The sequence below is a fragment of the Camellia sinensis genome, chromosome 5 (genome assembly GCF_055761805.1).
Source record: "Camellia sinensis isolate YWXY chromosome 5, ASM5576180v1, whole genome shotgun sequence".
NCBI lineage: Eukaryota > Viridiplantae > Streptophyta > Magnoliopsida > Ericales > Theaceae > Camellia > Camellia sinensis.
In genome coordinates, this window is record NC_138965.1 from 202370366 (window position 1) to 202514544 (window position 144179).

Below are 144179 nucleotides of genomic sequence, written 5' to 3' on the forward strand. Positions count from 1 at the left end.
GAAGCCTTCGTGACAAGGTTCCGAATAAACACTAAAACCCCGGTGAAGATCGACCAACTACTCTCCATCGACATGGGCGATAAAGAGACCCTCAGATCGTACAATAGTCGCTTCTAGGAGACATTCAATCAGATTGGGGAGTGCCCCACCAATCTCACCATTGCACAGTATAAAAGAGGCCTTCCAGTCGGGAACAGACTAAGGGACTCAATCACCATGACGCCACCCCTTACCATGGAAGCCCTGATGGAAAGAGTGCACCAGCACATCAGGGTAGAAGAGGATGGCGCACGTGCCAAAGCAAAATCTGGTGCGACCGCAGTACCAGAAAAGAAAACCTCAGCCAAGGTGAACACGGTAGATCGAAGTAACAAAAACGGACGTGGCAGACGAGATAACAGAGAAGACCCCGATAAAAGATGGTTGAGAATCCGCACTGCCATAACCACGGTGTTCAAAAAACCGATATATCGGATTCTGAGTGACATAAGAGATGAGCCTTTCGTCAAGTGGCCAGCCAAGCTAGGAGAAGCTCAGAAGGACTATGACGAAAGATCGCGGTGCACCTTCCACAAAGAAAAGGGGCACCGAACTGAGAATTGCACACCATTGAGACAGCACCTGGAAGAATTGGTGGCGGCAGGTCACTTGGACAAATACATTGAAGGAGGGACGTAGCCAGCCCCCGAGGATCACAATAACCTCAACGGAATGCCAATCGATGCCCCACCTCAAGGCAATATCAATGTGATACATGGAGTCTTTAAACCTGAGCGTGTATACGAGCTCAGGGGATCAATCAAAAAGGCTGAGCACTTTAGAGAGGTGCTTAGTGCCCAACCTGCCATCAAGAAGGGGAAAACAGAGGCAACAAACGTCATGTCTTTTTCGGATAAAGACTTGGATCGAATATACTGTCCTCACAATGATGCCTTAGTCGTCACTCTCCGAGTCAAGGATTTTGACGTCAAGCGGATTCTGATTGACCAGGGTAGTTCATGTGAAATCATGTACTACGAGACATTTAAACAATTAAAGCTATAAGACAGAGACTTGGCACCTGTCGTATCTCCCCTAATTGGATTCAACTCCATGCCAGAATGGCCCGTCGGTAAGATAATTCTTCCAGTTAGAGCAGGAAGCGTGACGAAACAAGTGGAGTTCTGGGTATTGAAGGTTCCCTCCACTTACAACATCATCTTGGGCAGAACATGGCTGCATGCCATGCGATCGGTGGCATCATCCTACCACCAAGTAATGCGGTTCCCCAACGACACCGGAATAATTGAAGAAGTCTATGGAGATCAGATCATGTCAAAGCAATGTTTCGCCACGGTGAATGGCAGTCGCGCAGCCAAAGGATACGTTCATTCGGTGGAAGAACCTGAAAGTAATGAACTATTCGCAGATGTCGGCAAAGAGGCTGATCAGAAAGCGGTGGAGGACTTTGTGGAGGTAAAAATAGATGAAAAGAACCCGGATAAGTTCTTTTTGCTCGGCTCGACGTTGTCCAGCACTGAGAGATCAGAGGTCTTGGAATTCTTGACCTCAAACATCGAAGTGTTCGCCTGGACACCCTACGACATGCCAGGCATTGATCCAAACTTCATCAGTCACCAACTCAATGTCCACCCATCCGCCAGGTCGGTCATTCAACGCACTCGCCGATCAGCATTTTACCATGCTGAAATAGTGGCGGAAGAAGTAGGTAACCTGCTGGAGGCAGGAGCAATTAGAGAAGTGCACTACCCAAGATGGATCTCCAACACGGTCGTAGTGCCAAAGAAGAATGGCAAATGGCGTGTCTGTGTCGACTACAAAACAGTCAATAAGGCATGCCCAAAAGATAGCTTTCCTCTACCAAGGATAGATCAACTGGTAGACCTGACGGCGGGGCACAACCGACTTAGCTTCCTGGATGCATACAGAGGCTACCACCAAATCGCCATGCATGAGCCAGACTAGGAGGTCACATCTTTTACAACTCCAAGAGGACTATACTGTTACAAGGTCATGCCCTTTGGCCTAAAGAACGCAGGGGCAACATTCCAGCAAATGGTCACCAAGATGTTTGAACCATTGTTAGGCAGAGCAATGGAGGCATACATCGACGACATGGTGGTCAAAAGCAAGGATAAGAATGACCATCTCAAGGACTTAGGGGAGATGTTTGAAATCTTGAAGAAACACAAGTTGCGCCTCAACGCTTCCAAGTGCGCATTCGGAGTAGGATCTGGCAAATTCTTGGGCTTCCTGGTGACCAACCGAGGTATAGAAGCAGACCCCTCCCAGATCAAAGAAATCCAAGATTTAGAGAGACCCAACTCTGAGAAAGAAGTACAGCATCTCACCGGCATGGCAGCCGCACTCAACCGATTTATCAGCCGGTCGCCAGACAGACTACGGCCATTTTTTCATGCCTTAAAGGCCAAGTTTGAGTGGGATGAAGAATGCGACCAAGCTCTGGAAAGCTTGAAGGAATATATGTCTTCCCCACCACTGCTTGTTACCCCTGTACCTGGAGAAGAACTCTTCTTGTACCTGGCAGTCTCTCAACACGCAGTCAGCGCAGTGTTGGTTCGAGCAGAGGGAATCCAACACTTACCCATCTATTATGTTAGCAAGACATTGCTGGGAGCCGAAACAAGATATTTGCCACTAGAAAAACTGGCATTAGCCTTGATGATGGCCTCCAGAAAATTGGCACACTACTTTCACGCCCACACCATAGTCGTCCTCACAGCTTTCCCACTAAAAGCTTTGTTTGAGAGGGCGAACTTTTCTGGGCGAATTTTGAAGTGGGCAGTAGAATTGGGACAATTCAACATCAAGTTCCAACCCAGGACCGCAATAAAAGCCCAATCTTTGGCAGACTTCGTCGCAGAGCTTACTACTGGAAGTCATCACATCTGCCCAGTCGACCTAACTGACGCAACCGAACTAGGGACGGAAGTTGACGCCGGAATAGCACAACCCCTAGTAGAGGATACTCAGTCAGACCCCAAGGCAGACCAGACTAAAGATAACAAGGAAGAAACAAACCAATGTTCACCAACAGTACAATCAAATGGCGAGGGGCAGACAGCAAGCATGAACCTTGAAGAAAACACCATTCTTGACCCCACGACATCATCTGACCCCTCCACTTGCTGGAAGTTATTCGTTGGTGAGATGTGGAAGCTCTTTGTGGATGGAGCATCCAACCGGCATGGTGCAGGACTCGGCATAGTCCTCATCTCACCAGACGGCCTGGTTGTAGAGCAAGCAATCAACCTTGGCTTCCCCGCATCAAACAATGAAGCGGAGTACGAAGCGCTTCTCGCAGGACTCAAATCAGCATATTACATGAAGGCCACCGAACTAATAGTCAACAGCGACTCACAGCTGGTGGTAAATCAAATTTCTGGCGACTATGAAGCGAAGGATGATATGATGGCCAAGTACCAAGAGTTGGTCAGAACAGAAATCAAGAAATTTGAAGTAGTAAGGATAGAGCAAATCGGCAAGGAGGAAAACAGCAGAGCAGACGAACTAGCGGGCTTCGCCTCAATGGCAGATTCCTCCATACCTCATCCACTACTAATCGACTATCTACCTAGACCAAGCATAGATGACCCCGAAGCAGAAGAGGTATGTTGCACAGAACTAGGCCCCTCTTGGATGGATCCCATCATCCTATTCTTAAAAGACGGTATCCTACCAAAAGAGAAAAAAGAAGCCAACAGAATAAGAGCGAAGTCGCAGCGATTTTGGCTCTCCCCATCCTTGGCTTTATACAAGAAGTCATTCTCAGGACCTTACCTAAAGTGTGTTCACCCCAGCAAAGTGGAAACATTCTTGTTTGAAATACACGAAGAGGTGTGCGGAAGCCATCAAGGAGGAAGATCGCTAGCTTACAGGGCCATTTCACAAGGATACTGGTGGCCATACATGCAGGCAGACTTAGAGAAATATGTGAAGAAGTGTGAGAAATGCCAAAAATTCGCACACCAAATACATCAACCAGCCAAAGAACTCCTACCATTGACTAGCCCATGGCCTTTCATAATGTGGGGCTTGGACATAGTAGGACCGCTTCCAACAGCACCCGGCAACAGGAAGTTCTTTCTCGCAGCAACTGACTACTTCACAAAGTGGGTGGAAGCAAAAGCATTGGCATCAATCAAAGAAAAAGATGTGAAGAAGTTCGTTTGGCAGAATATCATCACTCGTTTTGGCATACCAAAAGCCTTAATTTCAGACAATGGCACTCAGTTCGACGGCAGAATCTTTAGAGGCTTTTGTGAAGAATACAAGATAGAGTTCTACAATTCTACACCGGCATATCCTCAAGCAAATGGCCAAGCAGAAGCATCAAATAAAGTTGTCTTGGATGGACTAAAGAAAAGGTTAGAAAAGGCAAAAGGCAAGTGGGCGGACGAACTTCCTCATGTTTTATGGGCTTACCGCACCACACCTCGACGATCAATCGGAGAGACACCATTCTCCTTAGCTTACGGAATGGAAGCAGTAATCCCACTGGAAGTTGGCCTCCCCATAATTCGAAGCGAAAATTTTGATCCAGACTTAAATGGAGAAGCCATAACACTGAAACTCGACCTTGCTGAAGAAAGAAGAGAAAGAGCACTGGTTCACATTGCTTCATACCAACGAGAGTTAATTAGAAAATACAACAAAAAGGTGCATCCAAGACAATTCAAGATCGGTGATTGGGTACTGCGCAAAGTAATGGGAAACACCTTGGTACCAGGAGATGGCAAGTTAAGGCCAAACTGGGAAGGTCCTTACAAAGTGATCGGGTTAGCAGGCAAAGGGGCATACCACCTAGAAGACAAGGACGGCAAAGCAATCCCAAGGCCATGGAACGAGGCCAATCTCAAGTTGTTTTATTTTTAGCTTTTTTCTCTTTCAAACATATGTGATTTTCTCTTTCCTCAATAAGACAATCAATTCTTTTCAGCATGCATTGTTCTTTGTAAAAGTTAGCTTTAGTAAAGTTAGGAATATTGCAAACATTATTATTCTAAGTTGGCTGAAAAAACTAACTTAGAGGTTGGCTGGAATAAACCAACACCCTTCCTAAGCCCAGGATAAGGATCTAGGCTGCAGGACGTTTGGTCGGAATAACCAAACATTATTCTAAGTTGGCTGGAAAAACTAATTTAGAGGTTGGCTGGATTAAACCAACACCCTTCCTAAGCCCAGGATAAGGATCCAGGCTGCAGGACGTTTGGTCGGAATAACCAAACATTATTCTAAGTTGGCTGGATTAAACCAACTCTTTGTACTTTTCAGCCGAAGTATGGGTATGGCTGAAGAGTGGTTGGCTGGATTAAACCAACTCTTTGAACTCTTCAGCCGAAGTATGGGTATGGCTGAAGAGTGGTTGGCTGGATTAAACCAACTCTTTGGACTCTTCAGCCGAAGTATGGGCATGGCTGAAGAGTGGTTGGCTGGATTAAACCAACTCTTTGTACTTTTCAGCCGAAGTATGGGTATGGCTGAAGAGTGGTTGGCTGGATTAAACCAACTCTTTGAACTCTTCAGCCGAAGTATGGGTATGGCTGAAGAGTGGTTGGCTGGATTAAACAAACTCTTTGTACTCTTCGGCCGAAGTATGGGTATGGCTGAAGAGTGGTTGGCTGGATTAAACCAACTCTTTGTACTCTTCAGCCGAAGTATCGGTATGGCTGAAGAGTGGTTGGCTGGATTAAACCAACTCTTTGTACTCTTCAGCCGAAGTATGGGTACGGCTGATGAGTGGTTGGCTGGATTAAACCAACTCTGAGTACTCCTCAGCCGAAGTAATTATTTCGGCTAAAGAGTGGTTGGCTGGTAAGCATAGTTAGTTTAACAATCAAAACCGGAATAGCAGTTAGAATAATAGAAGACATTACAAGTGCAAGCATACACAATCAAAACCGGAATAAGAGTTCAAGCAAAATTTTCATTCATTGAAAAGCAATTACAGAGGGGCATAGCCCGGTTACAAAGATAAAAGGTAAACAAAAAAGAGAAACAGTACAAAATCAGGAGAAAAGTTCTTCAATTTCGGCATCAAAAGCTGCATCGGCATCAACATGAAGACTGGCATCAGGCGGGAGCTCATTCTCGGTCGCATGGGTGGTTTCGGTCGGAACCACGGTTTCACCTGGTTGTTCAACAGTCAGGTCTTCCACCATGGGTTCCAGCCGAACTGATTGGTCTACATTGACAACCAGAGTATCCTCAGAAGCAGAGTCTTCATCAGAGTCTGAGCCTTCAAGAAACTGCTGTTGCATGACATTAGCATACTCCATAAGGGAGTTCGGTATGAAGTAGGCTGGAGGGTTAAAAACCTCGGTCTGTGGATCATGACCGAGCTTCTCAACGGCTCCCCTCCAGCCGCACTTAAAGAACAGTTCCTTGGCGGCTTCACACTGCTTGACATATACATCATCTGCCTTCTTGAAGCCTTTCTTTTTGGCTCCTGTGGCGCTCTCTTTCAGCTGGGATATTTCGGCATCTTTCTTCCTTTCGAGCTTCACCAGCTCGCGCAGGTACTTGTCCTTCAGAGCAATGGCAGCCTTTTGCTTTTCTGCTTCGGCCGAGCTAACCAGTCCGGCCAATCGGCCGTTCTCAGCTTGTAGCTCGGCCATTTGCTTTCTGGCCTCCTCTAGCTCGGCCGTCTTCGCTTCGGCCTCTGCCACGGCTTGCCTCGTAGTTTTCCTAAGCTCTAACACTTTTCTGTGAGTGATGTGGTTTTTTTGAATGGCCTGACAAAGCAATAGATTTCTCCTTAGCCAAAGTAAAAGTTGAAAAAAGAAAGTAGACTGAAAGACGGCCGAAGTTACTTACCAGAATCATGGATTTTGTCGAAGACTGGATGGCCTTCAGTTCGGTGTTTAGTTGTTTTTGGTGGTGCTCCATGTCTTTGGGGAGGCACACACTCTTGGCCAGGTTGAAGGCCAATTGGTGGTCTTTCTCAGCAACAACCGAATCTGAGTCTTGGATGTCTCGATTGTTGAAAGTAAGTTTTGGTACCCAGCTACCGGTAGTTCGGTCAGAAGGCTCCGGTTGGGGGCTCGGTGGTAAGCTTGGTGGAAGAGCAGGTTCTTCTTCATCAACCAAACTTCGTTCGGTTTCGGTAGTCCGGGCGCGCTTGGTTTAGCGGGAAGAGGACGGCTGTTGAGAAGGGAGGGCCACAACAGCAGGCTGCGATTGGCTTGGTGGTGTTACTTCGGGCCTGGTTGTCTCGGTTAAAAGCGCCCTGACTCTGTTCTTTTTTGCCATCTCCTCTTCAGCTGTTAGTGGGATCAGTCTAATCTCAGGCAAGGATGGGTCCGGTTCTGGGGCCTCTTCAAGAAGAAAGTCAGTTACTCTGGCTTTCCGGCGACCATTGTATCGGTAGGTCGGCTCGAATTTCAGCAATTTCGCCCAACTACGTTCAGGATATCGTAGTGCGGCTCGCAAAGTTGCAAGGTTTGGATAGCTGTATAAGGAATGAAGGTGGGCAGAATTTGCGAGAGAAGAACTGTTAGTTTGGTTGATAGACTAACAAACCGAAATAAAAAAAAAAAATGCAAGGAAGAAGACCGAAGTTAAATTATCGGGCTCTCCTTTTTTCCAATTTATAGGTCGGCCAAGAATTTGGGCTTGAAAATCCTCAAAGTTCCCAGAGACCCAGAAAAAATCATCGTCGTTTAAGTCTTTGTCCGGTGTATATTTTATTATCTTCTCTCGACGGCGACGTATTCTAAGATAATAAACCCACCCATCTTCTTTTGAGCCAATGGAATATTGGTGGAAGATTTCAGCCAGGCCAAGGTTTAGTCCGGCTTGGCGGTTAAGTTCGGCTATTCCCATGATGATGCGGTATGAATTGGTGGATAGTTGGGTAGGGCATAATCTAGTTTGCCTAAGAAATTCACAGATCAATGGTTGGACTGGAAACCGTAGTCCGGTTTCTATAATGGATAAAAGGGTGAAGGGGACGAAGCCTTCATTATCCCAGGGAATGACATCCTTTTCGGCTAAAGACAGGTGGACGTCATCAGGTATATTATAGTCCTTTCGGAATTCGGCTAGGCCGCCTGGAGTGTCTACGAGATACCTATACTTACCCATTTGTTGTATAATTTACGAATAAGTTATATCGGTGCAAAAATTGTGCTTAGTAGCTCGGTTGAGTGCACGGAGGAGTGCCTGGGCAACCTAAGTCTGCAAAGTAGAAAACAAAGAGGTTAAGCACAGATCGTTGGACCGTGCTACAAATTAAAAGCAAGGTAAAAGAGCCCTACTTTGGCTTTATGGACAGGTTCTATCTCGGTTCAGTGAAATTCTTCTTAGCTCGGTTTGAGCAGGGTTCTTATTTGCCAGATTTTGGCAAGCATCTCGGCATACTGGCTTTGGAAACAATTTTGCTAGACCGGCTCATCGCCTAGGGGCAGCTTTCTGAGTTCGGTCTAAAAAACTAAGAAAGCTGGTTTAGCCCCAAGGCCTAAATCGGTTGAACTAGGAGTTTTTGTTACTTCGGTTGAGCCTATAGGGGCAGCTTTCTGAGTTTAGTTCAGAAACTAGGAAGGCTGGCTTAGCCCCAAAGGCTTAGCTCGGTTGAAGACCGGGGTTCCTAGTTTAATGAGTTCAAACGTCGTTCGATGAGCTTATCTCGGCCAGAGTAATTCGGGAGTTGGTAACCTACTGAAACTGCTGTTATTTCTACAAGTTCTAGTTCGGTTATTGTCTAAAGTAATCTACCTATATAGGACAAACAGTTTCCTAGTTCGGTTGGGACATGATTCTGGATCAAAATCGAGTTGTCTACAGGATATATAGCATATACTCATAGGTTCTACTGATTTTCCCATAAAAATACAGAAGCAAAAACAAAAATGTACAAATATGTTTCGCGAAAACATAGAAAGTAAGCTACGAAAGCAAAACAGAGAAAGAAAATGGGTTTACTTACCAGATTGAAGAAGAGGGAACTGGAGATGGAGCAGTGGCAGCAATAAAAAGCACGGGCTTAGAAGTGAAGAAATGGAGGCACAGAGAGAGAATATAGGGTAGATGAATGATTCATGGACAAAGGGGTTGTTTTGTGAAAAGGACGAAAGGCAAAAAGGGCGGGACTGTTCAAAATTTTCGTAGTACGAGGGTGGCGTGACAGCTACCCACAGCCTATCAGAACCTGCCACGTGTCATTGGAAAGTGAAACGTTACATTCATTGTGATTGAAGAGACATTTTGACCGAACGAGTAGAGCCGGAGTGAAATACGCTCGGCTGGAGAGGCTAAACGGTTTTTTAGTTTGGCTGGAAAGGCTTAAAAAACTTCAGCTCGGCTGGTAGACAGGTAATCCCAAATCATGCTGTGCAGATGGAATTAAGGGGCAATTGAGAGGGTAATTTTTGGTGAGAATTGGGCCGAGTTATGAGTTGGACTTTATGGCCCAAAGTACAAAGGATTGGGTAAAAAGGGCCGAAAAATTACTCCGGCCCAAGAGAGATGAAGTTATTCCGGCCCAGAATAGATGTTGAGTTACTTCGGTCCGGACAACTTGAAGTAAGACCAGTCTCAGAGTTAGTCCGGTCATGACGTATTCTGGATAGATCGGTCAGAACCTTGCTACTCGGTAGCTCGGTCCAAACATACCATGGGTTGAACAGGAGAAAGCCGAGATAGGAAAGAGTAAACGGAAGAACCGAACTAGGGATAGTTCGGCCTACTCTGTGGCTCAGCATAGCCAGGTTTATCTCGGTCGTATGGTAGTTCGGCCATGGTGAAAACCATCCCACTTGGTTTAAGCAGTGGGGGGTGTTAAAGGATAAGCATTATCCTATAGGAGTATGAATCCTAGGAGGACTCTGCATGGAGGAATAAAAGTCCTACTAGGATTGTGCCACTCGAAACCTATAAAAGCTCACAAACATCACCTTGGAGGAGGTAACAAAAAACACAACATACAATTTTACTTTCTGAATACATTGAGCTTTGTCTATTTGTCAAGTTTGCTGACTTAGGCATTGGAGAGGTTTCCGACATACACCCGCCGGCAAGCTCACGTTTGTGTTTTCAGGTGACAAAGCGACGTCGTACGGAGGAGCGTGGACTTAGTCAACAGGATTATACGAGGAGAATTATTTCTTTCCCGTACAGTTAACTATTGAAAAAAAACTAATCTGATCATATAGGTATCGATATCCGATCAACGTGATTTTTTACAGACATATAATACTCGACGAGATGTACATATGGAATGGTTCAGGTTACTAAAATGAGACCCGTAGTGGCCCCCACAGACCGACCATCAACGTCCAAACACTTTGCTGCGTATGACATTCGGCTCCAGCAGGGCAGCCGTACAACCTAGTCAACTTTCTTCCCTTATACACTTTATTTATACAATTTTTTATTATACATTTTTTCGTAAAAAGACAAAAAGTTAACCCAAACATTCATATTTTTTTCTCAACTTTTTAGTCTAAAAAGACAAAAAAATACACTTATTTAAGACACCCCAAACAATCCCTACTGTGTGTGTCAGTAGCTCTTTGCCTTCACTAACCTTTGCCTGTTGTACAACAAATCATGTAAAATGAACACCAGATATTAACTAGAATGCCAAGTAAACGGATTTTTTTTTTCCCTTCTAATTCTATCTTGTTCTTCTTCATGTATGAAGTAGGAATATGTTACATAAAAAAATGTTCAAAATTTGCACTTAAATTTAAACTTGGTGTCATGTGAGCAATGAGCTATACATCCACACAGAATAAATTTGATTCATATATTTTAAATTCTAAATTTTTTTTATTTATTTTTTATTTTTTATGATACGTGGCATTAGTATGGAAGAAAACTTACATGTACAGTTGCAGCCTTCCTCAATGACTCTGAGCTTCCTTGGCAGTATAAAAAGAGGAACCTTGAAATTTTGAGCTGCACAAAATATGTCATGAGTTCATGAGAACAAGGGGGAGAGAGAGAACCTTGGTCATGGGACGATTGCACTTGAATTTGTTGAGAGGCATAAGGTGTCAGCAAAACTGAAAAACTTATAATTAATTTTTTTTTTTTTATTTCTCTTAACTATCAAATCAACTAATAAAAAAATTATCTATCTTCCCACATAGAACTTTTTAGCTAAACTAAAATACTCAAAAATTTAAAAAATCAATTAAAATAGTCAACTTGCTTAACCAACTTATAGTGTGGTGATGACTATTATCAGCTCCGTTATTAGCTCAAAATACTTTGCATGAGAGGTTTTCACTTGTGAGTATGGGTTGGAATTTATAACAATCAAGTGAAGTGGCCTAAATCACAACAGGAGGGGTGATTATTTGGTAGTTTAGGAATATGGTTACATATGCTGTTTTATAATAGTATAATTGATGGAGAAAGTGAGGTATTAATTATTTGTATTAGGTGATTAAAAAATATGAAAGACATAATAAATGGTAATTGATGAGAAAATATGACCATGTACTACTATGAGATTATTCTAAAAATTTTCCACAGGGGGAGAGTTGCATAAACAAAGCACAGAGCACAAAATGGAGATAGTAGTAGGGCCAATAGTTTTCTTGTTTAATAACAATATCTGTACATGCATATTTTCATATCTATCCACACTCTTCTTGTGAGCCTAAATTCGGACACACACTAATAATTCAAACCTTTACTTTGTAGGTCCCGTAATGAAGGTTATTCGTGTGAAAAATCAATTTCATCGAACATCTATAAATACAAAAACAAATCATATTTTGTTTTTTAAAATGAATAGCAAACATGATTGTAAACTTAATCCATTCATTTTGTAAAATAAAACGTGATTTGTTTCTGTATTATAATTTTCCGATAAATCTAATTTTTTGTATGAATAACTTTTACTGTGAAACTTACAGCATAGACTATTTGGATCATTAAAATTAATCTAAATTTAGACCTGGATAAATATAAAAAGATGGGATATGGATAGGAACTTGCCGAAAATGAAAATACTTGTTAGAGGAACAAGTATCAACACAGCTCAAAATGTTGATACTTGTTAGAGGAACAATAACAGCTCAATCCTTCTTTACCCAATTGGAGAGAGAAAGTTTAATGTCCTGTTTTAACTTAGAGGGGTTTTTTTTTTTTTTTTTTTGCTTTTTTTTTTTTTTTTGGGTGCTCGCGTGGTAAATTACACTTTTACTTTTGTAATTAGATTTAAATTTTTTCTTTGATGCTTATTATTTTAATTTCAATAATTTGATCCTTACATTTTATGTCCAATTTCAATTTGCTTATTTCATTCAAAATTTTGTTAATTTTTTCTACATGTACATATCAGATTGACAAGTGTTTCAAAATCATTAATTTTAACCACTAACTTAAACAAAAGAACTAAATTAAAACTACACTTAAATTGTAGAAATCAAATTGTTCAATTTAAAATTATAAGAACTAAAGTGAATTTTAAATTAAATTACGGGGATTAAAAGTGTAATTTACTCCTTTAAAAAAAAATTAAGTCTATGTAGTAATTTTTACTTATAACTTATTAAATAAAAATAATTTTAAAAAGTTAATTATTAAGAAGTAAGAGATAATTTTTTTTAACTTTATTTTTTTATTATCAATTTTGAACTTGTAAAAAAAACTTGTACCAACATGCTCAATATTTGATAAGCTTATTCGGATACAACTTCCATCATACTTGGTGAAGCTCACTTACATAGACCAACAATGATTTAGACCATTAAAAAATATATCATTAATAGCATTATTGTATTGAAAATGACAAAAAAAAAAAAAAAACAAGGCATAAAAAGTGGGCGGAGCCCACTACCACATCATTAGTGCTCTCCCTAATACTCTTTTTTTAATGCTCCCAAGCATTTTTCTACCTAGACTGGCTCAATGGTACCATCGTGTACATCATTCTACTTTTAATTAGTGCTTTCTGTTTTGCATAAAAGTCTCTGATGATTGACATCCAAAGAGCAATGATAAAATACTAGAACTTTGACAATCTTGTTGCAGTATTGCAAATGTCAACATTTCTTTTATAAAATGTAAAGTGAAAATGTTATTTATGAGCTATATCATAAGAAATAGAGAAAAATAACTTAGTTAAATTTTGACCAATTGTTTTATAAAATTTGACTCAAAATTTAACAATTTTGACATGAGCTTCGGCCTTTGAAGTAGAGATTTTGTAAGCTTATGCTATTACTAGGTTTTAACTACTATTATAGCATACCCCGCTAGAATAACTCTACTGGGAGTAAAATGAAATTCGGCATAACCCAATCTCGTATTTTGATCACATTTTAAATACCTGCAAAAAATATATATAATATCCTTGTTATCGTATACTCTTAAAATTAGAATACATGTTAATAGAGTTTAAAAAGATTTTACACTTTTTGTCACACATGTTTCAGTTTTAAGTTTCAAACAATACACTGGTTTAGTAGTTTCTCTGAATTCCATCTTCTTTTTTAAGATAGGGTCTGAATTCCATCTTTACAAAATAAATAAACAAATTCATCTAAAAGAAATACAAATATTTGGTCATTCGATGGACCTGGTTTTGAGTATGGCCCATTTGGGCCTATGAAGGATTAGCTTAACCCAAAATGTGAAGGCCCAAAAGATGAAACACGATTTAAAAAATGGGTACAAGTAGTTAATGGGAATCCAATTTTACAAGCGCCCACCTACCAAACCAGGGCTTTACTACCATCAGAGAGGCTCCTAAAAAATCTGACACCAATGGCAGTAGGGCTAGGCCCATATTAGAAGGCCCAGTTATTGATTTGTGCAGTATATTTATCTACCACCCAGTGCCGTTACTCCTTGCTATTCCATTGAAAAAACTTCAGGCCTCCTCCTAATGTAAAACTTGTTTGGATGACAAGAATTTTAAGTGAGAACAAGGATTGTAATGCTGAATTTCTAATCATTTAGAACAAAATTGAAAGATCAATTCTTGATTACCTAATCAAATTAGAAACATTTTCCTCATACAAAACAAGAATACTCTCCATTATGTCTAAAGAAATGTAAATCTTTTAAACTGGGTTTAGATTATAGATTTTAATACGAATTTAAAAAGAGAATTCACCTACTTTTTCTCTTTTTTTTTTTTAAAAAAAAATTTCTAGTCAATTTTATGATCTCACTGCTTTGAGAGTATAAAAATAATAATTATATCATCAAATGCTTGAATAAAAATGAGGGTCCTAATAATGAGATTCTCATTACTTTTATAAAAATATGTATTAAAATTACAAAAGAGATTATATATAAACAGAAAATATTTGATTTTTTATAGTAATATATATATATATATATATATATTTAAATTACAAGAATCTTTGTTGTATAAAATTCATTAATGTCACAATTGACAAAAATAAATTAATAGATTACAAATTTTGATTTCAGAGGAACACAATTTTTTAATACTTCCTCCAAGTAATTTGATGGAATGCACGAGTTTTAATTTTGAAAGGAATTCAAATTTTCAGCTCTATTTCCAATAGAATAGAAACAATTTATCTTCTAAACAGTTCAAACTCCTATTGAGAATTCTCAAAAGAGGAGTCACTAAAGAGGAAGGCTTTTTAGTTAAAATGCTGATATAAAAGATGAGAAAGAAAGAAAAGAGAGAATAATAAAATAGATAATTTTTTTAAATATTAATTGCCTCTTATGATTCTGGTAATTATATTTTGTCTATTCAAATTTTTAATCACATAATAATGTCACTATTTTATTAATAAATTATTAAGTTAATTAATAATTTTTAATAATATTAGAAATATATTTCAACTAGCAAACTAAATTGTTTTATTAATAAAATCACTAAATTGTTTTATTTATTTTTTAATAACATATTTTTTTATAAAGTTGTTTTATAAAGGGAGACTGACCCAAAGGTCCAAGCCCAACATATCATACCCCATTTAGACCCAAAACAAATTTAATACTCCATTAAGTCCTCAAATTAACAATAAGACGAAAATACCCACAATATATCATCCAATTTACACGCGCGCAACCATCTCCCACGTCCCCATCATCTCAGTCCGATCACTACACTGTCACGTCTCCGCCGCTCGAAATCGACTCCTCAGTCCTCCACCTCTTTTCCGTTCAACTCCATCCCCTCTGAAACCCTAACTCTAACCAGAAAACGTAACCGTTCATCTTCATCACCCACAATCATCTCAGTCTGATCAGTACACTGTTACATCTCCGCCGCTCGAAATCGCATTCTCAATCCTCCATCTCTCCTCCGTTCGACTCCATTCTCTCTGAAATCCTACCCTAACCACAAAACCAAACCGTTCAACTTCAACACAACACCAAGCCGTTCATATTCTCCAATCGGCGACTCTCAACAACACGAAGAACCATCACCACTCTGAAGAGATTTCATAGTTCCTGACTTCCGATTCACAAAAATGGGGAAAAAAAGTAACATCTCTCTTCACCTATTCATTATTTTTCACATTTGTACATCATTCTTTAATATTTCTTATATACACATTTTACATACTTCCAAATGTATAAACCCTCTTTTAATATATATATAGTCCCCTGTTTTTCAACATTCTAAACACTGTTTTTGCACATAAATCCCTGTTTTTACACATTCAACACCTTATTCTTATTCTTGTTGTTCAATATTGGCTTCTCTTATTCTTATTTTTGAATTTTTAATCTTCTTGTTGTTATTGTTGCTTTTTACAAAATACAATGGGCTGTTCCTATTGTTCATACTGTTTCCTTATAAAAACTGCAACATCATAGTGTTTCATTTCATCACTATACAAGCAACATATCTAAATTTATTCAAAATGCAAATGAAACTGCAAAATTACACAGTTTAACCACTACTCAAAACAAATAGCTAACTTATTATAAAGTGCAAATCAAACTGTCAAATTATACAGTTTCGTAACTCTTACCAACAAAATGCATATAACTTCATATTAAACTGCATATAAAACTTCAAAATTATACAGTTTTGTCACTATATTACTCATACCCTGTTGTCACTTTCATTTTTTCAGAAATAGCTGTTGGAAGATATTGGAAGAAACAAACCCGTATGCCCACAAATCCAATCAGGGATTTAACCATCTCCCCTTTTGAAAGTCCCTCTCCTGTATCCACTCAAATGCCACCACCACACCCAAAAACAACCAAATCCAACAGACCCCACCAAAAAACCCACAAAACAACCACACCACCTACAAGAAAAAGCCCAAGAACTACACCACAGACCCCACCCACCCAACAAACACCAACCACACCTCCAACCACAACAAAAACAAACAAAAGAAAGCCAACAAAAAACCAAGAAGCTCCTCCAACCAAAAAAAGAAAGCTCCAAGAAAGCCAATCAACTCCCAAAACAACAACCAAGGCATCAAAAGAAAAAAAACCAGCAGTCCCTGCAAAGAGAGTCCAACAATTTAATTATCGTTCCAACATCGGAACGGTAATCAAACTGTTGAAGGGGGTCAAATTCACAAAAGCCCAACAGACAGAGCTGCAAAAAACCCCTTTTTGGCCCCTTATAAATGCTCTCTCCTCAACACAACTGAAGGCCTCTTGGTGCAGATGCTACAATTCCATTGTAGCAGAAATGACAACACTCTACAACAAAAGAAAAAGATCATTTGTACTTGGCAAAAAGGAAATGAAACTCAGAACCAGTGATGTCAAGCTCATTTTTGGTATCGACTGTGGAGAAGACAGCATCACCACCAAATCCTATGCAAGACCAAAGGATTTTGAGCTTCCATTTTACAAACGAAGATGCAAATCAGTCAAGAGATTGGATGGCAAGTCTTTGACCAAAATGTTTCAACAAACAAAAAAAGGAAAATCAACCAATGATTGTCAAGATCTTGCAAGGGTAATCACCCTTTACTTGTGCTTGAAACTTCTCATGCCCACAACAGGCCATACACTCAGTTGGAGTTTCCTCAACTATGTTGACAATCTCAACAACATCAAGAAGTACAATTGGGTTGAGGCAATAAAAGACACACTGATGAATTCAATGGCAAATGCAAACAACAACCCAAGGCATGTCACTGGATGCGTCATGTTACTCTTGGTAAACACATTACTCAACTACTTCCCACAAAAATATCAGACATTCACCTATTTCTAACTATCTAACATATTTCAACTTTTTTTTTTTTTTTTTTTACAGTACTGGTACTGTGAGCACAGTAAACTCCTCCAACCATCCAACAAAGAAGGCTTCCCAAGGTTTATGAAATGGAACCTTGGCAAAATGTACTCCAAGTGGAAACACATCAGCCTCGCTCACTTTGAAAAGGTATTCAAACTCTTCTATACTATCCTAGCACAAATCTATTCAACACTCCTTTCATATTCATTGTCGTACAAATCATATTATGAAACTGTGAAAATTTTCAATTTCAAAGCACACACTTCTTTAACATCACTCATGTTATGAAACTGTAACATTTTTCAGTTTCAAAAAACATATTTCGACACTTAACCCACATTACTCACAGTACAACTCATCTTATGAAACTGACCAAATTTACAGTATTACTGATATATGCCACATTGTTCCAATGCAGGTTAACCAAAGTTCTTTAACCCCAACTGAACAAGAAATACAGTTATTGCATATCAATCAAAGCACATCAACAGACTATTCAGCAAAGAAACAAGACCACAAAAAGGACAATAAGCAAAAAAAGAAAACAAAAGCAACAAAAAAAAGAACACTTCTAGACAGTGATGAGGATGACTTTCTCGAAGAAGAACATCATTCAGAATCAGAATCACAATCAGAAAAAGAAGCACAACAAAAAAAAAAAAAAAAGAAAGCAAAAACCACAACAAGAACCACAAAGTGATGAACAAGAAGAAAAGAGTGATGATGAAAAAAATCAAGTGACTGATGAAGAAAAAACTGATGAAGAAGAAACTGAAGAAGAAGAAGAAACTGAAACTGAAGAAGAAGAAGAAGAAGAAGAAGAAGAAGAAGAACACCTTGATCAAGAAGAAGACCAACAACAAGAACAAGAAGAACAACAAACAAACCAACACGAAGAAGTCAATGAACAAGAACTAACAAACCAACAAGAAGAACTGCAAGAGAAATCTGACATACTTCATGCACAAGGTAAACTATTGTCTAATACTAAAGCATACTGCAAAATTTCATTAAACTAACCAAAACACAATCCAACATTTTTATAGGTCATGACCAACCACAAACACCAACCAAAGAGGACGACAAGGACAAGCTCATATCAGCCCTGAGAGCACAAATGCAAGAAATGGAACAAAAATTCATGGCTGAATTGCATAAAAAAGAAGATCAATTGAAGGAAATGTCCACCAAAAAAACTGGCAGTCCCCAACAAAGATCCATGGTCAAGAGAATCAAACAAAAATCAAGAAAACAAGCACATCACCCAGATTTTGAATACCAACCAATGACCAAACCCAAAGAAGATGCAACAAACAAGACACAAACTGCTGCTGATGTACCCAAACCAACACAGGGTACCAATGAAGAAAAACAGAAGAAGAATGACAACAAAAAAGAGGGTGCTCATGAAGCAAAACAACAGCAGAAAGAAAAGATGCAAGAACATATTGGCCAAGAGAAACCAGTTGCTGCTGAAACAAACCCAAAAGAGCATGCCAATCAAAAGAAGACAAATCTTCAAGTATTGGAAAGTGATGATGATTTCCAGGAAGAATCAATCCCAAACAAGCCACTCACCATTTCATGCCGCAAAACAAACAAGGTTTGGCATAGCCTATCCAAAAAAGACCAAGACCAAATTCAACTCATCAACAACACACAATCAACTGCTTGTGTCTGGTCTGGCAGCGAAGATGAAAACTGCGTATACTTTTCAGATATATGCAGATTGACCAACAGGGAACCCTTATATGGGAATGTAGGTCTCCAACTGCACAATTTTACAGTTTCTGTACATATTCAATAACCTATTCCACAAACCTAACACATTCTCATATATAACATGTTTCAGGTCATTGATGCCTTCTCAGAAAAGCAATTGGCACTCCAACCAACCATTGAAGAATTTGAGAAAAACGATCTAGTCTTTGCAAGCAATCCATACGCAGGAAGATCTTACGTTTTCTCAACACTCATCAATGTAAGCAAAACTTAACATACCTTACAACTGCAAATTTTCTACTTTATCAACATGTATTACTACATAGTTTTATGACATATTTCAAACATATATATGACTTACAGACTCCACTACAAAACCAAGATCAAGCACTGAGAGAAAAACTGATGGACAGCCATTTTCCAGAAGCAATGAAAAACAGATATATCCATTTCCCAATCAACCACGACAACCATTGGACAATTGTGGTCTTTGACAATGCTGATGGAATATGGAGACACTATGACTCTTTGAGACCAGCAAAACATTGCCATAACAAGCACTTTGAAATTGCAAAGCAAATTGTAAGTTAAAATAAAATTTCATACTTAGTTCCATCCCTTTACAAACATCTCAACTCATCACTATAACTAACAAAAACACCCACTAACTATTTTGTAGCAACAACATCAACTGAGATGGAATAAAGCATTACTCAGCAAACAGGGAAACATGTTTTCATCTCAAGAGTGCGAGACAGAAATTGCATCAATTGAGGAATGCCCACAACAAACCCCACACTCGTAAGATACAAAATCCATAAACTAATCTTCTAATATGCTAATTTTTGCAGTTTCACCTAACTAATTAACTTCATCTCAAACATTGCAGGAATGATTGTGCAATTGTCGTCTGCAATGTTATCAACCAATATCTCAACTGGCAACCTGTGCAGAAAAAACTTCGTCCAACTGAGTGGGTCAGATTTCGAGCACAAATCATCAATCAATTCCTCAATGATGAGAACCGATCTTGGAAACTCGAGCACTACCAAATGTTGACAAAACATACCAAACCATAGAAACAATGAACAAATTTCTTAACAATACAAATATTCAAGGGAACATATCTTTGAACCTTTTTTTATTTTTTTTTATTTTTCTTTTTTAACATGTGACAAGTACTTTATATACTTTTGAGAATGATCTTTTTCTGGTTATCATGGTTATGGTGAAAATGATTGATGTTGTTGTTGCTCTTCTTATTATTATTATTATTATTATTGTGGTTCTTCTTTTGATTGTTTGTCTACCTGTTTGTGGTTGCATATATTTTCATACAGTAAAGGTTGATTCTAATAATTCTTCAAACTGCAAAATTTTTCAGTTTCATCAGCTTGTTTCTAATAATTTTTAAAACTGCAAAATTATGCGGTTTCATCAGGTTGTTTCTAATAATTCTTAAAACTGCAAAATTATACAGTTTTATCGCTATGAAATATGAACTGCGTTTCCATATTATACTGTTTCAATAAGAAATTTTCAACAACCTTCTCTGCATTCCATAAAAATAAAAAACAAAACCAGACTATTAGAAAACAACTTCAATAAGTAAAAAACACATCAACAAACAAAAAACAATTCAACCAACTTTATTCATTACTTTCATAATACCAAGTATCACATTTTTTATTATCATAATTCCTCAAATTCAAATACAAATCCAAAAGAATAGATTGCGGCCTCAAATAGCAGCCTTGCACGTCTTCTTATTGTGATTCCCATATTTCAAGCACCTCCCACACTTGATTTGCTTCACATTCTCACCCCTTGAAGGTATCCTCTTCTTCTTGTTCCGCCCGGGCTGCTTCTTCGTTATAGGAGGTTTGATAACCGAACTACTGGCACCATCAAAGTCAAATCTCTCACTTGAAGGCACTGGATAAACAGATTCCTTGTATGACTCTCTAAAACAATCTACATGAAAAAAAGGATCAATGAAACCATACACATCTCTACCACTACTACGCAAAGCATGCACAGCATGACAACAAGGAAAACCATTCAATTGCCATTCATGGCAAGAACAAGTTTGTCTACCAATATCAACATAAAAAGAAATAGAAGAATGAACCTCAAGCACAGTATCACTCGCAACAATCACATCCCAAGACTTAGCTAGCTCCAAAGAGTCCACCAACTTCTTTTCCATAACTGGACACAATTTCGTAGTCCATCTTCTAGATTCAGCTCTTCTATCCGACAATTGAGTCATGATTTGAACCCTAATCATATCAACCATACAAGTAATAGGCAACTCACGGGCCCCACCAATCCAATTATTATAAGACTCGGCAGCATTAGATGACATCTCACCATATCGTTTCCCTCTAAAAAATGCATTGGCCCACTTATCATTTTACAAACCATCCAACATACTATCAACTCTACCATTCCCAGCAATACGCCTCAATTTCTCCATATAATGTTAGAAAGAAGCAACCGTTGGCGCATAAGCACATTTAACTAATATTTTCATCAAACACAGCTTATAGTTAGTACGAAGTCCCACCAATTTGTCAATCAAATTTCTCTTCAAATGATTCAAGCAATAAGCATGATGTGCATTGGGGAAAACCACTGAAAGAGCGTCTAGCAATCCATGTTGACGGTCCGACACAAAAGTCAATCTCCGGCCTGAACCAACAGCCTTCAACAACTGACTTAAGAACCACATCCAATTATCTTGATTTTCAGCGTCAACAATCGCAAAAGCCAAAGGAAACAAACCTGCAAACAAACCCACATGAAACTGCAAAAATTAGCAGACTCACAATACAATAACACACTGACAAACTAAACCAATACTAACTGCAAATAAATACATACCTTGATTACCATCCTTTGATGTTGCTGCAAGCAAATGCCCCTTGTAACGCCCCTTCAAAAATGTACCATCAACAAACAACAACGGACGACAAAATTGAAAGCCATACAAACATCCATGAAATGCCACAAACAACCTCCGAAAACACCCACTACTTTCATCCACATCTAATTCAAACACACTTCCCGGATTCGTTCTCATAGCCGTCTCAAGGTACCATCGAAGCTGGTCAAAAGAAGTTGCAAAATCACCAAACAACCCACCTCTTGCCTTATCAACTCCTAACCATGCAACCCGATAAGAAACATCTATACCATATTGCTTCTTCAACTTTTTTTTAACTTCAATAGGACGAGTCAACGGATTATCACTAATATCATTTTGCACAATATCAGACACAAGTCTAGAACCAACCATTTTGCTACAAGATCTACGAGCAACAACCCCACAAGTATGCACATTATCCAACTTCATTATAAAAAAAACACCAGAATTCATCAACACCCTTCCATGCACAAACCATTTACAACCCGTAGACGACTTCATCATACATTCAGCGGTTACTCTTGTTGCATCATTCTTCAAATAATTCACTGCAAAACCACACTGAACCGCATACTTAGCCAATGCAATGCGGAACCCCGACACTCCGCCTTCAAATTCTTGACCAACACTATGTATAATCCCCTTCCAACTAGCAGACAACAAAACTCTCTCTGGTTCTGGATAAAAACTACGCAACAAACCACCAACATCATCACAATCATTCACAAAAGAACTCTCACAAGTTACAGAATCAATCCTACAAGAATTACCATCATCAACCTCCACAACTCTCTTATCCCCCACAATAACATCAACAACATGACAACCACTACCACCTACCACTGACAGCATATTCCCCAAATCATCATCACATTCAACAATACAATTAGAATATCCAGGAACAGAGAAAAACAAACAAAAGTTACCAACACTCAACTCCTTGAACTTCGCACATATTTTCTCAACAACTTCATCATAACTACATCCGTCACTAATCTTAATAGCAGCACAACAATTACTGTATTTGCACATTAACATGAAACACCGCTCCATACTACAAAATCAGAAACCAACAAACAATTGTTCACAGATTCCAAACTGCAAAATTATGCAGTTACAACATATCAATAACAACAGTACACAATTTACAATTCCAAAACTGCAAAATTATACACTTACGACATATCAATATCAAAACACCAGAATTCACAATTCCAAAATACAACTTCAAAACACATTACACTATACGACAAACAAAATCAACAAAATCAAAATCAAACAAACAAAATTCGCCAAACACAAACCACATATCACGCAAATTTGCTTATATATATACATACATATATGTCGACAAAATACAAACCACATACACACACAGACATATATATATATATATACATATATATGTATATCTATGTATCGACAGATACATACATACACATACATATATCTATCACCAGAGAGAGAGAGAGAGAGACAACGTACGAAGATATCGCCTGTACACAGAGATTCAAATCGCACAACCAGATCCACCTCACAGCACAATGAGATCGACCACACAGCACAATGAGATCGCCACAACGAAGAGAAATCGAGATCGCGGAGACGAAGATTTGATTTCCTTTTTTTCAACGAAGCAAAAATTTGATTTCTCACGTACATATAGATCTCAAAACAAAGGGTAACACAGTCATTTAAAAATACGAAAATAAAAAACGGGACCTCTGGGTATAAAACTAAAAAAACTGTGGACCTATTAAACTATTAAAAATAAATTGGGATTAGAAGGGAAATAGATCTCCTACATAGGACTACATGGTAATTTTTCCTTTTATAAATTCACAATTTAAAAGGCTTGGCATCGTTCAGGCCTATTTGGGCCCGACTTGTGGACCCAAGGTTATTAGTTCAAGTCAGGCCCGAGTTCTGCCCAATGTACTTACTTAAAGTTAAGCCCAGCTTGTAAGCCCAAAGTATTTAGTTAAAGTTCAAAAATAGTCTATTTTAACAATTTTTTTGACTTTTTACAAAAAAAAAATATGTAGAAAAATAAAAAGAATGATATGATAACTTATAATAACTTTTTAATTAAAATACATAATTGACAAACGAAACCTTAATTTAGGTTAATTTAATTTTAACCTCAGCTATTAAACATGTTTAATTTAAATTTAGATCTTTGTGACCCGACTCGTGACCCAAGGTAATTTGGTCAAAGAGTTGATTTTTTTTCAAGTTCAAATTTGAACTTGAGAGACTAATAGTATTTGCTTGAAGTGGTATTTGATTATAATTTAATATTTTTTTTAATTATGATTTAAAAAATGTTTTAAATAAAATATTTCTAATATTAACATCCAAAAAAACATGTATATTGTAAAAATGACCGTACTTTATTCTTTTTCTTTTCTCTAGTGAAGGAAAAACTTGCAGAATCCGACTCCCAGCAGGGTAGGATTCAACTTTCCTCTTCTTCTTTTTTTTTTGTCCTTTTGCTTTTTAGGGATGGAATTAGTAATGCTAGGTTAAAAAAATTAATAAAAAATAAATTATATTAACCTCTCACGAGATTTGCAAAAAATACAATCAATTTTACAATTTCAGCATAATTACACTAGTCTCATAAGATTTTAATTCATTTAACATTTTACTTTTTTATTTTTTTATTTTGAGAACAAAAGATATATATATATATATATATATACATATTAAGTAGTACTAATGTTAAGTACAGACTTTGCAACTTGATGAGCTGGTTTAACAAGAGTCATAGGAACTTTAGCGATAGAAAGAAAATTTTAAAACCTACTAATATCCTTAATGACCTGAACAATAGTTTTCATAGGGATTGGCTTCTTATCAGTCCTAAATCAAACTGAAGACAGATTGTTAGGTTCATGAGATTCATTTTTAGGTATCGTTTCGATACTCCAAACCATTCACATTTTAGACTTTGTTAAGCACATCATCCCTGCAAAAAATTTAGTCAATCAGATAAAGACAACCATGTGTTCAAATCAATTTTATATAAAAAAAATTAAACGGTGAAAATATAAACGATTCACATAAAATTAAACCAAACGTGTTGTTTCCGTGATCCGATCGACTTGATTTTTTAAGAATGATCTACAATGAATCTTAAAATGTAAACAATTTAGATCATCAAAGCAAAACTCAAAAACCGACCCAATGGGCCCGACTGAATCATCCAATCCAGTCCCATTTTCATTTTCCAATCTGGATCACGCTTTGTCATTCAAAATGCCCACCAAAATTATTTATTATCAATAACTCAAACCTTATATAGATGATATATAATATTATTTTTATTAAAAAAATATTTTTTTTTCTTTATTTCTCATTGTAATTTCACACTACTTAAATTAGTTTTTACTATAACAAAGGTCAAAGTAAATAAGCCAAAGCTATGGTACTGTCTCTATACTTCAGGAAACATTAGTATAATTTACTCAACAAAAAAGAAAATGTATGGTTGAGATCAAACTTGTTAATACCGTATCGGACTAAGTATTATTTTTTCCATTGGAATAGTACGTATTGATACTGGTATGTTAAAAGATACCATTTCGGATTTATTGCAAATATATTATATGTTTTAAAATTATTATTTACTAACAAATAATTTAACAATACATATCATGAATCATAAATTTATATGTAAAAGAGACTTAAAAGCACACTGTGTCTACTAAATAACATAAATTAAGGTATTTCAAAGAGAGTATGGGGCACAAATTCCTACCATTTTAATATTACTATTGATTTTTTGGCTTTCGAAGGTTATTATTGTAAATTTGAGCGTGCTAGTAAGGATCAATCAGTCCTTACAGAATATTAATTGCTAACCAATTATCAGACGATTGTGTTTTAGTTCTTTCAGCCTCAATGAAGAGGACTTTTACTCGTGGCTTTGTTTTAGGAGAATTAAGCAAACAATGATTAAATGAAAAACAATTATCGCATTTCATTAAGAAAATGGAAGACTTACAATGATCCAAATCAGCCACGTAGAGGTTTACAGCAACAAACTATTTGAAACTACTCCTATGAATGAAGTGAAGTACAAGAATTTAAAGTACAGGAATGTAAAGAACAAGAAATATAAAAACTGGAAGGAAAATAAAGTAGATAAAACTGGTTTTTTTGATCTGAGTCTGGGGCTTCTTTCTGGGGCCTTCTCTACTATTTATACTTCTCAATGGTAACCGTTGAAATGAGTTTCTAACTGTCGAATTATCCCTCCATAATTGCTGATCATGTTTCCTCACAATTAGCTCCACTACGCCATGTTTGCAGTTAGGCTTCCGTCTTGATATTTGAATTTAAATATGAGTAACCGTTAAGGCCATGTCATCTTGCACCTCTCTGCTGATTCCATACTATATAGATCCACAATAACCAATACTAATTGCCACATGTATGATTATGATTGAAGACTTAAATTGTTTTCCCCTATTGCCATCATCCTGCCACGTGTTGAACTGTGATTGGCTTGTACAAAATGTGTAGCCAACATTACTCCCCGCACTAATATATCCAATACTTGGTGATATTAGTGGATCAAGGCTTTTTACCCACGTCTTAGAATGTGTATGGGTTTTGCACTTTTCAGAAATGCAACCGTCATTCATCAATGAAACATTTGCATTAAATTCTCTTCTATCTCTTGATCATCCCTACACTATCTCAGTATTCAAAAGGACTGGTACATCTTTCGTGGCCAATCAAGTCTTTTCTTACATTGATCAAGCATGCAAAAAATTATTTGATAATGTTGTTCGTCCTCGAAAGAACCTTCATACATTGATTAGTCACCTTTATCAGCCCCCATTATACAAGTTATGGAAGCTTTCGCAAATCATCGACCTTGGAACCTATTGCTTACGATTCTTTGGAACACAAATTTAAGACCATGGATATCGGAAGCTCTTCCTCTACAACAAAGTCGTCCGCGTGAGACGAAGCTGCTGCTTCTTCTTGTTCTACGACCTCTGGCTGGGGAACTTGGCCTACCCCTACTCAACCTCAGACGAGGGAACGCATTCACCGTCGTTTCCCTGAATTCGATGACCCTCTTGAAATTCCCCCTTCCAAACGCAGTTCTGTAGTATATCCATATATTCCTATTAATCGTAGACGCAGTCTTGAAGACAATCTGCTTACAGCATAGTATACTTCTACTTTGCCATCTCGAATGGTTCGAAGTGTCCCACGTCTTGATGAAGCTCAAGGGATCAGTCATGCACTTTTAGCCAAAAAAGAAAAACTTTACCCCTCTAATTGGCTAGAATATGTGACCAGGACTAAATTTCTGGACTCGCCCAGGGAACCTCCGACTACTCCTCCTTTGCCTTCTAATCCAAATTGGATTAATGAGTTGAGGCTCACTCTCTCTAAGGGCCGATCCTTCCCCCCTTACAGGGTCCTGGCGCCTTCAACTCATTATCAGCAATTCAGGGCTAAGATATTGCTTGCTGCATTTTCTCATTTATCCTTTGAAGTCCTTCGAAATAATATTCCTTACCAAAACTTTCTATGGGCTTCTGACATTATGTCTCAAAGCCATCTCCTTAACCCTGTGGCCCAAATGGAGCTCTATACCTTTTTAGACCAACTTCCTCTCCTGCTCAACTGGCACTTCCATGCTTCTATTACTAGTGAAGTTCTGGATGAAACCATTTCTGCTCGAATCCAGGTTCAGTATGAGGCAGAGAACCTCCTTGATGAATATGAAGCCTTCAAGAGCTAGGATTCTGAGTATGGGGAGGATATTACTGTGAATGAAGCGCATAAAGAAAAGGACATGGACGCCACAGATAAAGCACTAAAAGAGATAAAATTCAAAGTGAAGGCCTAACAACTCTCTTCTCAATTGAGGGCTTACCAATTAGATAAACCAAACCTAGACAAGATAGGGGATAGAGTAAGGAAAGAGTATCCATGTATTGAATTTTGTTGGACTAAATTACATGACCTTTCGACTTTCTCCATTCCATATTTCTACGAAATCGAGAATGTAATCAAATGAATCCTAGAGTAAACAACACATATCAATACAACTGGGCTTTTCGAATTTCATTTATCAGATTTTGATTTACCACTCCAATTGTAAACTGCATGATTGATGTGCTTTGACTCCATTCCAACTCAAACTCTTCCAAATAATGAAATCTTTTCTTTTGAGAAAACAAGTATTGCCTTTCATACTAATTCTAGGACTAACATAATTCTTCAGCTATCAACTTCGAATCACCCAACTTTGTCCTTCGAAACTTGATTTGATCATATTCAATTCCCCAACATATGGTTAATACGATCAAACAAAAATCAACTAATTTTTGTTTCAAACAAACAGTCTATATTTTCCAAAATATGGAAACCTCTTTTAAGGACTGCACTGTTTTATTCTAAAAAAGTGATTTCTTCTGTATATTATCAAACCAACTATTGGTTTGAAACTTAGAACAAACAATTCCTAACCTTGAGGTATTTGAAGTTTTGCTTCAAAGGATTTTACTCTCACTAAGGAACCCTAAAACATGTTTTTAATCCTTTTAAAGTAAACAAATGCTTGAGCATTCTTGCATTCTTAGGTGTGGAATGTGCTTCGAAGTCGACTTCCTGCCTTCGAAGCTGTTTGTTATTTGACTTTAGCGCCAAAATTTGGCTTCGAAGCCAAATATTTTATTTTGAAGCTGACATCAATATTTGAGATGGTTTCCCTCCATAACTACCAATATTGAAGGAAACTTTTCGCATCTGTACCTTTAGTACTTCTTTATGAATTCCACGATTGGGTATATTTTCAGACACAAAGGTTTAAAACCCTTTTATTTCGTGCTCTCAATCCACTTGATCGTCTAATACACAAATCCTTTATCTTCTGCTTGCTTGCTTTTTCCCTTTACCCTCATCTTCTAAGAAAACTCTTTATGAATGGCTTCTTCTTCCTTGAAAATACCGGTTGTGAAGCGTGCGAGTCCATCCGTAGCCTTGAAAAGGATCATTGATGAAAAGTGTGAGAAGTACAAGGCTGGTGAGAAAGTGCCATTGGCGGACGCATCTTCATTCCTTGTCGTCATGAGCAACAAGAGTATGTGCTTGGGCCCATCTTCAAGGAGATTCCTTTTGAGATTTCAGCTCTGTATCCATGTTTAGAAGATCATTGTCTCATTTACGAAGGTGGTCTTGACTGGAGAAGCTGGAGGATGAACCGCCCCCATCACTGCTAGCCCACAGTGAGACCAGAATGAAAGGAATGATATGATCGGGTCGTCCCTGATAGGACTCTGGATCTTCAGGAGCTCTGCCTCTTCGACATCCTCCAATTATCCAGGTTCACCATTTTGAAGGACACTTTTTTAATTCATGCTGCCCTTTGCTTTTGGAATTCTACTTTTAATTTCTTTCAATTTAGATGTGGGATGATGGCTTCTACTGTTCTTGACATCTGCCATCTATTAGGATTGTCCCTTACTGGTACCCCCGTTGGTCTAGATTATCCTGACCTCAAAACCCCTTTTTCCCTTCCCTCTCTTAACTCATCATATAGTGACTTTATCAAGGCTGAGAATAAAAGAGAGGACCCTGTGACTGATAGGGAATTCTTCTCTTTTCTGTTATATTGGCTTTGCAAGTTTCTCTTCTGCACCTCTTCTCAGAGGATCATGCCTGAATTTGCCCCTCTGGCCAAAGCCCTTATTTTACAAAGAAATGTGGCCTTAGCTCCATATGTTCTAGGTCATGTCTATAGAGCTTGTTTCCTTTTTTTGTGAGAAACCCTTAGATGCCAATCAGGAAGGTCCATTTTGAATACTTCAACTTTGGCTTTTTGCATATTTCACCGAGTTACAATCTAAATGACTAAAGTTTTTAGAGCCAAACCCTACTACCCATGGCATGAAGTTAGCCAATGTTTCACTCTATCCTTCCACCTTTGCTTTTTACTTTTCTTTCTTCCACCAACTCCCAGCTTCCTCATCTTCTCACAGCTTCCGTCCCTTCGAACCTGCCAACATTGGCCCATCTTGGTTGAGGACCTTTTTGAGTAATAAGTCCTGCTCTACACCCCAACACAAAAACATGTGAGCCTCTATCCTGATTCCCAGAGAATTATTCATTCGGACTATGAATCCCAGAGCTTACAAATGCATTGCTGAGCCTTATTGTCCTACTCAATTCGCTAGGCAATTTGGCTTCTCACAAGGGGTTCCAATACCTCTCTGTAGCCAGACCAATTTAAGCCTTACCAACAGGGATTTGAAGGTTCAAAGATCTAGATTGGAAAAAGCAACTTCCAAATTCATCCAGGATCTCATTGACTTTGAGTACTTCCCCTTCATACCTCAAGGCAACATATTAAAAAGGTGTCAGAACTGGTGGATGGCCAATATAAAGGTACATTTGGCCATTCCTCCTCAAGATCTGCTAATGGTGCTGAATGTACCTCAAGCCAAGTCCAAAGGGGCTGGAATTGTTACCTCTTCCACTGCTTCTGCCACTTCAGTTCTTGCGCCTGTCACCACAAAGTCTGTTCCTGCAGTCTCAACTCCTTCTATAATTACCCGAGCTGCCTCGAAGAAAAGTATATACTCTTGTTTCTTTTCTTTTCTCCTCCCTTATGATGCTCTTGTCCTTACTTATAACTCTTCCTTTGGTGTAGGTGGTGCGGGTGCCTCTCAGGGAGATTCTTTCCAAAAGATTCAAGCTTTAAATCTTCTAAAAAGGAAATAGCAACAAAAGAAGAAGAGAAAGCTCTTATTCGACCTTGAAGAAGAAATACCTGAGGTTTGTATAGGAGAAACAGAAGCAGAACAAGAAGAGACAGAAAAAAAGCAAGAGACATCTCTGAAGAGAAGGAAGAAAATGACTGTCTCTCTGTCTAATTTCACTGGAGATCCCATTCACGAAGCATCTGCTAAAGCAGTGAAGCAGAGCATTCCAAAGAGCTTATTGTATTTCAAAGGGCTGAGAAGAGGAGGCAACAGCAAATGCTTAGAGATGAGGCTGCTGCCGCTGATGCACTCCAAAGAGAAGTTGCAAGACAACAACAAACTGCTAGACATTATACTCTTTGCAACTCTCCGATCATAGCCATTACTTCTGAAACCAGTAATTTCCTTCGTGCTTCTATTCTCTTTTCTCAAATTATTGATACTGAGACTTGACATTACTTTGTATTTCTTCTTTTACAGCAACAACTACTCTGCCTTCTTCTTCAACAAGGACTCCGTCAATCTCATTTGAAGTTGAAAGACCTCAAATTGTACAGCCAATTCAAGTAATACTTCCACATCTTGGTCCCATATTTTTCATACATTTCTTGAGACCAAGTATTCCTGCATCTCTTTCTCTTGGCTTAACTCCATACTTCCCTCATTTATCTTTCAATTCTACTCAATTTGCTTTCCTTTTAAGCCTTACTGTTTCTTTCCCTCCTAAGGAAATTCCAGCTGTTACTTCATCTTTAATGATAGCCGATTGCTATAGAGAAGGCACTAGTAGCTCTCCAATTCCTTGTTCATTATCTCTGTCTAGCTCCAGTCCCTCTTCTCTCGACCTACTGGTAGCCAAAACTATAGAGACTGCTAAGAATACTCCACCTTCTTCTCCTATTCCAATGCAGTCATTTATTCCTTCTACCAGAGCTCTTTCTGCACCTTCCATGTCAATGGATGAGGTGGGCATTCGAAACTAGGCTAGCTAGTCGCTTTGACATACCTTTCACCTCTCCAACAGCTAGCAATGAGACTGAGCCATTTGTTTTAGCTGATTCGCTACTAAAAATTTTTGAGAGCTCTTCCTCTCATAGTAAGACTCCCTTGCCTTCAATAGACTTGGATAACTGTCTGGAGCTGCTGACATCCTTCTCGAGGATTTCTTTTGAAGCCTTACAAAGGCCTATAATCAAAAAATGGCTTCCTCCAGTGCTACAAGATTGTTGAGCAATCTGGTATGCTTGTTTCAAGTCATTTATCTCAGGTGGCAGCCACCATTGATTTTTATATCAACATCTGTCATGCTGCCAAGGCTGCAGAGGAGAAATTACTGATAGACTAGAGTTTTGTTTCCAAAATACATGCTGAAGTGTTAGAGCTAAAGGAACAGCATTCCTCTGTTTCCCAATTTTGAGCTCAATTATTGGAGAAGAAAACTCAACTTGAAGAGGAGTTATCAGCAGTCAACCAAGCTTTAAATCGAACTGACACCAAGTTGCAGATCACTAATCAAGGACTGGCTGATCGAAAGCAGGAGATGGCTACAGCCATTTAGTTATTCCTATCTCTTAAGAATAGAGCATCTATTGTAAAAGAACAACTGAAACATTGTACTGACTTTTGGGCCAATCTATGGCTTCATATACTCAACTCTTTATGAAATAAAATTCTTATTCATCATTTGAGTGTTTTCATGTTCTTTTCATTTAGCACTTATTTTATTCCTTGTGTTTCCCACACGGTTGGATAATAATGCTTTAAATATCTGCCATTAATCTTATTAGGATGTACATATCCATTCAAATTTTTCAAATGATATGCTCCCAAAGGCAAGACTCTATGAACTTGATATGGTCCTTCCCAGTTAGGTGACCATTTGCCAAACTTGTGGCGTTTAATCCTTATTGAGAGTATTGTCTTCCATACCAAATCACCTTCATCAAAGCTAATATGCTTGACTTTCTTATTATAGTTTTTGGCCGCTTTCTTCTTTTGGAAAAGAATGTTATTTAATGCCAAAATTCTAGCTTCATATATAATTTCTAATTCTAAGCACATACTCTGATGATACTGCTCAAGATCTAACTGACCCTGGCATCTCACCCTCAAGGACTTAACATTAATTTCCACAAGTAGTACTGCATCATGCCTATATACTAAAGCATAAGGAGTGATTCATATACTTGACCTTAGAGAAGTCCTATAAGCCCACAATACATACAACAGCAAGTTATGCCAATTCCTGGGATTGTCTTCCACAACTTTCTGTATTCCTATCTTCAAAGACTTATTGGATGATTTAGTCTGACTATTGGCTTATGCATAATAGGGGGTAGAATTAACAAGGCTAATTCCAAACTCTGCCACAAAAGACTTTACCATTTTCCCATCAAATACAGTCTCATTATCAACAGTTATAGTCAGTGGGATGTCAAATCTGTGGATCAGATCTTTAATGAATCTAATAACTTCGATCTGGTCTACAGCTTTATATGGCTTAGCTTCGACCCACTTAGTGAAGTAATTTGTGGCCACTAAAATGAAAAAATGATGCTTCGAAAAGGGTGGGTGTATTTTCCCTATCATATCCATAGCCCATCCTCTAAATGGCTAAGGCTTTACAACCTCATGCAGATCAGTTATAGATACATGCCTTATTGTGCCATGCTTTTGGCATGCCTAGCAACCTCTAGCATATTCTATGTAGTCCTTAAGGATGGTTGGCCAATAGTAGGAATGTTTTCAAAGTAGCCATCTTATCTTCACACCAGGTTGATGAGCACCACAGATGCCTTCATGAACCTCAGCCATGGCGGTCAATGCTTCCCTTGGACCTAAACATTCCAATAATAAACCATCTGCCCCCCTTTTGTAGAGAGCATTACCGTACATTATGTATTGCATGGATTGCAATTTGATTTTTCTGATGGCTTTCGAAGATGGGCCAGTTAGATACTACATTATTGGATGCCTCCAATCTTGTTCTTGTAAGTCATTATGATTGACCTCTAAGACCATATTCCTTCTATTCAAAGGTGGTATTACCTTTTGATATGTTGTTTGACTTATGTTCCTTTGAGTGTTACCCCTTCTCTTGAAATTCGAAACTTTCTGAACCACATCATTAGTTTTATTATTCAAGAATCTTGGGACATGAGTTACATTTGCTATCTGAAACTGAGAAAGCATATGTAACGCAACAGCATAGTATGGCAACATGCTTATACTTTGACATTTGAAAATTCCTTTCACCTGGTTAACTACCAATTGGGAATCTCCAAATATATCAACTGCATGAGTTTGTAATCCAATAAGTATTTCAAGTCCCACTATTAAAGCTTCATATTCAACTTGATTATTGGAATAAGTAATTTCATCTACTCTGAAACCATGTGTGGTTTCTATCCCTAGTGGTGACTGAATCACCACACCAATTCCAGTTAGACCATTGGCTTTTGATCCATCAAACCACATTTGCCATGGTTCAACACTAACCATACCAAGTTCCATTATCTCTTGGCTTACTGTTTGACATGGATGGTCTGCCAAGAAGTTAGCTAAAACTTGTCCTTGTACTACATTTTGGGGGACATATTCTAGATGAAATTCTGATAAAGCTAGTATCCATTTGTCAATTTTTCCTCTCAACATAGGTCTAGATAACATATATTTAACCAAATCTGTGGTTGCAATTACTAAGACAGTTGTAGGCAAAAGATAGTATCTTAATTTCATTATAGCAAAATACAATGCAAGGCACAACTTTTTCATAGCTAAATATTTACATTCACAAGAATTTAGAAACCTACTAAGGTAATAAACTGTTTGCTCTTTGCCTTCTTCATTGTCTTGGATTAGGAAAACTCCCAGTGAATCTTCTGCTGCAGTTATATACAACTTCAAGGGCTTATCACCCTTTGGTGGCATCAGCACTAGAGGGTTGGCCAAGTAGGCTTTGGTTCCTTCGAAAGCAGTTTGATGCTCTGCTGTCCACACAAACTTCTTTTCATCTTTCAGCCTTAATAAGGAAGAAAATACTTTAGTTTTCCCTACAATATTAGAAATGAATCTTCAAAGAGAATTAACCTATCCAAGGAATTTTTGTAATTCTTTCTTACTTGATGGAGGTCTGGCTTCAATGATAGCTTTGGCTTTATTCTGATCAATCTGTATTCCCTTCTTGTGTACTATATAGCCTAAGAAGTTTCTAGCTGATACGCTAAAAGCATATTTGAGAGGATTAAGTTTCAACTTGAACCTTCTCATTCTTTCAAAACCTGCTTCCAAGTGAAACAAATGTTCCTCCATGGATTGGGGCTTTACCACAACATCATCAATGTAACACTCTAAATATCCTCTAATGAGGTCATGAAAAATAGTATTCATAGCCCGTTGATATGTAGCCCCAGTATTCTTCAGACCAAATGGCATTTTAACCCATTCGAATGTGCCAATATTCCCAAGACATCTAAAAGCTGTCTTGTGGATATCTTCTTCTGCAATGCAGATTTGGTTATAACCAGAGTGTCCATCCATCATTGATAAAATCTTGTGCCCTGCTGAACTATCCACTAATAAATCTACTATAGGCATGGGGTACTCATCTTTTGGAGTTGCTAAATTCAAGTTTCTGAAATCGATACATACCCTCATTTTACTATTCTTCTTAACTACAGGCACAATATTGGAAGTCATTCAACATACCTGGTTGTCCTAATAAAGCCTGCCTTGAGGAGCCTGAGAATTTCCTCCTTGACCTTCTGAATCGCTTCAGGACTCATCATTCGCAGTTTTTGCTTGTATGGCTTGAAATTAGGCCTCATAGGGAGCCTATGTTCTACTAATGACCTATCAAACCCTGATAGTTCATTATAAGACCATGCAAAACAATCTTTATATCTCTTCAAAACCACCAACAACTGGTCCCTGTCAAGAGCATTTAACCAAGCACTAATGTAGGTGGGCTGCTGTATAGGACCTTCCCCTAAGTTCACTTCTTCCAAAGGGTCTTGTATCTAGAAACTCACTGATGCTTCTTTTTTGATTTCTTCTGTCTTCGAAGCAAACTCCTTGCTTTGTCCTGCTCCGAGTTTCTTTGATTCAACATCTTTGCCCTCCTCCTCATAGACAAAGTCTGTCCATAAGGCTTCTTCTTCCTGTATCTCCTGGACTTTTGTTTCAATGTCCAATGCACAGTATTTATCCAAAGCCAAAAATCTGACCTGTTGCTGCTCCTTCTTGCAGCCAATTATTATGACTTTTTCCTCTTGCTCTTGCACCTTCTGGACTATTGATTTTACATCCAATAATGAGAACTGAATTAAAGCCAAAGATCTGGCCTCCTGGGTTTCATCTCTTTGCCTACAACCAGGCATCATTGTCATCTTTAACGACAACCTCCTGATCAGCACTTTCTTGGACTAAGCGCTTTAGGTGTGCTAATTCCTTATCAGCCGTCACTTTGGCTGATCCATCAGGCTTTCTCAGTATACTAAGTGGTGTCACTCCTTCAGTATACAATTTGGCCTCTGCAAAATCTGCATAAGCTATGAAGGGTTGAGGGCCTGCATTGATCTCCTCTGTCTCTCTATTGCACAAGGCCATCATGATCTTCTGATGTAAAGAGAACGGCACACATTTGTTGGTGTGAATCCAATCTCTTCCAAGTAAAGCATTATAATTAGCATTGTTGTCGATAACGAAGAATGTCGTCATGCAGTCCATGGTTCCCACACTCAGGTTGATGGGCAAAATGCCTTGAGCCATCTATTTGTCTCCAGCAAAACTAGCAATGGTTGTACTGGTTGGGATTAGTTTGGGGTTTCTCTTTCCTAGTTTCTTCAAAGAAGATTTCGAAAGCAGGTTTACTGCTACCCCATTATTTACCAATACTCGGTTCATCTGTATCCCATCGAAGAAGGCATTGATATACAAGGGTTTGACATGTTGTGTCATGGATGTTGTGGGATACTCAAAAAGGTATGAGAGGTTAATACTCACATCTTCCTCACTCTCATCTCCAGTTTCCATTAGGATGGCCACTTCGGATTCATCTTGCACCACACTCACTTGTGAGTCTTCACTAGAAACTGGAATTGGGTCAATTTCCTAACCTTAGCTTTCATCTTCAACTTGAGACTCCTGTGGTAGTATATGCACCATATTCATTGACACGGGAGGAAATGAGCCAAATTGGACAACTAACTGTATTTGTTTCTCTTCTTGGCCAACTTGTTCAATTACTTCAGAAGCATCTTCCATGCTGCATTCTGGCACTTCAGTACTAGTAACTTTCTTCAAATGGTCTGTTTCTGCTGATTTTTCGACCAAAAATGTATGTTCAGCCAGGAAGGCTTCAACATCTCTTCCTCAACCATCTCTTTCCTTTGGCCTAGGCCAACTTCTCCATCTGTCTCACTATCACTTTCCATCAAAGCTTTTTTCAATCCTGTCAAACCGAATCTTTCCTTGGCTTTCATTCGGAATGAACTTTGACCAATTTCTCTCTGTTGCAACTCTTTTTGTCTTGAGAAGTCGATTTTGGATTATAATCTAACTTCGAACTTTTTTCTCCATCTGTCTGGCCCTTTAGCTGGACCAATGAAGAACTTTCTCCGTTTTCTTTCAGATCCCTCTGGTACTGAGTGTACCTTCGCTGGATCTTCTTCCTTTGGGACCTAGAGATCACTGGGACCATATTTGGTTCCTTTGTTTTTGGATGCTTAAGTAACACCCAATTATTTGGAGCCACCAAAGGAGGTTTAACCATCCTACCTTGGTCTCCAACAACATTTCTTTGGGTAGATATTTCCCTAGGTTTGTTTTGCATGACAAACCAATCTGGGACTCCAAGCACCCATGAACCTACTAGCCCAGTTGTTGAACTGTCTCTTTCTTCCTTCGAAGCCATCTTCGATGCTGGCTGTAAAGGCCACTGTTTGGCCCTGACTCCCTGTTTTGGGCCCAATTCAGGCCTTCTATGAAGGTGGCCACTTTCCATCCTGTGTGAGGTTGGTCTAGGAAGCCAATCCCTGGCTTTGACCCCATAACTTGAACCCCTTTCAAGTCTCCTTTTAGGATGTTTGCCCTCCATTCTGTAATAGTTAGGTGGTCTGGATTCATGTAGAGGTCTCTTGCCTTTGGAGTGCACTCTAGCGGCTGTTGGCTCAACCATTAATGGTTGCTGCCTAATACCAATTGGATATGGCCTTTTGTTATAAACACTAGTTGATTTAGGACGCCTCTGCACATCTTTGTAATATTGCTTCCCATCAATCGGAAGCCCTTGTCAACCACTTGTAGCTCAACCTGCATCTGGGACACATTCTTTGCATGACAGCTGCCTCTAAAGAATCATCATCCAGTGCCTCTTTATCAGAGTCTTCCCTCTGGTCTGGAAAACCTTGTCTAATAACTAGTAAACTTCTAGCATCTTTCTTGACAGTAGTCTGGCTGGCAACATGCATTTGCACATTGACCTCTTCCAATTCTTTCAAGGACAAGTTCTAGAAGTCTGGCACAGTAACATTGGCTGTCATTTCTCCAATTTCTGGGAATAGATTAGTGTCAATCCCCATGGCATTTTGGGGCGAGGCATTGAACTATGCTCGTCATCTTGTTAACCGACTACCTACTGCAGCACTAGATGGCAAGACTCCCATGGAGGTATGGTCAGGAGTGCCAGTTACTGATTATGATCAGCTACGTATCTTCGGATGTCCAACCTATTTTTATGTTACAGAATCTAAGTTGGATCCTACAGCCAAGAAAGTTGTCTTCTTAGGCTTTAGTGACGGACGGTGTCAAGGGATACAGACTCTGGTGCCCTGAATCAAAGAAAGTTGTCACTAGAAGAGACGTTACCTTTGATGAGTCTACAATGCTGAAGCAACCAAATCCTTAAGAAAATGATGAAGCATTAAAGAAGTTAGTGCAGATGGAGGTTGAAACTCCAACAAAGACTAATCAACCAATCAACCATCCTGAAGAAGTCTCAGTGGATAGCTCTAAAGAGAGTTCAGATGAAAATGAAGGTCCAGAGGCTCCACAACAATCAGAACCCATTGCAATCAAGAAAGGAAAAAGGGTTACTAAGCAACCCAGTTGGATGACCGATATGGTAGCTTATGCACTTCCAATCATTGAAGACAATGTTCCTTGCACTTTCAAAGAAGCCGTACAGAATGCAGAAAGTGTTAATTGGATGGAGGCTATGGATGAAGAGATCGGGTCACTTCAAAAGAACCAGACTTGGGAGTTGGTGCAACTTCCAAAAGGCAAGAAAGCAATTGGGTGTAAGTGGGTTTACACCAAGAAAGAAGGCATCCCAAGCAAAGACAACATCAGATTCAAAGCTAGATTGGTAGCTAAAGGCTATACTCAGAAGGAACGAATAGACTACAATGAGGTATTCTCACCTGTTGTGAAGCACACGTCTATTCGTATCTTGTTAGCTTTGGTTGCACAGTTTGATCTCGAGCTCGCCCAACTCGATGTCAAAACTGCCTTTTTACATGAAGATCTTGAAGAGGAGATATACATGTCCCAGCCAGATTGTTTCAAAGTTGCTGGAAAAGAGAATTGGGCCTGCAAGCTGAACAAATCATTGTACGGATTGAAGCAATCCCCGAGATAGTGGTACAAAAGATTTGATCGGTTCATGATAGAGAAAGAATACACAAGAAGTCAATTTGATCATTGTGTATATTTCCATAAGCTTCCAGATAGGTCCTTCATCTATTTGCTCTTATATGTGGATGATATGTTAATTGCATCAAAGAGCAATGAGGAGATTGACAAACTCAAGGCACAGTTAGCAAGAGAGTTTGAAATGAAGGATTTGGGAGAAGCAAAGAAAATTCTTGGCATAGAGATCAAGAGAGACAGGAAGAACGGCACGGTTCATCTGACACAAACTCAATACTTGAAAAAGGTGTTAGACAGATTTGGCATAAATGGGAAAACAAAAGCTGTGAGTACACCACTGGCCCCTCATTTCAAGCTTAGTGCTTCGATGTCTCCACGCACAGAAGAAGAACGGAAGCATATGGCACAAGTTCCATATGCAAATGCAGTTGGTGCATTAATGTATGCTATGGTTTGTACAAGGCCTGACATCTCACATGCTGTGAGTATAGTAAGCAGGTATATGCATGATCCAAGGAAAAAATCACTGACAGGCAGTGAAACGGATCCTAAGGTACATATATGGCACAGTTAATCTGGGATTGAAGTTTGAGAGAGATAACCGACTCGGACAGAATTTGGTTGGATATGTGAACTCAGATTATGCTAGTGACTTGGACAAACGTCGATCAACAACAGGGTATTTATTTACGCTTGCTAAAGGGCCGATGAGTTGGAGGTCAACCCTTCAGTCAACGGTGGCTTTGTCTACTACAGAGGCAGAGTACATGGCAGTGACAGAAGCCTTTAAGGAAGCTATTTGGCTACATGGGTTGATTGAGGACTTGGGTATTGTTCAGAAGCACGTTGAGGTGTACTGTGACAGTCAAAGTGCCATTTGTTTAGCAAAGAACCAGGTTCGTCATTCCCACACCAAGCACATTGATGTCCGTTTCCATTTCATCCGAGAAATTGTGAATGAAGGGGATATTCTGCTTCAAAAGATTAGTACTGCAGATAATCTGGCCGATATGCTCACAAAAGTGGTTTCTGGGATCAAGTTCCAACATTGTTTGGACTTGATCAACATCTCTCGGGACTGAGCACCTTCAGGTGCAAGGCAGTGTTAATCGATCACTATGTTGGATAAGAGAATCCTCGCCAAGGTGGAGATTTGTTGAAGATTGGCTAAAGATTTAGCTTGCCAACTAGCCATGCAAGGCTGGCTATGTGAAGCCAACACATTGCCAGCTAGCAATACAGCTTGCCAACCCTTGCTAACCGACAAGTCACAAAGGTGGACGACCACTTTTGTGAAGGAACAGGCTGGCCATATGCAAGGTCAGCCAACCTCTTTGCCTACTGTTGAGTGTATAAATAGAGAGGCCAAGGGAAGAGTTGAATAGAGAAAAATACAGTGTGTGAGTGAACAACTATCAGAGAGTGTATTATTTGTAATTCTTCCATTTCTCTCTATATAGAGATAATTCGTTGCGCGTGGACGTAGGCAACTTGCCGAACCACATTAAAACTCTGTGTTATTGCTTGTTTATGTTTCCTGGTGTGCCCCCGATCCACAACATTTGTAACAGTTCACAAATTGCTAATTTAGTTTTTTACATTGGTGGTTGAATTAATAGAAATTGCTTCATCATATATAGGGTTGGCAAATTGGTGTTTACAAGACCTTTATATTGGATTTGAATCAGATCTATTAACAAAAGTTCTCTCTAATAATAAAAATTACAAAACAATTTGGGTAGGCATGGCCTTGGAATTGCACTAATAATTTAACGAAATACATAATTTGATGCTTAGCTAAGAAAATGAAGATTCGGACTAACAGTCATATGGGACTAATGATAAGCTTGTAAACCTAAATTTACTTGTAAAAAGATTGAAGTTAACCAACATTTTTTCTGAGTTAAGTTTCAATTTTTTAAGGACTTACATTTTTTTTACTTCAGTGTCAAGAAATCCCACGGATTTGTCTTCTAGTTCGTACAAATTATCGGTTTGACCTTACATTTTTATTTAGACATTATCGAAAAAAGATATTGACACCTAAATTCTAATAGTTTACACCATAAACTAGTTGGACACAACCATGATTTGGCATATGAAATACACATAAAAACAGAGTTCTTGATTGGTGATTTGCAATCCCAACCAAAGACATGCGTGTCATATATAGCTTCTTGTTCAATAAATTTTTGGAAGAATTAAATTTGATACAGTTTCAGTTTTAATTATATTAATATATAATGATTGAATGCTTGTATCCAGGAATGGCTGATGAAGAGGTTGTAGGTTCAGAGCAAACGGAAATTTTGGGACATGAAGTCTCCGTGACTATACTAACTAGCAGTGACCACCTCGTCAATGAAAAGATGAAGTAAGAAGATAGAGGTTCTTCTAATTGGTCTGATCTTCCACAAGAGATTTTAAGCTTGATATTCTCAAACCTTGTTTTGGGAGATTCAAGTAATGTTAGAGCGACTTGTAAATCATGGCAATTGAACACTACCACATTCCCACCTCCAACTAATTCCACGCTTTCTAAGTTGCCATATTTGATGATATTAAATAGGTGTGGTGGGTGCAAATTCTTTCAGCCACTAAACGAGGAGACATATCATTATCAAATAATCAATGATATTAATATTTCAGATGATCGAGAAATTCAAGACTACAAGTATGGTTGGTTGCTCATGTCACAAGGTGAAAAGATGTTTTTTCTCAAGCTTTTTATGGATGTGATAATCAATCTTCCTGATCCATTTTTTAAGTTATATCACGAGCGTGTCTTTTTCATCTCCACCGGCTTCATCAGATTGTTTGGTTATTGGAGTTGGTTTGAGCTATGTAAGCATTAGAATTTTCCATTATCAGACGTGGAGAATATCAATGGACAACCCACAAATTTCAAAATAATCGACATTTTGTGGTATACGATGCCAGTCCTCCTGTTTTACATAATGAGAAGCTCTATTGTTTGGGACATGAGGGAGAAGTGGGCATACTTGATTTTAGTAACTACAATAATAATAGTAGTAGTTTGAGTTTGAGTTGGAGAATAATATGTGGTGCTAAGTCCCTCTTGGGGTGGCCGCAGTTCAAATATCAACATAAATCAAGTTTTCTAGTGAAGTGTGATGGAGGAATGTTAGTGGTTTTTGTGACTCATGAGGACCACCGTGTTCGTCTGTTGAACCTTAATTTTCTGGAGATAGAATGGCAACAAGTGCAAAGTTTGGGCAACAAAATGTTGTACCTTAGTCATGCGGGATCTTTTTTAATAGATCCCATCACAGAAGGAATGGCTAATTAGATTTACTTTCCTAAATTTCATGGTCAAAATGGAGCTTTCTATTGTGTCGATACCCGCAAGTATCACTCTATTGCTGTCAACTTTTCAAGTGTAACTCCTTACAATTTTACTGAACAATTGCCCTCCACATGCACTTGGATTGAAGCCACCTATGATAACTGCGATTATGCATGATAACTAGCTTTTTTCAGGAATTCAGATGGTGATTAGTAATGATAAGAATAGAAATCAAGCTTCAATGCTTTATTTCGTTAGCAATGATGTTCTTTGTTACACATTTGTTTAATTTTTTATGAAGTTTTTTTTTTAAAAAAAATTTCTTAATTGATGTGTGGATGTTGTTCTTTGATTTTTTTTTAGTAATTACTAGGGTTATTCATGTGCATCTAATTAATTTTTGTAACCAGACAAATGAGTTTGGCAATGGCATGTTTAGATTGCCACATTCCATATATTTGGTTAATGGGAATCATTCCATATAATTTTTCTTCCACTGATGTTGTACAATTTAGATGCATTTGATCAACTTCTTTAAGAATCGATCATCCAATGGTTCTTATGCACAGCTGAGGACTTTGAAGTGTTTTTCTGCTTAGATGGGCGACTAGATATGCCTTTATAGGTTTTAAAATCTTTGCCTAACGTGTTCCCAAATGCCGGTGCTTTAGGCTTGCAACAAGGTGCTACGTAGTCTTTTAGTATTCATTCAAAAGACTAACCGGTGGACATAGCAGTCGATAGTTCTGAAGCTCTAAAATTTGTGCCCAAAAACCTCCAACACATGACCAGTGAAGAACAAAACATGGAGGCGGCTGATTTCTGTTCTCAGCATTTTTGTGGAGACAGTGTGCCAACTGAACCAACATGTGATGCAAAAACCAGCAGTAGCACAGAAAGAATGCAGGCATTATTGGTGTTCTCATTACTAACAAAGATGCCGCATTAGAGCTCCATGTTGCAATGTGATTTTTGATTGTCCGAGGCAAAGAACGATATCAATGCTGATCAAAAGCATAGACATGATATTCCATGCCATTGAGTCAAACAGGTCATATGTTCTCTTTATGACACTGAACAAAAGATTCAGCAATTTTGTATCGACTGTGGTGTGTGTATGGGAAGTTATTTCTGTGAGACTTGCAAGCTGTTTGACGATGACACGTCTAAGAAACAATATCATTGCAATGGTTGTAGAAGGAGCAATGTGTTGGAACAATCTTCTATGTAAATAAAATAACTTGAAATAAATTCAAACAAAATAAATAAATAACATACCAGATTTATTTATCGAACCGAATTAAAATTAAGACTAAGTCGAGTGTGTGACACTCTGTCCTTAAGACAGATTCGCCCCGCTACAGTGCTTACGGTTGAGTGGCGTCTATCTCCCAGGATACAATAATCTTCACAAATCTGTAGAAGCACTTCAAACAAATTTGTTTGGCGAATCAAACCTGTGATCTATACTCTCTTTAATTTATTCTAAAACTAAATATGAAGAATAAATGCACTAGAGAAAAATTGGACAGCAATGAGACAAAATAACAGACTGAATTTTTCGACTATTTTTTCCCGACTCAAAGACTGCTGGAAATAGGTATGTATATATAGCCCACTTGGTAACCTTTAAAACTTACCCGAACAGGTATTGTTTGAAAAGAATAAGTGTACCACTTATTCAAACATTGATTTTGACCGTTGCAACTTTTGAACATATTTTTCAAATAATAAAAAGTGATCCGTTGGTCAAACACAATAACTATTTGGAACTTCATTTAATAACTATTTCAAATATATATATATATATATATTAAACTAATTGAATAGTATAATAAACAAAGGAAGAGGTACAAACTTTAGGAAATCACTTAGGAGTCCAAAAATTTGAATTTAGAATTAAATTAAATTCCCACAATAATTTTTATTGAAAAAATTCAAATGAATTTTATCTAAAAAATTAATGTTAGACTCGAAAAACGACGTTAACTTCCCATTCACTCATAAATGGTTTTGACGTTTTGTCTTCACCTCTTTGGACCCACCCCAAACAACATTTGGGGCCCACTCAAATTTGGGTTCAAAATCGGCCCAAAATAAACCTATATATAAACCATTTTTTTCTAACAATTCCCCACATGAATGGAATTTGACGGAGAGAAGATGCAACAACATGATCTAAATACAGAGAGTACATAAATTGAAAATATTCTGCAAAGGATAGGTAGCTTTTAGCTTTGAACCTTCCCTTGTGAGACACTATCGGATTTACTAGCTAACCAGTGAACATGATGTCTTGAACTATTCAGCCGTTTGTGTAAACCGAGACAACAGAACTCACACAGTATATCCCCAGACACAGTTTAGTTCTCACTATTGTGTTCATTTTGGCCCTGAACAACTTGGTCTTCCATGAGTGCTCTAAAAACTTGTAGCCCTTCACAAATCTTATAGAACCGGCCCAGTTCACACTCACGTAGGTGATTCTCATGAAGAGTATCCTGCCATACTCCACTAGGTTTACCTAGATATAAGAATCATTAAAATTTTACTTAATCTCAAACGTTGCAAACATCACTATTTCATCAAAGAAATGGATAAGAGTTAGACTCCCCAGTGATCCTTCTGAGTCAATCACAACTCGGTTGTCCCTTTGAACCTAGATCTTGGGATCTCCAGTCAACTAGGTTGGGTTGCCGTTGTGGTAACCCTTATTTAATAGGTTGAAGTCCCATTCCCCTCGATGAATTCTCAACTAACTCTTTTGTTAACCCTTTGGTTAGTAGATCCGCTATGTCGTCTTTAGACTTAACATATTCTATGGAAATAATTCCATTAGAGAGTAGTTGTCTCACGGTGTTATGTCGACGACGAATGTGTCGTGACTTACCGTTATACATATGACTCTGTGCTCTACCTATAGCTGATTGACTATCGCAATGTATGCATATAGCAGACACCGATTTTGGCCATATTGGAATATCTTCAAGGAAGTAGCGAAGCCATTCTGCCTCTTCCCCTGCTTTGTCTAAAGCTATGAATTCAGATTCCGTAGTAGACCTAGCAATACAAGTTTGTTTGGAAGATTTCCAAGATACAGCCGCCCCACCAAGAGTAAAGACATACTCACCAGTGGACTTTGAGTCTCTTGTATCCGATATCCAATTTGCATCACAGTATTCTTCAAGTACTGTTGGATATCTAGTATAATTAAGCCCAATGTTACGAGTAAATCAGAGATATCTAAGAACCCTTACAATTGCTTTCCAGTGTTCTACTCCTGAATTACTCGTATATCTACTTAATTTACTTACTACATAAGCTATATCTGGGCGAGTGCAGTTCATCAAGTACATTAAGCTTCCAATAATTTGGGCATACTCTAATTGAGAAATACTTTCCTGTACATTCTTAGAAAGATACAAATTAACATCTACAGGAGTTCTAGTAAGATGATCATCATCTTTGCTGAATTTGTCAAGTATTTTCTCAATGTAATGAGATTGTGACAAAGCATAACCTTCTGATGTTTTGGTAATTTTCATACCAAGAATTACATCAGCAATGCCCATGTCCTTCATGTCAAAATGTTTATTCAACATTTTCTTGGTAGTTTTAATCATGTCATTATTACTACCAATGATGAGCATATCATCTACATAAAGACATACAATGACATAACCTTTATCTGTGTTTTTAATATAAACACATTTGTCACACTCATTAATTTTAAATCCACTTGACATCATTGCCTTGTCAAATTTCTCATGCTATTGCTTTGGCGCTTGTTTTAAACCATATAATGATTTAACCAATTTACACACTTTCTTTTCTTTTCCTGGAACAGAAAAACCTTCTGGTTGTTCCATGTAAATTTCTTCATTTAACTCACCATTTAAGAAAGCGGTTTTAACATTCATTTGATGAATTTCTAGATTGTATAGAGATGCAATGGCAATTAGCATTCTAATGGATGTTATTCTAGTAACCGGTGAGTATGTGTCAAAGTAATCAAGACCTTCTTTTTGTCTAAAACCTTTGACCACAAGTCTTGCCTTGTATTTGTCAATTGATCCATCCGCTTTCAATGTTCTTTTGAAAATCCACTTGTACCCAAGAGGTTTATAACCTGGTGGCAAGTCCACTAATTTCCAAGTGTGATTTTGCAAGATGGATTCAACTTCACTGTTGACAGCTTCTTTCCATAAAAGAACTTCAGGACTGGGCATAGCCTCTTTAAAAGTTAAAGGCTCATTTTCTAACAAATATGTTAGAAAATCTAGACCAAACGATTTTGAGGTTCTAGCACGTTTACTACGCCTGGGTTCCTCTTCCTCATTTTGATCTAACTTTTGTTCTTGATGGTGTTCTTGATCATTATAAGTAATAGCATCAAAAGATCTTTTCTTATTACTAGTCTCTTGTCCCGTCTTATTTGGAAATACATGTTCAAAGAAAGATGCATTCCGAGATTCAATAATAGTATTTATATGCATTTCGGAATGTTCTGATTTATGAATCAAAAACCGATATGCACTACTATTCTTGGCATAACCAATGAAAATGCAATCAATGGTCTTAGGACCTATCTTAGTCTTTTTAGGACTAAGAATAGCCACTTTAGCCAAACACCCCCACACTTTTAAGTATTTGTAGGATAGTACTTTTCCATGCCACAATTCATAAGGTGTTTGATTCACTTTCTTTCGGGGTACTTTATTAAGTATATAATTAGCAGAAAGTATTGCTTCCCCCTACAATTTCTGAGGTAATCCAGAATTGATTAACATGGCATTCATCATTTCTTTTAAAGTCATATTTTTCCTTTTAGCAATTCCATTTTGCTGAGGTGAGTAAGGAGCGGTGGTTTGATGAATTATTCCATGTTCTTTACAAAATTCACCAAAAGGTGATTCATATTTACCACCTCTATCACTTCTAAGTTTCTTGATTTTCTTACCAAGTTGATTTTCAACTTCATTCTTATATTGAATGAAAGTTTCCAAAAGTTCATCCTTGGTTCGAATTAAATGAACATAACTATATCTAGTATAGTCATCTATAAAAGTGATAAAATACTTTTTCCCACCTTTAGTTTGAATTGATTTAAAATCACAAATGTCACTATGAATTAATTCAAGTGGTTCCGTACTTCTTTCAATTGAATGAAAAGGAGTTTTAGATAATTTTGCCTCAACACAAATTTCACATTTATGATTTGAATCAATGTCAAATTTAATCTACGTAAAAATTCATAATTAACATGTCCTAGTTTACCATGCCATAAATTTGAAGACTCAAGCAAGTAAGAAGAAGATGTATTATTAATAACTGAGGGTACAACGGTCATTACATTTAATTTGAAAAGGCCATCAGATATGTAGCATTTTCCTACATACATCCCGTTTTTGGTAAGTACAAACTTGTCACTTTCAAAAACTAGCCTAAACCCATTCTTACTCAACAAAGATCCGGAAACTAAATTCTTGCTAATGTCCGGTACATGCAGCACATTATTGAGAGTGAATTCCTTTCCAGATGTCATCTTAAGTACAATCTTTCCTTGTCCTTCAACTTTGGAAGTTGAGAAGTTGCCCATAAAAAGTTGTTCACCATTGTCCACTGTAGAATAAGATGTGAACATCTTTTTGTCGGCACAAATATGGCGAGTAGCACTAGGGCTGCTCGCGGGTCGGTTTTGGCCGGGTGCGGGTCAAAACCGACCCGACCCGCACTTATGCGGTTGGGGAAAAATGGACCCGCAACCGCCCGCGATGCGGTTCGCGGTTTGTGCGGGCGGGTGCGGTTCGGTTTGCGGTTTAGTGTTTTTTTTTTTTTTTTTTTAACTTAAGCAAATTTGACATTTTTTGTTACTTTCTAAACACTTTTTTTTTTTTTAGAAGAGTTATAAATTAAATTACAAGATATACAATTCATGATCATAATAAATAGTCCACATGTTAGATTAGATGATATGGAACCATGCTTGAGGATAGTAATTAATCTTCCTCCTTAGCTTGCAAAAACAAACCCTTAAAAGTCAAACTAGTAACACTAATTTAAATATGCAAAAATAAACCCTTAAAAGTCAAACTAGTAACACTAATTTTAATAGTGGATTAATCTTCACTGTTTAGCTTTTAATATGCAATAATGTGATAATAGAATGACAATTCAAAATATCATATTTAACTGTGTCTACTAGACTAATGGAATATAATGATTTTTTTTTTATATGTATAAATAAAAGTAAAACTCGTAACACTAATTTAAATATCATTAGATCATGATAATGTATATAAGTGCCCATATAATAAATTTTACTTTCCTCCAAAATGTAAAAATAAAAATAATAACTAGTTATCTCCATCCATCCAAAATGCAAAAAATAATAATAATAACTAGTTATTTTTTCTTAAAAAAAAAAAAAAAAAAAAAAAAAAAAAAAAAAAAACTGCGGGTTGCGGGCGGGTCGGGTTCGACCCGAACCCGATCTTTTGCCAATTTCTTGACCCGCACTCGCCCGCCTACCTACATCGAAACCGCCCAAAACACTGTGGGTAGGGTAGGGTCGGGCGGCTTGTGCGGGCGGGTGGGTTTGTTGCCCAGCCCTAAGTAGCACCAGTATCCACTCACCATTCTTTAAGATTTCCGACAAGATTTGCCTCAGAAACAACTGCAGAAAGATTGATATCATCTATACCATTGGAAATATTGTCCACTTCGGTCATATGGGCCTGAGCAGGCTTCTTACTTGTTCTTCTTTGAAATATGGGCCTGAGCAATCTTTGGCCCGATGTCCCTCTTTGTCACAGATATAACATTTGCCATTAAACTTGTACTTTTTATTTTCCCTTCCTTTAGAGCCATGTGATGAACTTTCTCCAGAAGACTTTCGTTTCTTGGTTTTTGAAGCTTGTTCCACCACATTTGCCTTAAACTCCATAGGATGCTTACCAGCCCGCTTTTCAGAATTGCGGTTGTCCTCTTCAATCCTTAAACACACAATTAATTCATCCATAGAAATTTCTTTGCGCTTGTGTTTGAGGTAATTTTTGAATTCCTTCCAGCCTTTTGGTAATTTTTCAATAAAGGCTGCAACTTAGAAGGATTCACTGAGAGACATGCCTTCTGCGTGAATGTCATGCAGAATGAGTTGGAAATCTTGAGCTTAGCTGATCACAGTTTTTGAATCAACCATTACAAAATCCAGGAATCTTCCAATCACAAATTTCTTTGAGTCGGCATCTTCCATTTTATACTTTTTCTCCAACGATTCCCAAAGTTCCTTTGTTGTCTTGATTAGACTGTAGACGTTGTATAATGTGTTGTCAAGTCCGTTCAAGACGTAATTCCGGCAAAGGAAATCGGCATGTTTCCAAGCATCAACCGCAGCAACCACTTGCCGATCGGTTTCATCCTCTTTCAGGATAGGAGCCTTTTCACGGAGAAAACGAGTCAAGTTCAGAGTTGTAAGATAGAACAATATTTTCTGTTGCCATCTTTTAAAGTCAGTTCCTGAGAACTTCTCTGGCTTCTCTCCATGATTTATTGATACTGTCATCACAGGAGAGGGGATTGGTGCAATTGCAGCTACCACAATAGTACTTGTTTAGGCATTTGTTTCAGTAGCCATCAATTCTAATTTTTAAAACAAAATTATAATTAGAATTTACACTACGCAGAAAATTAAACCAAATACACAGAATTAAATTCTGTAAAAATAAAAGAAACAAGAATGTAACTTTTATTTTCCAATTAATTTGGAAATAAAATAAAATTTTATTCAACCAAATTAATTCCACTCAGGAAGTTAAATTCTGTAAAATAAAAGAAATAAGAATATAACTTTTATTTTTTTTCCAATTAATTTGGAAATAAAATAAAATTTTATTTAACCAAATTAATTTCACACAGAAAATTAATTTCTGTAGCACTTCAATAATTAAAATACTAAAACAGAATTTTAAGTAATGAAAACTCAGAAAATAATTTCTAAAACCCAAAATTAATTTCTGAAAAAATTTCACAAAAATATATTCTGAATTGTTAATGACACCAGTATCGTACTACTAGTTATTGTCAAAGAAAAGAGACAGTATATTACTACTATCTGTCAAATAGCATATAATCACTATTTATTTTTCCAACCAGAATATTATTTTGTAAATCCACAGAAAATAATTTTCTTCCGAAATTATTTACGAAGAATGAAAAAAGGGAAACAAACAAAAAATTCTGTAAACAGAATAATTCGATTATGTCTTAAGATTGTTGAAACAATCTTCTGTGTAAATAAAATAACTTGAAATAAATTCAAACAAAATAAATAAATAACATACTGGATTTATTTATTGAACCGAATTAAAATTAAGACCAAGTCGAGTGTGTGACACTCTGTCCTTAAGACATATTCGCCCCGCTACGATGCTTACGGTTGAGTGGCGTCTATCTCTCAGGATACAATGATCTTCACAGATCTGTAGAAGCACTTCAAACAAATTTATTTGGTGAATCAAACCTATGATCTATACTCTCTTTAATTTATTCTAAAACTAAATATGAAGAATAAATGCACTAGAGAAAAATTGGACAGCAATGAGACAAAATAACAAACTGAATTTTCCGACTGTTTTTTCCCGACTCAAAGACTACTGGAAATAGATATGTATATATAGCCCACTTGGTAACCTTTAAAACTTACCCGAACAGGTATTGTTTGAAAAGAACAAGTGCACCACTTATTCAAACATTGATTTTGACCGTTGCAACTTTTGAACATATTTTTCAAATAATTAAAAGTGATTCGTTGGTCAAACACAATAACTGTTTGGAACTTCATTTAATAACTATTTCAAATATATATATTAAACTAATTTAATAGTATAATAAACAAAAGAAGAGGTACAAACTTTAAGAAATCACTTAGGAGTCCAAAAATTTGAATTTAGAATTAAATTAAATTCCCACAATTACAAAATTTAGGAAACCACTTAGGAATCCAAAATTTGAATTTAGAATTAAATTAAATTCCCACAATAATTTGTATTGAAAAAATTCAAATGAATTTTATCTAAAAAATTAATGTTAGACTCGAAAAACGACGTCAACTTGCCATTCACTCATAAATGGTTTTAACGTTCTGTCTTCACCTCTTCGGACCCATCCCAAACAACATTTGGGGCCCACTCAAATTTGGACTCAAAGTCGGCCCAAAATAAGCCTATATATAAACCATTTTTTCCAACACAATGCACCATGACTGCCCTGTTTGGTTTGAGTATCTATTTGAGTCGAGAAATGATGTAACCGTCATGCCTTGTGGGCATACTATTCACAAGATCTGCTTAAAGGAGATGCATGAATATTACCAGTATGCATGTCCTAGCTGCTCCAAGTCAGTCTGTGATATGTCAAAGGTATTTCAGAAATTTAACATGGAGATTGCGGCTACACCCATGCGCTAACCTTACCAAAACAAGATGGTTTGGATCCTTTGCAATGACTGTGGAACCAAATCAGAAGTGCAGTTTCACATAGTAGCTGAGAAATCTCCCAACACCAAACAAGAGGAATATTAATTGGAAGGGTTACATGATTGCTTGCTCGCTGATGATTTTTACAGTAGCAATTATCATGATGGAATTGCATCGTTCACTTTGTGGCTCACCTGATTCATGAAAGATTGAGACTCATCCTAGGACTGCGTCTTGTATAGTATATATTCTTGCATCATCTATTTCCATTTTATATTTTTCGTCTCTTGTTTTTCAAGCTTATTAGACACTTTTTTTCCTAACCAATTTTAGTGGAATATATATTTTTTTCCCATTAAAAAAAAAAAAAACAAATAATATACATTTTGTAACGAAGGTTAGAAAGGAAACAATTTATACAACAATCTCTGCCATTTCTCTTTATTTGTTCTCAATGTAGGATTTTACAAATTTGTATATAACCATTCCTCAAGCAACAACATCCAAAGACTCAATTTATTTCTAAATCCTCTCTCAACCATAACCATATTGAACCACTTACAATAAAACCGTATAAGTTCAGTTGTACTTAATAGTCATTAGAGAATATGACAAAAGAAATAGGAAAAAAATAGCAATATCACAATAAGGTCATCCGCCACGAGAGGCTAGTGATTAGAAATGGTGGTCACGGGGAGGCCACCAACAATGGTGACTCAAATAGTAACGATTCCATACATTTTTATTATTGAAATCAATAAAAATATTATAAAGTCAATAAAGAGAATTTATATATATATATATATATATATAATCTATTTCCAATAGCTTAACAAAGACGGGTAAATTGTAGTTTGGGTTTTGCTCCTTTCAATTTCAAAATTTAACATTTATCCAACTCAAACAATTATTTTGTTACAATTAATCCTTTCCGTTCAATTAGAGACTCCCAAAAAATCAAGTGATTTGTAAAACATATAACACACTTACTGAATTTTTAAGAGAAATAATGATCCCGTTTGAGTGTTATGTGCCTTACACAAGAGCTAATTCAATTTAAATCCCTAACAAAATTTTGATAAAAAATGTTAACTGTAACAAAATAATATTTTTAGACAGTTAACAATTAAGTTTTGAAATTCAGGTAGGACAAAATGCAAACAAGTCAATAATTTAAGAAAATTTACTATAATTTACCCTAAAGATAATTTAATTTTCTCAAATTAAAAAAATAAATAAATGAAAACACTTTGGTATTCTCAATTTATTTTTGTATTTAGTGAATTTATTTTTCTCAAATTAAAAAAAAAAATGAAAACACTTTGGTTTTCTCACTTTAGTCTTTTATGTTTTAATTTTGTTAAGTTTGCCCTTCAAATTTTCCATTTGAGTCAAATTGATCCAATGACAAACAATAAATCATTGACAAAATAAATATGGTACTTAAATAAACAATGTCATTTTAGTTCCTAAAATTTAAATTTTATCATTTTTTCCTCAATATTAAGGTTATGTTTAAGCTTCTTTTTCTAATTAAAGTTTGAATAATGCTTGGGACCCCCTTTTGGGGGGTCACCCCCTCACCCCCCTTTGCCACGTGGCGGGTGGTGATTGGAGGAGCAGGAAAAAAAAAGAAAAAAAAAAAGAAAAAGAAAATGTAACCAATGAGAGAGAGAGGGGGTCAAAGGGGGTGGGGGAAAAAGGGGGGATGAATCATTGTTGTTAAAGTTTTAACATCAAACTGACAAAATTCAAAAATTTAGAGACCAAAATGACATGAAATACACCGTTTAAGAACTGTCTATTTTATTACTATTTCACCTTTCATATGGCGGATTTGGAATTAGGTTAATTACACCTTTCACAACTATTGTTTATTAGGGCTGAGCAAGGAATCCGTGAAATCCGTAATCCAATCCAGTCCAATCCAATCCAGTAGGTTTGGATTGATTTTTTGAATCCGTGATTCGATTTCGGATTGAAAAATTAAAAATCCGTAGTTCACGGATTGGTTCCGGATTGAATCCCACGGTTCCGGATTGGAACCGATCCGGACCATATACAAATAGTCTATATTTTTATTATACACCGTCCTGCATAGTATCTTCTCTTATTTCATATAAAACTTAAATCCAAACCTAAACTTGGATAGTATCTTCTTTTATTACTTTTGTTTGCTAGTTTTTAGTGTTAATTTGTAATGGCCTAAATACTTATGGTGGAACTAGTTTCTTTATGGTTGTTTAAATTTTAGAACAGTTTGTCGCTATTATGAAAAGACATGTTGCTATTGTGAAACTAATATTGTGCTATATTTATATTTTTATGAAAATAAAGTGTTATATATATATTTTTGTTATTTAATTATATAAATCCGTGGTCCTAAACCGATCCAATCCGTATTTAAATGGATTGGTTCGGATTGATTCCACGATTTAAACGGATTTAATTGGTTCCAATTTTTCAAGATCCGTAGATAACGGATTGGTTCTGGTTTTACTCCAATCCGGTCCAATCCGGACCATGCTCACCCCTATTGTTTATCCAGCAATACACTCTAGTCCTTCAATTTTATCATTCTATCTAAGGCTTGGTTTGACATATTTGAAAAAAGTCAAAAAGTCACTATCCTATTTAAGTCACATCATTTTATTTAAGTCACACCACCTCTCTAACACATTACTTCAAATCCAATCTAAACCCAACCCATATTTTATTAAAAAAAAATAAAAAAAATGCACTTATTTAGATCAACCCAAACAATTCCTAAATTAAACGTTGTAGTTAGCAATTTTAGCACACTAATAATTCTTCCATCTAAATTAGAAGTTAGCATTAATAATTTTGGCTCTCATTTGGCATGTGAGTTGGAGGGGCTATCAGGTTAAAATAGTCACAAAAATATTTTATTAAAAAAAATAAAAAATACACTTATTTAGATCAACCCAAACAATCCCTAAATTAAACGTTGTAGTTAGCAATTTTAGCACACTAATAATTCTTCCATCTAAATTAGAAGTTAGCATTAATAATTTTGGCTCTCATTTGGCATGTGAGTTGGAGGGGCTATCAGGTTAAAATAGTCACAAAAATATTTTATTAAAAAAAATAAAAAATACACTTATTTAGATCAACCCAAACAATCCCTAAATTAAACGTTGTAGTTAGCAATTTTAGCACACTAATAATTCTTCCATCTAAATTAGAAGTTAGCATTAATAATTTTGGCTCTCATTTGGCATGTGAGTTGGAGGGGCTATCAAGTTAAAATAGTCACAAAAAGACAAAGTAAGTTCAAAAGTCAATAAGACAGAATGTCGCATTCAAACAATAATCATTTCACTTTTTTCTCACAAAAGTCAAAAAAGTCAAAAAATCCATCACAAACGAGAGTTTTTAGCCACGCGCTAAAATAGTTAAAAAGTCAATCCACATCCTTACTTACCAATTGATAGACCAAATTAAAACTATAAGCATTAAAATAAAATTTAAATCAAACTACAAACATAAAAAAAAATATAACTAAATCTTCAAATTGGATTAAATTGACTCAGATTAAATTTTTTAATAACAAAATTCAAAAAAATTAAAAAAATCAAAGCCACAAAAGCACAAATTTTGAAAACCATAAATGAACACCGCATAACCCAAACACAGTCTCTATTTACACTAGGTCTCCCTCCTCTCTTACACTCTCACATAGGAATGGCAACGGGGCGGGGCCGGGGATCACCCTCCCCGTCCCCGATCCCCAATTGTGAAAATCTCTCCGGCCCCGGCCCCGATCCCCGACGGGGAACCTACCACCCTTCCCATCCCCGCCCCCTACTAGGGATCGGGTTTTCTTGACCCCGAAAATTCCCCGCCCCCCAAATCTGTTTCAACACCCCATCATCAACAACAACAACAACAGAATCATCATCATCGACAACGTCAACCGAATCATCAACATCAACATCAACATATCAACAAAAATATCAACAGATTATAAACCAAAAAATAAAAAAAAAATGGACAGATACACAAACAGATTAAAAAATGGACACAAACAGATCTGAGATCTGTGTCACAGAAAGAGAGAGAGAGTGGACGAGAGAAAGAGAGAGATCTGTGTCACAAACAGATCTGAGATCTGCCTCCGACGCCGACGCTTCCCCCTGTACACGATCGGACTACTCCCCTCCGACGTCGACTGCCTCCGACGCTGACTGTCCCTTCGTTATTGCCTCCGACGCCGACTGTTCCTTCGATCTACTGAAAGAGAGAGAGAGGGAAGATAGAATATAGAGAGACGAAGTGGAGAGAGAGAAAGGGTCGGGGCCAGAGAGACAAGAGAGTTAAAAGAGAGAATAGAGTCAGAAAGGGATTAGAGAGTGAGATCTAAAACAACACTAACACAGATATATATTATACATATATATATATATGCATATAATATAAGGGGTTTATTATATATATACATATAAAGGGTATAAATGTAATTTTATTTCGGGGATATTCAGGGATGGGGCCGGGGACGGGGCTGGGGCCGGGCCGAGGCTTGAACACTGATCACCGTCCCCGGCCCGAAACAGATCGAGGATTGATTTTCAAATACCATCTTCTCCCCGTCAGGGGTATTTTTTGGGGAAAAACCGCGTAAATCGGGATCGGGGTCGGGGATCCCCGCCGGGTCGGTTTTAAATTGCTATCCCTACTCTCACAGACTCAAAACCTACGTTAGACTTTCTCTCTCGCACACACAGAATCAAACCAAGGTTTCTCTCTCTCTCTCTCTAAATTGAATTGCTAACTCTAAAATTGATTGAAAAAACAATTTACATAGATCCAATGGCCCAGAATAGAAGAAGACAAAGGAATGCTCAGAGGCAAAGACAAAGGAATGCTCAGAGGCAAAGGGACCTAAAGAACGCAAAGAACACAGACTCTACCATCAACAAGAGGAACTATATGTGCCAAAAATGTAGAAAATGAGACTTTGAGGGTTCATTCACACAATTCAACAAACACGTGTCCTAGTGTCAGGTAGAATTATCAATTAATTTCACATGGTTTAGTTATACTTTATTAATCAATGTACAAACCAGGTGGAAAAGAGCAAAAAGGGAGCAGTGGCTGCAAAGAATGCAGCGACGGCTGAAGCAGCAACAACAGCACGTCACAGCCTTGATTTTTTTAAGCCAACCGTGTGGCCTTAGATGCTTGACACCTGCTTGCTTTGCACCTAAGTAAGCCTTCTTGGAAGAGAGTAAATAGAAATTCACACACACTTAAGATTTCTAGAGAAAAAAATAATTCTAGAGAGAGAAACTCCTGGAGAATGCTTGTTTTGTATTTACTTGGATAGTTTGGATAAATGAGACCCTCCATTTTATATAGACTATAAGGAACATTCTAGAGATACATGGATGGAGAGGATTCTAGATCCTTCTCTCATCTTCTCAAGTATCCTATTCTAGAATATATAAGAATAATATACAAACTTCTAGAATTATATACAATGTTCTACCAATCTCTTGAGTGTTCTAGAGAATTCTAGATTAGTCCATTTAGCCTCAAATTTTATAGCCATTCTCTAGGACTTTTTGCAGGACGTGATACTCTTCCCCATCTAAGCCGGTAATGTCCTCCTCGTGCCTTCTTCACGAAATCTTTGTATTTGTTCTTGGAATTGCCACAAAGCATTCGTTGGTTCCCAACTAGCCTCGCTTTTGGTAGTCCTTTCCACTTGACCAAGTATTCCATGCAAGGATTGAATCACTCGATCAGTCACCATGTATTCCACCTCCTTGTTATAGAGGTTACTATTTGTCGTCAGTGCTCGTGATGACTCTCCTCGGCTTGGGTCTTCCAAGTCGGCATGATAGGATTTCAAGTTGCGCACGTGGAAGACTGGATGAATTTTAAGTCTTAGAGGTAGCTACACTTGGTAGGACACCTTTCCCACCTTCCTTGTGATAGGGAATGGTCCTTTATATATCTGCACCAACCCCTTATACAGCTTCCGTAAAGACTTGAACTGTTGAGGCAATAGCTTGACTAGCACCAAGTCTCCGACTTGAAATTTCACCTTTCGTCTCTTCTTGTCAATCCACTTTTTCATTTTCTTGGATGCCTTGTCCAAGTATGTCCGTGCCACATCAGTCCAGTTATGCCATCCTTTAGCTATCTTGAATGCAACAGGGCTTTTCGCTGTATAGCCCGTCATCACCGTGTGAGGCGTCAATAGTTGTTGACCAGTGGCTAACTCGAAGGGACTGTCCTTTTTAATTTTTAATTTAATTTTTTTATCAACTAAATTAACCATTGCCAAACAGATAATTTTTTTGAGTTGAAATAACAAATAAAGGTTCATTTGAGAATTGACTTTTTTTTTTAATAATCTTTTGATATTTTATAAAAAGACATGAAAAAAATAAGGAAAATGAATAGACTTTATGTAATTGACTTTTGATTAATTTAATCACTTTCCAAATAAGACCTAAGTTATTGTCAAATATAACGATGATAATTGGTGTTTCAAATCTGACTTGACGAAATGGCCAATTTTTTTTTTTTCTCTTTGTTTTTGGGATTCATAGGAATAGATAAAGTTAAAATATTGATCACAGAACCAAGATGGGAACCATTAGTCCCTCCTACAGCTGGCTTGGATCATGTCAGCAACTAATACAAATAAAATAGAACTTGGTTGATCTTCTAGGAACACCAGATGTTAACTGATCATTTGCATCTTAGGTACACTGATAATCATGCTTTTCCGTGATTTGTTAAACTGATCATCATGCTTTTCCATGATTTAGGTAAACTAGCCATCATATCTATGTTTTACACCTACTTTTGTACAAACAAAGATAGTGTACTTAGCCTTAAAGCACATGAAACAAACTGTTAGGTCTCTTGGGGTTGTCAATTCCATGAACAGACAGTTTGTAATGTAATCTAAAGCTTTGTTCTTACTTGCATCGCTTGAGCTTACAATTGGTCGCTCGAGTGAAGATGTGCAACTCTCAGTACTTCAATCAGACCTGCAAAAATACTGGGAGACTCAATTTTGTGCTCAAGTGAGATTTTCATTGCTCAAGCGAAGGCACTTGTGGATTGTCTGCGTACAAGACACACCGCTCGAGCGATTATTTTTGCGCTTGAGCGGTCACCGCAACCCTATTCCCTATAAAGTTGCGCAAAAGACTGTGTTTAGGGTTACAGCTTCCAAATCTACATCCTGAGAGTTTGTGATTGCTTTTGAAGCTTTTTTACTTGTTTCCCTTGATGTCTTTGTGAGATTATCTCATGAGTTAAGTTGATTACAATAAGGGGGTTGTTTGATCATTCTATTCAAAGAGAATTTGATTGGTGGATTACGAAGGTTCGAGCGTGAAGGCTTTGAAGGAGTTCGAAGCGGCTCGTTGTCGTGAATTCAACATGAGTGTTGTGGATTCAACATCAGGCTAATCAATTTTGAGACGAAAGCGTTGGTGAAAGTGGCACAAGTAGTGGAAGACAATTTTACAGCGGGTTTGGTAAATTGTTGGGTAATCTTTTGTATTTTCATTCTTTATAATGGATTGATTAGTGACGTTTCCCCCATAATTTTTTTTATTACAATTGGAGATGCTCAAATTGTAATTTTTTTCATATAAAAATTGTTTGTGTCGATTTATTAATTGTGAAACAATAATCTAAATTACTTTCGTACGTGTTAAATGGTTTAGATCATTAATTTTGATTCTTTGAAATTATTGCAATTTAATCTATTTTGAATTATGAATCAAGTAGGTTTTTCACAAACAAATATGGTTATGGTTACAAAATTAACTCATTTTGGACGGCACAAAATTTGTATAGTCAGGATTTACGGGAGCAGTCCCCAACCATTACATTATTATTATTATTATTATTATTATTATTATTATTATTATTATTATTATTATGGTTTCACACTACAATGTAATATTGGTAGTAGGTAAGAGTCGTAATTACATTACCAAACAATTCAGTTGTGTCATCAAACACTCAAATTATTTTAATAACTTCGAACATCACTCACTCTCTCTCTCTCTCTTACCTAATGTGTTTGATTTGTCAAATATAACCATTTGGTTGTTAATGGAGGTTTCGGATTAGGACCAAGAACTAGATAAAAAATAAGTTTATGAACATAAAAGTAACCACATGTAGTGCAATTTGAATCAAATTGTATCTTTTATGATGGATTTGCACAATCTAAGTGACACTATATACTATATGCTAGATTGACACAATCTAAGTGAAATCATATCATTTATGATGAATTTCATCATGTGATATGAATGGTTAAGATAATTTTTATGGTTAGTTCTGTGATTAATTATACGTCCGTAGTCCTGTTGAAAAAAATAAAGTGTGTAATTTAAATTCATTCTAAGATAGTGCTTAATTCAAACGAATAACTATGGAATAGAATAGAAAGATCATTCATTATTCTAGACCAAATACGACCCAAGTGTGAAAGCCACCATAAGTTGAATTTAAATCAACCACAATTTTTTTTTTTTAATTTAAGTAATTGGAATTCACTATGACCTGGCAACAACATAGAATTTAAATTCACTATGACCCAGCAACAACATAGAACTTTGACCTGTTTGGGAGCTTCTAAGTTCTAACGTAAACATGTTGCCTTGGCAAGCTGGCTGCAACAACTCTTTCGTGGCATCATCAGTGATAAAAATATATATATTTTTAATATTTATTTTTAATCAAACTAATTTCTATTTATTTCAAAAAAAAATCATCAAATATTTTTAAAAATCATACCAAACATGGTCAAAAAAGTTATTTCAATGTTGTTAAGACATTATCCCAACAGTTTTAAGAGCCATACAATAAGGCGTGACAACAACCTTCACTCAAGAACAAGTATAGTTTTGATATAATTTAATAGAACTTCAAATCCATACCTGCCCTTTGGATCCATGATGAAGTATTGATATTTCAGATATTGTTATCACAAAACATTTTTTTATTTTCTTTTTGGCATCTTCTGACTGGCCTATTCTCTGCCCTCTTACTGTATGTGGGCCCCTGTATTTTTAGCCTCTATCTTCTACTTGCTCTATTTTTAGCCTCTATCATGATAATGAAAAGGACCTATTTTCTTAGGAATTTCTAAGTATTAAGGGAACAGTTCTGATTTTGTTTAGTTTAAAGCTACTCAAATCAAATCCATAAAAATATGTTTGAAAGTCTCATGTTACTCAAACCCTGTACATTCTGTTTTTGAAAACAAGATTTTATGATACATAAATCAAATCCTCTCAATTAGAATTGCAAATTAATCGAAATGTTCATGTTCTCATTTAGCTAAACTTGTTTGAGTTTTGAATGGTTTGTTAAATGAACCAAATTTTTAGACTCGCTTAGTATCCGAGCCAAGCTCAAGTAAAGCTAAACTCGACTCTAATAGGCTTATGAACACAATTATATATTAATATATATTTTTAATTATACATGAATATAATTTCATTTATTTATTTTATTTCTCTATTTATGCCTGGTGTTTGTTCAAATTTATTTGATTTATGAAAGTTATTAATCATATGAGCACATTTTTATATTTTTTCTCCATAAACTTCTTCTGCTACTTATTCTTTTTAATAGGCATATTAATTTAGGTTTTAATTTTCTTTTCAAGCTTAAGTTTGACTCGTTTATATGGTTGAGTTGATTTGAATTGAGCTTGGGTTTGTGAAATATTTGGCGAGCCGAGCTTAAATTTGATTCTTTAAGCTCAATTTAAGCTTGCTCGGCTCAATTCAAGCTAGACTAATTTTCAGTAAGTCGAGCTCGTCCTACTTTAAATGCCATGAAAATTAAACGGAAATGCCAAAGTTGGCCCAACTATGCTGCCAGCATTTTCCTCACCGACGATTTATTCATCGTCATCTAGTAATTCAATAGCTATTCATAACTAAAAAATTTAAATCTGTCATCAAATGAAGCTACAAGATACAGTTTTGGAAGAGAACATCCCATCAGATAAAACGTGGGATTTTTTAATTGGTCTCCCTTGAATCCTTCCAACAAAAAGCAATGGAATAATTTATTCAAATTGATGAGAGGATTGAACCAAGCTGTTACAACATTGACATTGTCACAAACTTTCAATATTTTAATTCATTTAAGGTGTCTTATTTATATCAAGAGTAGTTGGGCTTATTTCATCAGAAGATTGAACTCATTTCGACAAAGGATTCGCTCACAACACAATCGGATGGCTTCTTTTGCGATGGAGGATTTTGTTGGGAATGGAGCTCTGAAAGATTTGCTTCCAAAGCTGTTAGAAGAAGGTTGGGATGATGTACCGACCTTGAAGGTTATGAATTCAGAGGATATGGATTCAATAAATATGACTCGACAACAAAAGGTTGTTTGTTTACTATCAAACCCATGTCTTTAATTTTCCAGACCCAGTATTGGTTGTCTAGCAATCGTCTTTAATCCATTTCTTTTATCTTATGATCACTTTGATATTTTCATGATCATCTCTTTGATGAAACTATTCTATACTTTCTCAGAGGAAATTTTTCTAAAGAGTTTTTCCTTAGAAAAAGAAGATTTCAAAGAATGATCAATCATATTCAATTTTCTTGATACTTTCTCACAGGAAATTTTTCTAGTTCTTTCTTTCTCAAGAAAAAGAAGATTTTAAAAATGATCAATCATGTTCATGTTTCTTTGTCACCAAGTTTCTAGGGGCTTGCCATATCATCAATTAGACTCCTATTTTTTTCTCTGCCCCTCTAATTTTTTGGTGTATTACTATTAACCAACATCTAATATATTGATTCTGCTCTACTTCTGAAAAAATTAAATTCATCAAAACAATCTATGACCTCTGAAGGCTCTTCATGGTTGTACTCTAGGATGCAATGGAAATAAGGTCATACCTGCACGATCGGACTCTGATGCAATATGGAGACCAGCTAGAGATCTCTGGGAAATGTCTTCCTGAGCTTCTTGGCTTAAGCGCCGTGGATCTTTCAGCTCAGTTTGGCATGAAGAGAGGCCACATCGCTCGTTTCATGGACAGATCCAGTCCATGTGAAGCAGATCCTTTGCCGGCACTCCCTCCAAGACAAAAAAATCCTGCACCTTCTAGAGACAATAGCATTTACAAGAGTGAGCTTAGTTCTCTCAACACGAGAAAAATGCAGATTATGATGAGATCGTTTGGGAGAAATAGTAACAAAAGTGAAGTACCAGTTGAGCAGACACTGGCTGATTTGAAGATCAAAGAAGGGCATATCTTTAAAGGTATTGTGGCTGCTGCTCCAGCTGAGTCCAGAGCATGTGGCTGTGTAAAGGCTCCCCCAATAGTTGAAAATGTTGCTCCGTACTCTGCAATTGAAAACATCTTGATTCAGAAACTTACTCCGGAGTATAAGATTGGGACACAGCGTTTGGTGAAAACAAAGACTCCCCCAATGAAGGCTATGGAGCTATGGCGTGAAAAACCAGCTGTACTCCTCTGCATCAGGAGACCAGGGTAACTTACCCTCCTCCCTCCTAGATGTCAATCTTTAGAAAAATCTAAAATGAAGCACATGCAGTAACAAAAATCACAATAACAGTACTCTTAGGGCATGTTTGATTGGGTGGATTAGAGCATGGGATTAGGATTATTAATCCGTGGGCCCAATTATCTCATGTTTGTTTTAACATTTTGGTTTAGGATTATTAATCCAATGGATAATTAATCCAACAAATTTGTAGGATTATTAGTAATGGGGTAGGGGTGGGATTATTAATCCAATGGATATTAATCCAATTGGATAGTGAATCCTACACTAATTTAATAGGATTATTAATACTTCACTATTAGTCTTTTGAATCAAACATGACCTAAGGGCATGTTTGATTGGGTGGATTAGAGCATGGGATTAGGATTATTAATCCGTGGGCCCAATTATCTCATGTTTGTTTTAACATTTTGGTTTAGGATTATTAATCCAATGGATAATTAATCCAACAAATTTGTAGGATTATTAGTAATGGGGTAGGGGTGGGATTATTAATCCAATGGATATTAATCCAATTGGATAGTGAATCCTACACTAATTTAATAGGATTATTAATACTTCACTATTAGTCTTTTGAATCAAACATGCCCTTAATGCCTAGACATTGAAAAAAAAAATCCGAATATTAGAGTACATGGAAACTTACATAGGACACCTTTTATTTGGGCTATGTTTCTCTGTTTGGATGGATGGATTCCAAATGAAGTATATGAAGGATTTGAGGTTGAGTTTTCTAAAAATATACGAGATTAAGTTTCAATAGGTGGATTAAGAAACTAAAGAGGAATATAAATTAGAGATAGACAGTATTTTATTATGATCCTTGTAGAACTAGAATCAATAATTTCAAATAGCTACTTTTACGTTGTTATTTCAAATCCATCATGACAAATCTCTCAAATTCAATCTTGAAATCCATATCTATACTATCAAATCTAAATTTTAGTTATTCTCCTTGAATGGGTAGTGCCAAATCATTCTATTTCAAATTCATTAATTCAAACGTAATGTTATGACAATGAAAAAATGCTCTGCTGGCATTTGGAAGAAATGGTACTCTTAAAGAGACACTAACATCTGACATTATAGTTTGTTTGTTTATTTGTTTGTTTGTTTGTATTTTTGCTCTTTTCTTTTTTTTTTCTTTTTTTTTTTCCATAAGAAATGTGAATCAATATCATTATAATTGTGTTCTTTACATGCGTATCGAAAACAGGTGCATCATGTGCAGAGCTGAGGCCCACCAACTTTATGTAAAAAAACCGATATTTGATGCACTTGGGGTTCAATTATATGCAGTTATTCACGAACACATAGAGGCTGAGGTATCTCACTAACTCTTTTAATTTATTCTCCTTTCAATCAATTTAGGATTGTTTATGAAAAACAAGTATGAAGCCCTTCTGGCTTTGATGGTTCCAGGTTAATGACTTCTGGCCTCGATATTGGGGTGGTGTTGTACTCTACGACAAAGGCATGGAATTTTTCAAAGCTCTTGGTGGCGGGAAGCTGCTCAAGGACAAGTTCATATCAGGATTTCTGTTCAACCCTCGAGCTATTGCAAATTACAAACGGGCAAGAGCAATGGGAGTGGAGCAAAATTTCAAGGGCGAAGGTGAAATAAAAGGAGGACTGTTTATAGTTGGCAAAGGAAAGAGTGGAATTGCATACCAGTTTATAGAGAGAAATTTTGGAGACTGGGCACCTTCTACTGAAATCATTGAGATCTGTACTCAGTTATAGGTAATTTATAAATCACTGACACTTCAAAATAGGTGTTGTAGTCATGTTGGACATATATGGGACATAGACAAGGTAGGGACACATATGGGACAAGCCATTAATAATTATTTTTAGGGGGCATGGCCGGGATACAACAAGGACTTGTTTTGATTTTTCAAAACTAATTTCGCGAGTCATATTATAATATTTGAAAACAGAAGATTGAAAACTCATATCAAACCATTGACAATGCAACACAAATCAATCATAATTGTGGAGTTAAGCGACTAGCTTCTAACAATCCCTAGAGCCCAACGCAACACAAATCTCGTCTTTGGCTAATTTAAATTTAGTTTTTATATTAAATTAGAGTTAGTTTTATTAATTTTGATTTTTTATGGATGTAATATTTATATAAAGAGCAAACAAAAGTATATTATTTGTCGTATCCCTGCCATGACTTTGTCCTTTTTCTTTTCTTGAAATCACCGTGCCATGTGTCCCGTGTGTCCTGTGCATACTTTCAATAATCCGGAACTGCAGCTTCTCTCCTGTAAAGATTCAATTCAAGTTGGCCTTTCTTCTTCCTTGTGCAGAATCTACAGCCAAGTCCGAGCGGGACAAAATCATCACAAGAGTATGAATAAGTATGGACCTTTTTATTCTTCCAAGTATGTTGCAGACTTAGAATTTTCAAATAACTTATCTTCATTGTAATCTAGCATATTTAGAGAACTGATTGTTTAATTCTCTTGTATTTACAATAATAGATATTTGTTTGTCATATATATTCTAGCACATTTTAATTTTTGGTCTCCATGGAAACTTATGTATTCATTGATCTAGTGAAAAAGTAGACTCTTACCTTGTCTCAAAGTACTCCACCAAAGGCATATCGATTAATTTCAGCATTTTTAAGCATGCATGCCCTCCATTCAGATTAGCTGATGACCAGTTCATCGATAGAATTACCAGAGAGGCTTCCTTTATATCCCAGTCTTGTTTCGACACACCAACTAAATTTTACTATAAGATATTGCCCGAGATCAAACCTAGAATCGAGTTTTAATCTCATAGTAATGTTTGTTGCAAGTGTTGTTGCAAAGATACTAGCCATCTACTACAGCTTCCATGGGAAATAAATCCGATTTCTCAAGCGAAAAGGGTGGGAATACTTAATGAGACACATCATACTGATTCAAAGGTTTCTCATAATGCCCTCATCATCAAATTTAAACACTCAGCAAACCTTCTGATCTCATTTTCCTAAACATTACAATTCTGCCTTCTCTCTCCAGTCCATTTGAGTCCATAAAATTGAATCATTTTCAGGCAGACCACAAAACTTTTTCTTCGAGTCATCAACCATCCCACATCTCAAAACATCCATAATCATCATACTACATACATAACCAGAGACTTCTCACGGGTAATTCAACAAAAAATTCGCATTACATCAATAATTAACCTGGTATTGGAGTACTTATCCCACAAAATACATAGGACCCAAAACCAAATTTCACTTTTTGACCATGAATTTGCCTACCCAAATCATTGATGACAGCACAAGCATTATCGAGAATGTAATCCGATTCAAATTCATGTGTCCATCCTTCAACACCAACTTATAACCCCAAATAACCAAATTCCAAGAAACCATCTTGACGTAGCATTTGATTGAAGCTCTCTTTCATTTTGGAAACCTAGCCAGACTTCGAGTATGGGGAGAGGATGGTGTTTTATGAGAAGAGGTTTGGTTGAGGAATTTGGTCGAACACATGACGTGCATAAGTTAAATTGTCCAATTTACTACCTATGGTGATGAGATTGTTCTAGAGAAAAGTATGTGTCATGGCTTTGAGTGGCAATGATGCTTCTTTGCTCGTATATCTGGTAATGGGGAAATTATACAATACTCCTTAAACTTCATGTGGTCATATTTCAAACCAATCACCAATTACTTAGTCTCATATTGTACCCCCACTCCCAACATAAATTGTAGCCCCTATCCCTCTCCACCAATCAAAACCTTATGGAGCACCACGTGTCCACACTCCGAGAGTACTGAATAATTACCCTTGGTAACGGGCTTTGAAATAGAGTTTGAGTAACGATCACTAGTAGCATCAAAAAACTGTTAACTTACTGCGAAAGTTAAGCATATTAACTTGCTCGTGGGCGGCCCAGGATGGACCCGACCCGTTTGGGCCTGGGGCCCAGCCCGAGTTCTTAGGCTAGGGTCTGGCCATCATTTTGAAGCCGGGCCTCAAACCTAGTGTCTTTTTTAGTAAAAAATAATAAATTTTTAGTTGAAACAATTTTTAAAAATTTAAAAAAATGATCAAACCCACCCAAGCCCGAAAACCAGGCCCACCGGACCGACCGGCCCAAAGTCCGAATACCACTGGGCCTAGGATTAGGCCTAATTTTTTTGACTCGTGGGCCTGCCCGACCCAGCTTGAATTTTGGCAGGAGCTCGTGAAACCCGACATAAGTCGGGCCGAGCTAGGTCGGACCAAATTTACACCCCCAATTTGAGGGTAGACATAAGGAAAGCCCTATCAAATTTACGAAACAAAATAAATAGATATATTGTCCATTACGCTAGTACAGCTTGTTTTTCAAAAAACATCATCAATACATTTGGTATTAAAAATGAATAATGACATAACTTTTTCATTTTTTTTTTCCCAGAGGATTTATAGAGATTCAGCCCGACTAATCTCCAAATACATACAATCCTTCTATCTCTGATAAATAAAAAAATTAACTATTAATTCATCTTTTTAAGGCTCGAGCTCATAACTTCTTACCTTGGAGACATATAAACTATTGGAACAATCTTTTGTGTAAATAAATAAATTGAAATAAATTCAAACAAAATAAATAAATAACATACCGGATTTATTTATCGAACCGAATTAATTAAGACCAAGTCGAGTGTGTGACACTCTGTCCTTAAGACAGATTCGCCCCGCTACGGTACTTACGGTTGAGTGGCGTCTATCTCCCAGGATACAATGATCTTCACAAATTGTAGTAGTACTCCAAACAATTTGTTCGGCGAACCAAACCTGTGTTCTAACTCTCTGAATATTATACTAAAACTAATATGAAGAATAAAAACAAATGCAGTATTTTTTTGGACAGCAAAAAGACCACAAACACACTGAATTTCCCCGGGCCTAAACCATTGCTGGAATGTAATATTTATAGGCAAATATTACTGTCCGAAAAGGTTCCAATATTGAAAGAACATAAGAGATTTCAAATGAACAGGTGCCAACTTATTCAAACAGTTTTAGCCGTTGCACATGGAATAGAACTTCCTTCCAACAGTTTGAAAAACAAAAAGCCGTTAGAGGACAAAGTCCACTACACTGTTTGGAATAAATTTTATTAAACTATTTGCATAGTTTAATCAAACCAACAACCTTCACTGTTTGAAATAAATATATTAAACTATTAGATTTAGATTAAACAAATAAATCTAATAGTATAATAGATTTTAATAAAACCTGTTTGGAATATAAATATTAATCTTATTTGACAAACTTTAGGAAACCATTTAAGGAATCCAAAAATTTGAATTTAGATTTAAATTAAATTCCCACAATAATTTTTATTGAAAAAATTCAAATGAATTTTGTCTAAAAATTAATGTTAAACCTGAAAACGATGTCAATTTCCCATTCACTCATAAATGGTTTTGACGTTCCGTCTTCATCGTGTGACTTGCCATGCGACAAGGAACACTTCACCTCTTCGGACACGCCCCAAAATATTTTAGGGGCCTACTAAATTTTGGGCTCAAAGTCGGCCTAAAATATGCCTTATAAAAACCAATTTTCCAACAATCCCCCACATGAATGGAATTTGACGGAGAGAAAATGCAACAACATGATCTAATACAGAGAGTACAGAAATTGAAAATATTCTGCAAAGGATAGGTAGCTTTTGGCTTTGAACCTTCCCTTGTGAGACACTATCGGATTTACTAGCTAACCAGTGAACATGATGTCTTGAACTGTTCAGCCGTTTGTGTAAACCAAGACAATAGAACTCACACAATATATCAACAGACACAGTTTAGTTCTCACTATTGTGTTCATTTTGGCCCTGAACAACCTGGTCTTTCATGAGTGCTCTAAAGACTTGTAGCCCTTCACAAATCTTATAGAACCGGCCCAGTTCACACTCACATAGGTGATTCTTATGAAAAGTATCCTGCCATACTCAACTAGGTTTACCTAGATATAAGAATCATTAAAAGTATTACTTAACCTAAATTGCTGCAGACATCACTTATTTCATCATAGAAATGGGTAGGAGTTGGACTCCACAGTGATCCTTCTGAGTCAATCACAACTCGGTTGTCCCTTTGAACCTAGATCTTGGGATCTCCAGTCAACTAGGTTGGGTTGCCGTTGTGGTAACTCTTATTTAATAGGCTTAAGTCCCATTCCCCTCGATGAATTTTCAACTAACTCTCTTGCTAACCCTTTGGTTAGTGGATCCGCTATGTTATCTTTAGACTTAACATATTCTATGGAAATAATTCCATTAGAGAGTAGTTGTCGTACGGTGTTATGTCGACGACGAATGTGTCGTGACTTACCGTTATACATATGACTCTGTGCTCTACCAATTGCTGATTGACTATCACAATGTATGCATATAGCAGGCACCGGTTTTGGCCATATTGGAATATCTTCAAGGAAATGGCGAAGCCATTCTGCCTCTTCGCCTGCTTTGTCTAAAGCTATGAATTCAGATTCCATAGTAGACCTAGCAATACAAGTCTGTTTGGAAGATTTCCAAGATACAGCCGCCCCACCAAGAGTAAAGACATACCCACTGGTGGACTTCGAGTCTCTAGTATCCGATATCCAATTTGCATCACAGTATCCTTCAAGTACTGCTGGATATCTAGTATAGTGAAGCCCAATGTTACGAGTAAATCGAAGATATCTTAGAACCCTTATCATTGCTTTCCAGTGTTCTACTCCCGGATTACTCGTGTATCTACTTAATTTACTTACTGCATAAGCTATATCTGGGCGGGTGCAGTTCATCAAGTACATTAAGCTTCCAATAATTTGGGCATACTCTAATTGAGAAATACTTTCCTATACATTTTTAGAAAGGTACAAATTAACATCTACAGGAGTTCTAGCAAGATGATCATCATCTTTGCTGAATTTGTCAAGTATTTTCTTAATGTAATGAGATTGTGACAAAGCATATCCTTCTGATGTTTTGGTAATTTTCATACCAAGTATTACATCAGCAATGCCCATGTCCTTCATGTCAAAATGTTTATTCAACATTTTCTTGGTAGTTTTAATCATGTCATTATTACTACCAATGATGAGCATATCATCTACATAAAGACATACAATGACATAACATTTATCTGTGTTTTTAATATAAACACATTTGTCACACTCATTAATTTTAAATCCATTTGATATCATTGCCTTGTCAAATTTCTCATGCCATTGCTTTGGCGCTTGTTTTAAACCATATAATGATTTAACCAATTTACACACTTTCTTTTCTTTCCCTGGAACAGAAAACCCTTCTGGTTGTTCCATGTAAATTTCTTCATTTAACTCACCATTTAAGAAAGCGGTTTTAACATCCATTTGATGAATTTCTAGATTGTATAGAGATGCAATGGCAATTAGCATTCTAATGGATGTGATTCTAGTAACCGGTGAGTATGTGTCAAAGTAATCTAGACCTTCTTTCTGTCTAAAACCTTTGACTACAAGTCTTGCCTTGTATTTATCTATTGATCCATCCGCTTTCAATTTTCTTTTGAAAATCCACTTGTACCCAAGAGGTTTACAACCTGGTGGCAAGTTCACTAATTCCCAAGTGTGATTTTGCAAGATGGATTCAACTTCACTGTTGACAGCTTCTTTCCATAAAGGAGCTTCAGGACTGGACATAGCCTCTTTAAAATTTAAAGGCTCATTTTCTAACAAATATGTTAGAAAATCTGGACCAAAAGATTTTGAGGTTCTAGCACGTTTACTACGCCTAGGTTCCTCTTCTTCATTTTGATCTAACTCTTGTTCTTGATCATGTTCTTGATCCTGACTAGTAATAGCATCAAAAGATCTTTTATGAGTACTAGTCTCTTGTCCAATCTTCTTTGGAAATACATGTTCAAAGAAAGATGCATTCCGGGATTCAATAATAGTATTTATATGCATTTCGGAATGTTCTGATTTATAAATCAAAAACCGATATGCACTACTATTCTTGGCATAACCAATGAAAATGCAATCAATGGTCTTAGGACCTATCTTAGTCTTTTTAGGACTAGGAATAGCCACTTTAGCCAAACACCCCCACACTTTTAAGTATTTGTAGGATGGTACTCTTCCATGCCACAATTCATAAGGTGTTTGATTTATTTTCTTTCGGGGTACTTTATTTAAAATATAATTAGCAGAAAGTATTGCTTCCCCCCACAAGTTCTGAGGTAATCCAGAACTAATTAACATGGCATTCATCATTTCTTTTAAAGTCCTATTTTTCCTTTCAGCAATTCCATTTTGCTGAGGTGAGTAAGTAGCAGTGGTTTGATGAATTATTCCATGTTCTTTACAAAACTCACCAAAAGGTGATTCATATTCACCACCTCTATCACTTCTAAGTTTCTTGATTTTCTTACCAAGTTGATTTTCAACTTCATTCTTATATTGAATGAAAGTTTCCAAAGCTTCATCCTTGGTTCGAATTAAATAAATATAACTATATCTAGTATAGTCATCTATAAAAGTGATTACATACTTTTTTCCACCTCTGGTTTGAATTGATTTAAAATCACAAATGTCACTATGAATTAATTCAAGTGGTTCCGTACTTCTTTCAATTGAATGAAAAGGAGTTTTAGATAATTTTGCCTCAACACAAATTTCACATTTATGATTTGAATCAATGTCAAATTTAGGTAAACATTCCATATTAATTAATCTACGCAAAGATCCATAATTAACATGTCCTAGTCTACCATGCCATAAATTTGAAGACTCAAGCAAGTAAGAAGAATATGTAGTTTTATTAATAACTGAGGGTACAACGGTCATTACATTTAACTTGAAAAGGCCATCAGACATGTAACCTTTTCCTACATACATTCCATTCTTAGTAAGTACAAATTTATCACTCTCAAATACTAGCCTAAACCCATTCTTACTCAACAAAGATCCGGAAACAAGATTCTTGCGAATGTCCGGTACATGCAGCACATTGTTGAGAGTGAGTTCCTTTCCAGATGTCATCTTGAGTACAATCTTTCCTTGTCCTTCAACTTTGGAAGTTGAGGAGTTGCCCATAAAAAGTTGTTCACCATTATCCACTGTAGAATAAGATGTGAACATCTTTTTGTCGGCACAGATATGGCGAGTAGCACTAGTGTCCACCCACCATTCTTTAGGATTTCCGACAAGATTTGCCTCGGAAACAACTGCAGAAAGATTGATGTCATCGACACCATTGGAAATATTATCCACTTCGGTCATGTGGGCTTGAGCAGGCTTCTTGCTTGTTCTTCTTTTGTTTTTGCCTTTGCTACGGCAATCTTTGGCTCGATGTCCCTCTTTGTCACAGATGTAACATTTGCCATTAAACTTGTACTTTTTATTTCCTCCCCCTTTAGAGCCTTGTGATGAACTTTCTCCAGAAGACTTTCGTTTCTTGGTTTTTGAAGCATGTTCCACCACATTTGCCTTAGACTCCATAGGAAGCTTACCAGCCCGCTTTTCAGAATTGCGGTTGTCCTCCTCAATCCTCAAACGCACAATTAACTCGTCCATAGAAATTTCTTTGCGCTTATGTTTGAGGTAGTTCTTGAATTCCTTCCAGCCTTTTGGTAATTTTTCAATTAAGGCTGCAACTTGAAAGGATTCACTGAGAAACATACCTTCTGCGTGAATGTCATGCAGAATGAGTTGGAAATCTTGAGCTTGGCTGATCACAGTTTTTGAATCAACCATTACAAAATCCAAGAATCTGCCAACCACAAATTTCTTTGAGCCGGCATCTTCCGTTTTGTACTTTTTCTCCAACGATTCCCAAAGTTCCTTTGCAGTCTTGATTGGACTGTAGACGTTGTATAATCTGTTGTCAAGTCCGTTCAAGACGTAATTCCGGCAAAGGAAATCGGCATGTTTCCAGGCATCAACCGCAGCAACCACTTGCCGGTCGGTTTCATCCTCTTTCAGGATAGGAGCATCTTCACGGAGGAAACGAGCCAGGTTCAGAGTTGTAAGATAGAACAACATTTTCTGTTGCCATCTTTTAAAGTCAGTTCCTAAGAACTTCTCTGGCTTTTCACCGTGATTTACCGGTACTGTTACAACAGGAGGGGGGGTTGGCGTCATTGCAGCCACCACAGTAGTACTTGTTTGGGCATTTGTTTCAGTAGCCATCAATTCTAATATATAAAACAAAATTATAATTAGAATTTACACTACACAGAAAATTAAACCAAATTCACAGAATTAAATTCCGTAAAAATAAAAGAAACAAGAATGTAACTTTTATTTTCCAATTAATTTGAAAATAAAATAAAATTTTATTTAAACAAATTAATTCCACACAGAAAGTAAATTCTGTAAAAATAAAAGAAATAAAAAATTATAACTTTTATTTTTCAATTAATTTGGAAATAAAATAAAATTTTATTTAACCAAAATAATTCCACACAAGAAATTAAATTCTATAAAAATAAAAGAAATAATAACTATAACTTTTATTTTTCAATTAATTTGGAAATAAAATAAAATTTTATTTAACCAAATTAATTCCACACAAGAAAATTAATTTCAGTAACACTTCAATAATTAAAATACTGAAACAGAATTTTAATTAATGAAAACTCAGAAAATAATTTCTAAAACTCAAAATTAATTTCTGAAAAAATTCCACAAAAATATATTCTGAATTGTTAATGACACCAGTATCGTACTACTAGTTGTTGTCAAAGAAAAGAGACAGTATATTACTACTATCTGTCAAATAGCATATAATCACTATTTGTTTTTCCAACCAGAATATTATTTTGTAAATTCACAGAAAATAATTTTCTTCCGAAATTATTTACGAAGAATGGAAAAAGGAAAACAAACGAAAAATTCTGTAAACAGAATAATTCGAATCTGTCTTAAGATTGTTGGAACAATCTTCTGTGTAAATAAATAAATTGAAATAAATTCAAACAAAATAAATAAATAACATACCGGATTTATTTATCGAACCGAATTAATTAAGACCAAGTCGAGTGTGTGACACTCTGTCCTTAAGACAGATTCGCCCCGCTACGGTACTTACGGTTGAGTGGCGTCTATCTCCCAGGATACAATGATCTTCACAAATTGTAGTAGTACTCCAAACAATTTGTTCGGCGAACCAAACCTGTGTTCTAACTCTCTGAATATTATACTAAAACTAATATGAAGAATAAAAACAAATGCAGTATTTTTTTGGACAGCAAAAAGACCACAAACACACTGAATTTCCCCGGGCCTAAACCATTGCTGGAATGTAATATTTATAGGCAAATATTACTGTCCGAAAAGGTTCCAATATTGAAAGAACATAAGAGATTTCAAATGAACAAGTGCCAACTTATTCAAACAGTTTTAGCCGTTGCACATGGAATAGAACTTCCTTCCAACAGTTTGAAAAACAAAAAGCCGTTAGAGGACAAAGTTCTACACTACACTGTTTGGAATAAATTTTATTAAATTATTTGCATAGTTTAATCAAACCAACAACCTTCACTGTTTGAAATAAATATATTAAACTATTAGATTTAGATTAAACAAATAAATCTAATAGTATAATAGATTTTAATAAAACCTGTTTGGAATATAAATATTAATCTTATTTGACAAACTTTAGGAAACCATTTAAGGAATCCAAAAATTTGAATTTAGATTTAAATTAAATTCCCACAATAATTTTTATTGAAAAAATTCAAATGAATTTTGTCTAAAAATTAATGTTAAACCTGAAAACGATGTCAATTTCCCATTCACTCATAAATGGTTTTGACGTTCCGTCTTCATCGTGTGACTTGCCATGCGGCAAGGAACACTTCACCTCTTCGGACACGCCCCAAAATATTTTAGGGGCCTACTAAATTTTAGACTCAAAGTCGGCCTAAAATATGCCTTATAAAAACCAATTTTCCAACATAAACTTTGTCTAACTAATACAACTTAATGAATTGTCACGTTGAAACACGTTCACAGTGGTTACATATTTAAAAAAAAAAAAAAAAAAAAAAAAATTATATGAAACCAATTGTATTAATAATTATGAATATATCACATTAAATGATAAACAAAAATGTGATAAAAAATATATGCAATTATTCTAATATTATTGATAATTAAATTTGAATACCATAGCATTAACAAAGGCAGAGTTTTTATACTAATGTGTCTAATTTATCCATTCATTGCAAACCAAAATACCCATCAATTTAAAATTACAAAAATGTTATTTATAGATAAATTACATTTTTTTTAATATCATCCTCAACTTGGTCATAATTAAGAGCAAGTCAGCAAAATCTAACAGACCCCTTGTTTTGCTTTGTAGACACACTCCACCCCGTGTCCAGTAAATATTGGAAGATGACTTCAGTGGTTTAGGAAATTAATTCATTGTGTATTCATGTTTTTTTTTCATTTTTTGTGCCTTTTTATCCAAGAAAATTCTCAATTATGAAATATCAAACAAAATCAGCAAGGTTTAACCCATAACTAATCCTAAAAAAGATATTTCCCGAAAAATAATAATAAATACTCCTAGGAAGAAATTTATGAAGTAAACATGAATAAAACCTCATATTCATTGGTCAATATATGATTAACATATACATCTTCAAACTTCTCCCTTCCTAAATTGAGCAAGTACACTTCTATGGTTTCGACTCCGATCTCCTTTGAAACCCCATCCCAGACAAATACATGTAAGTTAGAAACACAACCACCATATTTCAGCTTCCTCTACAACATATCAATTGATTTTGTTGAGTAATCGACACCTTCAACCCACAAATCCTCGCCCATCAAACAATTCTCTTGAGATAGAATGAATTAGAACTTTTTTGGTAGCATTTATATTAAAGCTCAAATGGAGAAACAATGGAGACTGGCACTGAAAGACACAAATTCAAAGTTCGACTTTCATATGCTCTGGTGGCGTAGACCCTGCAAATTGGAACAGAGTCGTTACCTCTGACTCTTCTTGGACTGTGTAGAGGCTAGTGTGGGAAATTAAGGAGTCGACATACCAGTTAAATCTTGGCTGTCGAGTGGAGCACTGGAGTTAAAGCCCATCTGGACAACATTGTGAAGCTCATCCTCACCCCACATGTTGGGTACCTGTAGACAGATACATAAAAAAAGGGAGGGTAATTGTCATATCAAAAAGATAAATCGCAGTTAGTACATTGAAATGATGAAGTTTCATCATAAGCTCATTTGAAACTCAGCCAACAATGAACGATTCTAGAAGGGAGGGAAGAGGGCCTAAATATTCTATTTCTCCTTGGATGCAGAATTTTTAGGAGGGTTTTTCAGAGATCTCTCATGTATTAGAAGTTGGGAGCATGCTTGTTAGAATCATACGATTCATGATTCGATACGAATTTCAACCAAAACGATTTGAATCGTGCTGTTGAATCTTATGATTCAATTTGCAACCCACTATGGTTCATTGCGATTCAATTTTATTTTTACTTTTACTTACATAATGCATGAAACAACACCGTTCTAGCTTCTCTATCAAGATATAAAAAGAAATCAATTAGTTATATTGATATACATGGTTTTATATGTATATACAAATATATAATCAATTTATATTAATATTTTTTCATTTCATACATGCATAAATTATATATTATATTAAATAAAGTGAATCTTATGATTCTCGGTTCGAGTTTTGAAATAACAATGGTAGGGAGACCAACACTGCCCTCGCAAAGAAACAAATAAATAAGAAATAAGTAGGAAAAATCAGGCTTGAACCTTCATGTTACATCAAACAAAAGCACGGGGAATGTTTTGAGTTTTAAAACAATTGAGGTTTTGCAAATCTACCTGAGTAGGCTCCTTGTATCCTCCACTCATGGCTGCTAATTGGGAATTAAGTGATCTCTGAAGTGCGTCCAAAGAGTTTGACATGCCAGGAAGGCCTGTCTGGGTCAATCCTGGTTGGGATGGAAGCAGAGAAGGAAAGGGCATAGTCATATCGGGTGAATAACCTAGCGTACATGAAGGACCAGCTCGTGACTGAAGAATCTGCAATGAAGAAGAATGAAATTTCCAGAGGTCAAAACAGAAAAAGGCAAATCAATTTGCATTGTACTATGTGGAGTGTCTCAGTGCAGAATCAATTACATCTTTTGCAAGGAGCCCTTCAACATTAAAGTCCAGGCGTGGATTAACTGTTGCAAGCTTCATAGACAGAAACTGAAAAGAAGAGTTGCACACATCAGCCATCAGCTCATTAGAAGCACATGAAATTTCAGAAACATGAGTAGCAAATATGAGAATTTAATTTTTTTTTTTTGAAGCTGTACAATAAACTAACATATAAATTATAATGAGTGCCCAAAAAGCTTGAGGTAGCGAATTCTGAAAGAGTGGTTATGATTTATCTCCTACATTAAAAGAAAAAGAAAAAGAAAAAAGCCTCTTTGGAGAAGATAGTAGAAGCTATTTTGCTGTTCTATTCAAATGATCCGTGTCAAAAGTTACATACAAGAGTAGCATAAAGTGAAGTAGTTCAAAGGAAAGACGATTTACAAAACTGAAGTGTCTGTGTTGCACAAACAGCCAAGGCAATTCAAAGGCAATAACAACACATAAAAATTAAGAATAACTAGGGTGAAAAATGAAAAATAAGAAGATTCAATGATCATACCTCAACCTGTCGTTGTAGTGACTGCACATAGTTAATGATTTCATCAAGCATAACTGCCTTTCCCGTGACCTGAAAAAAACAACCAATTTTCATGAAATAAGCTGTAATAACTAATAATAATACTATACTCTACTGAGAGTTCCACCTATGCTACATGGATACTCCTAGATTTGTGAATTGCGAAGTACCCATGTTAGATACTTGACATTTGGGTTAGGGAATGATACATGTGTCAAACATGTCTTAGACATCCATCCTACAAACATATCACAATTTATTATGAAACTATGCATAAGACTCTCATCGTATGCATAAAAAAAGCTCTACACTAGTTTGTAAATTCCATTCTAACCTAAATAAATGAAAGATATATTTAAGAGAGATGAAAATTTAGTTGCGCCCTAGTGTCCTTGGGCATGAGAATTAGATGAACACAAATGCAACCCGACACCAATACCCAAAACCATGATACATGGGTACACACTAAGCTGTTTAATTCCAATAAACCAACCTTGCTGCAACCAGGAACAATGTCCTGAAGAAGCTTCATCCTTTCACTGATCTTTTCCCTTCTAACCTGTCATCCAAATCAATCAATTCAAACAAAGACTAAGATAAATTGTTTGCTCTGGCTGAAAGCAGAACCTTCATAAGAGTCTTACTCTTTCTGCAAGACTGTGGCTGTTAGTTGCCTGGCCTCTTCGCGCTCTAACATGTATGTACTCTTCCTTTGGTGAATCCGAAGCTTGAGACCCCTGTTTACCATGTTTTCCACTAGGCTTGTTGGTTGTTGAAGTTGGGGTTTGATCTCCCTTTCGCTGAATTTCAGTGTTATCCTTTGTAGTTTCATTATCCTACACCACATAAGAACAAAAATAATCAATAAGAAAAAAAGATTTGAATCACTAGTTACTGCTCAAATAAAAAACAGTAATTCTAGTTACATAGAAATCAAACGCAGAATGGATGGATAGGATTCTTTAAAAGTAGGTCTCACCAACAAATCTTGCAAAATCTTGTCCATTAATGTGTTCCTAGCATTGTTCAATGAAAAACAACTGTAAATGGGGCTATACCTGACTACTTCTCTTCCTTTTCTTCAAACCGACTGCTTTGGAAGAAGAAGGCTCCTCTTCACCACCACCACCACCACCACCACTGAATTCGGCTTCATCAGAATCGTTACCGGACACACCAACACCTAGTTTTGCTTCATCATGAGACCGCAAAATGCTCTCGCTCTTCCTCTCATTCTTGAGTGGGCTCCCTTCAGTAGCCCCCAATTCAACCGACATAGAAACATCTTTGGAAGCTTCAACCATGTTCACCTCATTTTTCTGGGATTGCCCACTAGATACAGATTTCAACCCATTTCCCACCAGTACCTCTTGCATTCGTTGCATCACCGATGATGCACCCCTAGCATAAGGATTCATAGATTCAGGAATACTAAAAGGGTTCATCATATCACCAAAATTCCCCCCACCAAAGCACGAGAACCTCGCCGCTCGCTCAATGAAACCAGAATCAGATGGAAACTGAGACAAGCTCTGAGGAATCATTCCAGGACCAGTTGGTAAAAACATACCCCCTTTCACCGTTGAATTTTGTGGAGCCCAACCCATATCAAGTGTTCTCTCAATACTCAGAGGGCCTTTTCTAAATCCCAGTGTGTTTGAAGCGCCAGCACTGCTCTGCAAATTAATGTCACTGAAACCCAAGTTTTGGGTATTGGTGGGGTGGTCCCAAACTGTTGTTGGGCAGAATGAGGGGCCAGAGGAACAAGAAGGAGACTCCATTACATCTCCTTTACAAACTGCCATGGGATTGGTTGTAGGAATTGATCCCATCGATGAATTTGTGAGATTGGATCCGCCAATTGGCCAGTCCGAGGACAAATTGGTAGAATGGTAGTTCCTAAGATCTTCATTCCTTTTTTCCTGTTGAAAATGATCAGTGCCACCCATATCCATTTCTCCTCAACAGAATCGTAAAAGTAGCCAACCAAGAATGGAGACCCCCAAAAGCCTAATTGCCCTCTTAAAGTTGTCTCACAAAAAATGGTGACACCAAAAGCCCAATTGTTCAATAGCCTCAACAAAGATTAAAGACCTAAAAAAATAAATAAAAGAGTGGAAGACATCATGAATAACTATATCAACCCATCAAAAATAATTAGAACTCTTAAAAGACAGTGGCAAGTGTGACAGTTTTTTTTGCCCTTCTTAAGAACGTAAATAAACCCATAAACAAAGAAAGAAACTATGCAAGTTGTCTAAGCTAGACACAAAGAAAACAGCTAAGAAGTACTTTGTGTGACCCACATCAATTCATGAGCAAAAGAGGGGAAATCTGAAGCATTAACACAAAAACAAAAACAAAAACAAAACCAAGTACCAAAATATGTCCAAAGATCACACAATTATACACTGCTATTTCCAAAGTTATCACTGAATTTGTAGTCGTCCTCCCAAAATTACATAAGAGAATCCCCCAATGACCCCTCAAATAAATAAATAAAAAAAAAAAACCCAGTTCGGTAAAGGGCTCATAAAGTGTCCAGAAGCAATTAATCAAAGAAAAAGCATTGATTTCAGCATCATAAATGCACATTCAAAGAAAACCCTAGTCAGAGTAACAGACCCCTCAGCTCTGAATCAAAGAGAGAGAGAGAGAGCAGACTAAAAGTGGGAAGAGAAAGATACCCATTTTTAGATTCTGTACTACTTTTGGTACTCCATCCACCATTTTGATGCTTTTGCACTGATGAGAACTTTTATTGAACTTGGGAAGGACTTTGTTCAAACCCTACTGTTTTTAGCTCAGCCCAACTGGTGTGTACTGTCAATGTTTGATGCCACCAAGAGAAACAATCTTGAAATAGAGATGGAGAGAGAAACAGATCAGAAAGAGCTTCTGGAGGACAGTACAAACAGAGAAACTAACAGGGAAGAGAGAGAGAGAGAGAGAGAGAGAGAGAAAATCAAAAGTAAAATTAAGGGAACTAAGAGAGAGAAAGAAAAGAGTTAAGAGTAAAGGTCCTGCATTTATACCCACGCCTACTTAGGCATCGTTTGGCGTAATTTTTTTTTTTTTTTACTATTTTAGTCAAAATAAAATAAAATATCATATTTAAATAATAATTATTTTATTTTTTTCCATAAAAATTTAAAAATTCAAAAAAATTATTGCAAACAAAATTTTTTAATTCTAAATTAAAAAATAATCCACATCTCAAACAATGCTTAGCCTCTGTTTGGAAAGTGGGTTGACTTTTTGGCTTTTTTTTGGCTATTTTAGCCTGAGCTAAAAAGCTTGGTTTGAGAAGAATTTTTTGACTTTTTAGTTTTTTTGACTTTTTTTGTGAGAGGAGAGTGTAATAATTATGGATTGAATGTGATGTTTTGTTTGTTATGACTAAAATAATTTATTTTATCTTTTATGACTAAAATAACCCGAAACTAACTTGCCAAACCGACCCTTAAAAACATAGGGCTCCTGATGTTTAACCACCGCCACTGCTACTGTCAAATATATTATTACATTTAAATTTTTTATTTTATTTGTATAAAACCTACCTTAGCTTCGCTTTACCACTTCATGTTACTATTATTTAATTTATGCTCATTTACTTTTCTTCTTACCTTTGTTTTCCTAACTATTTTAATCTTTATATTTTATTTAAGTCTTATTAACAAGTATTTTAAGGCCCAACAATCAATGAAAAAGGTTTAAAAAAACATGTAGTTTTCATTGAAATTAATTTTTTTGTTGAATTTAAAAAAAAGTGCAAATTACAAACACTCCTTTCAAGGTTGGGTGAAAATATAAATTCCTCCATGAGATTTAAGAAATTATAAATTGTCCCCTGAAGGTCAAATTTGCATAACAAATTAGGAGAGAATATGTATGAAAATAAAAACTTCAGGGGGCAATTTGTTATGAAAATATAAACCTCAGGGAGCAAGATGTAATTTCTCAAATCTCAGGGGAATCTGTATTTTCACCATACCTCGAGGGAGTGTTTGTAATTTGCCCTAAAAAAAATTAAAATATTTTTCACCTATTCTCAAGACACTATTAATCCTAATCAAGATATTAATTTCTTTAGGTGGAGTTTGATAATTATTATTTTTTTTTTTTTTTGGCTTTTACTTCAACTTTTCTTTTAAAAAAATTCAGAATATTTTACATATTCTACTAACTTAGATAGATTTGAAGAAAAAAAAATCCTCCTTCACAAATGAACCTGACAATAATTTTTTTAACACAAATCTAAAAAGATTTCATTGAAAACAAAAACATTATAAAAAAAAAACGTTTGTAAGTATTCCCAGCAATAGCTTTATTAGCCTTTGTCAATTTATTTTTATTAACAATAATAACAACTTGAGGGAGCAACTCCATTGCCAGCCAGCCCTCATTTGAGATTATTTTTATCAAACATTACATAATAATCCTTGGGAGCAGAGCTTATAATCTTTATTAAGGGTTTGTTGGGTCAACACCCAATTTTCACACTACATTTAGCTTTCTCAGTAAATTCTGAGATGTATAATTGTCTTGTCTATTTATCTTTATGTGATAACTTGAGTTCCGTATCCAAGTTGTTTGTTTTGATGTTTGGAAAGAATTTTGTTAATTTTTAAAAAATATAATAAATAGATTTAGATTTGTAACAGAGTAATGGTTTCATATATACAGATTTCTTTAAAATTTCATGAATATTCAGTTATTTGCCCTTCCAAATTTATTTTCTTCATTGTGGTCCTTTCAATTTTTTTATTTTATTAGTGTACTCTCCAATTCAATAATTTTAGCTCTGCCCCTAGGAAAAACAGTGATATTTTATTATTTAAAGGTAGTTAGGTTATCATAGATCTTGATCATTTCCAATTAATACATAGAGTGGAAATTTCATTCTATTTTATAAGATTGAAACAAATAATTTTTTGTCAAAATGTAAAAATTAACAGTGTGGGTGTTTGGTAAGTTATTATTTTAGGGTTAGTTTGGGAAGTGGGTTGGCTTTTTGGTTTTTTTAGCTATTTTGGCCTGGGCGAAAAAGCTTGGTTTGGGAAGGGCTTTTTGGTTTTTTGACTTTTTTTGTGAGAGAAGAGTGTAATGATTATGAGTTAGATGTGATATTTTATTTTTTGTGACTAAAATAACCTATTTTGTCTTTTGTGGCTAAAATAGCCAAAAAAACACCTAACCCAACTTGCCAAACGGAGGCTTAGTAGACTATTTTAATTTTTAGCTATTTTAGAAGGCTAAAATTTTTATGTTTGGAAAGATAGTTTGATTTTTTTTGTAGTTAGATGTGATGTTTATGAGAGAAAAAATAAAATGATTATGGATTTGATGTGACATCTTGTCTTATTAACTATTTTAACTTATTTTATCTTTTAGGCCTCGTTTGGGAAGGCTCTGTTTTAGCCAAAAAGTCAAAAAGTTACTAAATTAGCCAATTAGTCAATTAGTCATACCAAAAAGTCAACAATTACGGCTTCTCTCTACTTTTTGCACAGCTTTTCGTGATTAGTCAAAAAGGCATCCCAAACATACAAGTTTTTTTTACCTACCTTTTTAGCCAATTAGCCAAAAAATTACTAAATTAGCCTGTTCCCAAACGAGGCCTTAGTACTATCTTAACTAAAAAAACTAAAAAGCCATCTTCCCAAACACTCCGATTATATAACTACCAAATAAATATTCTTAGCCATCTTAATCTAGTTCCTGGTTAGAACAAGACAAACAAGCTTTTAATACTTGGTTAAGCAAGAGATTACTCTCCTATATGAAAGAAGATGAATCACATTAACAACATTTCTTATTTCAAGGTGATTAGGTGACTATTGTACAAATATTAAAAGTTACAAATCTTAAATCCTAACAAGTCAGGCACATTATTTAATATTAGAATTTACATTAAAAAAATATTTTAAAAATAAATAAAAATGTAAACAAATTTTAAAATCAACAGGAAATTATTAAAATCATATCTTTTAAATATTATATTTTTTTATACTTTAAATGTTAAGAACATTTATTTATAAGATCGTTTAAAAACTTCTATTTGAATAGAGATGGTGATTCACATTGGTTAGTGGTTATAACTCACTTTCAGAAAAAGAAAAGTCCAAAAACATAGGGCTTGTTTGGTTTGTATCTCAAGATATAATTTTCGAAAAAAAATTAAAAAATTTTGTTTGGTTCAGATTTTTGAAAAAAAAATTTAAAATCACTCTCTCAATCACTTTTTCTCTCTCATTTTTGTTTCTCAATTATTTTTTCTTTTACACGCATCTACTCAATTACAACAAAATCTCAAATCATTCCAAACTTCCAAACTCCGAAACTATTTTCAAAATATATAACCAAACAAACAAACAAAAAAAATTCAACTATCTCCTCAAATTTTTTTTAAAAAAATTTTCTCAAAACACAAACCAAATACACCCAAAAAGTTCTAAATATAAAATACACAGATGTGACATATATTCATTCATAATTACAGACACAAATATTTTTCATCTCACAGTTATATATATTTGTATTTAAAACTTTATATATTCTTAACCCAGCTCTTTTCACAAATCTTAAACTTTTGATCACACAACCAACTTACTGACAAAAAAGATCACTTAGGGATGTTTTGAGAAGATGGTCAAAAGCTGACTTTTAGTTTTTTTTTTAATTTTTTGGTTTTTTTTTTTTTTTTTGGTGGGAGAAGAAGTGGATTAAAAGTTAAAAAGTGACTTTTAACCCACCTCTCAAAATAGGCCTTAGCCAACTCCTCAAGGGTCAAACTGCCATATTTAATGCTCTTTAACATATGTTCCTTAAGTAGTGTAGATCTAAACTTGTTTGTAGCTAAATTTTGTAATAATTAAATTAAAAAAAGAAGAAGAAGAAGAAATGATTTACAGATATTAGAAGACTAAGGGCTGGTTTGGGGTACACTATATAATCCATCTTTTTATCTTTTTATCTTTTTTTCATCACATCACCTCTCTACTTTTCTGCACATCTTTTCGTAAAAAGACAAAAAGTACACTTTTTTAGGACACCCAACCCAACCCTAAATACTGTATTTGCAATTAAAACTATCAATATGAGATTAGGGGTTGGTAAGAGTGAAAGGAGTTTGCTTTGTTTATGGATATCAGTTGAATTTACTTTTTAGTCCTTATAAATGTTACTCCCTCCGTCCCATAATATTAGTCCCTTATTCCATTTTTCATAGTCCCAAAATATTAGTCCCTCTTCAAAAATCAAGTACAAAAATAATATAAATTTTCTATTTTGCCCTTCTTTTAAATTCATAAATAATATAAAAAGTACAATTATGACATTGATATTCCCAAAAAAATGTACTATCAAAGGGTAAATTTGGAAAATTAACTTTTTTAAAGTACAATAATTGTACTACCAAAAAAAGTTGGATTCCCCAAAAGGGACTATTATTTTGGGACGGAGGGAGTAGGTATATTCAATAATATTGTGATTTTTTAAAAATCAAAACTGTGACAAAATCTGTACTTTAAAAGTTATATGTTTTATATATATGTCATGTAATTGTCTATTGTCAGTGTTGTGGTGTGAGCTTGAGTGTGACACGTAAAAAAGAAAAGAAAAATAGAGATAAGGTTGATCATGTCTACTTTCATAAACCATTGAAAGTGAAATTTGTGTACCAAGAAAAACTTTAGATGTACATGTTTACATGTTTGTATGATTGTGACCTTTCTTTGCTTTTACCTAGAGGTCTTTTGTCAATAAAAAAAAAAAACTAAAAGAATTATTTTTAGGAAAATAATTCGTAAATAAAATTTTTATATATAAAATTAATACAAATTAATGTGATAGTTATATTTTACAATATTACGTCATAATAATAATGATGTTTTGATCGAAATAAATATTAAAAAAAATTAAATATGCCACATTATTTTATATAATTTTTTTTTACAAAAATTGTATAATATTAGTATTTTATAATGTTATACTATGGGTTGGTTTGGCAAGGACTCATTGGGCTTTTTTGGCTCAATGAGCCATAAAACACAGAATAGGCTCATGAGTCACAACAGACAAAATATCCCATCTAATCCCATAATCATTACACTCTTCTCTCACAAAAAAATCAAAAAAGCCAAAAAGCCAAAAGTCCTTCCCAAACTAAGCTTTTGAGCCCAGGCTCATATAGTCAAAAAAGCCAAAAAGCCAACCCACTTCCCAAACGGAGGCTATGGCACAATCCTTCTCTCGAATAATTTTTTAGTAATTATCGAATATTATGTGATATTATTTAAATAATCATCCAAACTAATCACTTAGAAAAATGACAGAGGGTGGGTGATGTGAGAGTACTGGTACTATCATAGCCCACTAGATTTATCTCAAACCTATTTTTAATGATCCAAACTGGTCATATTATAGGGTTTGTCGAGCATATCATCTATATAAAAAGATGAGATTAATCAAACATACGTAACCCTATGATTAGACCCAAATTGTTTTCTAAAAAATTATTAAAATTATGCTAAATATTTATTTTAAAAAAAAAAACATAAATGTGATTTTGTTATGGGTTACAGATGTCCAAATAATCTAATTTTTTTCATGAATGTTCTACTCGACGAAACTTATAATATGAACAGCGCAGATCATCAAAATAGATTCGAGAACATGGCTACTAACAAATGGGCTAAGAATAAAGATCATGATTGGACTCTAATGTTTATGGGGACCATTGCTATGATTTGGTTATGGCAAAACAAGTCCATCTTTGATCCAACATTTGTCATTTTCATTAACCCCCTATCTATTATTCGACGAGTGGTCTAGGAGACAGAGTGGGTGTCACGACCCAAACCCGGCCCTATAGGTTTAGCACCGTAACCGGCCAGTAATCCGAGATTACCGAAGGCCTGCAGAACAGTAGAACAGTAAAACAGAGTACAGGGCCTGGCGGAAGCCAAAACAGTAAATAAACAATGTCCAATGAGCTGTGACGGTCTGTATGCAAAAAGACTTTCCATACATATAAACATAATCAGTACAGAGCAGTATGCACACTATATACAATCATTCAGACTAGGGACTCAGCCCTTTACATAACAGTGCAGTAAACATTCAGTCTATACAGAACAGTAAGACAGTACAGAAGGGGGAGTCCTAAAACACCCCTAAGCCTTAGCAGGATAGGCTCGGAACCTCGCAGTGAGGCACATAGGCTGGCTTGACAAAACTGGAGTAACCCTGACGCTCCTAGCCGCGGTCTGGTGCCTGAATACCTACATATATATATGAGCAGTGAGCTAAAGCCCAGTAAATAACATAATGCGTAAAGAGGTTAAGAATGAATGTCCTTACATTATGAAAACAGTTCATTTAAACAGTATTTCAGTCGTTCAGTCAGTACAGTCATATGTGGTACATCCTTTAGCATAACAGTACAGTAAACAGTAGGTCTTAAAAGACCAAACAGTAATGATGGCCATCAGTCAGTAAACAGTAGTGGTTCCAACAAGGGAACCGACAGAGATCTCTGTAACAGTAACAGTAACAGTAAACAGTAGGTGCTAAGGATGCCACAATACAGTTCAGAATATAGGACATACATTCATTCAATTAACAGTATTCAATTCAGAAACAGTACAGTTCAGTTGTTCAGAAAATAATCATTTGTGAACATATCTTTACACAATCGTTACTCATAGAGTTTGGGCTACAGTATGATAGAGCGTGCCTCCCCAGTCGTCAACCCTACACAATTAACAGATTGAACACACTAAGCTACACAGCTGGGAAAGATAATAACTTAATCCCTAATTTGCCTCGGTGTGTTCTACATCTATATCCTCAACAAGATGCCTTAAACTAGGCCTAAGAATGCCTAAAATGGGATGAGGATACAAAGATGCATTTTTAAAAGCATTTTCAGATTTTCAGAAAACAGAGGTCACGCTCGAGCGTAGATAACTCCGCTCGAGCGGACATGCAGACAAAGGTACCCGCTCGAGCGTATAATTACCCGCTTGAGCGTTCTGCAAAAACAGTCAAAAGTGCTGGATGGGTGGAATCTCCGCTCAACGGACGCTCGACGCCCGCTTGAGCTTGAGACACATGATTCCGCTCGAGCGCCCAATCCTCCGCTCGAACGTACTGTAAAACAGTGCAGAGATACTGGATGCTCGGATTCTACGCTCGAGCGCCAATTTCCCCGCTCGAGCGGAAGTGCAAGATCTGGGAATTCCAGATTGCACCTCCAAACCAAAACCAAGTTTAAATGCATCAAAACCAATCTTCTTGGGCTGAATTTCCAGAAAACACTTGTAAACATATAGAATGACATGGTTCAAAGCTCGATTTTAAGAAATCAAAGCCCAAGGGTATTTAATTCAAACTCAATTTCAAACCATTTTCATGAACATGGAGAACATGCAAACATGCATGAATTCAAACCAATTCGAAGCTTTAATTTCATGCTCCAGTGAGCCAAATCTTTCAAAAACATGATAAGTTCATGGTCTTTTATAAAAATATGAGCATGCATGTACAATTTTATGAAAGACAACTTCAAAACTTCAAAATAAAGGCATGAATGCATAAGCTAGGCTTCAATTCGACATATATGGACCAATTCAAGGCTCAAATCACTAGAGGCTCAAGAACTAAGCATGAACAAGTTCAAATACATTAATAGAAGGTTAAATTCTCATACCTAAGTCTTGAATTAGAAGACTAGGAAGCTCAATTATGCAAATTTATACTTCAATCCCTTCAATTTCCAAGCAAATCTACAAGTGAACTCAATTCTCACTCTCACTCTCTCTAAAGTCGGCAAGAACAATGAAAATGGTTGAGGAAATGTTTGTTGCAATGAACCAAGGCTTCAAAAAGGTTCACAAAGTGGCCCACTCACAATGGCAAAGTTGTAATTAAGCCTAACTCTTTAATTAACTTATTTTAATCTAATTTAATCACACCAAATCAGATTTCAGATAAATACACCATAAAATCACATTAATTATGCGGATAAGGCCTTCACTTAGCAATTTGAACAAAAAACGTGAACAGATCAAATAATCAATCAAACAGATAGAATACAAATTAACGCACACACTCAGTCAATTCAGTTGCAGATTTCAGTCAGTCAGTTCAATACTTTAATCAGTTCAATTATCAGTCATAATCAGTTCAGTTTAATGGTAATCAACGTTTATCGGTAAGCAGTGGTGAGGGTTATTACAGTGGGAGCGAAAACTGAGTAGATTTTTGACCACACTGCCAAATTAGTATTCAACCGGAGAGCACTGACAGAATAGATGACACCTGAATGACCTGTAACAGAAAGATGAGATTCCAGCGGTGGTTCGTCCATCCGGAGGCACTCTGACGATCAAGTCAGTTATCTCTCAAAGATAGCAAAAGTGCTTAACGCACTATTTAGAACATAAAATGTATACCTTAGACCCATGGGGGTGCCTCTATTTTATAATCATCACAAACCTAATCCCAATAGAAGCCTAGCTTCAATGGACTTTGGATTACTGCTAATCTTGGACTCCCAGTAGGATTAGGATTGACTCTTTAAGAGTCTTATCTTTATCCAAACTGAAGCCTTCTCTCGTTCCAGGACTCTTGTCCCTTATCCGCTTATCTCGGACTCCGGTATCTTCGGAGATAACCTTGGCCTAGTTGAGATCACCTCGTCATCAAGACCAGGACACGTGGCACCTTGGCTAACACTTCGAGCCACCTCGGCTACGTGTTGCCATTCAAAAATTATGTCCCCACAACTGCCTCCTAGGTTCTTTTACCTCGGCATCATAAGGTAATAGAACCTATATCATTTCTTCCACTTAGAACGTCGTCTAAGCTCGCCTTATCCTTTATTACCGAAGTCATCATTCGCTGGCCCCATATGACCAAGATTTGTAATCTATTTTTCCCAATAATGCCTTTAGAGCAAATAATCAAGTCGGTTTAAATAATTTAGCCGAGATTATCCTCCTAGCCAAGGTCTTTGCTTCACTAAATCAAGAACTCAAAGAGTTTTATCACGCATGTGAGCTGTCACGTATAATATCTCAACCGTTTCTGCTACGTGTCATGCCCTCAATGGATCGTACCTGACATGCGCCATTAAGCCGCATCACTTATGCGTGCGCCGTCTGACAGGCACGTCGCCCTAGGCACATTGGTTGTAATTTTGCCGCCATTCCATTGTTTCGATAAAAAATCCCTTATCTCTCTCTGTCTCTTCACTTTCGCATCCCTTGTTTCCAAGCCCCCAGCTTTTTCTCTCTCTAACTTTTCTCTCCCAAATCCGCCATTGTCGCCCTTGTGAAGCTTTCTGCAACTACCTTCTCTCTCCCTTTCCGGCGAGGCTTTTGCTGCACCTCTTTGCTCATTGCCACCGTCTGACACCAGCATATTTTATACCGGCCTCATTTTCTTCGGTAAGTCACTGTTCCTTTCTTCATTTTAATTTATTGTTTCACATTTTATTGCCTCTGTTTATCAGTCACGTTTGAACATATTCATATGCTCTCAATCCTGTCTGTGCTTCAAATTTGACCATTTGTGTGCTTAAAACATACTCTGTTTCACCTGTTTCTAGGCATACACATGTATCCACATGTAGACACCCCATTTTTGACCGTCCTCAAGACTTGGACGTCACCGTTTGAACGCTCGGTGATCATCCATGATTGTGTTCGTTTGGAGTTCCCGGAGGCCTCGGCTCACGCGCCTTGCCTCAGGATCCCCGAACTCGACTGTTTAGTGTCTGGTTTCGCACCAAACACTTTTGTTTTGCCTTAGGAGGGCAGGGAATGCCTTGTGAGACATCCCCGTACACCACCGGCAGTGGCTGGAGGCCACCGGCTGGTCTTTTTCTTCCATCGGCAATTTTGTTTGCCGGTCGGCACACTTTATTGCCGGTCGGCATAATTTGTTGCCGGTCGGCACTGTTTTTTGCCGAAATAGCTTTTTTGGGCAGCCGACCACTGTTCATCCACTTTATGGAGATATTTTGTGCCAGCTGTGATAGCTGGCACCAACTCCTTTCCCCTCCATACACGTGTATGGAGGGATTTCCCTCTAGCCAAGCTTGTTGAATAAGCTTTGCAAGAGGGAGTCCTATATGAGAGAGGCTTTCCTCTTGGTTCTAGGTTAGAAAAATAGAAGCAAAAATCAGCCTTTAGAGATATAGATACATATTATCTATATACCTCTCTCCCTCTCCCTTCTTGTGTGTGTTTCTTGGCCCAAAAGGTGTGTTTTACCTTACTTTTGCACCATTACACACACCATTACACCTTATTCCGAGATTGAAGGACTTAGAGGAGTTGTTTCTTGAGTTTTGGACTGGTTTTGATCCAAAGAAGGAGGCTAGATCATTTGTTCTTCAAGGGTTCTTCAAGGGTGAGCATCTTCCCTTTTATTCCCCAAACTTGCATTGGTTTTCTACCTATTTTGTTTATTGTTTTGGCTCTTGTGTATAACATAAAAAAGGCTCATATTTTCCTGCTCTAACACTTTCATTAAGGTCACTTTGTGGTTAGATTGCAAACTCACCCTCATAGGCCTTGTTTGGCCTATTTTGGTGCCTCTTTGATAAGGTTTTGTTCACTTCAGCATTTTGATCTTTTCATCACTAAAAATCAGTGTATTTTAGTGTCAAAAAAGTTGGTTTGAAGTCTTGCATAGGGGAGGGACACCCCTCTCCCTTTATGGTTTTGTTTCTTTGCTTTTTGGGCTCAAGAGGGTAGCATGTGTGCTTGATGTTTCTTGGCTTCATTCCAGCATTTTTTTAGGCATCTTAGGTCATATATAATCTCTGTTTTTGGTCAAACTTGTGCCTCCTTGCATGCTTGTAATACTTGTTTTGTATTGTTCTACTTTGCTTAGAAGTGCACATCATGGTTAGGCCATGATTCTTGTGAGAGTTGGCTTAGTTCCATGAAGTTCTTGGTGATGTTTTTCCATGCTTAAGGTTTATTGGTTATTCATTTAGCCATGCTTGACATGTTTGTTAGGGTTGCTTTGTATTTTAGCTTAAAGGCTTTGAGCATGATGGCCTCTAGCATATATGTTTGTGACTACCCTCTTGGTTTAATATCATCTAAGGACTTTCTTTTTAGTCCAAGAATCATGCTTACATGTGTGCATGCATGGCCTTTTTCATGTCTTGAGGGTGTGTCCTCTTATGCTTAAGAATGAGCCTTAGTGTATTTGCTTCATGGGGGATATCTTAGTTGCCATATTAGGAGTTTTTGGGGTCCTATTTTGCATGCATAGATTCTGTTTTTACTTGTTTTGATCATGCCATGAGTGGTCATGTCAATGAAGGTAAGTTGTCTCCTTGTGCGCCTTAGCTTTGGGACCATGAATTTGCTTGTTAACATGAGTTGATTGTCTATCATTTTGAGCACTTTTGGCCACTGTTTTGAGAAGGGTGAGGGCCTGCCCTTTTGCCATTTTTAAGCCCTCTTGCATGCTTGCTCCATGTTTGTTGCATAGTTGTTCCATTAAGCTTTGTAGCACATCAATCCCATAGTCAATTTGGTCCATGTTTATATCATGTTTGTACCTTGTATACTTGATATTATACATTTATCATGTTGGTTGCATAATGCTTGTTGTGCTTTACATCTTGATGGCATGATACATTTGAGCCTTGTTGAGCATTACATGCATTGCATTTACTTGGTTTGGGGTGTCAAACTAAGTGTGGGAATCAAGGACCATTCATACTTCAAGTGATGCAATGTGCCTCGATTCCCGGTCATCGGGACCTTTGACTCCACCTTGATAAGGCCCCGGTTTTCATGTTATTTGTTGCATACATTTTCATATCAAATGGCAAATTCGATCCTTTGACTCACCATGTACCATTGATGGTTCAAGGATCGAAAGTCATACTTCTTTGAGTTCAAAATATGATAAGAAGTAGGACCATGCTTACATGTGTCCAAAAACTCCATGCTATGCACTGTCTGTTCTCTGTTTGCTGTCAAATTGTCTTCTGCAGGAAGTTTCTGCCGACCGGCAGAATTTAGTGCCGACCGGCACTATCTGGAATGCCGATGAATCCGATAAAGTGCCGATGAGAATTTTGAAGTGCCGGTGGCAATTCTGTCTGGCCGGTGGTGCTCTGTAGGATGCAAGGAGCTTGTTCCAGTACTTTGGCAATTTTCAGAAGGACAAGGCAGTACAAACAGAGGCGACAAGAGTATAGTACGGGTTTTCCGGGCAGGACGGACTCGAGCATGCATCATCCGCGCACCCCGAGGCAAAGGCTGTGGCTACCCTCTTCTTTCCTTTTGCTCCCTTTTTTTTAATTAATTAGAGAAATTTTGTAATAATTTTATTTGTTCATTATTTTGGGACTGTAATATTAATTCGAACCCTCTGAGTGAGGGTAAACATGTAATAAGTGTGGGTGAGTGTGTGTATGTCTTCCAATCCCCATTTCTTTCTTCCCTTTTATTTATCTGCTTATAATGGTAGATTAGGGCATTTTTGAGATTAGCACACCTTATGATATGCATGCGTGCATTCATGCATCTGTTGGCATGCACCGGGCTCGGTACATCATACTAACCGCATTCGTATTTTCAAATTCCAAAATTGAATACATGAAACAGTTGGTTGCATATCATATGCCATATTTAGGTTAACCGAGCCTAACTAAAATTGCATCTTGTATGTGTTGCATTAGGCAAAATAACATGAACTAGGACACGCATATTTGCTAACTAGTTTATTGTTTTGGCACGGAGTACAATGTAAGTGGTTATGCTTTAGCATCCAACATGCGTGTGAATGTTGCCATAAAAGTATGCTTGCCATGCGGCTAAGTGTTTACATGAGATAAATTGCTTGAATGCCTGTGGGTGGAGGTCAAACTGCTTAAATTGGGATAATGCGTTAAAACTATATTTGTTTTAAGCCCACTAGATAGTGGCAAAACCGTCTTTTCTAAAAAAGCCCACTTGAGGGTGGCAAAACCTGCATTTTAGCCTACTTACGAGTAGCAAACCATTTTCAAAATGAACATAGAATGTTTTGTTTCAATTTGGGCAATTTGGTCTATACTTGTTTGCTGCGCGCATAACATAGTAATCTTAGGCTAATAATTGGAATAAGAATACATAAACGTTTTCAAAACTGGATATCACGGTTAATAGAGGCCGGTCTTCGGACCGGGCGAAAGGGGGTGCTCATAGCTGACCTTCCCCGATCGTACCCAAGCTCCCGAGCCGAGACAACTCCGGTGATGACGGACATGTGGCCTTCGGCACCGAGTCAGGGTTTCCTAAATTCTCCCATAAAAAAATATTTAGGTGGCGACTCTGTATCTGGCAAAGCAGTCCATGTTTGGCACTACTTTTTCAAAAATCTGTTTCTCAAAACGATTTGCCAGATTTGGACTCTTTGGTTCAGATTAAGAACCGTGACACAAATCGAGTCCGAACTGTAACGAGGTCCCACGCGGGCGCGCTCTACACCACACACTTTGCTTACTCTGCCACTGTTCTTGGCTTTGCACCCTTGCACACACACTGTTGCAGTGTTCTTGATGGAGCATTATTATTCTTGATTCTGAATCTTTGTTTTTTGTCTCTTTCTTCTGTGTTTTCTCCAGATTCTTGCCTTCAATCCTTTGTTTACATAGTCTTAGGTTTGGGATTTGTCGTAGAGCTCACAAAGCTCAAGAAAAACTGAAACAAACTTCACTTTAGATCCTAAAAAATCTTTACCCCAGCAATCGTTAAGGTTTTAGCCGAGGTCCTTCAAACTTTCAGAAAACACTTCCTTTTGAAATCCAACGCCTTCCCCCAAGCCGACATCATGGGTATGTGGAGACATAGGGTAGACACCCCGACCAAGTTAGAATATTTCAGGCAGGAGTTTTCCATCCCAGCCGACGTCCATCTGAGGCTGGCTGGGGAGGATGACTCTATCATGCCCACAGTCGACTCTATGTCTTTTCCATTTGTAGCTTTCATAGAGTGTGGACTTAGGCTCCCACTCAACATCCTTTTCTGAGAAATCCTCTATTACTACAAATTGAACCCCATGCAGCTCTCCATCAACTTCTATCGTGTTATCAACGGCATAATAGCCTTAGCCAAAAAAGAGAATGCTAGGATAACTTTAGCCGACATCCAATACTGCTACACCATGTGTGGCCTTATGTTAAAAAAAGGCTACATCTATTACCTCAAACCGAGGTCCACAGAATATAAAATTGTTACCAACCTTCCAGACTCCAACAAGGGAACTGGGGACGATTACTTCATTATCTCGGACAACTGGGAGTTCGCTCCAGATAAGGACCCTCTCCTCTACCCTCTTAGCTGAACAGTATTCGTAGAGGGTAATGGTAAGAGCCAAGTGTTATACTTACTTGTTTTTTCAAGTTTTTCATACTGTGTTCCTTTTGTATATATGCTAACGTTTGTGCTTTTTCTTGCAGCTCTTCTACAACCACCAAAGGGCTTTCGCAAGTCCTTCTTTCCCATCAAGGACCTCAAAAAGTTGTTGGATCTGCCCATTCAAAGACGGAGAGCTCCTCTACTGCTTAACTTCATTTCGACTTACAAGTCGGTGTTTCTTGACGTTCCGAAAAAGAAAAAGAGCAAGTCTCCTCCGTCCGCCACCACACCTTTAATAACTTCATTATCTCGGCCAAATCAGGGATTTACCTCGGATCTAGCGGAGCAACCATCTACCTCGGCTCCATATCTGATCCCTCCATCTCAACGCAAATGCCAACGCCGAGCTACAATTGCTGCTGAAATAGGTCGCAAGAAGGCAGTCGCAGAAGATCTTTTGGCCGATATCCCTGACACCGTCAACGCTCAACCAGCCCAATCCTAGCCTCAACCAAAGCCAAAGCCGAAAAGGCTGAAGAAGGCTCAGCCTAAAGCAACGGTGAGTCAAATTGATACTGAGGACACCCTGCCAATTTCAAAATTGGCCGAGAGTGAAAAGACACCCTCCGCCGCCGAGAAGAGGCCCGACGAGGCCGAACCATCCCAATCAACTCGGTCAAAGAGGCCGAGGTCAGGGTCGGCCACAACCTCGGGGTCTATGAAATCATATGCCCCCTGTGCTCCTGCAATTATAATCGAAGACAATCCGGTCAGAGCTAGCGATAATGCCGACAACATTGAAGTCGGCGTTGCCCTCTCTACGGCCTTGCTCTTGCCAAATGATCTCAATCGTAACGCCGAGATGAGTGAATACGAAAATTTCGTTTTGATGCTGCAACATTCGGTTCAAGTAAGTCCCTTTCACTTGGTATCTTTCTTTCTCTATTTTTCCATACTTATAGAACTTTTACTAACTTTTGTTCTGTCCACTTTCTTTCAGACGATCTAGCATGGCCACTCTTTCGCAATGCAAGCTTTCAACCTTAAGAAAGAGTTAGCGAGTAAGGCCAAAGGGGCTGCTAGCTTGCAGAAGGCTTTGAAGAAGGCTGAGAACAAAATGAAAACTTTGTCAGATCAGGCCGAGGCTACCATTGAGCAATTCTTTGCCTACAACTGATCCCCTTTGATCTCCTTTATTCCATGTTCTGTTAGGAACCGCAATAGCTGATGTAATGTTGAGGGAACAGCCCCCATTGCATGCAGCCATGGCCTTTCTAGGATAACATTGTAAGGGGAGGGGGTGTTAATTATGGTGAACTCTGTTTTTAGCTTCTTGGTGCCAGCCTGCACCTCCAAACTTGCTGCTCCCAGTGGCCACGTCAACGTTCCATTGAACCCAACCATTGGGCCATTGGACAGGCCAAGCTCCTTGTAACACCTAACATACATGATGTCACAAAAGCTGCCTTGGTCAACTAAGATGCGCTTCACCTGGCACTCTCCAATCTAAAGGGATATTACTAAGGCATCGTTGTGTGGATGTTGTACCATCTCCAGGTCTTCCTCAGTAAAGGACACCACTGGTCCCTGGCTCTTGTCTGCCCTGGGTCTCTTCTTCCCGACCTGATACACATGTTGTAGGTGTTTCACTTTCTGGGTTTCCCCCCTTATCTCATTCTTATTTGCCTTCGAGTGAATCACATTGATCACTCGAAGTCCGTCTGCCTGCGGTTGTGGTGTTGGTGGGGGTGGTGCTGTTGGTGCATGGGGCAGTCTTGCATGTTCCTCCCTTGTTTTGGCCTCGTCTACCAGGTCCCTTAAATGGCCTTGTCTCACCAGGTCTTCCAGATGTGTCTTCAGGGCTCTATACCCCTGAGTCAGATGTCCAATCTCATTGTGGTAAGCACAGTGCTTGCCAAGGCTTCTTCTCATAAATTCGCCCGGTACCCTTACTGGTGCTCTGTAATAGGGCTGATTTCGGATTTTCTCTAAGACTTTGTAGATAGGGATTCAAAATACGGTTGTGACTGTCTGTGCAGCTCTTAATCCTGTCTCTGGTTTGTTGTATCTACTATCACCTCGGCCTCGTTTTGGCGAGCCATTTTTCTTCTCTAGTTTCGACGATTTTGTCCCCGGTGTGTCCTCTTCGGCCCTTCCTCCATGCTTTTCGACAATGTCTTTGCCAGTGATTTTCGAAGCAGGCAGTCATCTTTCAATCTGTTCTTGAATGACACAACCGCCACCTCTTGGTTGTATTCTGGTATTCGGTTGAATACCTCATAATACTTTTTGGCATAGGCCCTAAGGCTTTCGTCTTCACTGATTCTCAAGGCTATCAGGGCGTCCACCCTCAATGGTTGTAACTTGTTTGTTACGAACTTGGCCACAAACATTTCGGCCAGGCCTTCCCAGGTTTTCATAGTTCCTTTTGGCAACTTGTGAAATCAATCTGATGTAATTTCCCCGAAGGAAAAGGGAAACACCTTGCAAAGTAACGGCTCGTTCCTAGTGTATAATGTCATTGAGTTCAAGTACAAGCTGACGTGAAAGTTGGGTTCTGACTTACCGTTGTATATCTGTAACCTCAGCATACTGAACCTTTTCGGGGCTTCAAATTTCTTCAACTTCACCGAGAAAGGTGTTCTCGACTTGACCGGAGGGGTTGCCTCGGCATCTTGCTGCTTCCTCTGAAAGTAACCCCTCAGATCCTCCTTGGTCTTTTCAAGAGCTTGGCTATCAACAAATTTCATTCTTTTTGGTGTGCCGTTCCCGGTATCATTGTGAGTCTTTTTGGATCTTTCTCCGTTGGTTGCGTCGAAACATAGCTCATTTCCCTGAACATACCGATGTTCTTTGGGGTCAACTTCCTTGGTGCGATGTGTCCTCCGTGAATCTCTCCTTCTTGATTCTCCTCGCTCGACCTCCCTTGAAGGCCGGTGAGAATGTTTTTCGGTTCTATCGTGTTGTGGGGCCGGATGAATTATCCTCTGCCCCTTCTGGCTGGGCATCTTTTTTGGCCGCTAGAATCGGCGTATCTTGTAACGGAAACAGTAGCTACATAACGTTGTTTTGCATCATGAAATTGACGACCGATTGTAGGTCCGCCAATTTGTTTGCCAGTTCTTTCATCTCATCGTCGATTCGCAGGCATCTATCTTTCTATACTTGGAGGTCGTCTTCGTTATAATACCCCGCCTCGGTCTGATTTCTTTGGTACATCGCCCCCCTGGGCGACGTCCTTGTCTCCGTGATTCTTATCACGAGTCTCTTTGTTGCAGTTGTTTCCTTCGACGTCAAGGTCAATAGGTTTCCCACTCCCAGTAGGAGTGTTGTCCCTACTCTTCTCCTTCTGTTCGTTGTTGGCCATCTATTCTTTTTTCTTTCCCACAAACGGCGCCAAATTGTGTGAGTAGATTTCTGACCACGCTACCAAATTAGTATTCAACTGGAGAGCATTGACAGAATAGATGACACCTGAATGACTTGTAACAGAAAGATGAGATTCCAGTGGTGGTTCATCTACCCGGGGGCACTCCGACGATCAAGTCAGTTATCTTTCAAAAATAGCAAAAATGCTTAACTCACTATTTAGAATATAAAATGCATACCTTAGACTCATGGGGGTGCCTCTCTTTTATAATCATCATAAACCTAATCCCAATAGAACCCTAGACTCCCAGTAGGATTGGGATAGACTCTTTAAGAGTCTTATCTTTATCCAAACTGAAGCCTTCTCTCATTCCAAGACTCTTGTCCCTTATCTGCTTATCCCGGACTCTGGTATCTTCGGAGATAACCTCAGCTTAGCCGAGATCACCTCGTCGTCAAGATCAGGTCACGTGGCACCTCGGCTGACACTTCGAGCCACCTCAGCCACGTGTTGCCATTCAAAAATTATGTCCCTATACTTTTTGCTAGTCCAAAACCTATGGGAGGTCTTGGTAATTAATGGCAGACGCTTAGGGAGGGACGGGTGAAGATCAACATTGATGGAGCTTCTGTTGGTAATCCGGGAATGGCTCGAATTGAGGGAATGGTCAGAGATAGTGTTGGTTTATGGATAAGGGGCTTCAAGCAGTGGATAGGCTAGGTTTTAGCGTTAACAATAGAATTATGGGCGATATTCCAGGGCCTAACGCTAGCCTGGAAACAGGGATGGCATCAAGTAGAGCTTGAAAACAGACTCTCAAAATGCTGTGAAATCTCATTGAAAATCCAGAACCCAATCACCCTAATCATAATCTGATCCTACAAATACGAAGGGTCTTGGACAGAAATTGGGAATGTAGACTCAGTTATATTGCTCAGGAGATAAATGGATATGCCCATGAAATAGCTAGGGATACCATTTAAGGGGATGCGCAATTGAGAATAGTGGAGGTGTCCTTATCTCGTCTGGAACAACTTCTTGTTCAAAAGACTCCTGATTGGAGAGTAGTTTAGTTTTATTCCTTGACTTACATCTCCATCTAACAAAAATAAATAAATTCGAGACATACGCCATGGATTTTCAACACATGTGATATGCCTATAGACATAGCACCAAACCCCAACTGGTAGAAAAGTTGATGCATTGGACATGTCGACTCATACTTGTCAAGTAGTTGAGAGACAAAAGGAATTACTTATTTAACGTGTGTTATGATTTTTCATTAATCAAGAAAACTACACAAGTAATATTACGTGATATTCTAATAATCTAATCATCTTATTTGGTTTCAATTTTTTAAAAATCGAGTTTTTTTTTTCATATTTTTTTATTTTTAGTGAATTTTTTAAATATTTTAAGCAATTTTATTTTATTTTTTTACTTTTTAGATCACTTAATATAGAAAAATTTACCTATAAATCTTATATTGAGGAATGATAATTCATTTAGTCCTAAGAATTTTCTTATACCAATTAGTCCTATTGATTTTGAAAATTTAATATATTATTTAAAAATTAAATTTACTGTTATACCCTTATTTCTATTATGTTCCTTATCTTTTTTTGTTTTTGTGTTAGAAAGGTAAGGTACAAAATATATGATAATCAAATTTGGAATGAATTTTTATATAATTTTTTTTTTATTTGGAAAACATTTCAAAAGGAATACAAAAATGACTTAAAATATGAGATTCTTCGAACATTCCAAAAGAATGTAAGATTTTTTAAACATTTCAAAAGAAGTACAAAAACTATTTGATAAGTTTTGACCAAATATATAATTTTAAATTGTAGTACTGTAACGTAACAGTTAAATGTAACACTCAAAAAAAAAAAAAAATCTTAAAGTAATACCTTAATGTAACATATAAAAAAATCACTTACTGTACTTTTCTCAAATGTAACACTCCAATATAACAGTCCAAAAAAATTTCTTAATGTAACACTCTAATATAACACACAAAAATTCTTTATTGTAACACTTTAATGTAACACATAAAAAAACTCGTTAGTGTATTTTTTTTTAAACGCAACACTCTAAAAAAAATTCCGTATAACACTCTAATGTAATGCACAAAAAAATTTCTTAGTGTATTTTTTTCAAATGTAGCAGTCTAATATAATAATCTAAAAAAATTTCTTAGTGTAACACTCTAATGTAATAGACACAAAAATTCTTTAGTGTAACACTCTAATGTAACACAAAAAAAAATTTCTTATGATATTTTTCTCAAATGTAACACTCTAATATAATACTCCCTCCGTCTCAAAATATTGGTCCCTTTTGGGGAATCCAACGTTTTTTGGTAGTACACTTATTGCATTTGAAAAAAATTGGTTTTCCAAAATTACCCTTTTGATAGTACATTTTTTGGGAATATCATTGTCATAATTGTACTTTTTAAATTGTTTATTAATTTAAAAGAAGGGCAAAATAGAAAATTTACATTATTTTTGTACTTGATTTATAAAGAGGGACTAATATTTTGGGACAATAAAAAATGGAATAAGGAACTAATATTTTGGGACGGAGGGAGTAATATAAAAAAACTACTTAGTATAATATTCTAATATAACACATAAAAACTCCTTAGTATAACATTCTAATGTAACATACAAAAGAACTTCTTAGTGCATTTTTTCCAAACGTAACACTTCAATAAAATACTCAAAAAAAATTCTTTAGTTTAACACTTTAATGTAACACAAAAAAAAAAAAAAAAAACTCTTTGATGTATTTTTTCCAAACATAACGCTTCAATGTATAACACAAAAAAACTTCTGAGTATACTTTTTCTAAACGTAACAATCCAAAATAATATTAAAACAAAAAAAAAAAGGAAAATGCGTTAGACCTCCAATGGGAGTGACCCCCACCACCCCCATTGCTTTTTGATTGGTCCATATTTTTTTTTTGGTCTTCCACTTGCTGCACCCCACGTGGAGGTGGGGGGTGCTAGGGGGTGCTAGGGGTCACCCCACTAGGGATCCCCAGCACTGTTGAAAAAAGAATGGGAGATTCTTCAAACCATTCTAAAAGGAGTACAAATATTCCTTAGTAAGTTTTGGACAAATGTACAATTATAAACTGTGAGTTTTACGTTTGAAAAAATTACATGTGCTACATTGGAGTATGTTACATTGGAATGTTAGGTTTGGGATTATACTAATTGAAGTGTTACGTTTCAAAAAAGTATACTAAGAAATTTTTTTTGGGTGTTATATTTGAGCGTTTACATTTGGTAAAAGTATACCAAAGAGTTTTTTTTAGTGTTACATTTGTTACGTTTGAAAAAAATATACTAATGAGTTTTTTTTAGTGTCACATTTGTTACGTTTGAAAAAAATATACTAATGAATTTTTTAATGTGTTACATTGAAGTGTTACGTTATTAGAGTGTTAGGTTTTGTTTGTAATGTGTGATTTGTTCTAGAATGAGAGAAAATTCAAAACTTCTATAGTGCAAATTGTCAAAATATGTAATTTTATATTTTGACAAATTCACTTTTATTCCTAAAAAATTAAACCAAAACATGTAAGTGACTACCCTTTTATGTAATTTCCACTTTAATAAGACCTTTAGGTTCATAAGAAAAAAAGGGCCAAACACTTCACAAAATCACATTTTTGGATTTATTGATATCTCACCCTTAATATAAGTGCAATTAAAAGTATAATATTTGTGAAAAAAAATCTATAAAAAATTTACTAAAAATGAAAAATATATAAAAAATAAAAATTTAGTATATTTTTTTATTTTTACGTATTTATTGATTTTTTAAAATATTTTTTTATAAAATTTTATTTTTTAAATATATTTAGATTAAATGTATCTAAAAAATAAAAAAACACGAATCAAAAAAATTCTCCTCTTCTTTCACCGGGAAAATTATTAACTGATCCAAAGGACTAAACCATTCTAATTGGTTAAGCCGCATGGTGATAATAGGGTTGTGTCACGATGTTACTCTCAATTCATGAGGAAATCTACTAATGAAATGCGGTGTAGGCAGAGCACCCGCTGACGTTGCACCTGGAGTACTGAATAACTTCTCTTCGCTTCCCAGTCACTCTCTTTCTCTCATGTCATTATTAGTTGGCATTGGGACTTGCAATCACAAACCCCAAGCTTTAGAATAAAATAATAGAGGCCCTTTCACACTTTACTTTGCAAAATTCGAGTCCATGCTTAGACCTAAGCTTTAAGAAAGAAAAAAAAAATGCTTATTTTAAGAGGTAAAAATGATTTGTATTGATTGGGTTGGTTTTACTAGGCATTGTTGCAAGAGAAACAAAATTAAAGAAGATGAATACACAGAATAAGCCATCCTTCGTTTTTATTTGATTAATAATTAAGAGTAATGTTAGAGAATTCAAATATTTTATAAAAAGTTTTACTAAATGTCTTATATGGGTGTAAAATCCATACAATGTGGGTCCTATGTGAGTCTCACATCCATATGAGACATTTGATAAAATTTTTAGTAAAATTTTTAGAATCTCTAACATTTTTGAATAATTAAACATAACATTATATCATAGTATTAATTTTCTATGTTGTGTACATATAGAAGAAACTATGTACACAAATTTATGATACAAGAGTACAAAGGAGAAGACGATAAATTATAAACCTACCAGCACCACAGTTAAAGAAAAGGGGTATCAGATTCTTTATAGATTCCTTATTACCTTTATCTCCAATTAGAATATATGGAAGCCTAGAAATTGGCAAGTAAAATATTGCCAGGTGTAATGATGTGCCCTTGTTTTTTTTTTTTTTTTTTTTTGGTGATCATATGATGTGTCCTTGTTTTTTAAGCCTAATTGATAAGAAAGTGAGATTCAAGGAAAATACTACAACAACAATGATTCATTCCACTAAAAATACTACCACTAATAGCACTAATGCATTAAAAAAGTCAAAAAAAAAAAAAAAAAACAACTCCAAGACCAAAACATCACATCATTAATTAATGACAGGACCCACTGCCATCTAATTAGTGGGAGCACTAAATTTTTCAATAGTACAATTCATTTAATTTGTGATACATGTTTTTTTAATTTTTAAAAACTAACATAAAAATAACAGGTTTTATTATTTCAATCAAGAAAAAAAAATTAAAAATTAGCATAAAAAATGACAAATTTTACTGTTTCAATCAATAAAAAATAAATTAAGACCGCATAACTCATTACCACAAAATAATTTTCCCTACACGGTCAATAATGTTTTATGAGATACATTGTTGGACAATTAAAAAACAAGAAGTAAAATGAGTATAATTGAGAAAATAATGTGGAGGTGAATGCGTGATAAAGGCAAAGAAAAAAAAAATAGATTTAGAAATTACTAGATTGGTCAGAATTATATGAATAGTACCAACTGAAGATAAATTAAAAAAGAATAGACTAAAATAATTTGATAATATACAACAAAGATAGACAAACACAATGGTAAGAAGGTGCAATAAAAAGTCACAATTAATGGAAACACTAACGGAAGGGAAAGATTTAGATTAATATAATATACTAATAAAGAATTATATGAATTTCACTTAATTCAAGAACTCAATGAAAAAAAAAAAAAAAAAAATACGTAGCTAACTCGGACTAATTTGAGACAGAAGACATTATTTGGTACTTAAAGTTGGTACCTAGAAAAATCATTTTATATAGAGTAATTTAATTAATAATGTAAGGTTGAGGGCTGGCTCATGGTTGGCAAGGCTCTTCTTTTGGGAAAAGCTAAAACCAACCAAACCAAATCTAATTGGAAGCAACATGGAATGGCAATTGGGGATTCCAAATCTCTTAAGACGAGCTTTAGAATTCTTTAACTCGAATCAAAGACAGTATCATTGATGATTACTTCTTTTTCTCTCTCTCTCTCTCTCTCTCTCTCTCTCTCTCTCTCTCTCTCTCTCTCTCTCTCTCTCTCTATGTGCATGCCATAGAGTTATTGATAAAGTTGGCTTTGGTCTTGAGCTTTAATCAATTAAAGGAAGCACGTTTCATACTTTTTTAGATTGGGCTCGTTTGGGCTATTAATGCACTTCACACTATTTAAAAATATGGTAACAAAAAGTTTGAAAAAAATATAATAAATTTTACAATTTTTATGTAATTAAATCGATCTTCCTTTTAGTAAGATTAAATTAATTAAAACTAATATCGATAAACTAAAGGTACAAAGATAAAGGATGTAAAATATATATTTCAGTGTAAAAATAGATGATAATATCATTTTTTTTATTCATATAATTAACAATTTTTTTATCAAACAAATGGTTAAGTATTAGACAAATTAAAATATTTATGTCAAACTTATGTGAGTTACTAGATTTTCTTCAAAAATGTCAATGTAATTTACCCTTAAAAATATGTATGCACAGAACTTTGTAATTTGAATCTTCTGTCTTGAATCTTTCATGCCTTTATATGACAAATTATATTGATAATATAAAAGTCACATTATTTTAAGAGAAAATTTGTGATAAATCTAATCTAAGGATGGTGTAAGATATTAGGTCCAATGGATATTTTTTATCCGTGAGAAGTCTATGTTTTGTGAAATAGTTTGGTGAGAAATCCTAAAAGACATTTTATTTCCAATTTTACCCCTTGACTTTTTTTATCTGTTGGACTTTTCGTCAACTATCTGTTCAAATTTATATCTATCTATTCAAATTTTTTGTCCAATCAATTCAAATTGACGTCTATCTATTCAATTTTTTTGTCTATCTGTTTAAAAATCTATCTATTGAAATTTGCCAAACTTAATTTTTCTTATCTGTTGAAATTTGCCAAGCATATTTTTCCTATTTCAACCTATCTATTCAAAATTGAACAAATCAGAGCCATTTATTTGTGCAAATTTTATATGTTTCTCTCTCTATCTGTTAAAAAAATCTCTATTGGAAATCTATCTGTTGAAAAAGAAAGAAAAAACATGTATATATAGAATGACAAGAGAAGAATAAAAAAAACTAAATTAAATAAAGATATCAATTATCTGTTGAAAAAACAATAGATCTGTGTGTATAGATCAGACATGAGAGATCTCAAGAGAGAGGAATGACAGATCATCAATCAACAATAAAAAAGAAATGCTTAAATTTGTTACTAGATCTGTGTAAATTTAAATAGATAGTCTATCTGCTAAAAATATTCATTCTCAAACACACACTTATATATACAGACAGATGAAACATATATTCTCAAACACACATATCTACACATAGATGATCCATTATTTGTAGAAAAACAAGCTACCAAAAATTTTAAAAAATAGATAAAAAAAATCCAGATCTGGGAGGAATGTTGGTCTGCTTCCAGATCTAGTGGGGGGAGAGAGAGAGAGATGGGAGCAATTTTTCTTCAAACTTCAACGATTAGTCTGCGGCGGCAAAAATCTCCATCAAATTTGCGGTGGTGGCGGTTGTATCGACGTTTGGAGTGGAAGCAAAGATGAACCGATAGTGGATGTGAGATCTAAAGAGAGAGAGAGTGAGGATTTTGATTTTTTGTGAACCGTGTATATCATATATATACACATATATATAAAGGGTATTATGATCGTTTAACTTAAGCATGTCCTTATGGACAAACTTTTTTAGTGACTAGACGTTTCACCACACAAAATTTAAATTTGAATTTGAAAATTTTAATTGTGTAATAAAAAGAGAATTTAGAGAAAGAGAGAGGAGACCATGGATCTTCTTACCTTAACTTGGGGCATTTATTGAAGTCAAACCGACTAATGAAGCAATTGGGAGAAAAAAAACGTAGCTATAATGTAATCTATGTTATTCCTAAGTTGTTTGTATTATATCAATTTTAAATTGTAATTACACTATTCTATCATCAACTTGTTTGTTTTATTAGTTTAATGGGTTTTGATTTAATGACTTAGACCTCAAAAATTCTTTTTATTTTATTTTATTTTATTTTTATCATAGGGGTGTGTGAGAGACACAATATTGGACACACGGCTAAGGGGTGACAAATTAAAACGTAATAGAAGGAAAAGCTTTTAATTCAAGGGGGCATATTTTTTGCTCTATATTAAAGTATTTCCACAAAATCTAAATATAATTTAAGAGAAAACATTTGATACACCATATGCATTGCATTTTTTAAAATATATTTCCCCACAAACTAGAATGTAATGTAAGAAAAAATATTTGATATAGCCCTCCATATATTTTATTTTATTTTGAGAATTCAGATGGGTTAGGCCTTGCAAATCACATTTTTGTTTTATTTTTTATTATCCCCTAAACAATCCAAAACTAATAATTAAAATAAAAATTCCAAAACTGTGCTTTTGAGGGCACAACAGGACCGACTAGCACAACAGTCCCTTCTATACACAACTCACTTTGACAATGAAACATACCTTATCAAATTTAATTGGGTGAAAAAATTATAAATCAGTTGGATTGGATCATAATAAATTTTGTGAATTAGTAACGTTACAATTTTTTATTTTTTTTTACATTTTTATTTCATAGTTTACTAGAATTGTGAAGGCATTGAGTCCCATTAATATTTTAGAATTGATAGATGTAATATATTAAATGATAAATTATAAATAAAATAAGATCTTTCTAACAAACGACTTTATGACACAAGAAACAAATAAAAAATTGAGAAGATCACGATACACATTTCACTAAATTTAATATAAGTTTTATTAAAATTAATATATATTAAAAAAAATTAAACAATTTTCAAAATACTTTTCAAATAAATTTAAATATTAAACAATTCGTTAACATATTTCAAAAAATATGATAAATATAGCATAAAATTCTATCCAAACATCATCATGGCATAGCATCATGATGAGGTGTTGTTGAATGATTCCTCCATAGCTAACTTCTCCTTTTTTAAGCCTCTTTTGGTTCACTTTTAGCCAAACTTATCTTCCTTCTACTCATTATTAGAAGATACTCCTTGGAAATGTGAGGGATCTTCCCCTAGCTTTTTCCCACATTTTCACTCTTTTTTCATGTGTTAAATCCAAGAAAATTGTTCACAATATTTTGTTAATTTGAAAGAGATAGTGCCTGCAGTCCAAACCCTTTTCCCCCTCCATGGATATGACCAGGTTCACAAAATTTCAAGAGGGGAGAAAAGGCCGAACAACTTTTGAAAAAATATTTAAAAAAATATTCTTAAAATAAATTGTTCGATGTAAATTATTACAGGCCATTGTCCCTTACATAGTTTGTTGATTAACATGATCACAACAAAATTAGAAGATTAAAACAATCCAACATTTTTCATTCCATAACAATTCACTACGCAAAAAGTTTAAGTACTTCAAATTTATAACACTGCATTAAATCAAGAATTATTAACAATTTTTCAATTTTTTTAATTATGTGTCCTAATCACCTAATGTCATAGTCAATCGAAGAACCCACATTGACCAAACCATGCACAAAGCTGCAAAATATAACAAAGCTAGATTAAAAGTTTGTTAAACATCAATTCACTACTTTGAATGAATTGATTGTCCAAATCAAAGAGGAACATTGTTCTTGGATATTTTACATGCAACTTATCTTTAGATAACTTTTGCGCTTTTTTTTTTTCTTATTACCTATGATAACGATAAATCTTGATCTCCATCACGTTTTCCTTGCATATAGTACGAGTAAGTAGCTTTGATAAATACAAAGACATATACATCTATACTATACTATACTATACTCTTTCCTCTTTTCTTTTTTAATTTCAAAATTATTTTAACTATATTTACTTTATTTTTTTCTTACCTATAATAGTAAAATTATAAAAATCTTCCTATTCAAAATAATCAATTTATGTAGCTGATTCAGTTATATTATGCACAAATGTGCATACCTTGTGCCACAACATCCCATGTATATTTATACTACTCGTGGTTATACACGCAATATGTGTGTCACCATTGCATTTTTTTGAGTTCAAACTGACCAAAAAGATTCGCTTAACTATCCATATTTTCTCAGCTAAAATAAATACCCATACTCCTATTTTTTCTCTCACTACCCACTGATTATCCAAAGGAGTGAAGTGTTGTTATTGGTAGATAGGAATAAGAATAATACTTCGGAGCTTGAAAAAAGTTGGCTTGAAGTGGCTCGAATATCCAAAACGACGTCGTTTTGAGTATTCTTTTCTTTTTCTTGCTTTCGAATACAGACAGAAGAACGAGAGAGAGAAGAGGCGAGAGAGAGAGAGAGAGAGAGAGAGAGAGAAGAATGAGAAAAGATGGAGAGAATGAGAAGGAAAAGAAGAAGACGGTGATGGCGGAGAAGAAGACGGCGATGGAGGTGATGGTGGAGGAGGAAGAGAAGGAAGATCTGTGTGTGTATTCACAGATCTGTGCATACACACACAGGAGACAGTGATGGCGGCGTCTCTCTCTCTCTCTCTGCCGGTGGTGGCGCCAGTGGGTATTGTCGTCCAGATCTGCAGATCTGCTGGTGAGTCTCTCGCATTTTTCAGATTCTACAATTTTTTTTTTACAATTTTTTTTTTAATTTTTTGTGGTGATTGTTGGTTGTTGTTGATGATGATGTGAATGTAGATCCACCACCACCACTATCGAAGTCTCTATTTTCTCTACTCTTTTTTTTTTTCCTAGTGGATTTGGATATGAAGATGAAGGAAAAAGAAAGAAAAAATTGTTGAAATTTTTTCAGATTCTACATATATATATATTTTTTGTGATTGTTGGTTGTTGTTGATGTTGAAAAGGAAAAAAAAAAAATTTGTTGATGATTGTTAGTTGTTGTTGATGATGATGCGTTGTTGAAATTTTTTCAGATTCTACATTTATGTTTTTTTTTTTTGTTTTTTGTTTTTGTTTTTGTTTTTGTTTTTTGTAATTGTTGGTTGTTGTTGTTGTTGTTGTTGTTGTATCTCTCTCTCTCGGTTCCCCCTCCATCTTCTCTGTTTATTCTGTCTTCCTCTCTCTTTCTTCTCTTCCCTCTCTATTTCAGAGAGAAACGAAAAAGAAAAAAAAAAAATTCAAAAACGACGTCATTTTTGAATTTGAGCCATTTCAGGCCGCTTCTATTTCGAGTTACGTAGAAGCGCTGATAGGAGTAATTTAGGTATGTAAAAAGCGTTTCACAATTTTGTCCATATCAAGTAAATGTTGACATAGTATAAATTAGAAGGGTGAGCACACTATGTGTGCAATTGAAAAAAATATTAGGTGTGTTAACTTTTTATATATCATCATTTATAAATCTCTCTGTATATCTATTTATAATTACTCTTGTGGGTACATAGAGATAGTCCAAGAGATAATTAGGAATAGAGAAAATTTGTGACATAAACACCAAGTTTTCACTTTAAGCTTGAACTTCTATATGGTACTAGTTTTACTAAATTGGTGTTTGAGAAGTGTTAGATGGGTAGGGATAGCTTGTTGGGGTTATTCAAATTCCTCAAGTGGTTGTGGCGACCTTTTGAGATGGGGACATACTTTGGTTGCTTATGAATGACTTGTATAAGATTTCATGACAGTTTTTTAATGAAAGTTGGATTAAGCTAATTTTCATGTGCTGCAAAGCAACATTTGGGCAAGTGCTATATGGAAACGTATTGAATAGGGTGTGTACATGACATCTCTACCATATTGTAGGCGACAAAACTTTAGAGGCGGTGATAGTACTAGATATGGACTTTGCTAATTTCCACTGAATTCCCTTTGCATTGGGCCATTTTGCAAGTACAGTGTCAACCTTTTTCACTTGCTAGTTTCTCAGTATGGTATACTTTGCATTTATGAACAATGACTTTGCTCTCTATCATTAGTGAAAAACACTTTGAAATTTTAATTGTGAGATGTTATACATTATCTATTTTTTTTACTGTTTTATATCACTTTTTTACATGAATATTTATGATTAATTTTTTTAAATGGAGATAATTGTCAAGAAATTAATGAAAGTAAATAATATGCTATTATGTAATTCTGTGATACAAAACAACGAAAAAAAATAAACAAAGCAGCAACTACCAAGCACAACCAAAATATTTAACCCAAAATAAAATATAGATAATAAAGCAGCAATTTCTATTATAGAATTTTTATGTAAGCTTTCACCTTAAAATAGCGAAACTATTTTTTTTTGTTTTGAGGCGACAAATTATGCACACACAACTGAGACAAAAAAAAAAAAAAAAAATGGTGGTTTAAAATAACTATTTCCTTGGCAAGGTAAAAGTTGTCCAAGGTGGATAACTATGAATTATCCGAAAGTTTAGCTTCGTTTTTAGATACTATTTTTTAGAAAATAACTAGTTTGGTCAAAATAAACATCAAAATTATATTTTAAAACTATTTTGCCCCAATTTTTTTTTAAAAATAATGAGTGCTTTTAAAATTTTTCTTATTTTCCCATCGAATTAATTTCGAAAATGAAATCAACCACTGATTCGGAATCATGAAATAATTATTCGGTAATGCTATGCATGCATGTAATGTAGTGAAGTAACTCAATGCTGAGGCCCATTGGGTCACTTCGACTGCGAGCCCAAAGCCCAGACTAATAAGCCCAACCCAGGCAAAGTTGGACTAAACCTGCTTTCAGTGCTATTGCGGGAGATGGAGCTTTAGGGCCGGAGATGATGGCCCCTTGTTTGGTTTGTTTTTTAGAAAACAATTTTAGATTTATTTATTTTTAAATAGAAATTAATTTGAGGTAAATTTTTATAAATTATTTGTAACCTCCCAAAAGATAAAATTTTGTAACAATTTTATTTTTTTATTTCTTTCACCAAATTAATTTTTAATATTAAAAAAAATAAATTGGAAACAAGTTTTTGAAAGCCAAACCAAACATAAATGTGTTTCTGTTGCTTAATTTCCATTTTGAAATTAAATAATATTGCGAAGTGTATCTATTATATTTATATGGGGAAATTTTATTTCAGTATGCCTCTAAAAAAATATTTACATAAATTTTACAACATTAAAAAATAATTTTATAAACTTTTTCATTTATTTGAAATTTTTTTGAAGACTTATCACTGGACTTTTATTGATCTTAAATTTATGGGTTCAAACTTGAAGAATGAAGATAATTTACTTTGTGCAAATTGTGTTCCAAGTCTATTTGAAGAATGCAAATTTCTTAAAATTGTGCTTTTCATAATTTCACCATTTTTCATATTCTAAATTATTATTTCTGAACAATAATATGCAATTATTTTAATAATTTTATGTAATAATTATCATACTTTCACTTTGTAATTGTTATGCTTTTTTGTTGAAAAAAAAAAAAAAATATTGTACTATTGTTTTCACCTTCGTTTATTATTAGAGCATTCAGATCAAACTGAGTAAATTTAAATCAAATTATAATAAAATTATTACATTTGTATTTTAGCTAGCATTTTTTATTTACACATTTCATCAACTTGTTTATTCTAAAATTTAATTTTATAAAATATTTATTTTTATTGAGTGGTCGATCGAGTCAATGATCGGGCGATCGACTACTTGGTGAAAATTATCTATTGGGTGATCGATAAGTAAATGATTGAATGGTTGACTACTTAGTGAAAATTATCATATTTTTTTTAAACTAAATAATAAAATAATATATAATTTATAAACAAATAATGTCAAAATTTATTTTGTTATAACTAGCCTCATGTAATGGTGATTTTATACCTTATCTGGCTAATATAACCCTAAATTAAGGGGTGATTTGTGATGTTGTAAATAAGTATATTTTTTAATTTTTATATATAAAAAAAAATATATAGAAAAATAAAAAAAGTTGATAGAAAATAAAAAATATATATTGATAAATATTAATTAATATGACTCAAATAAATATATATATATATATAAAAAATATAATTTTTTAGTACATGCCAATCACCTACTAATACAACGATGCTTATGCTGATTCTCTACTGTGCAAATCAAGGCGCAGCAACTATAAACGGCGTCGCTTTCTGTTTTGCTTACCCTAATACGACGTCGAAGTAGTCATCGATCGTGACGGTCCGCCCTAAAGCCAAAACCCTAAAAATCTCCATATCCATATATAAAAACCTTACACCATAGAAAAGCCGCCATGAGAGAGAAAGAGAGAAGAACATTGATTATATCGACAAATCTATATAAACTGTTTCGATAAATTAGAAACAAAATCACAAAAAACGGTAAATCTTGTGAACTATTCTAATTTTGTCGATGATTTGCACAAGCATTTGACTATGTTTGCCGAGTTGATCACGCATTTCTACTTTGCTCTTTGTGTAAAAGTTTTATTTTATTTTCTGTTTTTTAGATCATATGAATCTGGGTTTTTCGATTCTTGTTTTCTAGGCTAATATTCCAAAAAGTTTCGATTTTTCTTTTATTGGGGGTTTTTGGATAGTGCTAGAAAATGACTTGAAAAAACAAAAAGCGAAGCAAAATGATGAAGTTCTTTAATCCGAAGCTCTATGTGGAACACATATATATAATGGTTTTCAAAGTTCTCTGATTGCTTTGCTTAGATTTTACTATTTTAGTATGTGATTGCCTAGTTAGTTATAATTGTACTTTCATTGTTGAATGCAATTATGAAAATGTCTTGATTCATTATTGGGTTTTTGGGTAGTGCTAGAGATGACTTGAAAAAACAAAGAGCCAAGTGAAATGATGTTTTTTAATCTGAAGCTGCCATGTGGAACATAAATATATATATATATATATATATATATAATGGTCTTCAAGTTCTTTGATTGCTTTGGTTTGATTTTACTATTTTAGAATGTGTTGTATTTTTGGTTAAATGGAAACTTGAATCAATTTTTTGTAACTTATTTTACTCCGTCTAGGGGATATGCAAGGTGATTATTTTTATTGGGGTGCTTGATTATATTCCTATATATTTTGGTAACCTTTTCGGTTTTAGGTTATTGGGGGTGTGCTTCCATGAAATTTTGTTTCTTAGTATACGGTAAAGTCTGTAAATCTCAGTAATTGCAGTGATAAGGATGCAACTGCTGTCTCTCGGTTATCATAGTTGCTAGCTCTAGTGAATACATGTTATTTGTTAATTTAATGATTTTTTTTTTTAGTGTTATTGATGGATTGTTAGTCTTTGATATATGAATGCTTCACAAGAGTAATTTTTTCACTACCGCTTTATGGCTTGACTGGTATATTTGACATTTTTGTTGCGTTGCAATTTGTCCTCTATAATGACAATGGAAAAAAATATTATCTGTGACAATTAAACTTGTAAAAATTGCTGATTGAACTTTGCTCATTGTCAAATGGTTTGAAATTTTGTTACCATTTTGAAAATATCCACGCTTTTCATTAGTTTGACAAAGGTGCTATTTGGTCACTGATTTTATACCTTGCTAAAGTGTTTAAAATCAAAAGCAACAAGGTTTTAGGTATCGGTGGCCATTTTTCTTCTTTTCTTGTTTCTCTGGGCCATTACCGGTTACCCTAGGAAAAGCAAACCAAAATGATGAAGATTTCTGATCTGAATTCCAATGTGGAATCGTAGCATTAATGGTCTTCAAAGTTCTCTGATTGCTTTGCTACATGTTTCAATTATGTTGGTGAATAACTAAGTGCATTTGTTGGTTATTATCTATCCCGAGTCTTCTTGTAGATCCTGATACCACAACCCTCTCATTGGTGCATGAGGGTATAGATGAAGTATTTGCTCACAACGTTACAGGTTGTGTCTTGAATCATAGTCAGACTAAAAGGATGTGGCATCTTAACATACATGTTACAATGTGTAGGATGTGATATGGTAATTTATATGCAAGGAATGATTTGCACATGGTTATTTTGTTAAGAGTTTTTAATGTTTTTGTTGGTTTCTAAATATGTTTTTAAGGTAGATAATTTGCTACATTGCTGACTTATGCTTAGTGTTTTTGCCATGTTGGTAGGATATATACTCCTTTTTTCTTTTTTTCTTTTTTCTGGGAGTTCTTTACTCCTGCATGATTAGCCTACTGGGTTGGGATATTATTCCAATCTTCATTTACTTGGTAAATGGATTAGAATTTTGTGCACCAAAATACATAGCCTGTTGTTTTACTTATATTTCAGGCTTTACGAGCATGGTGCAACATTAATAATTTTTCTTCACTTATTGTTGCTTGTCTCATCTATGTCAAATGGCAAGTTCTGTGAGAATTGACAAAAGAACATGTCGCTTAATTGTCATGTTAATTTGCTTGTTAGATTGTTGAATTAAATTCAAGTGACATATAGGAGTACCTTGTTTCTGAAATCCGATTAGACTTGTTCTCGAATTATTGTAAATGCTTAGCAAGTCTGTTGTGGTGATTATACAATAAAGATATGCCATGTGCAGTTATCAGTGATCCAAGAACAATGTAATTTATGTTAATACCTGCTTTGTTGCTGCTACAAAATGATTTACTAATTCAATTTTTAAGGGGCAAGTGGACTGTTGCAATTGCTGATTTTTCAATGCTATATGGTTATGGTAAACTGTTTTATAAAGATTAGTTTATCAGTATTAGCTAGCTGGTGGAGTCATTTGCGTTGGAGTTGGAGACTTGAATACTTGAGTTATTTTTTTGGTTAGTTTTTAATTCTGTAATATCTTAATTTATTTATTTTATGTATGTGGAGAGGGAATAAAGGTTGCGACTTAAGAGTGATGGCAAGTACTAACGGCTCCATATGCTCCCCACTACCTCTCTTAGACTCTAATGCCGTTATGAAATTGTGAATTGAATCGTGGAGAGTAAGCTTCACTTTTGTTAATATAATATATAATTTTTTATATTAATATTAATATATACATAAAAAAGAAAATACATGCATTGTGTTTAAAATGAATATATATACGTATAAAGCCATATGTAGTAATACGACTAATTAATCTCTATTATATTTCTTGCTAGAGAGGCGAAAACAATGTTGTTTCATGCACTATGTAAACAAAAATAAAAACATAATCGATTGAATTGATGTGAATAGCAATTAATTGTAGAGAATTGCAAATTGAATCACATGAATCACTCAATTTCCAATTGAATCCAGAATCTCATGGTTCTAAACTCCTATAGTTTGACAAAACTATGGATAACAATAATAATCTTGATTCGTATACTGTTTCATATCACATTGTTACTGTTTGTCCAGAGTTGTTTCTTTATTTTCTCCATTTTGGCTCTGTAGTAGACAGTTTGTTGAATTCTCTGTTTTCGCCAACCCTGTTTGTTTAATTTTTTTTGGCTCTTCATTTGTGCATTTTCTTTATTTCTGGTTTTTATCTGTAGAAAAGAAGTATATTGTTTCAAAACAACTATTTTATCTCCCTTTTTTTTTTTTTTTTTTTTTTTTTGTATTTGATATTTTGTAATTTATTTTTGTTGTTGCCTTGTGGTAATCTGTGTTTAGATTTGATAATTTCTTTGTAATTAAAGCAGTCAACTCATCAAAATATTTTTGAAGACAGGGTTTTGCAATTCTTTTTGCTGTTGACGTCATAAAACTTATAAGGCAACACCATGGTGAACATACAAACTATTCCTGTGTGTCTTCTCAATTATCAAAGTTATATTTCACCAGGAATGTAGGCATGAAATTACTTAATCTTAAGCTGTCATCAGATCTGGTGTTTACTGCTTTTTAACTTTACATTCCCTCTGATATTGCCATAAGAACATAATATATGGAGTTTTGAGGTATTCTGAACAGTTAGAATTTTGATATTGATGTTTCAGATGTATGTTTTTATGGCAGTCATCATTTTTGTTTAACAGGAAGTCATCCCTTTGATTTTGATCCGTTAACAGTTCTCATTGCTTTGGCACTACAGAAGTTTCATTTCAGTGTGCAATTTGTGTCTTGCAATATAGTGTTTGAACCACTTAAGATTGGTTGTTGTGGCCTTGATAAGTTTCTCGTTTTGCCCATGATTTGTGTTGTAATTCTTCCAATATTGTATCTCTACTCCAACAAAAGCTGCGGATTGTGAATGCAAACAGTTAAGAGTGGCAGTGTTGACAGGCTAAACAGAATCAAGGTTGGCCAACGTGGGGTTTGGTGATGAAGCATCGAAGATCATTGCATCTTTAAGGTGTGCTCTTGTTGAAGTTGAAGCTGCAACACAGACAAATGATACCAAGCAATTACATTGACTGTTGAAGTGAGATGAAAGATATGATGACCAATGCCTTGTCTAGAATATGACTCTAGATGTAGCACATGTTGAAAGAGGGATAGCGCTTGCCAATGATTGGAGGGCAGTTTGCGATGTTTAGATAGTAAGTAATGTTATACATAGTAAGTAATTTTATTAGTAAATATAATTTCATATCCTGTATATCCAATAATAAGTCATCTAATAAAATATATTAGAGTATAAGATAAATCTCAAAAGGGATAAAGAGAAACTTTACTTAGGAAGGATACGAGTCTCCACATAGGGAAAAAAAAAAATCTAGATAGGGAAAAAACCTCCATGAAAAAAGAAAACCTCTACACAAGTATTATTGCAACCAAAAAAATAATAATAGTCAAAGTAATCATTATCAAACAAACATTACTAATTACTTTCACAATCCATTCATCGTTGCAACAGATAATTGTGGTACTTTAATTTTCGTTTTTACATTACAAAATAAAATATTTTGAATTTGAAGTGATCGCCTAACGTATAAAAACACGTTTAGTAGTGTCGGATCTTAGTCATGAATTAGATTTGAATCTAGATTTGAAAGTTTACTCAGTAATCGGTTAATAGTAACTAACATAGTGATGAACAAGAAAGAAAAAGAAAAAAAGAAAGGGAAACTGTGTGATAAGAAATGGAGGGAAAAAGAAGGCTATAAACATATAATATTATTCTTGTTTTGCTCGATGTTGTCTTCCATTTGTAATAAACATAAACAAATTAATTAGGAAATAACAAGTAAAAAATGGTAAGTATAATACTAGGTGATAAAATGGATGGTAAGTGGTAAGTTGAGTCACAAAGAGTTGTAAATAGAATGAGAATGAATGGTAAGTGTTATGTTTTTGAATGGTAATAAAACTCCATTTACTATTCAATGAGCATCTAATTCCTATTTTGTTATGCTTTACTTACTATTTAATTAAACACCGCTTACTACTTAATAATATTCAACTTAATTATTACCCAATCAAGCTTCGCTTACTACTTAATGATACTCAACTTACTATTATCTCACTTACTATTTAATGAGACTCTACTTCCTACTAAATTAAACCTAACTTACTAATTAATGAGACTCCATTTACTACTCATTGATACTCTACTTACTCATTGATACTCTACTTACTACTCGTTAATTGTGTATTTGCTACTCTAACAAACTTGACTTGTACTCAATCAAATATGACTGCTACTCAATAAACCTCTCTTACTATTGATTCTTAAGTAGAATAGTAAGGGGTGTTTTGAAAAGTTGGTTAAAAGTTGATATTTTGACTTTTTTAGCTTTTTGTGCCTTTTTTGTATAAAAAAAAAAATTGACTGTTTTGTGATTTTTGTGTAAAAAAGTTATAAAGTTAGTTTTTTTAGCTTGTTCCCAAAACACCCCTAAGTAGAATAAGAACAAATTGTAAGTACAGTCACAATAAATGGTCAATAATAATTAGAAATATAAATTTTAAATTATTAAACAAGACCCATGAATTTTAAATAAAATGTAAAAATATAATAATAGATTAGACTTAGCTTAGTACTTAATAACACACCACTTCATTTTACTTAATTTACTACTCAATTAAATCTAATTTTCTACTTAATAAGACTTATTTACTATTTCATTAGACTCTACTTACTAGTCAATGTTACTCAGCTTACTATTCATTGATACTCCATTTATTCCTCGATCAAATTTGACTTACAACTTAATCAAACATGACTTACTACTATATTAAACCCCACTTACTATTTTATTAGGTTTTGCTTACTACTATATTAAACCCTACTTACTATTTAATGAGACTATACTTACTACTTCATTATACTTGACTTACTATTTCGTCTGATTTCATTTACTACTCAATTAACTACATCTACTAGTTAATGGTGTTTCACTTACTACTCAATTAAACTCTATTTACTACTTAATAATATTTCACTTACTACACAATAAGACTCCACTTACTATTCAATGGTTTTTTTTTTCCCTTTAATTAGGTGAAATGTTATTCCAACAAAATCTTAAAAATTATAAACTAAAAATACCACATTATGTTAAAATAAAACATTGTTAGAGACATAGATAGATTCTTCCCTGCAGAATGCATTGAATTTGTGAAAATCAAAATCACCCTCTTTCACTTGTCCTTTGTAAAAAAATTATAGAGAAAAACACTATTGTTCATAGTGTGTGCAAATGAATTGGGAGGTTTTTCATTTTTTCTTAATTAACTAATTTAGATGTATTCATTTATTGTTTTTAATAAATGTTGTTCATGTTGTAATAGGTAAAGAATAATAATTTTTGTAAATGTATTCATTTATTCTTAGTAATAAATGTTGATAAATGAGAGATATTCCTAAGTATATTTATAAAAAAGAAATCTTCCTAGGTAAAGTTTTCCGGAGATCTTCCATTTACGAAAAGTTCTACCATACAAAAAGTTATTACTCAATGAAATATTTCAATTTCCACTTATTACTCTATTAGACTTTGGTTATTACTTATTGAGTTTTTACTTACTACTCAATCAAACTATACTTACAACTTAATTAAACATGACTTATCTATATAATAAGGGAGAAGCGTTTTTGAATCTTTATGAGACTTTTGTCTATTTGTCAAAATATACACAATCAGATTGATTCAATCCAATGGTTGAAAATGTCTCACTCTCCTTTGGACATTTCAATGGTTCAGATTTTTTTAGGTGAATATCAATGCTTCAGATCAGTTTGGTATTTCTGGGATCATTTGGGTGAAAATGTTTCTCTCTCTCTATCTCTCTCTCTCTCTCTCTCTCATTTTTTCTCACCCTTAGAATTGAATCACACAAACATCTTCACTCTTTCTCTCTCTGATTTTGATTTCAAAATTTGAAACTCCATTCTCTCTTATACCTCTTCCTCTTCTCCTTCCTCTTCCCACCACACATCTTCCTCTTTCTACCAAGCTTTCTCTCTCTACAAGTTTGATCTCCAATGATGATTTCTGGAATATAGCCTCAGTGGTGATTTCTACCATCTGCCTCAATCTCTGCCTCCTCTCTCTCTACGCAGCTCCAAGGTAGAAAGCTATCCTCGTTGTTTTTTTTTTTTTTTTTTTGGGGAAGAATCTAGGGTTTTTATTTGGGTTTTTATCTCTCACTTTTTCCCCCTCTTTTATTTGGGTTTGTTTTTCTATTTCTATTTTTATTTTTATTTTTATTTTTTTTGTTTGTTTGTTATCAACACAGAAATGTTTCAATCCTGCTTGGTTGCCGAGAAAGTGGCAGCAACAGTAAAGAAAATGAAATTGTTGGTTAATTGCTGATGTTCTGTTCAAGTGCTGATGTTCTTATTTTGGAGTGAGTCTATCTTAATTGCTATAAAATTGTTGGTTATCTTCTTGATCATTAGCTTTGGTTAGGTAACTAATTGCAAATTTTGCTAAAAAGTTGTGGCGATTGTTTTTAATGGTCAAATTTTGGATGTTCTGTAAAATGCCTTAATTAAAATAGTTTATTTTCTTTTGGTTAAACCAATTGCTTATATAATTATACTTTTTTGTTGTTCAAATAGTGAGTGAATCTATCATGACATGCCAAGTAAACGATTAAACAACCTTTTCTATAGAGAGTTTGATTAACAGTGCTTGAATGCACTAGTGTTGGTAATGTGGATGTCCTAATTGATCAAAGTTATCTTAGTGAGTGAATCTATCATTTTCTACATTTCCCCCCCAAATAGTGAATGATACATGTGTTGGATATTTGGTAACGTTAACAAAAATAGAAGTATATTCAAATTGGTAAATCAAACAGTGGGAGTTGGATCTTATTTTTAATAACAAATAGTGGGCAATTTTTAGGGAGTTGATTTTGGATAATGGACAATGGAACTTGCTTACTTATATTTTCTATTCTTCCTTTTGCTTCAGGTACATATGCCTTGGTGAAAGAGTGTTTGATTAGCTCATAAAAAGTTGTTATGGCTTTGTTCGCTACAATGGTTGATTAGGTAATTTGTTTCTTATCTATTGTTCAACTTGGCTTCATTTTACATGTTGTAAAATGAAGAATCTTAAATTTTTACATGTTGTGAAAATTAAGAATCTTAAATTTTGTTCAACTAGGTTCAGAACCAAGAAGAGTGAGTACTTGATTTTTTTATGGTGATAATTTGGGTCTTCTATTTTAATTTTTGAATTTCATACAATTTTGCTGATAATCATTGTGATAATTTTAGAATGCCTTTATGTTTGATTTTATTGTTTTTCAAAAACAAGATGTTTTACTTTGTTTTGATTAAACTTGAAAAATTCAAGTTATACAATGAATGGAAGTGTTGTGTGGGTCTATTAGTGAATGTTTCAATAAATAGAGAGCAATGGCACAACAGTCCATTGAACAAGTGAGTCTTTTTTTTTTTCTTCACAATTTTGGATCTTTGTTTGGGAAACTAGAAGTTTATTTATTGAGTTTCTTTTTTGGGGGTAGAAGAGAAATAACTTTGTATATTCTTTTTTGGGGGAGTTTCAAGAAATAACTTTGCCTATTACTTTTTTCACACCCTATAACTCTACCAGTGCTTATAATCAATTAAAATTTTCATTTTAAAATTTAGACACTAGGCACAATTGTATATTCATTTTAAAATAGATGTGAGCTTCTTTTTTTTTTTTTCACAATTTCGGATCTTTGTTTGGGGAACTAGAAGTTTATTTATTGTGTTTCTTTTTTGGGGGTGGAAGAGAAATTGAGATTATGTTGATTCAATAAAATAACTTTGCCTATTACTTTTTTCATACCCTATAACTCTACTAGTGCTTATAATCAATTAAAATTTTCATTTTAAAATTTAGACACTGTAGGCACAATTGTATATTCATTTTAAAATAGATGTGACAAACAAATGTGATTGTAATAAATTAAAATTTTGATTGGATGGGTTAGAGTCAATTTTTTTTCTTCTTCTTCCCTTTACCCTTGTGACTCTTAACTCAATATATTTTAGTTTCATTGGGTGAAAATCATCTGTTATTTTTTACAGTTTCCTTTCTTTATTTTTTTTTTTTCTTTTTCTTTCTTCTTCTTCTCCTCCTCCCATTTTTTTTATTTTGCTTTTAGAGTGAGGATTGTAAGTTGTGATAAAAAAAAAAAATTATACTTTCAGCTTTGCCAGTTATTTTGTAAGACTATTAATAATGCTGAGATTGGCTCAATGAGGTCTAGAAAGAATTTGTAAAAGGAAAATAGTAAAGTGGTCTAGAGTAACAAGAGCCAGTTTTAAGCCAATTGGCCGTTTCTTTTTTTCTTCAAATATTTGGTTTTGTAACTAAATTAATTCAGTAGACCATCTATGTTATTAGTTAGTCATCCTGGAGTAATGAGTGATGGCATAAATTTACTTTATGCTTGAAGTAGTTTAAACATGCTTTATACTTTTAATTCGATGACTATGCATAATGGTACCTCATAAGTGAAGAAGAAGGTGGTTTCACTTTCAACCCTTAATGTTGGTGAAGTACCCTCTTAAATGTTAGGCAAATTCTTGGTGATTGATGGCTTCCCCTTTTTTGTTTCAGCTATTCACTTTGTATTTATTTATTTTATTTTATTTTTTGTGTTAAAAAAATAAAGTTCTATGAAAATGATCTACTTGGATATTTGAGGTTCAACAGATGGATGGTAGCTTCCTTTTAATTAGTTCCAATTCATGTCTTACTCTTTCTCATGCGTGTTGTTGTATGTGTGTTCTTTTTATAGTTGTGTTGTTGTATGCATTGTTCTTTTGTCTACATTTTTTGTGTGTTTATTTAACATAATTGTTGTACCAAAGTTTCGAGCATAAAAACACATTATACTACAAACAGTTTTTCGATGTTAGTTTTAGTGATATGTTGAATTATATTTTGTATGTGTTTTTCGATGTTAGAATTATATTTTTGTGATGGATAGTTCAAACTATGTATGTGTTTTGAGATTATTTTTAGGTACGGGTCATTAGTTAACCTCCATTTTCTCTCTAATAGCAAGAGATCATGTTCGCATTTTTTATTCCTTATATTTTTCACTTTTCTCTATCCTCACTTAATAACCAGCATGCTATCAATCACTTTTCTCTATCCTTAGTGTTTTTTTAATTAAAAAATTGCTGAAATTTTGGGAAATTTTCATATGGGTTACAGTATTGTTAATGAATTTTTCCATATGGATTTTTCATCTGAGCATTTAAGAGGCCTCTGCAGATAATCCAATTTCTAAGCATTTTAAATCGATCTTTCCCTGATTACTGGTTAATTATATCCATCATGGCATGGATGAGTTTTGTAAATTGGTGCTACCATTTACCCACAAATAGGGCATGTATCTTTCCTTGGTGTGTTGTCTTCCTTTATATCTTTAGTCATGTTATGTTTCATTAGGATTGTGTTATGCATGGATTTTTGAATGGTGAAGTCTAAGCTTCTCTTTCATGTCTTTTATTTTTTTTCCCTGGCCAATATTTATTTTCATTTTTCCTTTCCTTTCCTGGTGTATGTTTTCATTTGACTGTTGTTTTGGGCCTTAAGCAAAAGAACCCAAAGTTCCTTTATTTCCATGCATTTGTTATTCCTTGGTGTATGTTTTGGGCAATGATTAGACATTCTTTTTATTATTTCCATGCATTTGTTATTCTTGATTTAATTGGTCACTTTGAATATTTTAGTTGAGAATGTTATGGGGTTTGAGTGGGTTCTTTGATGATTTTTTAAACTTCCTTTACATCTTCATTCAGGAGAGAAGTTTTCAAAGATAGTAGGGAGTCTATACTATATGGCCCCAAAGGTTTTGAAGCGGAATTATGTTTTGTGGGGTTCCTCCATTTTGAGCAGGTATTGTTTTTCTTTATGTAAAGGTTGCTGATATAAACATGGTTATGGACCTGTGGTGTCAATAGTCATATGAACTGTATTGTTGCTTTGGCAATTTTGCGGGGGGTGATTGAGACGTATTCACAATTTTCAGTTGAAGGTTGGTAGCAAAATGAATATGACTGGGTGATTTGGATTTTTGGGTAAGTCTAAATGGGGGTTTTTGGGCTGTATTGATTTGTAGATGATGGGGGACTTAAGTTAGTTAGCGTTTGTTGTATTGATTTGCCAAGCGAAGAGTTTGCGTTTTGAATCTAATTTTATTTTTATTTTTATTTTTTTTGGTAGTGGGTTGGCTGCTTCCCATGAGCAAACCAATTGGATCCAAAAGGGTTGGTTTCATATTTTGTTTATGGGAGGATTTGAATAGTTGGAGCTATTTGATTTTTCAATTTTTGTGTGTGTGTGTGTGTGTGTGTGCGCGCGCGCGCGCGCGCATGTGTGCAGCTGCTGGTCGTAGCATTTCAATGCACCATGTTAACCCATTAAAGGTATCCCAATTCTTTCATAGGATGCTTGGCTTCTATTGGGAATTAAGTTGTTTAGTTTATGAAATTTTTTTAAAGACATGTATACTCATTTCTTATTGCAAAACATTTGTTTTGTCATATGGTTGCTTGGTCTAATTATTAGTTCCCTATTATTTGTCATACATCATTTTAGCTACCATTTAAAGCACGTTTGTTTATGTAGTGTTGATTGAATTTTTTTTCCTTGAGTTGGGCATAAATATTTGTGTTTCTTTATGGTTTTGACTTCAATTATATGAATATGAAATGGGTTGAAAAAAATTGTTCGATTTATGAAATAGGTTACTATTTGATGAGATGAATCTTTTGCAATGAAATGTGTTTCTATGAATGGGTGACTTCTATTTGTTTTTCTGCTCTGAGATGAGATAAGTCTTTTTCTATGAATGGATTTTTCATGTTCAAAAATTGTCACTCAATATGGAAGGTTGAAACAGTCATTGCACTTAATTGCTATTTACTACCTTCAACTTGGTTTGTTTCTTTATATGTTCATAGAAATGTTTTTTCATGCTTTTTGGCACATTTATGTGGTTACTAATTGATAGTTGAAAAGAGCATGCATTTGAAAAGAGCCTATTAATCTAAGATTGGATTGGTACCATTTCATCAACAAAAATAATTTTGCTTAGGTATGTAAGGTTGTGTTTGAATCATAATTACTTTATATTTCCCTCATCTTTTCTTTTTCTTTTTCAAATTCCTATCTAAATTTAAATTGATATTCTCGGACATTTCAGGTTCTTAGCTGTTGATTGTTAACTACCCGAGAGAATCAGTGCTTGAACCCATTTTGTTTATTTCATGTGCTCTAGGATGAACCCTAATCATGTGCTTGAACCTTAATCTACATAAAATTTACATAAGACATCTGATTAAATAGAGATATTATGAAAATTTTCATAAAACATTTTACCATAAAATTTGTCTTCTAGTACATCTGGTCACAATATGGTAAGATATTGAGACAAAATTGTTATTCCAATGCTATTTTGGGTTTATCTGATTACATTCACTTCTATATTAAAAAATATTTTTTTTGAAAAATAGTTGTTTTTTTATAGATATTTTTTAAATACACAGCTTTTTCCCTCTAGAAGTTCCTTCTAAATAAAATTTTATATTTTCTCCAAGTGATAGGTGCTTAAGACAATTTCAGTCTCATATTCAAGTTTGGAAAGTCTTGAATCTCTTCTTCTATAAGGTTTCACTTTAATTTTTAATTTTTTTTAGATTGCTGAGCACTGGCTAGTGTGCATTGTTTGTTATTTAATTTTGAATTCTATTTTTCGGGATTACATAGCACTGACTGGTGTGCTTTATTTGGTGTTTAGTAATTTTTTGGTATTGCAAAGCACTGGATGGTGTGCATTGTTTGTTGTTTATTTTTAATTTTCATTTTCAAAAATTACAGAGCACTGGCTGGTGTGTATTATTTTGGTATTTATTTTTAATTTTAATTTTTTGAAATTGTAGAGCACTGTCTGGTGTAGTGTTTGTTGGTAACGAATGAATAATGAAAATGAAATATTTATGATTAAACAACAAATATATGTACCCGTGCCTAGGGGTTGTTATCTTTAATTCAGTTCTATAGAGTGTGTGGTACCAACAAAATTGTTGGAAGTGTTTTAAAAACAATATTTCTTTATATTTCTCAATGTCTTAAGTTTTTGGTATGTTTTTCGATAAATTACATTTCTATGCAACTACATTTTGATCTCAATAGTATTTACATCGTGCCATTAGGCACGAGCATTCCTTTTATTCTGTACTTTACATACCTCTTATTCTTCACTTTTTCCACTTCTTCTCTCAAAAATCATTTAACACCAAGGTAAAAATCTTATCTCTCTGTTTATGTACCTGCTCTTCTCATCTTGATTGTAACCCTCTCTTTGAAATTAATTTTTATATTTTATTATCCGATTGGCTACTAAAATTGCTAAAAGTTCTTTAAGAAGAATAATATTTCTTTATATTTTTCCAGTGTCGATCAAAAATAAAAAAATACTATAGACTCTAAAAATTTTAACATGATGTGTATAACTTATAGCTACATTTTGATTCTAACATAATTTACACAGTGCCTTTAGATAGTTCAATTTCTCCATCTGTGATATTCATGCATAAACGAACTTCTTAAAGTGGGTTCTTAACTAAAATATGTTAGGAGGTTGTTAATTTTGTGTTGATTATTTTTTCTTTATGGTAATTATTAAACCTCATTTTGCCTTACAGTTACCTTTGTCAAATTTACATAACCAAACACTTTCAGGGTGAGACACCATTGACCTTCAATCTCTAATTATGGATAACATTACTATTTTTAGTCACGTAAATTGTTTTCTTTTATATTTATTTGAAAAAAAAAATACACATTTCTTATAAGTTGAAGTTAATTTTCTTTTCTTTTCATGATTTTTTTAATCTAATTTCCTTATAACAAAATGATCTTTTCTTATAATTTACACATGGATGGAAACCTACGCTGAACTGTAATACTGACTTCTTTTTCTCATTTTCTTAGATGTATAAATTTTTAATTTTTTTTTACCTCTAATTCTTTTGTATTTATAGGTTAAATTTCTTCAAGAAAGACATGCTAATGTTGTCATCCGTGATGAACGTGACCTTAATGTCATCTAGGGTTCGAGAGGTAGGCCCAATTTAATTATATAATTTTTTTTTTCTTTCAAAACACCATATATTCTTATTTACATTATTTTTTAAACTTTTTAAATATATATATTTTTTTACTTTTTGTAGGCAAAGGAAAAGGAAATTGCCACCGTTTCGGGTAAGGGAAAGGAAAATGCATGTTCAGTACTATGGCTCTTCAACATTTTCATTTTAAGTTCTTTCTTTGAAATATTTGTTTTGGAGCATGAACCTCGATCATTTTTTGTTTTTTGACATATTACTTGCATAGTGCATATATTATAAAATTGACATACTACTTGCACAATGCCATGTAAATTTGTGAAATGTTTTTTTGTAAAATTTCCTATCAATGTGAATTTTATTACTTACAATTGTTTTGTAAAGCTTTTTATCTACATGAAATTTATAACTAAGTTTAGATGTATGTTGGATAATATTCATTTGAATTATTATTTGCTTATGCTATGAGTTTGTTTTTGTAAATGTAACACATTAGGTGATAGTCTTTTTTTTTTGTTTTTTTGTTTTTTCTTCCTAATATGCTCTTGAATTAGGTTAAAGAAAACTAATCATATTTTTATTTGGTTGAGTTTGAATTTTTGCTTCCATATATATTTTTTATCAGGAAGGGTGTTGTTTTTATATTAAGTTGATAATTTATTTTCATATAGGATTGAGTTGTGTACGCATTAATCTATTTAAATAATTGTTCATTGCACAATTTGTGTCATTTTTTTTTGGTTGATGTGCTTAATTTGTTGTTTTGCATTCTTTTTGTATTACAGAACATTGGCTGGTGTGCTTAATTTGTTATTTGGCATTTTCTTTTTATTGTAGAGCATAGGCTGGTGTGCTTAATTTGTTGTTTATTTATTGCAGAGCACTGGCTGACGTATTTCGTCTGATTTTTATTATATGTTTATGTGTTGTGCGACTTACATTATGTTGTTTGTTTAAAATTTTATACTTTTGTTGTGCTTGAATTTTACGTAGCCTTTATGTGTTTACTTTTCACTATTTCATTTACCTATAATTTTACATTCAATTACATTTTCATTCAAACAATATTTTAACCGTGCCTGAAGGCACGGGTATACAATAGTCAATCAATAAGACACCAATTTCAATAGACTTAAGTTAATAGTTATGGGGGCCGAACAATTATATACTAAGGAAAGCCAGATTTGTTTGAAGGAAAATCAGGACAGAGACTATTCGGCTCTGTCCAAAGGGGTCTTAAAGCCAAATATCTAAGTCGACCGTGCAATCGGCCATACAGGGAGCCGAATAGAAATTGGCATATGACTGAAAGGCCGATTAAGCGGTTATGCGCTGGATTAAGAGTGGGCCCGACCCTTGGGACCAGATACTAGTATAAATAGAGGAACATCGACCAAAGAAAGGTATGTGAGAACAGATAAAATAACTTGAGATAGAAGTAAACTTGAGAGGATACTGACTTGGCGTCGGAGTGCTGATTCCGGCACCCCCGACCGGAGTGCTCATCCTTTTTTAGGTGGTAATCAGAGGATCAAGAACGCCTACTGGATCTTGGAGTATTTCCAAACCACTTCTCCATAATTGGCACCGTTTGTGGGAATACTCAAGCACATCCATGGCGGGTGTAACAGATGATCCTTTGGTAGTCGCTGACGACGTTGCGCCAAGAGATGACATCATCCCAAGAAACATGCTTAGACCAGAGAATATCACCGCACGACAGGCCTTGAACTTCGACTCAGTAGCCCAAACCTCACCCTCGACATCAGCGCATGAGACAATGCAGACAATCATGGACCAAGCAAAGCAAAATGAACAACGTCTGGAAAATATGATGGCTAAGAACGAGCGCCTATGCTAGGAGTTGGCCCTGGAGGTGGCGAAATCCCAATAGGCCGCATGCTATAACCGGGGTCGACCTTCAGGAAAGAAGGATGATCGACGACGTCGATTTTAGAAACACAATAATGACAGTGATTCTGATTCACCATCCTCGGAACCTAGAAAGAAGGGACGAGTCGATGTATCCAGTTCATCCGAAGGAAGTCCGTATGTACGGCACAAGCGAGAAAGAAGAAGTGATGATTCAGATGAAGAAGATAAGCATGACCCTTTTGTTCGACGAATTGCAAGGGCAGTGCTACCCAAGAAGTTCAAAGCACCGTCGTTCACCCTGTACGACGAAAAATCGGACTCCACTGATCATATTCGTCATTATAAACAGGCGATGACGCTACATGCTAACGATGAAGCCCTCATGTGTCGAATGTTTTTGAGCAGTCTGAGACCACTGGTCGTCAGATGGTACTATAAATTGGAGTTGGTATCGATTAAAAGCTTCGATCAACTCCAAAAATTCTTCAGGGCAAGATTCATTACCAATGAAATCCAGCCAAAGCAAGCCGATTCTCTCTGGGCAATGCACATTAAACCAGAAGAAACCCTTCGTGAATATTCGACACGCTATTGGGAATGCTTTAACCTTGTAGACGACGCCTACAATGACTTCATGGCCATCACCGCCTTTAAGATGGGATTACATCCTGATAGTCCCCTCCGTAGTTCATTGACCAGACGGCCCTCTAAAACAGTCTGGGCATTAATGAAGAAAGTCGAGGAATATTGCAAAGTGGAAGACGATGCCCTACGGGTCAAAGCCGGACAGAAAGCTGTTAAGACTGCTCCACTTGAAATCGTTCATCCGATAAGCGTTGTACCATTGAGGAGCCCCGAATTGCAGAATCGGGCTAAACGAGACAAAAGGCATGACTCGTGCCAATCAAATGATCAGTGTTCACACCGATCGAATGAACAATATCAAGTGGATAGCAGGCGCACAAGACGCTTGGACAAAAAGTACACGGAGTTAGCAGAGCCGGCCAGCAAGATTTTATCGAAAGTTCAACACTTTCCATTCTTTAAATGGCCGCCCAAAATGATTGGACCTCCTGATACTCGGAGAAGGGACAAGCGGTGTGAGTACCATAAGGACCATGGTCATGACACCAACAGTTGTTATACCCTGAAGGACTACTTGGAGGAACTGGTACAAGACGGTAGGCTGGCGCAACATGTCCGAAAGAATAATCCATCGAACACAGTAGCCCTACGGCCAGATTAATCTCCACTTGGTGTAATTCATATGATATATAGCCTGCCATCGTCAGACGAGATACAGACAATTCAGTTACAACCTAGCCACCATAGGCCGATCACACCAGCAAAACGGCCCTATGAAACTGGGAGGATCAGTTTCGATGACGCCGACTTAGTTGGAGTGACTCTCCCACACATCGATCCCCTCGTCATTAAGCTACGCGTCAACAGATTCACCATTGAACGTGTTCTCATCGATCAGGGAAGCACTTCAGAAATAATGTACTACAAAGCGTTCGTTAAACTCGGCTTAATGGACTTGGATTTGTTGCCTACCGATTGCCCATTATTCGGCTTCAACGCTAACCTGGAGTATCCTTTGGGAAAAATCACACTACCAGTTCGGGCAAGCACCAGATTGGTAGATGTAGAGTTTCTGGTTGTCAAACTTTCTTCACCATACAATCTCATCATAGGAAGAACTTGGTTACATACCATGCAAGCCGCACCAAGCACTTACCATCAGTTACTTCGTTTTTCGATTGAGTACAAAATTGAACAAATTCGGGGTTCTAAAAAATCGGCACATGCATGCCATCTTCTTGTTGCTGCGAAGAAGGCAAAAGAATTGGAAGTGAATTCGATTGAAGTACCGGATTGGGAAAGCCTTGAGGACATTGGGAAGATCCCCAATGAAAAGGCAACTGAAGATCTGGATTAAGTCGAAATTAATGGGGGTCCTGACAAATTCTTCACGATGAGCACTTCCCTGAGCGAAGTTGATAGGAACGAGCTTGTATCCTTCTTACTCGGCAACCTCGACGCGTTTGCATAGACACCATACGAGATGCCAGGGGTGGATCCATCTGTGGCCCAACATCGCTTAAACGTTGATCCAAAATGTAAGCCAATTATTCAGAAAAGTGGGCGGTCAGTCGCGGAGCATGCTTCGACCGTTGTCGAAGAAGTTGACCGATTGCTTGATGCCGGGGCAGTTCGCGAAGTAACATATCTTACATGGCTATCTAATACCGTAGTTGTAAAGAAGAAGAATGGATCTTGGCGTGTTTGTGTGGATTTCACGGATTTAAACAAAGCTTGTCCCAAGGATTACTTTCCTCTCCCCAGAATAAACCAACTCGTAGATGTAACGGCACATCATCAACGCATGAGCTTCTTGGACGCCTACAGAGGCTATCATCAAATTGCCATGCATCCGGAGGACCAAAAAAAGACGGCATTCCTTACCCCAAGAGGGACCTATTGCTACAAGGTCATGCCTTTCGGGCTAAAGAATGCGGGGGCAACTTACCAGTGACTAGTTATTGCCATGTTCAAGGAACAGCTTGGCTGCACCATGGAAGTGTACATCGATGACATGGTGGTCAAATCTAAGGAAAAGCACGCCTATCTAGCCAATTTGGCAGAGACATTCGGCATTCTTCGAAAGTACAAAATGAAACTGAACGCCTCAAAGTGTGCATTCGGCATCGGATCCGACAAATTCCTTGGCTACATTGTTAACCACCGCGGAATCGAAGCTAACCCGAGGCAAATAACAACAATTCTAGAACTTGGCTCTCCTCGGTCAGTTAAAGAGGTTCAGAAGCTGATGGGAATGGCCGCCGCGCTCAACAGGTTTATTAGTCGTTCCATAGACCGCTGCCGACAATTCTTCCACACACTTTGGCAAGGCAAAGCTTTTGAATGGACTCCCGAGTGCCAGGCCGCTTTGGACAGCTTGAAAACTTACCTCCGATCAGTCCCACTCTTGGAAACACCTTCGGCAGGTGATCCGTTCATTCTGTATAAGGCGGTATCTGACCGGGCGGTCAGCGCCGTACTATTAAGGGAAGAACTTGGGGAGCAGCGACCGGTTTACTATGTAAGTAAAGCAATGGCTGACGTCGAAATATGTTATCTTCCATTGGAAAAACTCATCCTTGCTCTCGTCATGGGCGTAAGAAAGCTGAAGCATTACTTTCAGGGCATACCACAGGGGTACTAACGGACTATCCCCTCCGGTCAGCGCTCCGTAACGTAGAAGCATCAGGGCGCGTCTCGAAATGGCCTCTGGAACTCAGCCAGTATGATATCCAGTTTTTGTCCAAAACTTCCATAAAGGGGCAAGTGCTCGCCGACTTTGTAACCGAATTCACGGGGTCTCTCGCTGACTTCAAGACTGATCAAGTGCAACCTAAATCCAACTGGAGAATATATGTTGGAGACATTTGGCAAATGTATTGCGACGAGTCATCCAACCAACGCGGGTGTGGGGTGGGTATAGTAATCATGACCTCCAAAGGGGCAATAATCGAGCAGGCGGTCAAACTGGGCTTTGATGCATCAAACAACGAGGCCGACTACGAAGCATTGCTAACCGGCCTTCGGAATGCACTTCACCTTGGTGCGCGGCAGTTGCTTGTCTTTTGTGATTCGAAATTGGTAATCAACCAGTTGAAAGGGGAGTATGCTGCTAAAAATGACCGCATGACAGCTTACATGGAAACGACAAACTCCTTATTCGCGAAATTTGACCACCACCAACTGAATCAAATAACTCGGGATCAGAACACGCATGTGGATGCTCTTGCTTGCCTAGCCTCTGCCGTCAACTAAGAAATCAAACGGACAATTGAAGTAAGATTCATCCCTGAGGCGAGCATTGCCTCTCCTGAACCAGTTCCGATTAACATCATTGAACTAGGTCCAAGTTAGATAGACCTTATCGTTGTATTCCTTTCCTCAGAACAACTCCTAATAGATAAGAAAGAAGCTTACAAACTGCGAAATAAAGCCCTGCGATACTACTTGGATCTACATGGGAAGCTCTACAAAAAATCTCTTTCTAGGCCGTACTTAGAATATGTTCACCCAGATAAAGTTGAGGAACTCTTGGTTGAAATACATGAAGGTAGCTGCGGTGCTCATTGTGGAGGACGCTCATTGGCCCACCGAGCCGTAACACAGGGATACTATTGGCCGACCATGCGAACGGATGCCGACTGTTATGTCAAGCAATGTGAACAATGCCAAAAGTTTTCCTCTTTAACTTATCTGCTTTCCGAGGAGTTAAACTCTATCACTAGCCCTTGGCCGTTCGCTCAATGGGGACTTGATATCGTCGGACCATTACCACGGGCTCCAGGGAATAAGCGATCCTTGATTGTTGTAACAGATTATTTCACAAAATGGGTCGAAGTAGAGGTGTTAACACATATTTGAGATGTCGACGTTAAGCGTTTTGTATGGAAAAATAGTATAACACGATTCAGCATACCAAGAGCACTTGTCTCGAACAACGGTACCCAATTTGATTATGGCGTCTACTGAGAGTTATGCAACACGTATGGTATCTGACCCTACTTTTCCTCGCTGGCATATCACAAAGCAATGGTCAAGTGGAGGCCTCCAATAAAGTCATCCTAGACGACATCAAGGAAAGGTTGGAAAAAACTAAAGGCCGATGGGTTGAAGAATTGCCTAGTGTGTTGTGGGCTCATCGCACTACTCCAAGGCGGTCCACTAGGGAAACGCCATTCGCTTTGTGCTTCGGAACCCAGTCAATTATCTCCCTGGAGATCAGCCTACCCATGATGTTGGCTTTGGACCTGACTTTGATTGAAGAACGCTGAGATCGTGCCCTCACTTGCATGGCGTGGTATCAGCAACAACTCGCTAAATCATATAATCAGCGCGTAGAGTTGGGTCATTACACGCTTAGAGAATTGGTTCTCAAGAAAGTGCTTCCTGCTACTAAGAATCCTGCTGATGAAAAGTTAGGCCCCAACTAGGGCGGCCCTTATCAGGTTGATTCAATCGCTGAAACTGGGGCATATCGACTTAAAGACATGGCTGGGAGAAGTTTGCCACACCCCTAGAATTCCACACATCTGCGCAAATTTTATCATTAGACCAACTTGTACGGCACGCTAGCTTGTTTTGAATTTACGCTGAAATGCTATGTATACATCTTTCAATTCCCCAATGCAATGTATTTTTTACCTTAGTCACATTAGTAATGGTTTAGCAGGGAACAAAAAGACTCCGAATTCAGAGCCCCATCCGTGAATGTCACGTTTGGGTCGAATAAGCCTCCGAATTCAGAGCGCCCTTCATGGATATCACGATTGGTCAAAAACAAAGACTCCAAATGCTGAGCCCCATCCGTGAATGCCACGTTTGGGCCAAATAAGCCTCTGAATTCGGAGCGCCCTTCATGGATGTCACGATTGGCCAAAAATAAAGACTCCAAACTTGAAGCCCCATCCGTGCATGCCACGTTTAGGCCGAATAAGCCTCCGAATTCGGAGCACCCTTCGTGGATGTCACGATTGGCCAAAAACAAAGACTCCGAACTCGGAGCCCCAACTGCGAATGTCACATTTGGGCCGAATAAGCCTCCGAATTCGGAGCGCCCTTCGTGAATGTCACGATTGGCCAAAAATAAAAAGACTCCGAATTCGGAGCCCCATCCGTGAATGCCACGTTTGGGCCGAATAAGCCTCCGAATTCAGAGCGCCCTTCGTAGATGTCACGATGGACAAAAAACAAAAAACTCTGAATTCGGAGCCCCATCCGTGAATGTCACGTTCGGGCTGAATAAGTCTCCGAATTCGGAGCGCCCTTCATGGATGTCACGATTGGCCAAAAACAAAAGACTCTGAATTCGGAGCCCCATCCGTGAATGCCACGTTTGGGCCGAATAAGCCTCCGAATTCGGAGCGCCCTTCATGGATGTCACGATTGGCCAAATGACTCTGAATTCGGAGCCCCATCCGTGAATGTCACATTTGGGCCGAAGTACAAACATTAATCGGAATACAAACTTGTGTTTCATTAAATAAAGCATAAATATAGCAAATACGTTTTTCATTAAATAAAGCAAAAATACATGGCTTTGACAAACTCAAAGGTACAATGTGTATTAACATATAAATTTAATCAGCACCCTCTTCATTGTTTGTCTTCTCGGCATCGTAAGCTTCGAAGGGAAATTTGTAATTATGATATAGAGGTGACTCCGAATCGACACCCGCGGCCTGAAGAGCCTTGATCCACCCATGCTTAAATCCACGGTTTTCGCACTGACATACATTCTCGGCTAACTTTTCCTTCGTCTTTTCAATACCGATTTTTCGGCCGTCAAAAAAGCCTTGTTCGTAGGCCCTCGTTTTTATTGCTTTTCTGTGAACATGCTCACTGTGTCCCGATCAGCAATCGCATGACCCAAAAGCCGTTGGTTTACTCTTTCCGCGATAATCGGGTTCACCTGACTCGCCGACTAAGTTTCAGAAGCTTTAGCTTTCTTTAGCTCGTTCTCGGCTTTCTCTGCACGAGCTTCCAAGCTCCGAATGCGGCCGTCTTTCTGTTCTATCTCTGTTCGCACGGCACGAAGACGTATGCCGATGTCATAGGAGGTGTATAGTCCCTTCACCGCTCCATGGACGCCCTCCCAAAAAACTTTGTAATCCTGCCGGCCAACCATCGATTGCTAAACTTCTGGCGGAAAAATCTGTCGAGCAAACTCGACCACCACATTTGGATCGTGGACAATCGAATCCGCTTCCGTCATCAGTTTATTCCCAACGAAGACTGAAAAACTCAACGGACGTGGTGCCCTGTTGGTTTCATTTCGCGAACGGGGGGAGCTCCCTCGCTGCTGTCTCTCCTTCCTAGGTGATTTCCCTGCCCTGCCCCCTCTCGAAGATCTACTTCGACGACGGGGGGAGTGGCGCATTTCGCGCTTCTCTGACGTCCTATTTCCCACTCGTATAGTCTCGCCCCCTTGATTCATCCCTGAGTCCAGTTCAGCTAATGTCTTACCTTCCCCTCTGCTGTTGTAGAATACTCTTCTTGACATCCAAATTTCCTCAGTTCGACACGATGCTCCTTGCAGTCAATTGAATTCGAAAATAGCGCAGCACACACGCGCACTTAACCCCCACTCTACTTATTAATTACGGGTGTAGTGTTCCCAAAGCGACCGCTTCAATGCATTACGCCAGTGTAACAAATCTATTCGGCGATTCTGTTCATTGATTAGTTGGGGCAAAGGCAGATTAACAAATCTATTCAGCTTAATTGCGCTGCATTACGCCAACAAGTCACTGCCCCACCCAATCCATGAACCACAAGTTTTCGGCGATTATGTTCATTGATTAGCTAGGGCAAATGTTAGATTGACAAATCTATTCGGCGATTCGGTTCATTGATTAGTTGAGGCAAGGACAGATTAACAAATCTATTCGGCTTAATTGCGCTGCATTACGCCAACAAGTCACTGCCCTACGCAATCCATGAACCACAAGTTTTCGGTGATTCTGTTCATTGATTAGCTAGGGCAAAGGTCAAATTGACAAATCTATTCAGCAATTCTGTTAATTGATTAGCTGGGGCAAGGGTAGATTAACAAATCTATTCGGCTTAATTGTGCTGCATTATGCCAACAAGTCACTGCCCCGTGAACCACAAATATTCGGCCCCTATATAAACATTAACTATACCCCTTCCGATCGCCATATGACATTCAATGACATTACAAGCTGAATGTTTCATTCGGCTTTTCAATGTTAAACTTGACATAAGACATGATGATTCAGTTTTAAAATGGCTTGTCCATATGATTACATCATCATACTTGGCTATTAATTAGCCGATTACGTTTTTGCCGATTTAAGTTGTTATGTTATTGCCGAATTAGGTTACATCACCATACTCGGCTAAAACTTGGCATATGCAGAAAACAGACAAAAAAGGTGATTTTCATTAATAAATTGAGTTACACATGAAAATTGCCCTATGTTTAACTTCTAAATAGAATAAATAAGCAAACAACCTACAAAAACTACATACATCAAAACACCAAGCAAAATGCAAAATTACATTAACATGGAATTCATTCTTCGGGATCGGACTCCAACGGTTCAACCTCTAGTTGCTTGTATGGAATTTGTTGATCCAATACCACATTATCGGCCGCCAGAGCTTTGAGCCAACCGTGATTGAACCCCTGATTTTCAAATTTAGGAACTTCTTCCACATATTTCTCCAAGGCAGCGTTCTCGCCAGCACTGAACGCTTTGGAAACCTTGGAGTCGACAATTTCTTTCGCCTTTTTCGATTCTTCCAAGTCGGCTTCCAGTTTGGCAATTGCTTTCTTGGCTAATTTTAGCGCTTCTTCACTAATATTTGCTCTTTCCTCGGTGGCTATCCTGAGAAGTTCCGAGCGATTAGCCTTTTCTTCCTCGACATTAGCCCTGAGAGACGCCACCGCCAGTTCCGCCAATGCCTCTTTAGCCTTACCCTTTTCGATGTCAATTTCGGCTTTAAGTGAGCCGATTTGCTCAATGGTGTCGTAATAACGACAACCAATCTCTGCGATCCTGTCTGCCGCCTGAATCAAAGCACGCGTAAGTTAATCAGCATTATTTAACAAAATAGTACTGATAATGCGTCATGTACGTACCAAAATCGCCGACTGAGCAGCTAGCGCTATCGACATCACGTCCGGCTCTGCACGGAACGCAGCCCTATCTACTGGTAAGGATATTGATGAGGCCATACTTAGGGCCATAACGGGGTCCTTCAAAGCTGACGCGTCAACTGAAACCGGCGTGTTCTTTATTTTTGGTTGGATAATAAACGGCACTGTAATATTCTGCGATTCCTCCATTCGTGACTATTTGTCGACCAAGTTATCAGAGGAATTGACTCCAAACTCGGCGAGGCATTTTTCCCCCCTCTGTTCGGCCAATCTATCGTCCGATTGCCCAGCGGCCGACTCATCCACAATAACTTGCTCCGTCTCCTCAACAAGAGCCGGGGAAGATTCAACCTTAACTGGAGCCGGAGGAAAATCAGTGTGAACAGGTGACAGGGGCTCGGACCTGGCGGCCTCGGCCCTTCTTCGAGCCGCCATTTTCTCGGCATTGTTTCTTCTGGCCATCTGTGCAAGCGATTTCCCGGCCATGTTTTCAGGATCAGTGCCGGGAAGATCTCCTAAATCGGTGAAAATATCTTCCAACGATGTGTCAACCTGGCCTGAAATGGACAGAGAGTTAATGTCGACCTCCTTAAAAGCCAAGTTGAGAGCCGCGTAAACTTCCTTGTTAATGCCGACTTGCTCGTTTGATTCGGCGACCTCACCTTGCTCCAAATCCAAATCGCCAACACCAATTTTCCTCAAGTTCTTATAGTTCGGGAAAATGAGTGCCGTGAGATGTTGCTTGCCCTTCGGAATCGGAATGTGATCCGCAGCCGAAAAAGTGGCGTATGTAGGTTCGTATCGCAACAGTATATGGGCGGCCCGCCCTTGTTTCTGGAGGTTGGGATGGCTAAAAAATTCTAGCGTTGTTTTGATTTGTTGAAGTACAACGTCGTCAGCCGAAGCAAGTACTTTTTTCAAATTGTTACTTGCACAAATTGAAACGATTAGTACATGGGATTTAAGCCGAATGAATGTATAATACATGCACGGAAAAATGGGACTACACGGCCACCTGGTTCACTTTTTTGTCTAGGCACAGGATCAAGGGGATCTTCGCCCTCACCGAATTCCCAGTTGCCTTGGACAATGACCATGACATCATCAACACGCTTGCAAGAGCTGGCAAGCATAGTTACCAAATGGTAGTCGGTGTCCTTAGCCCTAAGAAAGTAGCGTCTCTGCTGACCAGAGGATTTGGCCAAGGCATAGCAATGCTGAATAGTAGGAATTCCAAGATTAAGCCTAAGTCGGCGGTTTATTCTACTATTCCCATTATGATTCGGTAAAAGTTTACGTTAGGTTGAGAAGGGAGTAAACCCCAGTAGCCCAGGACGACCCTCAAAAATGGGTGAAGGGGGAAATGGACTCCGCCCTCAGCGATTGACAGGAGAGGAAAGATGATCGTGCTCGCATCGGTCCTTTCCATGTCAACTACGCTCTTTGTCACGAGTGACAGGTGGATGTCGTCAGGAATGAAAAAATGGCGTCGAAAAGCGAAAACACGATCCGCAGAAAGAAGGGCTTTCAAATGTTTCGCCATCCGAGCCATAATGGAAAGTACTCTAAACTAAAAACAAAGAAGGAAATGGGAGTTGGAATGAGGAAGAAAAGAACTTACAAGGAACAGAGAGGACAATGGGGAATGGACGGAAGTTGCAGAGGTCGCGAAATGAAAGAGATGTTGAGAGGCAACCAAGAAGCCTTACGTAGTCACAAACAAAAAAATGTTCGAAGGGACACCACGGTTTCAAATCGCACTAAATGAACAACGCGTACGAAGGGGCGGGAAATTATAATGATTTCTAAAAACATGGGTGTTCTGACGCTTCAGTATTGGAGAGAGTGCAAGCGCCGTATTTTTGACTTTCCAGGTTTAGAACCAAACATGCCAACTAATTGGCGTTAGTTGGATGTTTGGGGGGTAATTGTGGGGGCTGAATAATCACATACTAAGGAAAGCCAGATTTGTTTGAAGGAAAATCAGGACAGAGACGATTCGGCTCTATCCAAAAGGGTCTTAAAGCCAAATATCTAAGTCGACCGTGCAATCGGCCATACAGGGAGTCGAATAGGAACTGGCATACGACTAAAAGTCCGAATAAGCGGTTATGCGTTGGATTAAGAGTGGGCCCGACCCCTGGGACCAGATACTAGTATAAATAGAGGAACATCGACCAAAGAAAGGTATGTGAGAACAGATAAAATAACTTGAGATAGAAGTAAACTTGAGAGGATACTGACTTGACCGTCGGAGTGCTGATTAACATAACCAAAAGATTATCAATCCAATTTAATTTAACATAACAATCCATTTTTTTTTATTTTATATATAACAATCCAATTTAACATAACCAAAAGATTATCAAGTAAATTGTTAAATACTAATAATCATTATACTCTTCTCTCACAAAGGTTTGTAGGCTATAATAATCATTATACTAACAATCCATAAGAAAACCATGCATTATCAAAACTATTTCATTGCTTTTTTTTTATTCAAAAACTATTTAATTTGATTTTTTTTTTAAAATGACAAAATTAAACCTTATATTTTCTACACAAAAATATCAAATATCAACCTTTGCCATTTGATAAAAAGATTTTCAAATTGAAAATAAATTAAAAACACAGCAGAATATCTAAACTCTTTTTCAATTGAAAATACAAATATAATATCTAAACAAATTGAAAACACAAATTATTAGGGGTGCTCGCTGTTTGACGGTTCAGTTGAGGCCAAAAGAACTTCAAATCCGCCGGCCGTCCAAAACTAGGTGGATTGAAAAAAATCAATCTGCAACCGTCTGCTCGTCATCACACATCCGTCCAAAATGCAGCAGATCGGTTTGGTTCGATCGATTTGAACAGATCGGAATATCCATCGCTCATCCCTACATACGACTAATGTTCCTCAACTATGTTGTCACACTGTATGCAATTGTATTTCAGCGTTGGCAGACCTTTTGGTGTTTTGTGGAATGGGAGAAGAAACGAGCCATGGTGCACAGTTAGTAGCAAATGAGACTAATAATATACAAACGGAAAAAGTATACGAAAAAGACTATATAATGATTTCACAAATTTGTACCTTAAGGTTATGAATTCAAGTTTCGAAACAATTACTTTATATATTATACCAAAGATTATTCGAACACACATTAATATGTACTAACGTTATATCTTTTGGTAGATATATAACAATTAAACAGAAGATACGTCAAAAATTAACAAGATCTCAAAAGAAACAGGGGGAAATACAGTCCATAACGAAGGAAGAGAATTAGAGGATTGGGCCTTGGCTACCCAATGAGCCACCTTCTTGTTGGAACGGCAAGTCGGAGAGAAAGAAAACTGTTGCGGGGAAGCTAGATATGCTTTAATTGAGGAAAATCTCCAATTTAATTGAGGAAATCTCATTGAAGTGTATATATATATGTTGGACCATTTTAATATCTTTATTTATTATTTTGGTGTAACTATTTTTTCTTAGTTAATGGTCATTATTTTAGTGTAACCATTTTCTCTTAGTTAATGGCCATTATTTTGGTGTAACTTGTAAGGTCCTAATGGCCTATAAATAGTCCCTCTTATCTACTCTTTTCTACACCAACACACCAACTATTTTCTATACAAGAGAGATTACTAGTAAAGAAGGGTGTTTTTCTTGGTGGAGCTTTGGGTTCACCTTCTTGTGCAGAGTTGGCCTGAACCATACGACAAGTGGTCGGGCTGTTGTATCCTGGAGGGGACAAGTCATAATTTTGTGACTGCTGCATCGGTATTTGGATTCTTCCTACCGCAGTGGGCTTGATCTCCTTAAAGAAAATGAGATATTCATGCCTCAGCCTGATCTATTTGTATCTCATTTTCTTTGCATAATTTATCAATAAAATATAATTTTTTCTGGTATTTTCACCAACAATGTATATTATTTTGAAAATCATCTATTTTCTTTCCTATTCTAACCAATAGACATTTTTTGCATATTGATAATAAATCATATCCTTGATATTCTTAATTGACTCATACCAAAAAAATTAAGGATAAGGTATTTCTAATCAATGACAAAAGTTCAAATCAATAAAAATACAATAAAATTGTGATTTTTTTTTCTTCTGACAATATAAACAGAAATGGTGTGTTTGATTTACAAAATTTAAATTTGGATTACTTATTTAATTGTTTGTCTCTTTATGAAGAATAACCATATCAAATTAAATAGCACATATACAATAGGCATAATATAAATGATTTGTTAAAAACAAGATTTTTGCCAGATTTGTTACCATTTTTACTTGTTTACTAGATTTATTATACTCTGTTTGGTTGGGGGATTTGAGAAAGGATTTGAAAAAGAAAATGACAAAAAATAGGTGAAATATAAATGAAATATACCTAAATTTCATCTAATTTCAGACATCTTTTCATTTTTTCTTTTTAAATCCCTTTCTAAATCCCCTAACCAAACACAACGTCAGTGTTTCTCCTAATATAAATAGAGAGCTTGGAGGAGCATTTCAATTTCAAGCTATACCATATTAATGGGACTTGAACTAGATCCCCCAACCAAACACAGTTTTAGTGTTTATCCTACATATCATAGCTCTACCATATTAAAAACGAAGACATGGGGAAGAAAGCCACATTCAACTTCACTTTGCTAATGGTGCTTGTAGCCATTGTTGCATCAGGTAGATCTCTCTCTCTCTCTCTCTCTCTCTCTCTCTCTCTCTCTCATTTGAGTAACATTGTTGCATGTAATATGAAATAGTTTTTCATATAATTTATCATAACAAAGTTTGGCATAAAATATTGACTTGTGTAATGGAACAGAGCTCTACTAGTTATTCAAAAAAAATCATCCAAAGAAAAGAATTCAGAAAACATATAAGATGATTGAGATTAATTTCATATGTGGATTCTATAGTACAATAATTAAATCTACAAAAATATTATGTACCATGAAAACTTATCTCAAATTTTATCTTGAAAGTGAGCATGCATGTAATGTAGATTTAAAATTAGTAAAATATAGGTTACACTCACAATGAATGTAATCTATTGATTCATTTTTTCTAAATAATATTTTAGGTTTTTTTTTTCAGGGTCACATATCATTTTTTTAATTAAAATTTCTGGTAAATCTTTTAGTTCTTAGACTTTCGCATTATAGAAACAAGTCATGGTGGCAGTTTTGTTCGTCACAGGAGCCAATGGGCAAAGGCCAAAGCTGCCACGTTGCATAACCAAAAGGGACTGTGCCCCTGTTTGTGTTGGTTGTCTGTGTCCGAGGATGTCCAAGTCCTCCGAGTCCGAAACAGCTTACAACAACTCACTCGTCAATTAATGGATAACCAATAGAACTGCCATTGCATTGATATTATAAGTCAACATCCAATTTATTACACAGACTAATTCGAGAAACCGTTGAATGCATTTGGTTTCACAAATAAAATAAAAATTTTGGTTTATATATTATATGTCTTGAAGAAAGTTTTTTTTTTTTAAAAAATAATTGTCTTGTGGGTTTAAATGCTCTGTTTCTTGTGGAAATATTTTTTTTTTTCTGCATTATTTGGCATTGGATATAATGAAACATAAAAATTAATAAAATATTTTTTATGTGGTTAATAAAAAATGAGTTAATTTTGGTGGAAAGCATATTCTATTATTAATAAGAAGAAAACATCACAATTAAATACCGAAAAAAATATTTTTTGTCAAAAACAAATAAAATATAATTTTTTTTAGCAAGAATTGAAATGATTAAGAAGAATAGAGCTCCTGAAATTCCTAATCCATAGAATAGATGCAAGCAGAATTGCAATAAAGAGACTTTGACAATAGATATTGTTAAAACTCTTGTATTATTGATTGATGTTTGATTGATTTCTGATTGATGTGTTATATTACAAATCAGAGTAGCTCATTATATAGGAGAGGGTTTGGGTAGTAGGTGAGGAGTAGGTGAGGGTAAATTGGTGGTAGGTGTAGTAGGTGTGGTAGTAGGTGGTGGTAGGTGTAGGTAAATTCTAACAGCCCCCCGCAAACTCAAGGAGGATAGAAACTAACCAACTTGAGTTTGGAGAGAGGAACAAAACAAGAAAATACATAAAAAATAAAATACAGATAGGAGACACTGTATGGTCGTGTCAGACCGTTGGTGAAGACACTGGATGGTGGTGTCATAACGTTGTAGAGGACACTGTATGGTGGTGTCATAACGGTGT

At 36.0% G+C, this 144179-nt stretch overlaps 5 protein-coding genes, 2 long non-coding RNA genes and 2 other non-coding genes across 15 annotated transcripts; 5 read left to right on the forward strand and 4 right to left on the reverse strand.

The window, feature by feature from the left end:
- Positions 1–17769: 17769 nt before the first annotated feature.
- On the forward strand, positions 17770–19715 carry LOC145792027 (uncharacterized). Its single transcript, XM_082872502.1, has 5 exons — positions 17770–18157; positions 18235–18947; positions 19041–19169; positions 19274–19492; positions 19590–19715. Exons 1-5 carry the CDS (start codon positions 17770–17772, stop codon positions 19713–19715), a joined length of 1575 nt encoding a protein of 524 aa, XP_082728628.1.
- A 936-nt stretch (positions 19716–20651) lies between these two features.
- On the reverse strand, positions 20652–21278 carry LOC145792028 (uncharacterized). The gene has a single exon (XM_082872503.1). The coding sequence runs from the start codon at positions 21276–21278 to the stop codon at positions 20652–20654; it is 627 nt and encodes a 208-aa protein (XP_082728629.1).
- Positions 21279–21395: 117 nt separating this feature from the next.
- LOC145792029 (uncharacterized) lies at positions 21396–22892 on the reverse strand. The gene is made up of 2 exons (XM_082872504.1): positions 21797–22892; positions 21396–21697 (listed from the first exon to the last, which is right to left on the reverse strand). Exons 1-2 carry the CDS (start codon positions 22890–22892, stop codon positions 21396–21398), a joined length of 1398 nt encoding a protein of 465 aa, XP_082728630.1.
- Positions 22893–24490: 1598 nt separating this feature from the next.
- Positions 24491–63387, reverse strand: LOC145791149 (uncharacterized). Of its 4 annotated transcripts, none has more exons than XR_014330861.1 (3): positions 63251–63387; positions 62938–63145; positions 24491–24810 (listed from the first exon to the last, which is right to left on the reverse strand). It is a non-coding gene; the product is annotated as an uncharacterized LOC145791149 (long non-coding RNA). The 4 variants fall into 4 exon arrangements; XR_014330860.1 differs by lacking the exon at positions 24491–24810 and adding an exon at positions 50328–51010; XR_014330862.1 differs by lacking the exon at positions 24491–24810 and adding an exon at positions 54648–56260.
- LOC114323249 (uncharacterized) lies at positions 61864–66078 on the forward strand. The gene is made up of 5 exons (XM_028270794.2): positions 61864–62414; positions 62914–63536; positions 64787–64895; positions 64993–65313; positions 65889–66078. The coding sequence occupies exons 1-4, from the start codon at positions 62103–62105 to the stop codon at positions 65311–65313; spliced, it is 1365 nt and encodes a 454-aa protein (XP_028126595.2). The 5' UTR covers positions 61864–62102; the 3' UTR covers positions 65889–66078.
- A 10060-nt stretch (positions 66079–76138) lies between these two features.
- Positions 76139–81275, reverse strand: LOC114323241 (transcription factor bHLH49). Its single transcript, XM_028270787.2, has 9 exons — positions 80958–81275; positions 79329–80364; positions 78915–79106; positions 78764–78829; positions 78253–78321; positions 77727–77798; positions 77427–77627; positions 76616–76706; positions 76139–76532 (listed from the first exon to the last, which is right to left on the reverse strand). The coding sequence occupies exons 2-9, from the start codon at positions 80223–80225 to the stop codon at positions 76495–76497; spliced, it is 1626 nt and encodes a 541-aa protein (XP_028126588.2). The 5' UTR covers positions 80226–80364; positions 80958–81275; the 3' UTR covers positions 76139–76494.
- A 32244-nt stretch (positions 81276–113519) lies between these two features.
- LOC114323435 (small nucleolar RNA R160) lies at positions 113520–113599 on the forward strand. Its single transcript, XR_003651147.1, has one exon. It is a non-coding gene; the product is annotated as a small nucleolar RNA R160 (small nucleolar RNA).
- Positions 113600–114566: 967 nt separating this feature from the next.
- LOC114264665 (small nucleolar RNA R160) lies at positions 114567–114645 on the forward strand. Its single transcript, XR_003630079.2, has one exon. It is a non-coding gene; the product is annotated as a small nucleolar RNA R160 (small nucleolar RNA).
- Positions 114646–114790: 145 nt separating this feature from the next.
- LOC114323271 (uncharacterized) lies at positions 114791–141458 on the forward strand. 4 transcript variants are annotated; one of them, XR_014330864.1, is made up of 6 exons: positions 114791–117369; positions 121195–121274; positions 124035–124131; positions 127281–127359; positions 127470–127500; positions 141140–141458. It is a non-coding gene; the product is annotated as an uncharacterized LOC114323271 (long non-coding RNA). The 4 variants fall into 4 exon arrangements; XR_014330863.1 differs by lacking the exon at positions 141140–141458 and having other exon boundaries at positions 127470–127747; XR_014330865.1 differs by lacking the exons at positions 127281–127359; positions 127470–127500; positions 141140–141458 and adding exons at positions 124265–124313; positions 124459–124778.
- The last annotated feature ends 2721 nt before the right edge of the window (positions 141459–144179 follow it).

Excerpts from the sequence above, each read along its gene's own strand:
- LOC145792027 (XM_082872502.1), top strand. The coding sequence starts at position 17,770 with ATGAGGATGACTTTCTCGAAGAAGAACATCATTCAGAATCAGAATCAC. Across the intron at positions 18,158-18,234 it reads TGACATACTTCATGCACAAG|GTCATGACCAACCACAAACA; the intron begins GTAAACTATTGT and ends ACATTTTTATAG. Across the intron at positions 19,493-19,589 it reads TTGAAATTGCAAAGCAAATT|CAACAACATCAACTGAGATG; the intron begins GTAAGTTAAAAT and ends ACTATTTTGTAG.
- LOC145792028 (XM_082872503.1), bottom strand. The coding sequence starts at position 21,278 with ATGTCATCTAATGCTGCCGAGTCTTATAATAATTGGATTGGTGGGGCC.
- LOC145792029 (XM_082872504.1), bottom strand. The coding sequence starts at position 22,892 with ATGGAGCGGTGTTTCATGTTAATGTGCAAATACAGTAATTGTTGTGCT. Across the intron at positions 21,698-21,796 it reads ATCAAAGGATGGTAATCAAG|GTTTGTTTCCTTTGGCTTTT; the intron begins GTATGTATTTAT and ends GTTTGTTTGCAG.
- LOC114323249 (XM_028270794.2), top strand. The coding sequence starts at position 62,103 with ATGAGAGGATTGAACCAAGCTGTTACAACATTGACATTGTCACAAACT. Across the intron at positions 63,537-64,786 it reads CTCTGCATCAGGAGACCAGG|GTGCATCATGTGCAGAGCTG; the intron begins GTAACTTACCCT and ends TATCGAAAACAG. Across the intron at positions 64,896-64,992 it reads ACGAACACATAGAGGCTGAG|GTTAATGACTTCTGGCCTCG; the intron begins GTATCTCACTAA and ends TGATGGTTCCAG.
- LOC114323241 (XM_028270787.2), bottom strand. The coding sequence starts at position 80,225 with ATGGATATGGGTGGCACTGATCATTTTCAACAGGAAAAAAGGAATGAA. Across the intron at positions 78,830-78,914 it reads GCCACAGTCTTGCAGAAAGA|GTTAGAAGGGAAAAGATCAG; the intron begins GTAAGACTCTTA and ends TTTGGATGACAG. Across the intron at positions 76,707-77,426 it reads GATACAAGGAGCCTACTCAG|GTACCCAACATGTGGGGTGA; the intron begins GTAGATTTGCAA and ends ATCTGTCTACAG.